At 48.5% G+C, this 144,179-nt stretch overlaps 1 protein-coding gene across 1 annotated transcript; it reads right to left on the bottom strand.

Annotated features, from left to right (window-relative positions):
* Positions 1 to 25,446: 25,446 nt before the first annotated feature.
* Positions 25,447 to 98,791, bottom strand: LOC142303032 (myosin-IIIb-like). Its single transcript, XM_075344135.1, has 29 exons — positions 98,666 to 98,791; positions 81,851 to 81,916; positions 70,536 to 70,660; positions 60,787 to 60,889; positions 59,912 to 60,014; positions 59,421 to 59,577; positions 59,013 to 59,112; positions 58,180 to 58,305; positions 57,153 to 57,261; positions 51,867 to 51,983; positions 51,696 to 51,796; positions 51,513 to 51,599; positions 51,209 to 51,274; positions 49,928 to 50,041; positions 49,636 to 49,747; positions 49,489 to 49,535; positions 49,127 to 49,192; positions 48,851 to 48,970; positions 48,650 to 48,735; positions 47,912 to 47,959; positions 47,716 to 47,763; positions 47,135 to 47,226; positions 39,689 to 39,832; positions 39,285 to 39,394; positions 39,033 to 39,208; positions 36,331 to 36,420; positions 28,650 to 28,815; positions 27,597 to 27,782; positions 25,447 to 26,999 (listed from the first exon to the last, which is right to left on the bottom strand). Exons 1-29 carry the CDS (start codon positions 98,786 to 98,788, stop codon positions 26,940 to 26,942), a joined length of 3,048 nt encoding a protein of 1,015 aa, XP_075200250.1. The 5' UTR covers positions 98,789 to 98,791; the 3' UTR covers positions 25,447 to 26,939.
* Between the last annotated feature and the right edge of the window lie 45,388 nt (positions 98,792 to 144,179).

The raw sequence follows: 144,179 nt of genomic DNA, 5'->3' as shown, positions 1-144,179 counted from the left end.
CACGTGGCACTGGGGAAAGTGAGCAGCCACTGACATTGATGGATATGTCAGTTGAGGGGGGGGGTTGAGTGAGGAGGAGGAAAGACCATGAATTCTGTTTTGTCCATGTTGTCTCTCCAGTAAAGGAGACAAACTCTAGCACAGCGCCACCTATTGGAAGTAGCGATCCTAAAAGTCACAAGTGGATTTTTGACAATCCTTTGCAATATGACTCAGGATATATAAGCCAGATCAGAATCCCAATTTGCAGACACGGTGTTTCGGGGTGCTTGCCCCTCGTCAGTGCAAAGTATGGGGGTGTCTGATCTGGCTCATGAGAAAGCTATGTGGGGACCACGGGGGAACACTATTCTCCTTAAGGAGACTTTGCAAGCCAGTCTGGCTGCCAGGTAAGGGGACTTATAGCTGCAATGCCCCTAAAATTCCACAGGGGAACACTATTCTCCTTAAGGAGACTTTGCAAGCCAGTCTGGCTGCCAGGTAAGGGGACTTATAGCTGCAATGCCCCTCTGGGAAATATTCAAATTGTCTCTCCAGTAAAGGAGACAAACTCTAGCACAGCGCCACCTATTGGAAGTAGCGATCCTAAAAGTCACAAGTGGATTTTTGACAATCCTTTGCAATATGACTCAGGATATATAAGCCAGATCAGAATCCCAATTTGCAGACACGGTGTTTCGGGGTGCTTGTCCCTCGTCAGTGCAAAGTATGGGGGTGTCTGATCTGGCTCATGAGAAAGCTATGTGGGGACCACGGGGGAACACTATTCTCCTTAAGGAGACTTTGCAAGCCAGTCTGGCTGCCAGGTAAGGGGACTTATAGCTGCAATGCCCCTAAAATTCCACAGGGGAACACTATTCTCCTTAAGGAGACTTTGCAAGCCAGTCTGGCTGCCAGGTAAGGGGACTTATAGCTGCAATGCCCCTCTGGGAAATATTCAAATTGTCTCTCCAGTAAAGGAGACAAACTCTAGCACAGCGCCACCTATTGGAAGTAGCGATCCTAAAAGTCACAAGTGGATTTTTGACAATCCTTTGCAATATGACTCAGGATATATAAGCCAGATCAGAATCCCAATTTGCAGACACGGTGTTTCGGGGTGCTTGCCCCTCGTCAGTGCAAAGTATGGGGGTGTCTGATCTGGCTCATGAGAAAGCTATGTGGGGACCACGGGGGAACACTATTCTCCTTAAGGAGACTTTGCAAGCCAGTCTGGCTGCCAGGTAAGGGGACTTATAGCTGCAATGCCCCTAAAATTCCACAGGGGAACACTATTCTCCTTAAGGAGACTTTGCAAGCCAGTCTGGCTGCCAGGTAAGGGGACTTATAGCTGCAATGCCCCTCTGGGAAATATTCAAATTGTCTCTCCAGTAAAGGAGACAAACTCTAGCACAGCGCCACCTATTGGAAGTAGCGATCCTAAAAGTCACAAGTGGATTTTTGACAATCCTTTGCAATATGACTCAGGATATATAAGCCAGATCAGAATCCCAATTTGCAGACACGGTGTTTCGGGGTGCTTGCCCCTCGTCAGTGCAAAGTATGGGGGTGTCTGATCTGGCTCATGAGAAAGCTATGTGGGGACCACGGGGGAACACTATTCTCCTTAAGGAGACTTTGCAAGCCAGTCTGGCTGCCAGGTAAGGGGACTTATAGCTGCAATGCCCCTAAAATTCCACAGGGGAACACTATTCTCCTTAAGGAGACTTTGCAAGCCAGTCTGGCTGCCAGGTAAGGGGACTTATAGCTGCAATGCCCCTCTGGGAAATATTCAAATTGTCTCTCCAGTAAAGGAGACAAACTCTAGCACAGCGCCACCTATTGGAAGTAGCGATCCTAAAAGTCACAAGTGGATTTTTGACAATCCTTTGCAATATGACTCAGGATATATAAGCCAGATCAGAATCCCAATTTGCAGACACGGTGTTTCGGGGTGCTTGCCCCTCGTCAGTGCAAAGTATGGGGGTGTCTGATCTGGCTCATGAGAAAGCTATGTGGGGACCACGGGGGAACACTATTCTCCTTAAGGAGACTTTGCAAGCCAGTCTGGCTGCCAGGTAAGGGGACTTATAGCTGCAATGCCCCTAAAATTCCACAGGGGAACACTATTCTCCTTAAGGAGACTTTGCAAGCCAGTCTGGCTGCCAGGTAAGGGGACTTATAGCTGCAATGCCCCTAAAATTCCACAGGGGAACACTATTCTCCTTAAGGAGACTTTGCAAGCCAGTCTGGCTGCCAGGTAAGGGGACTTATAGCTGCAATGCCCCTCTGGGAAATATTCAAATTGTCTCTCCAGTAAAGGAGACAAACTCTAGCACAGCGCCACCTATTGGAAGTAGCGATCCTAAAAGTCACAAGTGGATTTTTGACAATCCTTTGCAATATGACTCAGGATATATAAGCCAGATCAGAATCCCAATTTGCAGACACGGTGTTTCGGGGTGCTTGCCCCTCGTCAGTGCAAAGTATGGGGGTGTCTGATCTGGCTCATGAGAAAGCTATGTGGGGACCACGGGGGAACACTATTCTCCTTAAGGAGACTTTGCAAGCCAGTCTGGCTGCCAGGTAAGGGGACTTATAGCTGCAATGCCCCTAAAATTCCACAGGGGAACACTATTCTCCTTAAGGAGACTTTGCAAGCCAGTCTGGCTGCCAGGTAAGGGGACTTATAGCTGCAATGCCCCTCTGGGAAATATTCAAATTGTCTCTCCAGTAAAGGAGACAAACTCTAGCACAGCGCCACCTATTGGAAGTAGCGATCCTAAAAGTCACAAGTGGATTTTTGACAATCCTTTGCAATATGACTCAGGATATATAAGCCAGATCAGAATCCCAATTTGCAGACACGGTGTTTCGGGGTGCTTGCCCCTCGTCAGTGCAAAGTATGGGGGTGTCTGATCTGGCTCATGAGAAAGCTATGTGGGGACCACGGGGGAACACTATTCTCCTTAAGGAGACTTTGCAAGCCAGTCTGGCTGCCAGGTAAGGGGACTTATAGCTGCAATGCCCCTAAAATTCCACAGGGGAACACTATTCTCCTTAAGGAGACTTTGCAAGCCAGTCTGGCTGCCAGGTAAGGGGACTTATAGCTGCAATGCCCCTCTGGGAAATATTCAAATTGTCTCTCCAGTAAAGGAGACAAACTCTAGCACAGCGCCACCTATTGGAAGTAGCGATCCTAAAAGTCACAAGTGGATTTTTGACAATCCTTTGCAATATGACTCAGGATATATAAGCCAGATCAGAATCCCAATTTGCAGACACGGTGTTTCGGGGTGCTTGCCCCTCGTCAGTGCAAAGTATGGGGGTGTCTGATCTGGCTCATGAGAAAGCTATGTGGGGACCACGGGGGAACACTATTCTCCTTAAGGAGACTTTGCAAGCCAGTCTGGCTGCCAGGTAAGGGGACTTATAGCTGCAATGCCCCTAAAATTCCACAGGGGAACACTATTCTCCTTAAGGAGACTTTGCAAGCCAGTCTGGCTGCCAGGTAAGGGGACTTATAGCTGCAATGCCCCTCTGGGAAATATTCAAATTGTCTCTCCAGTAAAGGAGACAAACTCTAGCACAGCGCCACCTATTGGAAGTAGCGATCCTAAAAGTCACAAGTGGATTTTTGACAATCCTTTGCAATATGACTCAGGATATATAAGCCAGATCAGAATCCCAATTTGCAGACACGGTGTTTCGGGGTGCTTGCCCCTCGTCAGTGCAAAGTATGGGGGTGTCTGATCTGGCTCATGAGAAAGCTATGTGGGGACCACGGGGGAACACTATTCTCCTTAAGGAGACTTTGCAAGCCAGTCTGGCTGCCAGGTAAGGGGACTTATAGCTGCAATGCCCCTAAAATTCCACAGGGGATTTTGTCCATGTTCAGTTTTAGGAATCGAGCAGAGAAAAAGGATGAAATAGCAGACAGACATTGTGGGATTCTGGTTAGTAGAGAGGTAATGTCAGGTCCAGAGAGGTAGATCTGCGTATCATCAGCGTAGAGGTGATACTGGAAGCCGTGGGACTCTAGGAGCTGTCCCAGGCCGAACGTGTAAATGGAGAACAGCAGGGGTCCAAGAACTGAGCCTTGGGGGACACCGACAGATAGAGGGTGAGATGAGGAAGTGGTGTGAGAATGGGAGACGCTGAAAGTCCGGTCGGTTAGGTATGAGGAGATCCAAGATAGGGCCAAGTCTGTGATGCCCAGAGATGAGAGAATCTGTAGTAGGAGGGAGTGATCTACTGTGTCGAAGGCAGAGGACAGGTCCAGGAGGAGGAGGACAGAGTAGTGTCACTTGGCTTTGGCGGTTAGTAGATCATTGGTGACTTTGGTTAGGGCAGTTTCGGTAGAATGATGTGGTCGGAAGCCAGATTGTAGCTGGTCAGAGAGGGAGCAGGAGGAGAGGTATGAGGACAGTTCAAGATGGACATGCTGTTCCAGTAGTTTTGAGGCATAGGGGAGAAGGGATATGGGGCGATAGTTTGACACAGAGGATGGGTCAAGGGAGGGCTTTTTGAGGATGGGTGTGATTGAGGCATGTTTAAAGCATGAAGGGAATACACCTGTTGTTAGTGATAGGTTGAAGAGATGGGTTAGGGCTGGGATGAGGACTGCGGTGATGTTGGGGATGAGGTGCGATGAGAGCGGGTCCAGTGCACAGGTGGTTAGATGTGATCTTGAGAGTAGAGTGGAGAGATTGTTTTCTGTCATGGTGGAGAAGCTGGATTTGGAGGAAGAGGGATGAGTAGCTATGATGAGGGGCTGTGGTGATTGTGGGCCAAAGCTTGCTCTGATGTTGTCAATCTTCCGCTTGAAGAAAGAGGCAAAGTCTTCAGCTGAGAGGAGAGGAGAGGGAGGTGGTGCTGGAGGACGGAGGAGAGGAGAGGGAGGTGGTGCCGGGGGACGGAGGAGAGGAGAGGGAGGTGGTGCTGTAGGATGGAGGAGAGGAGAGGGAGGTGGTGCTGGAGGACGGAGGAGAGAGGTGAAAGTGTTGAATAGCTGTTTAGGGTTGTGAGAGAAAGAAGATATGAGGGATGAGAAGTAGGTTTGTTTTGCAGCAGTGAGTGTGGACTTGAAGGTGGTGAGGGACTCTTTATATACAATGAAGTGCTCAGTGGAATGAGACTTCTTCCATCTGCGCTCAGCAATTCTGGAAGCCCGTCTTAGTTCTTTAGTCTTACTTGTGTGCCAGGGTTGCCTGTTGATTGTGCGGGTTTTGGTGTGTGTGAGGGGGCAGCTGATTCGAGAGCTGCAGATATTGTAGTGTTATATAAAGTGGCGGCAGCGTCTGCATCGTGTAAAGAAGCAATGTCTGTGAGAGCGAAAAGAGACTGAGAAAGTGAGTGCAAATCAAGGTGTTTGATATTTCTACGAGGGTGTGAAAGTTTGTGGAGGGGGGGTTGCATACTTAGAGAAGAGAGGGAAGAGAATGTTAGTAGGTTGTGGTCAGACAGGGGGAGAGGCGAGTTAGGGAGGTTAGATAGGGAACAGAGGCGAGTGAAGATGAGGTCCAGCGTGTGGCCATCTTTGTGAGTAGCTGAAGAGGACCATTGGGTAAGGCTGAAAGAGGAAGCGAGTGTTAGAAGTTTGGAGACAGATGAGTGGGAAGTGTCAATGGGGATATTGAAGTCACCCATGATGATGGTGGGGATGTCGGTGGAAAGGAAATGTAGTAGCCAGGTGGTGAAATGGTCAAAAAACATTCTGATGTTGCAGATCAAAGACTGATGGAGAGTTTCTGTTCTTTACTGACCATCTCAGTTCTGCTACATCTGAGTGACACAATAAGATGTTGCAGAGAAGCGACCGTCAGAAGCTCCTTTAGTCTTTGCTCTGCAGCATATCCTGCTTCGCGCAGATGTAGCAGAGCAGAGACCGATGTAGCCTCTGTAACTGTCTCTGCTCTGTTACATCTGACAGCTTCTGCACCACTACTTCTGACCGTCTGCTGAGAGTGAGATGGTCAGATGTAGCAGAGCAGAGACAGATATAGGTAATAGTAATATAATGTTGGGTCTATACAATGAAATGTGGTTACTATATGACGGTATTATGCTGATTCTATACACTGCAACCTCATTACTATATGGTGGTATTGTGTTGCACTTATACAATGCAATCTCGTTACTATATGGCGGTATTATGCTGGGTCTATACCATGGACAGAGTAAAGTAGGGTCTCCCAGCAGTAGAGGGCATTTCAGGATTGGAGTGTACTGACCTTAGGATACATCACATAAAAAGAGTTTCATAGTAGAAAAAGGGTCTCCCAGCAGCACAGAGTAATTCAGCAGAGAAATGTCCCAGTCTTATAGGAGGTCAGAGGCACAGAGTACTTCAGGAAAGCAGTAAGCTGTGAATGATGCAGGGTCCCCCTGGCTACACAGAGGATTTCAGGATGGGAATGTTGTGATAATATAGTAGGTCACAAGCTGGAAATTGCAGGTTTCATCCACTGCACAGAGTATTTCAGGAAATGTCTCTCTTTTCACACCCCCAGCACAGCGTATTTCAGGAAATTTCTTTTGTTCTGTCTCTCTCCACGCTTGCAGCACAGAGTATTTCAGGAAAATTCTCTCTCCAGCCCAACCTGGCCTCCCGTGGGGTCTGCCAGAAAAATGTTTATTTCCCATTGACTTACATTTTGCTTGTTACTAGAGATGTGCACTCACACTTGTCTCGAGGAACACGCATCCATATTAGTGCTCGCTTATCACTAGTGATCACTGTATTACCTGTACACTTAATACATAGATAACCTCTGTGTATAATGTCATCAGTGATCATTATTACCTGTATACTATATACAGAGCTCATGTACACATGTATTACCTGTACACTATATACAGAGCTCTGCCCCTTCTGTATGTAACACTAAGGGATCACTAGGCTAATTGACACTTTTGACTGCCAGAATGAGCTGGTGTTAAGGGTTCTTGGAAAACACAGGGAGAGCCTTACCTTGGACCCCGACTTAAGGGGTATGATATCTCAAAAACCAAGTGTTACATACAAAAGGGGCAGATCCCTTAGGGACAGACTAGTACACAGCTGTTATACAAGACCACAACATGCTGGTACCTGGCTAAATAGGAGTCTCCATAGCTTCTTCAGGTGCAGTGACTGTATCAACTCTAGAAGACCCTCAAAGTCGGTGGTCAGTGGAAAAAATGGTAAAGAATTCTTTTTGAGGAGTTTCTCTAACTGTAAGACCAGAAGGGTAATCTATGTGGCCACCTGTTAGTGTCCCTTAGACTACATAGAAAAGACAAAGAGAGAACTACCGTACGTAGAAGAGTTGGTGAACACATGAGGGACATGTGTGACGCCCTGGCAAAACCAGGTAGTCACAAAAGTGTCCACCCTCCTTGATACCACCAAAAACCCCGCACCCAGGTGCAACACACAGCCATTAAACCCTAGCCACCCCCTCCTGATAATAAGCACACACCAGTGGGCGGGATCAGGCGGATGAGAATGCCCACCTAGGGGTCTTGAGGTGTCAGGGGCAGTAATACGACAGTAGTTTGGAAGGTAGAGAACAGTTCTGACAGTTGGAGCTGACAGTTCAAGTGTAGTTGAGTGGAAGTGAAGAACAGACTGAAGTGTAGTCAGGGGTAGGGGCCCTTGGATTACCCGGCTAGGTGGCAGACAGTAAACAGGGCCACAGGCGACGGAGAGACGGTCGCGGGAGACCTTAAGTGGACCGGGGCAGGGTTGTAGCCCGCCGGTGCCGACAGCGAGAATCTGGTCTGGAGGCCGTGCACAGATGGGGTTGCCTGGACGCTAAGACGAGGAAGGTTGCAAGACCCTTGTTAATCAACCAGCAGAGGACGAGGTTTCAGGCCTTGTTCTCCGAAGCCCAGAGAGTGAAACGGCAGCCCAACGCGGGGGGATAGGGTGTCCGTCAGAACCCACAGAAATCCCAAGAGTCAGATTTTGCGGGCCAAAGCTCCCAAACACACACAGTACTGGGAGTGGACTTTCCCGTTCCATACGGAGTCGTCCCACAGAAGAGACAAACACAAAGTGCAGGAGGACCGGGTGTGGGACCCGAATACACCCCCCAATGGTAACTGGTCACTGGCAACTTGGTTTACCACTGGACTTGTGTGAAATTACTGAACTGTGAGTACACCATTGATCCCCGGTCCAACTCGGCGTGTCCCCTCCAGCAGTCATTACTCCCGTGTACTGAAACCGGGCCCCGGGACTACACCTTCCCTACCCGTGGAGGGGATCCCATCTTTGCTGCCCCCGCTCCACCAGCCCCGGGCGCCCCATCACCAGGCAGCGGCGGAGGTGCAACACACAGCCATTAAACCCTAGCCATCCCCTCATGATAATAAGCACACACCAGTGGGCGGGATCAGGCGGATGAGAATGCCCACCTAGGGGTCCTGAGGTGTCAGGGGCGGTAACACGACAGTAGTTTGGAAGGTAGAGAACAGTTCTGACAGTTGGAGCTGACAGTTCAAGTGTAGTTGAGTGGAAGTGAAGAACAGACTGAAGTGTAGTCAGTGGTAGGGGCCCTTGGATTACCCGGCTAGGTGACAGACAGTAAACAGGGCCACAGGCGACGGAGATACGGTCGCGGGAGACCTTAAGTGGATCGGGGCAGGGTTGTAGCCCGCCGGTGCCGACAGCGAGAATCTGGTCCAGAGGCCGTGCACAGACGGGGTTGCCTGGACCCTAGGACGAGGAAGGTTGCAAACCCCTCTCAAATTAACCAGCCGGGGACAAGGTTTCAGGCCTTGTTCTCCAGAAGCCCAGAGAGCGAAACGGAAGCCCCACGTGGGGAATAGGGTGTCCGTCAGAACCCACAGAAATCCCAAGGGTCAGATTTCGCGGGCCAAAGCTCCCAAACACACACAGTATCGGGAGTGGACTTCCCCGTTCCATGCGGAGTCGCCCACAGAAGAGACAAACACAGAGTGCAGGAGGAAGGGACACCTGTTTACTACACCCGGGTGTGGGACCTGAATACACCCCCAACGGCAACCGGTCACTGGCAACTTGGTTTACCACTGGACTTGTGTGAGATTACTGAACTGTGAGTACACCATTGATCCCCTGTCCAACCCGGCGTGTCCCCTCCAGCAGTCATTACTCCCGTGTACCATCAACGGGCCCCGGGACTACACCTCCCCTACCCGTGGAGGGGATCCCATCTTTGCAACCCCTGCTCCATAAGCCCTGGGCGCCCCATCACCAGGCAGCGGCGGTGTTACCATCCCTCACCGCAACGCACGGGTGGAGTCGCTGACACAACAAATCGCCTGTAAATATCCCCTCTTGCGACGGTTGTGAGGACGGATGGCCGTGCGAGCCCGGGTCCGGTCACCACTAGAGCCGCAGCAGTGAACCCCGGATCCGAGTGGCCCCAGAAGCTGCAGCGGTCCCCGCCCGCAACCAGCGAGATACAATACTTGGAAGGCATATCAATGGGTTCCATGGAGGGGAGACCATGATAAGATTCTTCTTAGAAAAGAATGTGAGTGTATTTTTAGGATGGAATCGGTATACCCGGGGGGGGGGGCTTAATGAACAATTATCTTTTGCCGGTTTTCTCTGACCCGAGGGTGCTGTTTTTTGGTAATTCTGATGGGTATGCTTGTATCCTGTAATAGGGAGGTACTGTATATTAATAGAAGTATGAACATAAGAGTGCACTGCATATGGTCCCCTCTGCACCTTTGTCATTGTGTTACGAAATCCCAAATCACCCCTTTAATTAATCATTTATATCTGGATCATCCCACATCATTTTAACTATATAGCGAGCTTTACACGCTACGATATCGTTAATGAATTATCGTCTGAGTCACGGTGTTTGTGACGCACATCCAGCGTCATTAACGATATCGCAGCGTGTGACACTTATGAGCGACCTTAAACAAATCGCAAAAGCGGTCAAAATCGTTTGCCGCGGAGAGGTCGTCCTGAAACAAAAAATCGTTCTCTGCTTATTAGCGATGTTGTTCCTTGTTCCTGCGGCTCCATACATCACTATGTGTGACACCGCAGGAGCGACGAACATCTCCTTACCTGTCTCCACCGGCAATGCGGAAGGAATTAGGTGGGCGGGATGTTAAGTCCAGCTCATCTCCGCCCCTCCGCTTCTATTGGACGCCTGCCGTGTGACGTTGCTGTGACGCCGCACGACCCGCCCCCTTAGAAAGGAGACGGATCGCCGGCCAGAGTGACGTCGCAGGGCAGGTAAGTCCATGTGACGGGTATTAGCGAGGTTGTGCAGCACGGGCAGCGATTTGCCCGTGTCGCACAACCGACAGGGGTGGGTACGATCGCTTGTGATCTCGCTAGCGAGATCACAGCGTGTAAAGCCCACTTATGAGTGTGAATAATTTATGTATAGAATGAATATCTAATAGTTATCGTGTTGGTGGCCTGTCATATGGTCATTATAGCCAGTTATTTTGAGTCCATATTAGTATCATTGAGCGCTCTTATCATATTTCGGCCTTGGGTGGCGTTTGATCACTATCGGTTATCCAGGGCATAGAATCAGTTGTAGTGTAACATTTATCGCTAGATTTTAATGTTATGTTAATGTAAATCGGTGGATTATCTAATGTTAGTCCGGTTTTAATAATTATATGATCATGCGTTCCACCCTGGAGAGAACATTATTTCCGGTAAGCAGTATGGGAGGGTCACATCCGGTTTTGAAATTTACATGATTTTGCCTCAATTCTGGAGAGTATAATATCACTTCCGGTTTCTGGCCTGGGAAGTGTAACGTCACATCCGGCTTTATAATCAACATGGTGGTGCGGTTCAGCCTAGAACGCAAGCGGCATCCACGTTTCTGGAGAGTATAACGTCACTTCCGGTTTCTGGCCTGGGAAGCGTAACGTCATATCCGGCTTTATAACCAACATGGTGGTGGAATTTAGCCTAGAACACAAGCGGCATCCACATGTTTCTGGAGAGTATAATGTGACGCCCTGGCCAATCAGGTCATCACAAGGGTGCCGTGCAATCTGCCCTTCTGCATGGTACCGGCTCCTCATATAACTCTTATATACTCATAATAGTTCATAATCTTTTCCATAACATCACTTTGGTGTTGCTACCAACAAGTGTACACATATTCTGAGGAACATCCTGCACCACACCCACCAAACACACAGCGGTTAGCCAGTCCCTACTGATTACCCTAATCCGGCCATGGCGGCTGAGGGATCTGATCTGCCCTCGCTTGTCGCAACCACTCCACAGTCACCTGCCCCATCCTCGGCGGACGCCGAGCCGCCACTATCCATCCCGGCAGCGGAACCTGCAGTTTGTTTTTGTGAAGCTCCAGCAGCAGTTCCAAGGTCCGTCTCCATCCCGGTCACGGTCGCCTGGAGCCCGGCCAGACCAGACCCAGACGCATCACCGGGCCCGTCCTTAGAGGCGGAGCACCCGGGCCCTGCAACCCCGGCAGTGGAGCAGTCGGGCCCACTACTTCCATCGACAGGAGTGGAGCCTTTTGGTGCACCGGTTCCACTACCGGGCGGCATCCCGACGGCTGTCAGGGCCGCTGCAGTTTACTTGCTACCAGTGTCAGAAGCTGAGATACAGCCTAACATTGACCCCCGTGCGGGAGCGATGCACGGGCGACAGCTAATACAGTTCCGTACGAAAGCGGTAGCCAGGGAGAGACACCAGAGAAGAGTTGCCACTCAGGAGCTTGTGAGTGAAAACGCCACCTGGGTATGGGGCCCATGGTACGGTGGCCAGAGGCTGCGCTGTGCCCTGGAGGGGCCACCGGCGCAAAATGATCTTGATTGTCCACTGCAGTAATATGGCGGCTAAACAAAAATATGGTACTGTAAAAATGTTAGGTATCTGTGCTTTCCATTTGTTATTTTCCACAGTGTGTTATTTTCCATATAGAAAATGTTAGAAAATGAGAGAACCAAAGAAACACTAATTGCATGGGAAAGTAACCTGATTTTCTCTAAATTTGCAACAGTTGTACTACGGTACAGGACTTTTTGGTATGGTTTTTATAGAGACTTCTACATTTCATAGTTGATTAAAAATGGACCACGGTCACAGGACTGGCGTGACCAACACAAACTTGTGTCTTGTAAAATGACTGCACCCGGTGTGCCATCTGAGTCGTCTGGCACACTCCGGGACCTTAACCCGGCCCAAGGACCCATCTAGGTTTTCAGGGGAACCAGGTTGTTTGGGTGGGGGGGTTATTGGGATCTGGGACTGGACTGTCTCAAGGAGGGACCGCAACGTGGAAGGTTGGGTCCCCGCTGCCATCAACACCGGCGGCGGCCCTGTGGCAGACGAACTCGAGTTTAAAAAAATGTTTGAAACAGTTTAAGAATGCACCTCCCCTGTGTGGGATGAACCAGTTTAAAAAATAAAAATGTTGTTAACCCTTTTTCCTCCTTTTAAAAAAAAAAATGCTTGGTGTTCTGTGGCTCACAGACGAGCCATGATTAACCAAGGGGGAATGTGACGCCCTGGCCTATCAGGTCGTCACAAGGGTGCCAAGCAATCTGCCCTTCTGCATGGTACCCGCTCATCCTTGGTTACGGGTCCTGTCACTTTGGTGTTGCTACCAACAGGTGTACACAAATCCTGAGGAACACTCTGCACCACACCCACCAAACACCCATTGAGCAGCCTGAGGGGAATAGGGCCACCCAGATGGAGGGCTGGTAGAAGGAGGATAGAAGTGTCAGTGCAGTCGTAGAGTTGAATAGTGAGGTGGAAGGAGAGACAGCGGTGACAGGTCACGCTGTGGAGCTGGGCTCCTGTACCTGTCCCAGGTGCCAGACGTTGGCCTGGGCAGAAGGAGCTGGAACCGCGGTTGCAGGGGGTAGTGGCAGGGAGCACGGTGCTGCTACAGAGAGCAGGCCGGCTGCCTTGTGCTACAACCGGGCAGGGACCAGGGCACGACAGGGTACACGGACCCTAGTAGCTTCACGCAGCCCAGTAATTCACCCGACGGGAACGGAATCTTCAGGAACAGTTCCCCACCCGCTCCAGAACCGGGGTACTAGCGCAACGAGGGGGATAGGACTTCCCACAACTGTCCAGAAAATCCCAAGCGTGAACCCTGAGAGCAAGCTCACCCTGCTAGCCACGCAGGTGAGCGGGACCCGAAATGCTTCAAGTGTCAGGGATCCACACGTAGGACACACAGTGCCAAGGGACAAGTCTTCAGGTCAACAGGCAACACCAAGAGGACACGGACCCAGCGTGCCCGTCCAAGGACCACAGAGCACTCAAGAGTTTGGTTTACCTGATGTCAGCATCAGTGACTTTGGACTGTGTGAATACACGTTACCCCCCTTGCACCCGACGGGTTCCCCACGCCATCCATCACCGGACCCCGGGACACCACTCCCCTGCCCACGGAGGGGTTAACAACTTCAGCTGCTATACACCAGCGTCTCCGGGCTCCTCAAAACCGGCAGTGGTGGTCCCTCACGTTACCACACACCGTGGGTGGCATCATGAACATTATCCCAAAACCACAAACAATTCCCCCCTTTATTTCCGAGGGTACCGCGTGATGCCGCCTCAGATCCGGAGACCCCTCGAGCCACTACGGATCCGGATCCGAGCAGCCCGTCGGCTGTCGCGGGGGTGGCACACCTTATAGGAAAACTTGGTGTCACGAACAGGATGCGAGCAGGACCCACTAACCTGGGTGACGTGCTCCTTGAAAAGTGAAAGTCGCGATCCAAAATCCCTTTTTCCGTGACGCCCGTCATTTTTCCATTATTTTCGCACCAAAAACACCATCTTCTTGGAAAAGGGCGCGAAGCCAAAGCCCCGCCCTTCGTCTTCAGCCTGAAACAGGAACCGGAAGTTCCCAGAGGACCACAGCATGCGAAAGAGTGCTGGGAGAACACCGAGAGGGCGTGCCCGAATGTAGAAAAAGCGGAAGAGAAGCAGGGACGCCAGGACTCTGCAATACTGTTCCTGGACAACGCAGAGGCAAGATGGCGGAGCAGAGCTGGTCACCGTAGCGTGCTGTTCCCGGGACCGCAACCTGGATCGAAGAAGATCAACATACAACACCGTGGAGACACCATCACGTGTTTCTCAACACAGTGACACTAGAACAAGGTCCCCTGGGAAAAATGCAAAACAAGAATGCCGCAGAGACACCATCACATGTTTCTTGTTTTGCATTTTTCCCAAGGGGCCCTGTTTTAGTGTCACTGCGTTGAGAAACACGTGATGGTGTCTCCGCGGTGTTGGATGTTGATCTCCCCGAGGTCAACCATCCTTACCTATGTAGTCTTCTACTAGGCATTGCTCACACTAGCCAGTTTCCTACACCACACTGATGAGGGGCAAATACCCCGAAACAGCTGTCTGTGGATGGATACCATGTTTGGCATAGGTGGTCTCCTTGACTGGAGACTGCCCTTCCCGTGGTTATTCCTTCCCGGTGAAAGACCTGGCTAGTTTCCTGCCAGCGTTGAGAAACATGTGATGGTGTCTCCATGGCATTGTTGTTTTGGATCGAAGAAGAGACCGAGCAGCTGTGCAGGAGAATGCGGACGCAGGCAGTGGCGGTGCGAGCCCTTGAGATCCAAATCTAACGTGAAGAAAGGGTGAGCGGTTACCCAGTCCCTACTGATTACCCTAATCCGGCCATGGCGGCTGAGGGATCTTTTCCGCCCCCGCTTGTGGCAACCACTCCACAGTCACCTGCCCCATCCTCGGTGGACGCCGAGCCACCACTATCCATTCCGGCAGCGGAAACTGCAGTTTGTTTTTGTGAAGCTCCAGCAGCAGTTCCAAGGTCCGGCTCCATCCCGGTCACGGCAGCTGTCGTCTGGAGCCCAGCCAGACCAGACCCAGAAGCATCACCGGGCCTGTCCTTAGAGGCGGAGCACCCGGGCCCTGCAACCCCCGGCTATGGAGCAGTCGGGCCCACTACTTCCATCGGCGGGAGTGGAGCCTTCCGGTTCACCGGTTCCACTACCGGGCAGCATCCCGACGGCTGTCAGGGCTGCTGAAGTTTACTTGCTACCAGTGTCAGAGGCTGAGATACAGCCTAACATCGACCCCCGTGCGGGAGCAATGAACGGGAGACGGCTAATATGGTTCCGTACAAAAGCGGTAGCCAGGGAGCGACGCCAGAGAAGAGTTGCCGCTCAGGAGCTTGTGAGTGAAAACGCCACCTGGGTATGGGGCCCATGGTACGGTGGCCAGAGGCTGCGCTGTGCCCTGGAGGGGCCACCGGCGCAAAATGATCGTGATTGCCCACTGCAGTAATATGGCGGCTAAACAAAAATATGGTACTGTAAAAATGTTAGGAATCTGTGCTTTCCATTCGTTGTTTTTCACAGTTTATTTTCCATATAGAAAATGTTAGAAAATGAGAGAACCAAAGAAACACTAATTGCATGGGAAAGTAACCTGATTTTCTCTAAATTTGCAACAGTTGTACTACGGTACAGGACTTTTTGGTATGGTTTTTATAGAGACTTCTACATTTTATAGTTTATTAAAAATGGACCACGGTCACAGGACTGGCGTGACCAACACAAACTTGTGTCTTGTAAAAAGACTGCACCCGGTGTGCCATCTGAGTCGTCTGGCACACTCCGGGACCTTAACCCGGCCCAAGGACCCATCTAGGTTTCCAGGGGAACCTTGTTGTTTGGGTGGGGGGTTATTGGGATCCGGGACGTTGGGACTGGACTGTCACAGGGAGGGACCGCAACGTGGAAGGTTGGGTCCCCGCTGCCATCAAAACCGGTGGCGTCCCTGTAGCAGATGAACTCGAGTTTAAAAAAATGTTTGAAACAGTTTAAGAATGCACCTCCCCTGTGTGGGATGAACCAGTTTAAAAAATAAAAAAATGTTGTTAACCCTTTTTCCTCCTTTAAAAAAAAAAAAAAAAAAAATATATATGCTTCATGTTCTGTGGCTCGCAGACGAGCCAAGTTTAACCAAAGGGGAATGTGACGCCCTGGCCTATCAGGTCGTCACAAGGGTGCCGTGCAATCTGCCCTTTTGCATGGTACCCGCTCGTCCTTTGTTACGGGTCCTGTCACTTTGGTGTTGCTACCAACAGGTGTACACAAATCCTGAGGAACACTCTGCACCACACCCACCAAACACCCATTGGGCAGCCTGAGGGGAATAGGGCCACCCAGATGGAGGGCTGGTAGAAGGAGGGTAGAAGTTACCCCTCTTGCACCCAACGGGTTCTCACGCCATCCATCACCGGACCCCAGGATACCACTCCCCTGCCCACGGAGGGGTTAACAACTTCAGCTGCCACACACCAGCGTCCCCGGGCTCCTCAAAACCGGCAGTGGTGGTCCCTCACGTTACCACACACTGTGTGTGGTGTCACGAAAATTATCCCAAAACCACAAACAATCCCCCCCTTTATTTCCGAGGGTGCCGTGCGACGCTGCCTCGGATACGGAGACCCCTCGAGCCACTGCAGATTCGGGTCCGAGCAGCCCGTCGGCTGTCGCGGGGGCGGCACAAAAACGTCACTTCCGGTTACTGGCCTGGGAAGCGTAACGTCACATCCGGTCTCATTACCAACATGGTGATGCGGTTCAGCTAAGAACGCAAGCGGCATCCACATTTCTGGAGAGTATACCGTCACTTCCGGTTTCTGGCCGGGGAAGCGTAACGTCACATCCAGCTTTATAACCAACATGGTGGTGCGGTTCAGCTTGGAACGCAAGCTGCATCCACATGTTTCTCTAGCCGGCACGGGTGAGCAGTAACAAAGAGGCATGGCTGCAATCAGTGGTCCGAGCATTATTATCACTAGTACTATCAATTTATGACTCTGCTATGTGAATAACCATCAACATGTATATGATGTGGGGGGTAGCTTTTAGGTTGGGGAGGGGGTGGAGCTAGAGCTGGAGGGAAAGGGGAGGAACCATGTGTGTTTGGTGTGCTATATAAGGCTACTTTCACACATCCGGATTTTGCTCTGCGGCACAATATGGTGTTCTGCAGAAAAACCGCAACCGGCTTTTGTAACGTCGGTTGCGGGTTTTTTTGCATAGACTTACATTAGTGCCGTATTGTGCAGCAGGGGCTTGCGTTCGGTCCGGTTTTTGCCGCATGCGGCAGATTTAGCCGATGCGGCGGCCGGATAGAACGTTCCCTGCAACGTTTTTTGCTCCGGCAAAAAAAAACACATCGCGCCGCATCCGGCCGCTGCGGCGCATTTTCAATGCATGCCTATGGATGGCGGATGCGGCGTGATGCGGAAAAAAACGCATCCGGCCGCCGGATGCGTTTTTTTCCACTGCGCATGCTCAGTAGCGTGCCTCAACCGGAAAAAAACGGACCGGCCGCATGTAAAAACGTATGCAAAGGATGCGGTGTTTTCGCCGCATCCGTTGCATAGGTTTCACAGCCGGATTGAGCCGCAGTGCTCAAACCGGATGTGTGAAAGTGAGCACGGTTTGCACTTTATTGCTAGATATGAGCACATTTCATACTTGTTGCTAGGGCAAGATAGGGCAGTTTAGGGATAGCCTTCGGAGAGTGGGGGCGCCATATCGTCTATTATTAGGGTGCCGACCTCTACGAGAGGTAGTGGACAGGAGGGAGGTTAGCCGGTAGGCTGTGATCTATAACCCTCCTCCCTATTTATCTGTGCACTTTAGCTAATTATATAGATGTATTTATTGTGTTTTGGATGATTTTAAGAAAGATAGAATAAAATAGATTTAAGCGTTACCTCATTATATGCAATATCAGGGCCCTCATAGGTATATCATCACACTCTTGCTTTTCACACCTCCATTGGTCCTTCCGCTCCCTTTTTTATGGAGTGTTTTTTTGTATATTCACTTAGTGCATTTTTTAAGTATAAATAAAATTGTACATTTTAGGAATTTTTTGTTTGTTAAAATATAATTGTGAGTTTCTTCCTTATCCCAGTTTGTTAGCCTACTTACCGAAGGATCATACAAATGTTGGCAGTAACCACATAATTTTTGACAATACACACTACTCCCAAAAAGCTACACATAGTTGACTTTCAAGTGAAATTTATGGAAAACGTGAAAGGTTCAGGCTACAGAGATATTTTACCGTGAAAGTCGGCATTAAGTAGAAACCGCAATGGGGGTTTCCTCATCACAATCAATGTATTGACACAAAAGCCAACACCAGTAGTGGGTACACCCCTCCCCCCAATTATCAGTGTCAAAATAACTTGTCCTGCGGCCTTCAGCATCATTTCCAGCTGACGACGCCTTCTGCTGGTCACCACTGGAGGTATTGACTGCGGAGGCTGGCATCCCACTCTTCTTCAAGGGCAGCCCTCAGGTCATTGAGGTTCTGGAGTACAGAGTTACGGCCTCTACACGGTGTCTCAGCTGATCACATAGGTTTCTATAGGATTAAGGTCTGGAGAAAGTGCAGGTGCTCCATTTGAGGTGCCCCAATGTCCAGCAGCCATTCTCCATTGATGTGACCTCAATGAGCTTGAGCATTATTGTCCATGAAGATGCACTTTGTCCATGCAGAGACACAATGACTGGATTAATGAGGTTATTCCAGTAATAGAGGTTGATGTACCATTCACAAGTGTAGAGCCGTTCTCCAGTGACTAGACACACCAGTCCACACTGTAACACCACCATCAAAGGCTCATCTGGTGACAGCAGCGGCTGATGCATAGCGCTCTCCTTCACATCTCCATTATTGGCGGCCATCATTTCTGCTCAGCATTACGCGACTTTCACCAGTGACCAGCACTGAGGCCACCAGTCCCTCGTCCAGCACAGATGGCACCTGTGCCTGGTGGGGTGGTCACTTACCTCTGCAGGTTGTCTAGCACGCAAACCACGCTGATGTAAACAATTTCAAACGGTCTGACGTGAGACTTGGGAGCCTCTCTCCTCTCCATTGTACCTGCAGTTGTGTGGCATTCATCGTCCGGTTTCCAAAGGCTTTGTTCACATTGAAGCAGTGATCAGTGTTGGATGTGTGACCAGAGGACGCCCACTTAAGTCTTTCTATGACTCTTCCAGTCTCTCTGTGTCTCTGAACATCTTGCAGGTGACACTCTGTGACTAGTGTTGAGCGAGTAGTTAAATATTTGAACTCGCTATGCTTTTAACGAGTACTATCCGCTACTCGCATATTTGGTATGAGTAGCAGGCGCAATGTAAGTCAATGGGAAATACTCGCTAAGTAGCGAGTAACTCGAAAGCCGTACTTTTCGTGCAAGTAGCGAATAGTTAACTACTCACTCAACACTATCTGTGACACTCCTAGCACAGTACAGTATGTACTATATACAGTGGGGAAATAAAGTATTTAGTCAGCCAGCAATTGTGCAAGTTCTCCCCTTATAAAGATGAGATTTGCCTGTAACTAACATCATAGGTGACCACAACTATGAGAGACAAAATGAGAAAACAAATCCAGAAAATCACGTCTGATTTGGAAGAATTTTTTTTTGCAAATTATGGTGGAGGATAAGTATTTGTTCACCTAAAAACATGCAAGATTTCTGTCTCTCACTGACCTGTAACTTCTTCTGTAAGAGGCTCCTCTGTCCTCCACTCATTACCTGTAGTAATGGCTCCTGTTTGAACTTGTTATCAGTATAAAAGACACCTGTCCACAACCTCAACCAGTCACACTCCAAACTCCACTATGGTGAAGACCAAAGAGCTGTCGAAGGACACCAGAAACAAAATTGTAGTCCTGCACCAGGCTGGGAAGACTGAATCTGCAATAGGCAAGCAGCTTGGTGTGATGAAATCAACTGTGGGAGCAATAATAAGAAAATGGAAGGCATACAAGACCAGTGATAATCTCCCTCGATCTGGGGCTCCACGCTAGATCTTACCATGTTGAGTCAAAATGATCAGAAGAACAATGAGCAAAAATCCCAGAACCACAGGTGAAGACCTAATAAATGACCTGCATAAAGCTGGGACCACCGTAACAAAGGCTACCATCAGTAACACACTACGCCACCAGGGACTCAGATCCTGCAGTGCCAGACGTGTCCCCTGCTTAAGCCAGTACATGTCCGGGCCTATATGAAGTTTGCTAGAGAGCATTTGGATTATCTAGAAGAGTATTGGGAGAATGTCATATGGTCTGATGAAACCAAAGTAGAACTGTTTGGTAGAAACACAACTTGTCGTGTTTGGAGGAGACAGAATGCTGAGTTGCATCCAAAGAACACCATACCTACCGTGAAGCATGGGGGTGGCAACATCATGCTTGTGGGCTATTTCTCTGCAAAGGTACCAGGACGACTGATCCATGTACATGAATGAATGAATGAATAAATGGGGCCATGTATCGGGAGATTTTGGGTGCAAACCTCCTTCCATCAGCAAGGCCATTTAAGATGAAACGTGGCTGGGTCTTGCAGCATGATAATGATCCCAAGCACACCGCGAGGGCAATGAAGGAGTGGCTTCATCAGAAGCATATGAAGGTCCTGGAGTGGCCTAGCCAGTCTCCAGATCTCAACACCATACAAAACCTATGGAGGGAGTGGAAGGTCCGTGTTACCCAGTGACAGGCCCAAAACATCACTGCTCTAGAGGAGATCTGCATGAAGGAATGGGCCAACATACCACCAACAGTGTGTGCCAACCGGAGGAATGGGCCAACATACCACCAACAGTGTGTGCCAACCGGAGGAATGGGCCAACATACCACCAACAGTGTGTGCCAATCGGAGGAAGAGGCCAACATACCACCAACAGTGTGTGCCAACCAGAGGAATGGGCCAACATACCACCAACAGTGTGTGCCAACCTTGTGAAGACTTACAGAAAACGTGTCACCTCTGTCATTGCCAACAAAGGATATAGAACAAAATATTGAGATGAACTTATGTTATTGATCAAATACTTATTTTCCACCATAATTTGCAAAGAAAGGTAATTTTCTGGATTTGTTTTCTCATTTTGGCTCTCATATTTGTGGTCACCTATGATATCAGTTACAGGCAAATCACATCTTTATAAGGGGGGGAACTTGCACAATTGGGGGCTGAGTAAATACTTTTTTTCCGCTCTGTATATAGTTACTATATAATGGTACCGGGGTTCTCTTTACTACCTATATACTATACACTGATTGGCAAAAGGAAAACAATGTTTTGCACTTCTGACTGTCAGGCTCCATATCTCACCGTCCTCTACAGTTTTGAGAATGAGACCTTCATTGTATACAAAATAATCTTGGCTTCTCATACATAAAATTTAATTACAACTATTTAGCATATGATTAGTTTTGCAGATTCTTCTTATGTCACTGCATTGTTACTGTTTTGCTCCTGGTAGTAGAAAAATAGATTTCTTCCTGTATACTATAAATTGCACCCTGTCCTCACATTCCCTAATAGCTCAGTGTGTTATTAACCTGAATCCCAAGCAACAGGTCACTGGTTCAAATTTATGATTTCACACGGAAAGATGTACACCATCATCCAACTCGTTAATATCAGCCGCTCGGCCATGAGAATCGCCAACTGCTTCATGTGAGCACAATGACAGGTGGAGGAATATGAAATGAAGTCCGTCCATCTATTCAAAACCCAAGAGGTGACGTCCAGGCAAAATATCAGTGTCAACAATCACAAGGTCTATCAGTTCTGGAGACACGCGGCAGTGGAGGCGGTTCATCTGCTTCATAATAGGGAGATCACAGACGTCCAAGAAGCACCGAGCGACGTGCGTTACACAAGTCTGGAATGGTGGTCCGAAAAAAGTGGAAGAAGCCTCAACTGCAATATCATCATAAGAAGCATCGGCTCGAGTTTGCAAAAAAGTAGGAAAAGTGAAATATTGGAAATGGGTGATCTGGAGAGATGAGAAGAAAGTCAATAGACGGCTCTGATGGGGGCAAATAGGTCTGGAAGAAACAAGGGAAAAAGAAGCGAGAAATTGAAGGAACTGTCACGTTTGGTGGAGGAAGCCTGATGATATGGAAATGTTTAACAGCCTAAAGGCGTTGGACACTTGACCAGGATGGATGGTGGTCTCAATGCTGAACTATATGTGAGGATCCTACAAGACGAGTTACTTCATACACTCGAGTACTAGGGGTATGAAAAGGACGACAGTGTTCCAGGAAGGGAACGGCCCGAAGCATACGGCGAGATTGGGGAAGAAATGGTTCAATGACAATGAAGTAGAGGAGCTGGATTGTCCCCACAGTGCCCAGACCTCAACCATATCCAACACGTGTGGGTGAAGAAAAAGCTGTATACATTCCCAAGAGAGCCGACCAGTATACACCAACAGTGGTATCGTGGAGAAGAGACCTGACCAGTATACACCAACACTGGGAACGTGGAGAAGAGACCTGACCAGTATACACCAACACTGGGAACGCGGAGAAGAGACCGGACCAGTATACACCAACACTGGGAACGTGGAGAAGAGACCGGACCAGTATACACCAACACTGGGAACGTGGAGAAGAGACCTGACCAGTATACACCAACACTGGGAGCGTGGAGAAGAGACCTGACCAGTACACACCAACACTGGGAACGTGGAGAAGAGACCTGACCAGTATACACCAACACTGGGAACATGGAGAAGAGACCTGACCAGTATACACCAACACTGGGAACGTGGAGAAGAGACCTGACCGGTATACACCAACACTGGGAACGTGGAGAAGAGACCTGACCGGTATACACCAACACTGGGAACGTGGAGAAGAAACCTGACCGGTATACACCAACACTGGGAACGTGGAGAAGAGACCCGACCAGTATACACCAACACTGGGAACGTGGAGAAGAGACCTGACCAGTATACACCAACACTGGGAACGTGGAGAAGAGACCTGACCAGTATACACCAACACTGGGAACGTGGAGAAGATACCTGACCAGTATACACCAACACTGGGAACATGGAGAAGATACCTGACCAGTATACACCAACACTGGGAACATGGAGAAGAGACCTGACCAGTATACACCAACACTGGGAACGTGGAGAAGAGACCTGACCAGTATACACCAACACTGGGAACGTGGAGAAGAGACCTGACCAGTATACACCAACACTGGGAATATGGAGGAGAGACCGGACCAGTATACACCAACACTGGGAACGTGGAGAAGAGACCCGACCAGTATACACCAACGCTGGGAACGTGGAGAAGAGACCCAACCAGTATACACCAACACTGGGAACGTGGAGAAGAGACCGGACCACTATACACCAACACTGGGAATGTGGAGAAGAGATCTGACCAGTATACACCAACACTGGGAACGTGGAGAAGAGACCTGACCAGTATACACCAACACTGGGAATGTGGAGAAGAGACCTGACCAGTATATACCAACACTGGGAACATGGAGAAGAGACCTGACCAGTATACACCAACACTGGGAACATGGAGAAGAGACCTGACCAGTATACACCAACACTGGGAACGTGAAAAAGAGACCTGACCAGTATACACCAACACTGAGAACGTGGAGAAGAGACCTGACCAGTATACACCAACACTGGGAACGTGGAGAAGAGACCTGACCAGTATACACCAACACTGGGAACGTGGAGAAGAGACCTGACCATTATGCACCGACACTGGGAACATGGAGAAGAGACCTGACCATTATGCACCGACACTGGGAACATGGAGAAGAGACCTGACCAGTATACACCAACACTGGGAATATGGAGAAGAGACCTGACCAGTATACACCAACACTGGGAACGTGGAGAAGAGACCTGACCAGTATACACCAACACTGGGAATGTGGAGAAGAGACCTGACCAGTACACACCAACACTGGGAACGTGGAGAAGAGACCTGACCAGTATACACCAACACTGGGAACGTGGAGAAGAGACCTGACCAGTATACACCAACACTGGGAACATGGAGAAGAGACCTGACCAGTATACACCAACACTGGGAACGTGGAGAAGAGACCTGACCAGTATACACCAACACTGGGAACGTGGAGAAGAGACCTGACCAGTATACACCAACACTGGGAATGTGGAGAAGAGACCTGACCAGTACACACCAAGACTGGGAACATGGAGAAGAGACCTGACCAGTATACACCAACACTGGGAACGTGAAGAAGAGACCTGGGAGCAGACTTGAGTTGAGGCATGCTTGAATCTGATGGAGCCCACAATGATCCAGGAGGGGAGAAACACAATGGAGATTTACAAAATAATAAAAATTTTGATTTTTAGGAGGAAAACAGTAACAAAGCAGTCAGACGACATGAATCTGCATAATTATTCATATTCTAAATAGGTGCAGTCACATTTATATATGAGAAGCCAAAATGATTGTCTATAAAACGAAGGTCATCACCCGGTCAGAGCTGTAGAGGATGGAGAGATATAGAGCTGAAATTAGCATCCTGTTTAGTGGTGCTTGTTAGCCTAGTTATCTGCGCTTTGTGTTCTAATCTATTGCTGCCAGACCTTGGACCTCATCTGACCGTCCTTTTGCTTTGTCTCTTTGCTATGATCTGCTACCCTCCAGGTAGTCTGACTCCGGACTGTGACCTAAATCTGCCCCCATCTATCTCCTAAATCTTGACATGCTCTCCTGCTACCTGAGACCTAAATGTTTGACTATCCTGGCTCTTGACTGGTCTGGGTAGTGATCAGTGTCACACTGTGTAGTGACTGTGTTTAGTGTCACACAGAAATCCTGTGTATAATGTCACTGTTGATCACTGTACTACCTGTACACTATATACAGAGCTCCTGTGAATAAATGTAACCAGTGTTAATATTAGTGTTATTAGTTTTGTGTTTTTTTGTTAATGAACAGTATTCCGTCACTATGTGGGGGTAATACAGTATGTAATGAATGACAAAGGAATTCAGCTCACCAACTCCAAGTCTCCAGGCCCTCTCTCTGCAGCACGGACAATCAGCCGGGCAGCTGCAAGCATGTGAGATGAGATCCAGCGCAGGTAAAAAGGCACTCTTCAATATAATACGCGTTTCGACCGTATTACACGGTCTTGACATGACCAAGACCGTGTAATACGGTCGAAACGCGTCGCTAGTCATTTTTCCCCTGCTCAGGGGCTGTCTGTACCTACCTTCATACGTGTGCACATGGAATAAACAATATGGAAATTTATATTGAAGAGTGCCTTTTTTCCTGCGCTGGATCTCATCTCACATGTAATACACCATGATGGGACCACATACTGTATTTGTCCATTGTATGTGGTGGTAATATGTGGTCTGGTCACGGTGTGGTGATATTTATCCCTTGTATGTGGTGGTAATATGTGGTCTGGTCATGTTGTGGTGGTATTTGTCCCTTTTAGTGATATTATTAGTCTTGGCATAGTGGATTGTGTTGTTAATGGCGATAACTTTTACTCTCTGATATCAATAAGGAGAAGATCTTTCTTTTCCATTAGAGATTACAGGTGACCTCTCTTTCCTCACATCCCATACTACGACTTACTTTATCTCAGTCTATTAGGACCGACAAGCTACTTTATATTTTCTCTTCAATTAGTTTCCTTGAAATTGTTTATTTCATTTGGAAACATATGTAAATCATATATGCAAATCAGGGGGTGACTAGACACAGGGGCATTTCCTTCATCCCTTAGTAATCACCACACTATCCATGTTATCTCCCTCCTGTGGGTGTAAGATTTTCTAGAACGTCCTCACCGCAGGCTCCTTGTAACTCTCAGCCTCCCTGACAATTTGCAGTTTTCCAGGTGAGCAATCCCTGCTTTATCACCATGCTGCACATGCCCTGGGAGGCAGCAGTGACGCAGGAGAACGCCGTGATCGCTGGCCCTGCACATCTCGTCGTTAGCTGCGTCCTGTGTCACTGCCAAGTGATCTCCCACATGTCACCCACAACAATAATGACATCTGAACTTTTATTTGATGACTGCGATTCATGTACATAAAACAAAAAAGAAAATCAATCACTGGATCGAGAAAATGAAGTCATAAACCACCACAAGACAGTGGGCACAGAAATACAGAGCCACACGGTACAAAAACCAGGGGTCTTCACTGTCAGTCACTACAAGGGTCTGGAGTCAGGACAGATCACTTCATAGAGCAGGTGAGGGGTCACAGCACTGGTCACCCCTCAACCCTCCAGGAGGCAGATTTACAGGTGAGTAGGTCAAGAGGGTCACTGAGGAGTACACCGGTCACCTTCCCACCCAGAGGAAGATGTATAGCTATGGAGATCACTGAGTACACAGGTCACCTTCCCACCCAAAGGAAAATGGCTGTGGAGATCACTGAGGAGTACACCGGTCACCTTCCCACCCGAAGGAAAATCGCTGTGGAGATCACTGAGGAGTACACCGGTCACCTTCCCACCCGGAGGAAAATGTCTGTGGAGATCACTGAGGAGTACACCGGTCACCTTCCCACCCGGAGGAAAATGGCTGTGGAGATCACTGAGGAGTACACCGGTCACCTTGCCCCCCGGAGGAAGATGTATGGCTGTGGAGATCCCTGAGGAGTACACCAGTCACCTTCCCACCCGGAGGAAGCTGTATGGCTGTGGAGATCCCTGAGGAGTACAGAGGTCACCTTCCCACCCGGAGGAAGATGTATGGTTGAGGAGGTCACTGAGGAGTATAGCGGTCACCCCCTCTTCTGAAGGCAGATGTAAGGCTGGGGAGGTCACTGAGGAGTACACTGGTCATCCACCCTCCTGGAGGCAGATGTACAGCTGAGGAGTACACCAGTTACCCCTTCTCGCAGAAGCATATGTACGGTTGAGGAGGCTTCTGAAGAGTAAACCAGTAACTCCCCCAGAAGGCAGTTGTATGGCTGAGGAGGTCACTGAGAAGTATTTTGGTTGCCCCTTTTGAGGCAGATGTATGGCTGAAGAAGTTAGAGGTCACAGGAGAGTATACCGGTCATCCTCAGAGGCAGCAGATTCTGTGCTCCTTGGCTCACTGTACATATACATCCCACTGTTACGTCACAGATTGTCCGCTCTTTTCTGCTTTACAACCAGTCATTTGGCGAGGAGTAGCCTGCAGGGAAGGGAAGTAAGGTCAGGAACCTGGGGGTAGGGGGTCTGGATAAGGCCCTAAAAACTAACACCTTTAAAAAGAGGAAAGCAATGAAGCAAGAGAATGACATCAGAAGAGACTAGGATTAGTTTCGCCCCAGCAACAGAAGATAACCACAGGAAAGGACTGCGCAAGTCCACCAAAAGGTATACAACTACCAGAAAGGACTGCACGAGTCCACCAAAAGATATGCAGCTACCAGAAAGGACTGCGCAAGTCCACCAAAAGATACATAACCAAAAGGAAAGGCCTGCGCAAGTCCACCAAAAGATACATAGCCAAAAGAAAGAATTGCGCAAGTCCACCAAAACATGTTTAATCACAGGATAGGACTGCACAAGACCACCAAAGTATAAATCACAGTAGAGGATAGCATGAGCCCACCAGAAGATACGTAACAATAGAGAACTGTGTGAGCACACCAGAACATACATAATTACAGAACTGCACTGCATGAGCCCACCAAGAAATAATCAGAAAGAAAGGACAGCGTGAGTCTACCAGAAGAAGAGACCATTCAAAATCCAAAAATGGAGTGATGTGGATGTCAGATCTCACCTGCTGGATCTCATGCATTGCTCGCCGGATTGATTTGTGGTAATGTCGAGACAACTCCAGTGACCGGGAAACATGAGGTGGTTCGTCCATGACCGGGGGAAGGGGAGACGGAGCATTCTCATCTCCCAGAGACAACGTTTTCTTCAGAAACTTCAGCTCCTCATAGTCCGGCTCCCAATGATTTATCTATAGAGAGAAAGGAGTAACCCGACGATATACCAAAAACCCTTCAACTACCCCCAACTTCAGCCCATGTGTAACAGGCAACGGTAACCAGTGACCAACAGCAATTTACTGTCACAATGACATCAACAAAAAGCTTCCCACACAGCACAGAAAGGCCCCTTAAACCCCATACACTTTAACAGTAGTACGAATATAGCTAAGGAAAGGGTAGTAAGCCACAGACAAGACCACCTTCCTTCTGGCTCCCTCTGTCTCCTCCAAACTCACTCATCCTCCCCCTCCTCCTTCCAGACTACAGCACCTTCCATCCTCTTCTTCCTCTCTGCAGGCTTCAATGTCCTCCTCTCTCCAAATTCCCCTGTCGTCCGCCTACTTCCAGACTGTGCCGTCCACCTCCTACCTCTAGACACCATCATCCACCTCCTTCCTCCAGACTCCCCCATCCTCTTCCTTCCTACAGACTTCCCCGTCCTTTTCCCCCCTCCAGATGCCCATGTCCGCATATTCCTCCAAACTGCCACATCATACTCTTTCCTCCAGACTCCCCCCAGCCTCCCTAAACCAATCCTTCTCCTTCCTCCAAACCTCCTACTTTCTGCAAACTTCACCTATCCGCTTTTTCTTCCACACTCAGTCTCCCATCCTCCTCCTTCCTCCCCCAAACCTCCTACTTCCTCCAGATTCCATTCCCCATCCTCCTGCCTCCAGACTCCCCCGTCCTCCTCCCTCCAGACTCTTCAGTCCTTGTCCTCTTCCTTTATCTCTTGGGAATGATAGGAGACATACAATCTAATCTCTTATGACAGTGCGAGCTCCTGGGAGCAGGGATGAAGGGAGTAATAGAAGTTGTAATGTGTCCAGTCTTACCTTCCCACAAGGTCCTTTCAGGATTTCTCCGTATGGCTGGATCCCGGTTTCCTGGTGAAATTGCACTAGATCCATGAGCGAAGTATGAGCGCGATCCTCCCCGGGAATGACATAGCAACCATTAGAGCGAGCATCCACCATGTAATGGCGGCAAGTGGAGACTGATCTGACGGAAATAGACACGGTAACAAGACATATAACAGATGGAGGGAGATACGGGAATGCACTGAACTGTGTGTAATGCGGCGATATAGTGACAAATAGCGATCTGCAGAACACCTCAAATGACTCTCCGAATGCTGGGAGTGTACAGCAATACCTGTTGTGTTCCAGGGACCCAACATAAGACCCGCCAAATGCCGGGACCGCACAGTAAGAGCTGCCAAATGCCAGGAGTGCACCACTAGACCCACTAAATGCCAAGAGCACACCACTAGACCTACCAAATGCCAGGAGCGCACCACTAGACCCACCAAATGCCAGCAGCGCACATCAAGACCTGCCAAGTGCCTGGAGTGCATCCCAAGACCCGCCATATACCAGGAACCCACTGCAAGACCGTTTTTAGATTTTATATATAGATATTTGTATAGGTATGTATATATCTATCTGTATATTTTTATTATACACACATTTTGCAGATGTAGGAATTTTATAATATATGGTACAGCAATCTTTAGTGCATATTGAATAGTGTTGAATGGATGTAGAGTTATGGCCGAAAGTGTTGGCACCCTTGAAATTGTTCCAGAAAATGAAGAATTTCTCCTAGAAAATTATTACAATTACATGTTTTCTTACACAATGCTTATTTCCTTTGTGTGTATTGGAACAACACAAAAAAGGCAAATTGGATATAAATTCACACCAAACCCCAAAAATGGGCTGGACAAAATTGTTGGCAATTTTCCAAACTTGTGGGTAAACAACTTTGTTTCCAGCTTGTGAAGCTCGTTCAAGCTCAACCATGGCAAGTAACAGGTGTGGGCAATATGAAAATCACACCTAAAACCGGATAAAAAGGGGAGAAGTTGACTCCATCATTGCATTGTCAATCTGTGTGTGCCGCACTAAGCATGGAGAACAGAAAGAGAAGAGAACCTTCTGAGGACTTGTGAACCCAAATTGTTGAAAAATATCAACAATCTGAAGATTACAAGTGGAGTCAGTGAACCTTTCAAGGTTCGGTTGACCGATCTTTGGTGAACTTCCCGATGTTCGTCAAACAATCTGGCAAACATTTTCAAACCCCATTGGATTCAAAAGGAGGCCAAACCTAAGGCAGAGAAAACACCTTTAGGGGGGGGGGTCGAAAAGCTTCCAAGACAGCAAATGTACATTTTGCAGTGCAGCCCCACTGTCTTGGCACAGCCGTTAGTTTCCTAGACTATTGACATAAGAAATATAGAAGTGGATGAGAGGTAGCCCTCTTGTTCCCACACCACTGCCAGTACAGACAAAACACAGCTTGGAGACCCATTTTGGAGTCTTAATATTTAAAAACCTTTCAAGCAGACAGCAGAGCAGTGGCATCAATTGCCCCCTCTCCCCATTTCCCCATAGTGTCTCTGCATAGCAGGGAGGCATGCTCCATGAAACACACAGAATGTGGCCAGGCATTTCTATTTTTAAAATCAAAAGGTGAATGAGTGACAGGATTAGGCCTCTTGTTCCCACACCCCTTCCAGTAGAGGCAAAAGACAATTTGGAGACCCTACTTGGAGTCTCTCCATTTCTAAATAAATTTAAGGTCAGACAACAGGAAATCTGGCAACAATTGACACAGACTACAAATAGCATAACACCGCAACATGGATGCATGGGACTGGCCCTGAAACAACTACCTTCACCAGAGACCGCAAGATCAGACAGGCGTATGTCTCTTGCTCCCAGAACCCTGGAACTACACCATCGCGTAGTCTGCACAGTCTCGGACTGGGATGGCAAAGTCATTGGACATCAACAACTTGTTCATCTTTATGAAAGATAGACAGTCTATGCTTTCATGTCTTCCTCCACCTCCTCTCCTGAGGTACACAGCTGTGTACCTCTGGGTTTACACCAAGTGGGATCTACAACGTCATCGTTATCCTCTCTGTCATCCCACTTCTATCCCTGATAGTCACCCTCCTCCTCCTCTTTCTGACCTGACATCACAGTACAATATGCATGCGCCGCAGCTGAGTCTCATTGTCATCACCTCCACCCATGGGGGTTAACGTCAGATGATGAGGGTCGGGATCCTTTTGGATCTCCAGTTGTCTGGAGCCAACTGACAAAGATTTTGGGCATCGGTGCAGATTCTTTCCTCATCTTGAGTTTGGGAATCTTTTGAGCAGATCTCTTGTGCCCATGAGATAGAATGTGTGAATAGCTTTGCAGACTCGGCCATGTGTGGTTCTCCACAGTCAGTTGGATGGCTAGAGAGTTGGGAAATGTGTAATTGGGGGTGACACCTCTGAGGAATCAACTGTGTGTGATGTGCAGGAAGAGGAGGACACTTGATACCGCACTTGCCATCCACTCTAGCACATGCTGTTTCTATCCCTTATTTATAAGTTGTCAAAGAAATGGAGTGGAGTAGGATGTCCCGCAATGGAAGTTGTTCTCAGTTCTCTTGGGATATGATGAGCTGGTGTTTTCTCAGGTCCCTCCCTGTTGCAGTACAATCCATGTAGCACAAAACAGCTGTCGTCCACACGCTCCTTGCGTGTCTGAGCTTGCTTGTGTTTTTAAAGAACCATGAATAATGAATACTACATTTTTAAAGGAAGGTGAAGTGCCAACTACTTTTTCCTCTTTTGCTACACTCAAGAAATATTAATCTGCCTTCAATACCCGTGATGGCCACTATGAGTATTGGGTAATGCCATTCGGGCTTCGTAATGCTCTGGCCATTTTCCAGGAATTAGTCCACTATATCTTCCAGGATCTTCTCTATTCTTACCTGCTGGTGTATCTAGATGACATTGTGTTCTCTCCTGATCTCTCTACACACAGGAGGAATGTCCACCAGGTTTTACAAAGGCTTAGAATCAGTTATACGCCAAGTGTGAGAAGTTTCTCTTTGAACGGACTTCTCTTCCCCGGCTACATAATCTGACATTGGCTTGAAGATGGTCCCACAGAAGGTGTCAGTGGTTCTGAAGTGGCTTGGTCCTGATGTATTGAAGGTGATTCAGTGGCTCCCAGGTTTCACCATTAAGGCCAATTTATTCTGCAATTTATTTCTTGGATTCTTCCTACCTCTGCCCTGCCTGCAAGGAAGCGAATCTCAAGATGTGGACTCCTGAAGCAGAGAGTGCATTTGTCTCCCTCAAGCAGGCCTTTACATCGGCTCCTGCACTGCATAGATAAGCGATAGACAACAGACAAATCTTCTTGGAGGTGGATGCGTCTTCCTCTAGGACTGGGACTCTGACTGGAACCATCCTCACGCAGAAATCAGCTTCTGGTAACCTGCAGGGTTTTTTTCCCAGAACCTTTTCTGCCTCTGAATTTTTCAATTGGTGACTGAGAATTGTTAGCAATCAAGATACCTCTGGAGTAGTAGCGATACCTACCAGAGAGAGCACTGTAGTCATTCACTGACCACAAAAACAGTATTACAGTCGACTCAGAGACTGAATCAGTGTCAAGCCCAGTGGTCGCTATTCTTCACCCACTGACTTTATTCTCCATTTCTGGCCGGCTGCAAAGAATGTCAAGGCAGATGCAGGCTCTAGATCCTTTAGGTCATCCGATCAAGAGGAGAAGCCTCAACACATTATTGAGCCCTTCAAGATGCTCCCAATGACTTGTAAACGTGTCTTGAGTACCGCCCAGAAAAAGGTTCATCGCGGAAGCAGACAGAAGGATTGTTCTTCCGTGGGGTGAGGCCATTCTTCTGAGCTGATCACGCCAGTCAGAAGAACAACACTATGCTTATCTCTTGGCACTACTGTTGGCCAACACTGCGTCAAGATGTTGTGGAGTTTGTCTTGGTTTGTCCTTCATATACCCGAAACAAGATCACTCAAAAACTTCTTGCTGGGCGACTGCTTTCTCTACCCGTGTAGTCCACTCCTTGGCAGTATATATCGATTGACTTGACCACCGACCCGCCAAAGTCCTCTGGAAGCTCCGTCATCTGGGTAGTAGTGGACAAGTTTTCCAAGCTATCCCATTTAACTCCGCTGTCCGGTTTACCTTCTGTCCCAGTGCTTGCTGAGCACTTTAACCAGCACATGTTCCGCCTGCATGGCTTACCTCTCGACTGTGTCCGACAGAGGCGTCCAGTTTACGTTTCAGTTTTGGTGGGCTACCTGTAAGCTGCTATGTCCCAGTTCCCTGCCACTGCTTCCCAGGATCTGGGTGTGTCGTACAGGCCTCCTGGGAGCATGCTTAGGGCACACAGGTGCACCTTTTCTTAAAGGGCCCGCACGCCCTAACCTGGAAGTGCCTCTCAGCCATAGGCTGAGAGAAGAGAGATGAGAAAAAAAAAGAGAAAAAAAAAAGAGAAGCGAAAAGAGAAGAGAAGACGCCTCCAGATATGAGAGACATGGAGACATTATAAGGAAGAGTCAGAGATTCCAGGAGACAGGAGGAAGAAGCTGTGGACGGGGATAGGAGGCGACTGATGGAAGGGATTTATTCCACATGTTAAAGATGAGGGGGAAAACAATTGCGTCCGGCCCATTTTAGAGTTGTGTGAAATTGTGTCCAATTTGCCTTTTCTTCTCAGTTGTTTTGTTTTGCTCCAATTCACACAAAGGAAATTAAACATGTGTATAACAAAACGTGGAATTGTGAGAATTATCTGGGTGACAGTCTTCATTTTCTGGAACAATTCAAGGTGCCAACACTTTAGGACTATCATGACTGTATATAGAGTAGTGGTATGGAGAACTATAAAGTGGATTGAATAAGTCTACACACCTTATTCAATTATTGCAGAGCTTTTTTTCCCTTTAATGTTACCCATAATTTGTATAAATCCATTGAAAAAGAATTTGAAATCATTTTGTGTGGATAATAAAAAATAGTAGTAAAATAATGCAGTTGCATAAATCTGCACCCCCTTACACTAATACTTTGGTGAGATCCCCTATGACTTTTTCAACATTCAGTCTTTTTGATAGAGGTCTATCACATCTAGAATTGGTGATCTTTACCCACTCCCCCTGCAGTTTACACCTCTGTCAGATTGTAGGGCATCTTCTGTGTACAGCGCCCTCTTCAGGTCATCACAGATTTCTCCTTGGACCCAGATTCAAGCTCCACCACTCCAGAACCTCCATCTTCTGCTGGATAAGCCATTGCAGAACTTCCTACTCCTGAAGAAGCCGTTCCAGAACCTCCATCTTCTACTGGTGAAGCCGTTCCAGAACCTCCATCTTCTACTGGTGAAGCCGTTCCAGAACCTCCTACTTGTGAAGCCGTTCCAGAACCTCCTTCTACTGGTGAAGCCGTTCCAGAACCTCCTTCTACTGGTGAAGCCGTTCCAGAACCTCCTTCTACTGGTGAAGCCGTTCCAGAACCTCCTCCTACTAGTGAAGCCATTCCAGAACCTCCTTCTACTGGTGAAGCCATTCCAGAACCTCCTTCTACTGGTGAAGCCGTTCCAGAACCTCCTACTGGTGAAGCCGTTCCAGAACCTCCTTCTACTGGTGAAGCCATTCCAGAACCTCCTTCTACTGGTGAAGCCATTCCAGAACTTCCATCTTTTGCTAGTGAAGCCGCTCCAGAACTTCCATCTTTTGCTAGTGAAGCCGTTCCAGAACGTCCATCTTTTGCTAGTGAAGCCGTTCCAGAACTTCCATCTTTTGCTAGTGTAGCCGTTTCAGAACTTCCATCTTTTGCTAGTGAAGCCACTCCAGAACTTCCATCTTTTGCTAGTGAAGCCGTTCCAGAACTTCCATCCTCTGGTGAAGCCGTTCCAGAACTTCCATCCTCTGGTGAAGCCGTTCCAGAACTTCCATCCTCTGGTGAAGCTGTTCTTTTGCTGATTTGGAGGTCGCTCCTAATTGTTGTGCTGAAAGGTGACATTTCTTTTCATCTTCATAGCTTCATAGCTTCATACTTTGCACTGACGAGGGGCAAGCACCCCGAAACACCGTGTCTGCAAATTGGGATTCTGATCTGGCTTATATATCCTGAGTCATATTGCAAAGGATTGTTGAAAATCCACTTGTGACTTTTAGGATCGCTACTTCCAATAGGTGGCGCTGTGCTAGAGTTTGTCTCCTTTACTGGAGAGACAATTCGCAAAAGATGGAAGCTTTTGATACAGAATTGTCTGATGTTTGCTCTGTTCATAATCTCCTCCCCCTTGATTTAAGCGAGATTACCAGCTGCCAATAAACAGCCCCTGAGCACAATGCTGCTGCCACCAGGCCTCACTGTGGGGAGGGGGAACCCCTGGGGATGCGCACTGGTGACTTTTCACCTTTTGGACATATGGCTACAAAGGCCCATTTTGGTGTCATCAGAAAGTACAAGTTACTCACAGGCTTTTTCAGACTTGTTAGAGGTTTTTTAACGTATAAAGGCTTGGGTGTTTCCCTTCCCCCACAGGTTGGACATATGAAGAGTACGAGAGATTGTTGTTACATGCAGAATACAACCAAAACTGGCCAGGAATCACTGCAGCTCCTTTAATGTTGTTGATGGCCTTTGGCCTCCAGGACCAATTTTATTCTTGTCTTCTATCAATTTTTGACAGACGTCCGGTCCTCGGTAATGTCACTGTTGTGCCACATATCAGCCCCTTCTTGAGGATGTCTTCACGTGGTACATGGTCTCTAATGCCTGGGATATAGTTTTGTACCTTCTGCTTATGATAACTTTCTATAAGGAGACCCTTTGATGTGTTATCAGCTGTTTATGGACCAGAAAGTGTCAGAAAAATTCTCCCGAAAGAGTCTAACTTTCTATGGGGTTAATCAGAATCACTGTAAATGGCAGCGGCTGAGCACAGATACTGTGTAACAGAGGGAAATGTGATCGGGGGAGTCTGAACACAACCATAAAAATAAGAAGGTGTGGAGACTTATGCACCCACATTTTTGCAGTTTTGTGACTTCTATTGTTTCTCTCTGGATTTGTACAGAAAATGGGAGACATTAAAGGTGGAAAAAAGTTATTATTCAGCCCGGAATGGTGCTCTTTCTCCTCTTATAAAGATGAGCCATTACTACAGGTAATGAGTGGAGGACAGAGGAGCCATTACTACAGGTAATGAGTGGAGGACAGAGGAGCCATTACTACAGGTAATGAGTGGAGGACAGAGGAGCCATTACTACAGGTAATGAGCGGAGGACAGAGGAGCCATTACTACAGGTAATGAGTGGAGGACAGAGGAGCCTCTTACAGAAGAAGTTACAGGTCTGTGAGAGACAGAAATCTTGCATGTTTTTAGGTGACCAAATACTTATTTTCCACCATAATTTGGAAACAAAAAAATAAAAAAATCTACCAAATCAGATGCGGGGATTTTCTGGATTTGTTTTCTCATTTTCCCTCTCATAGTTGTGGTCACCTCTGATGTCAATTACAGGCAAATCTCATCTTTATAAGGGGGAGAACCTGCACAATTGGGGGCTGAATAATGACTTTTTTTCCCCACTGTATAGTGTAGTGCTCTGTATATAACACTGTATAGACCCCCCTCAGGGTTCGGTATATAGAGCCCACCCCTCACCTGTAGCTCAGGATATAGCCCGCCCGGGTTTGGCTGATTCGGATGAGGAAGTCTCCGGGTTCCTTATTCATCAGGAGATTCTCGGTGTCTCTACAACATAATCATTAGTTAGGATTCCTCGCCCGGTCATTCTGCGGTGCCGGCGTCTCAGGACCCGTGTGCACACGCAGCAGAGGAAAGAGAGGTCACAACGTCTACATCACTGAAGAGACAGGTACTGCTCATAATACCGAGACCCCACAAACGTGATGTCACCATCCACTAACTGCATCATACATGGATGGCGGAGGGACATCACAGCACTCTCCACCTTCCTCTGATCTGCTAAATTACAACCTCACACTGCGCTCACTGAGTAACTATCCGCTGCCTCAGAGGAGGATCCATGAACGGTCAGTCATACCCTCACACTGCGTCACTATCCACCATCAGAGGAGGATCCATGCACGGTCAGTCATACCCTCACACTGCGTCACTATCCACCATCAGAGGAGGATCCATGCACGGTCAGTCATACCCTCACACTGCGTCACTATCCACCATCAGAGGAGGATCCATGCACGGTCAGTCATACCCTTACACTGCGTCACTATCCACCATCAGAGGAGGATCCATGCACGGTCAGTCATACCCTTACACTGCGTCACTATCCACCATCAGAGGAGGATCCATGCACGGTCAGTCACACCCTCACACTGCGTCACTATCCACCATCAGAGGAGGATCCATGCACGGTCAGTCATACCCTCACACTGCGTCACTATCCACCATCAGAGGAGGATCCATGCACGGTCAGTCATACCCTTACACTGCGTCACTATCCACCATCAGAGGAGGATCCACGCACGGTCAGTCATACCCTCACACTGCGTCACTATCCACCATCAGAGGAGGATCCATGCACGGTCAGTCATACCCTCACACTGCGTCACTATCCACCAGAGGAGGATCCATGCACGGTCAGTCATACCCTCACACTGCGTCACTATCCACCACCAGAGGAGGGTCCATGCACGGTCAGTCATACCCTCACACTGCGCCACTATCCACCATCAGAGGAGGGTCCATGCACGGTCAGTCATACCCTCACACTGCGTCACTATCCACCATCAGAGGAGCGTCCATGCACGGTCAGTCATACCCTCACACTGCGTCACTATCCACCATCAGAGGAGCGTCCATGCACGGTCAGTCATACCCTCACACTGCGTCACTATCCACCATCAGAGGAGGGTCCATGCACGGTCAGTCATACCCTCACACTGCGTCACTATCCACCATCAGAGGAGGATCCATGCACGGTCAGTCATACCCTCACACTGCGTCACTATCCACCATCAGAGGAGGATCCATGCACGGTCAGTCATACCCTCGCACTGCGTCACTATCCACCATCAGAGGAGGGTCCATGCACTGTCAGTCATACCCTCACACTGCGTCACTATCCACCATCAGAGGAGGGTCCATGCACGGTCAGTCATACCCTCAGACTGCGTCACTATCCACCATCAGAGGAGGGTCCATGCACGGTCAGTCATACCCTCAGACTGCGTCACTATCCACCATCAGAGGAGGATCCATGCACGGTCAGTCATACCCTCGCACTGCGTCACTATCCACCATCAGAGGAGGGTCCATGCACGGTCAGTCATACCCTCACACTGCGTCACTATCCACCATCAGAGGAGGGTCCATGCACGGTCAGTCATACCCTCACACTGCGTCACTATCCACCATCAGAGGAGGGTCCATGCACGGTCAGTCATACCCTCACACTGCGTCACTATCCACCATCAGAGGAGGTTCCATGCACGGTCAGTCATACCCTCAGACTGCGTCACTATCCACCATCAGAGGAGGGTCCATGCACGGTCAGTCATACCCTCACACTGCGTCACTATCCACCATCAGAGGAGGGTCCATGCACGGTCAGTCATACCCTCGCACTGCGTCACTATCCACCATCAGAGGAGGATCCATGCACGGTCAGTCATACCCTCGCACTGCGTCACTATCCACCATCAGAGGAGGATCCATGCACGGTCAGTCATACCCTCACACTGCGTCACTATCCACCATCAGAGGAGGGTCCATGCACGGTCAGTCATACCCTCACACTGCGTCACTATCCACCATCAGAGGAGGGTCTATGCACGGTCAGTCATACCCTCGCACTGCGTCACTATCCACCATCAGAGGAGGATCCATGAACGGTCAGTCATACCCTCACACTGCGTCACTATCCACCATCAGAGGAGGATCCATGAACGGTCAGTCATACCCTCACACTGCGTCACTATCCACCATCAGAGGAGGATCCATGCACGGTCAGTCATACCCTCACACTGCGTCACTATCCACCATCAGAGGAGGGTCCATGCACGGTCAGTCACACCCTCACACTGCGTCACTATCCACCATCAGAGGAGGGTCCATGCACGGTCAGTCATACCCTTACACTGCGTCACTATCCACCATCAGAGGAGGATCCATGCACGGTCAGTCATACCCTCACACTGCGTCACTATCCACCATCAGAGGAGGATCCATGCACGGTCAGTCACACCCTCACACTGCGTCACTATCCACCATCAGAGGAGGGTCCATGCACGGTCAGTCATACCCTCACACTGCACTTGCTGCATTCTTCATATCGCGGTCGGCTCCTCCTGTGTCCGGATGATCAGCGGGCTGTGCATTACCTGCGTGAGATCATGCCGTGCAGCCATGGAGGGTACACGCCATCCTCCTGCACCTTCTTAGCCTGAGTGTCTTTGAACCACAGCAGTGTTTTCCGCCGCTGCATCTGCTTCTTCTCCCCATCCCCATTACTGCTTGTGACGTGTGGACGTGTGATGGGATTGTCAAACGGAGAAAGCTGCAACCAACAAAGCACAAAACAGTGAGGACACAGCGGGACGTTTGTGAAGAAAAGCAGAGCTCATGTCACGTGCCTGAAACAGACGGCTGCGGGGGCGGGGCACCGGAGGCTCCGTGGGGGTGTCACTCAATGACTGCTTTTTAGACCATTGTCTTGGCAGAGGAACAGGGCGGGATGCAGCTCCTAAAAACATCAAGTTGGTGTCCATGGGAATCCATTTGTGAAAGTACAGAGGATATTATAAGAGCAAAGACAACACACAACCCTATACCCACCCCCAAACAGTGACACCACTGCACCATCCCAGTTACCTCTCACATACCACTGCACCACCCCAGTGACATGACACACCACTGCACCATCCCAGTGACGTCACACACACCACTGCACCACCCCAGTGACATCACACACCACTGCACCATCCCAGTGACGTCACACACCACTGCACCATCCCAGTGACATCACACATTCCCATACTTCGAGTCTCCTCTGCTTCCTCCTCCTGCCGTCTAAGCCGCTGCTTCTCTGCCACCAGTTCTTCCAATCTCTGCTTCTCCTTTAGTTTTCTCATTTCTTCCATTAGATTAAAGAACGTTCTGCGGCAGAGCTTGCCTTTGTACCCTGAGGGCGACAACAGGCAGGCTGACCTGTGACTATCGAAAATATCCTATTGGGACTAAAGACAGAGGATGACGACCACAACCATCAGGGACTATAGCCAAGGATGAAGACCACAACCACCGGGGACTATAGACAGAGGATGATGACCACCACTAGAGACTATAAACAGGAAGATAATCACCATCAGGGACTATTTGCATAGGAGGATTACCACTACTGGGACTATAAGCTGGCTGATGACCACCGTGGACTATAGACAGAGGATAGTGACCACCACTACTGCTGAGGACTATAGACAGGATGATGGCCACCACCTCCCCCACCAGGGATTATAGAGAGAGGATGATGACCACCCCCACTACCAGGGACTATAGACCAAGGATGATGAACACAACCAACGGGAATTATAGACGGAGAATGACGACCACAACCAGCGAGTACTATAGACCGAGGATGAAGACCACGACCAACGAGGACTATAGACAAAGGATGATGACCACAACCAGCGAGGACTATAGATTAAGGATTATGACCACAACCATCAGGGACTATAGACCGAGGATGATGACCACCACTAGGGACTATAAACAGAAAGTTAACCACCATCGGGGACTATTTGCATAGGATTATTACTACCACTGCAGGTTATAAACTGGATGATGACCACTACCACTGTGGACTATCGACAGAGGATGGTGACCACCACTACTACTGAAGATTTTAGACAGGATTATGGCCACCAACTCCCAACCACCAGGGACTATAGAAAGAGGATGATGACCTCCACCACCGGGGACTATAGAGAGAATGATGACCACTCCCACCACTGGGGACTATAGACAGGATGATGGCCACCACCACCAGTGGGGACTATAGACAGAAGATAGTGACCACCCCCACCTCCAGGGACTATAGACAGGATGATGGCGGCCCCCACCACCACTGAGGACTATAAACAGAGGATGATAACCATCCCCCCACCAGGGGCTTAGAAACAGGACGACGACCACCCCCCGGGGGACTATAGACAGAGGATGGTGACCACCACCACCGGGGACTATAATGACCAACCCCACCACCGGGGACTATGAACAGAAAATAATGACCACCAAAACTAGCAGGGACTATAGGATGATGACCACCAACAGACAGAAGATGGTGGCCACCACCACTAACGGGGACTATAGGCAGAATGATGACCACCACCCCTGGGGACTATAGGCAGTGTTATGCCGGCATTCCCTGCATTAATCGACAGGGACACAGATGTACTCACCGCAATGCTTTCCACCTGTGTCGCCAGCTTCTTTGCCTGCCGCAGCTCGCGGCTTCCAGGATCTGCGCACACTCCCTGCTTTTTAACGTGTCAATGCATGCACACCTCTTGTGTTTCCAGCTTAATGCTGGGAAGTACCAGGTAAATCCCCAATTGAGCACCCAACCTTTCATTGGGGAGTACCAGGTGAGGACTGATGATTACTCAGGCTAACACTGAGGAGTACCAGGTATTTACGGCACCCTTTCCTATTGAATGGGGCCTGTGCAGCGTTCTTTCTTCAGTAGCCTATGTGCCTCGTGGTTACTAGCTCGTTGTCTGCTCCCTGGATCCTGCTACAGATTTGGTACTCATTTGTATGTCTGATTCAGTTCCTGATTTCGTACTCAGACCTGTTCTGTGTGCCTGAACCTGCTCCAGTGTCCCGCTCCTATGCTGGTTCTGACCCATTCCAGTTTGAGTCTGAATTCCAGACCCATTCCTGGTTCCAGAACGATGCCCGAATTCCTGATCTGTTTGTGGTTCCAGTCCGATGCCAGAGTTCCTTATGCCAATCCTGATCTATTCCTGGTACCAGACCAATGCCCGAGTTCCAGATCTGTTCCTGGTTCCAGTCTGATGCCTCAATTTCTGATCCCGTTCATGACATGTTCCTGGTTCCTATATCCATGTTCCTGTAACCTGCATCAGTGTCCTGGAGCCAGCCTGTGTTCCCATATTCTGTATCAGTGTCCTGGTGCCAGCCTGTGTTCCTGTGTCCGTGTCGGGTACCAGCCTATGTCCCTGTATCCTGAATCCATGCCCTGGTACCAGCCTGTGTTACTATATCCGTTCCCATATGTACCGGCTTCCTTCTTGACTGTTAACCTGATCCTGTCCCGGCAGAGGCTCTAGTCTGTTTTGCCTATCTCCTCTAGTGTCAGCTTCGGCGGAGTCAGGGACTGCCTTGGAGTTGTACCTGGTGGCTATCAGCAGCACAAACCTAACCTTACCACCAGAGGCTTTAGAAAAGACCAGGTAGCCGCTGAGTCATGCCCCTCCAGGCTAAGCCCGCCATTCGTGGTCCAGTGAATTCACTTCTCTGTCCCGGTCAGATTGGTTGTTATTGTTATACTCATAACAGGCAGGATGATGACCCCCCCTAACAGGGACTAAAGACAGGATAATGACCACCACTCCTGGGGACTATGGGCAGGATGACCACCATCACTGGCGACTGCAGAGGATGAAGACCACCACCACCGGGGACTGTAGAAAGAGGATGATGCCTGTGGAGACATAAGGGTCAGTGTGTGCTCTCGTCCGCTGGCCTGGCTGTCTTCAGAAAGACTGCATGGACCAGGGCTCTTCCAACTGAATGCCCACACTTGGTGGAGATGGCTGCTCTCTCATTGATTGGTAGTTCAATCCGACTGCATAATTTCCCTCTGAATTATGTAGTTAGAAGTGCTGAGGCACTCCACATTTACAGACAATAGGGCTCCGATAAGTCTGACATGAAACAATGGTTATCTCCTCTTGATTAATATAACAAAAGGAAATATATATCTGGCCTAATTAAAAACAGTTCACTCCCCACAAGTGGACAGATGCCAAGTCGTCACATTCCTCCTCCTCCTCCTTAATTAGCCCCGGAAAACTGTTGGATCCTGGCAAAGGTTGCTGTTAACGGGGTGGCCAGATGCGATAGGCCTCCAATGATGCCTGTCCTCTTCTCAGGACGGTCCACTAGCATTTCTATTATTTTTGCCCTTTTGGTGGGGAGGTCAGCAACATTGGCTCCCATCTATACTATGCACCTTCCCCTGATTTCTCCTCCAGGTCGGTCAGCCTAACTGCAGACAAGCTCTAAGGTGGGGTCCGTGGGTTGGGCATCCCCAAACTCCTTATAATCTATCTCCCCAGTCAATGGTCACAGTCTTGGTCAGGTGGACTCAATATCATTGGATCAGAGGAGAGTGATGGAGGCTGGGAATGTGGGTTATCCTTGGAAGAGGTGGCAGAAGGATTAGCATCAAGGTGGGACTTGGCTTGGTTGCCGATGATGGCTGTGACAAATTAGCAGGGTAGTCCTTGTCCTAGATCATTTCCCAAAATAACAGGTGTGGGGAGATCGTCCATGAGCTCCACTTCAACCTCTCCATGGTCGGTTCCCCAGTCCAACTGCACACATACCAGAGGGATGTTCAATAGCTGGTCGTCAGCCAGAGGGGTAGTCACTTGGAAGCCTGGTAAATAGTGTTCTGGGGTAACAATATCTGTGCTAACCAGGGTAATGGAAGACTCAGTGTCTCGAGGTCCGTGAGCCTGAATGTCATCGACCTTGATGGGCTGGATGTGTCCATGGTGGTTGGCTAGTGTTCGGCGTCCAGTCTGTATTAGGGTGTGGACAGGGTATGTCAGTTCCTTCGTTGCTGGTGTATCTCGGGGAGTAGAATACCTCAGAACCAGATGGCTCGTCTTGGCAGAAGTTGATGGGCAGATGGGCTTCTGGCATGAGGCCCCAGCTTTCGAGTCTATCTTTGTTCAGATGTCCAAAGCACCCACATGTATAACAGCGCTGTGGGTTAGGAATTCACAGGCCCTATTTGTAAACCTTTGTCCTAGTGGGGCTTTTGCTAGGTAGTGAGATAGTTGTGCTTTAGTGGCTGGATGTCACTAGAGTCCCTGGTTGAGGGGCTTCCTGGGATTGGTTGGCATATCGAGTCTCCAACAGGGTCGACTGGCTGCAAACTCGCTACCCTAGAGCAGGGGTCTCAAACTCGGCTGGGTGTATGGGCCGCACAGAAGAAAAAAATAATTTGGGGGGCCGCATTCTTTGCGGGACAAAGTGACATTTTTATTGGTACCATATATATTTTTTTACACACCTTTGGATCACTGATTTTCAACATTTTTCACTTGTTTGTTATAACAAATGTGCACATTCTTTGGTTAAATACATAAAAAAAAAAAATTTGATGGTAAAAAAAAAGTCATGCCTTATTTTGTTTTTTTTTTACATTTAATCCCTTTCTTGTAACTAATAGTGTTACAATTATCACTATATAGAAATTTTGGCCAACATCTTTTAGTAATGTCCCCATCCTATAGTAATTTGCCCACCTTGTCCCCATCCTATAGTAATGACCCCAGCCTTGTCCCTATTCTAATGTCCCCATCCAATAATATTATGCCCATCTTTGTAATGTCCCCATCTTTTAGTAATGTGCCCACCTTGTCCCCATTCTATAGTAATGTGCCCACCTTGTCCCTATTCTATAGTCATGTGCCCACCTTGTCCCCATTCTATAGTCATGTGCCCACCTTGTCCCCATTCTATAGTCATGTGCCCACCTTGTCCCTATTCTATAGTCATGTGCCCACCTTGTCCCTATTCTATAGACATGTTCCCCCCTTGTCCCTATTCTATAGTCATGTGCCCACCTTGTCCCCATTCTATAGTAAGGTGCCCACCTTGTCCCTATTCTATAGTAAGGTGCCCACCTTGTCCCCATTCTATAGTCATGTGCCCACCTTGTCCCTATTCTATAGACATGTTCCCCCCTTGTCCCTATTCTATAGTAATGTGCCCACCTTGTCCCTATTCTATAGTAATGTCCCCATCCTGTAATGGGGGTGGGGGCAGTGGCGGCGGGTGAAAGGGGGCGCTATAATTTACCGATCGCTCTCGGCTTCCTTCCACCCACGGACGCTGGAGTGAAGCTGAGGGAGCGGTCTCCAGCCCCAGATCCACAGTGATTGGAGAGACCGGCCTTGTGACCGATCTCTCCAATCAGAGCTGGGGGCGGGTGAAACTGAGGTCACCCAGCTCCAGCCAATGATCGGTGCTACAGCTGCACTGATCAGGGCTGGATTTCAATGTTACAACCATTTTCAATGGCTGTAACATTACAGTGGCTGTGATTGGCTGACGAACGCCGCACAGCCAATCACAGCCTCCGTAGGTCCGGGGTGACTATCGCGGCTGGTGCAGGGGCCGCAGCCACTGGCAGCGATTTATGTCAGATCAATGTTTTGCCGGCGCTGCGCACGCACAGTCCTTGCCTCTGAGAGCGCAGCGCCGGCAAAACACTCATCTGACAAAGTACAGACAGTGGCTGCCCCTGCACCGGCCGCGATAGGGAACAGGGGCACGGGCCTGGGGGCCGCACGAAGCAGCCTGACGGGCCGCATGCGGCCCGCGGGCCGCGTGTTTGAGACCCCTGCCCTAGAGCAATCGGCCAATTAGCTGTCAGATTTCTGGTCAGCTACCCAGTCTCGTATTTCTGGGGCCATCTTCTCAATAAGTTGTTCGATCACGTCCCGGAGGGCAACAGTGGAGTGGGCAGCCCGACTATCAAGCCAGAAGTTGCAGTGCAGTGAGAGTTGACTGCCAAGTTTTATATAGGCGCTACTCTGGGGAGACAAAGTCCAGAAGTTGATGAGATATCTCTCAGGAGTTATGGTGAAAAAAGGGCCAACAGGGTGTTCTTAATAGACCCATAGTCCAGACAGTCCCTGAGGCACAAGTGACCAGACAGCCTCCTGGGGCTGGCCAGTCAAACTAGTCCACAGGAATTTGGCCCAATCAGCTGCAAGCTCCTGGTGCATCAGTATCAGCGTCTCAAAGCTCTGCAGGTGTTTATCTACCTTGGTGTTGGACGCATTAAATACTGGCACGTCCCTGGAGCAGAGATTATTTCCTAGGTGGTGAACCATCATGGAGGTAGGGGCTGGCGCTGGCAGTAGGGAAATTGGAACTCCTAAAACTTATTCCATAACACAAGCCCTCTCCTTGCTTGATGCTTCAGGCCCAAATACAGGCAACTACTCTCGTATTCAGGCTGCTTGAGACTGGATTGTTGACTGAAGACTGCTACGGGATCCGTGATCCGGCAGGCAGTTTTATACCTGAGATGCAGGGGTTGGACATGGCCTATCACCGATGGCCTACTGGGAATGCAATTATGCCTCCCTGGTTGATGAGCCATTGGACAGTGTCTACAAAAACCAGTCCCCTGCAGCTCCCCTGGATCAGCTGGGCTGAGTAGTATCACACTGCTGCTACCAATTGAGATGACACGAGGGTCAGTGAGTGCTCTCAACCGCTGGCCTGGATGTCTTTAAAAAGAATGCACAGACCAGGGCCCATCCCACTGAACACCCACACTTCTTCCCCGTGGGTAAATCACTACTCAGACAACACAGGGTGAGGGAACCACACATTGGTGAGACTTTATTGATCACCAACAGGCAAAGACATATAGTACATTCCCAGCAATAACACAAGATGATACAAGTGACAGTCTCACCTATCCACTGGCCCGCCAGGGAACACAATCTTTGCGACTTCGGGGCTTCCAGGGACAACTATCCCAGCCATCTGCACCCCACTTTTGGCGGACCCCCACTAACAGGAGATAGCAGCAAGCTTAGGAAGCTGACTGAGCACAGCATGATTATGTAGCCAGGTGAACAAGTTGTGCCAGCCTGGGTTCTCCAAGCAAATTCATGGACTCAGAACTGAGCAATCAAGCATATCTGTGATCCTCCAGCTAAAACCGTAGCTCCTAAGCCGAGGTCATGGAGAATAACTATCTTACAGGATTGGTGGAGAAGGCTGCTCTCTCATTGGTCGCTAGTTCAATCTGACTACATAATTCAGGGGAAAATTATGGCGTCAAAAGTGCTGAGGCAATCCACATTTATAGGCAACAGGGCTCTGATCAGTCTCACATAAGACAATGGCTAACTTCTCTTGATTCCAGAAACAAAGGAAACATACGTCTAGCCTAATTAAGAACAGACACCCCCATGCAAGTGGCCAGACGCTGCGTCGTTACAGTGACCACCATCACTGGGGACTATAGATGGAGGATCATAACCACCACCACCACCGGGGATTATAGACAGAAGATAATCACCACCACAGGGGATAGAGCATGATGGAGATATCCTGGGCACTATATAAAGTTGGTTACCCCGGGCAGGTCTTTTTCTCTCACCCTGGAAAAGGTTCGAATCATGCAGACCACATTACTTACACTTCTGGACGGTGACTGTGGCGTCCCGCAGTCTCATCAGTCTCTGCGTCATCTCGTCCTGGTGCCAGTACTTAAAGAATAGTCGCGATGTCCTGTCAGAGACAGACATGTTACGTAATCTCACTCACATCATTACTGGTAGTCTGGACTGAGAACTTACCCGCACTGCCAGCCGCTCAGCTGTGCCCCCTTTTATTGATTGTGTACAAGCCAGTTGGCATTGTGCATTTATGTGAGATATTTCATCAGCCTTTATACAATTTTGCATGATTTATAGGTTATATGTATGACGTCTTCATTATCGCATATTATTGCTCATGCTGTGTATATGACGGGGGTCACAAGGGGTTTCAGGCCGTGTTATCTTGTGTGTCACATTTTTTAGTGTTTTTATTCTTGCTGTTACAATAAAGACTGCCTTTTATATATATATACTATTGTGGGTGTGCTCCCTGTTATATGTAGCTCTTTTCTTTATACATTGTTCAGTACTTAAAGAATAGTCGCGATGTCCTGTCAGATACAGACATGTTACGTAATCTCACTCACACCATTACTGGTAGTCTGGACTGAGAACTTACCCGCACTGCCAGCCGCTCAGCTGTGCCCTCTGCAGGATCTGCCGACAACTGAAAGAAGAGGAAACAGTCAGTAAGGAGCACTGTGCACAGTGACCAGAGAGAATGCCGCCATAGTCCAGAAAAACACTACCGAAGTGATGACAGAACAAAACCAGTGCGCACCCTCTCCCTCTTTTCTGGTCACAATGCTTCTCACCTGTCTCTGCTCACAGGTACATCCGGAGCCAAGAGGAGAATCCCAAACCTGCAACAAGGAAAGAGCTGTAATGCCATATTAGGTGACTGTGTCATACACTCACCGCGCCTTTAGAGCCGATCACTAGATCTCGTCATACACGTACCACGTCCCTAGAGCCGATCACTAGACCTCGTCATACACGTACCACGCCCTCGGAGCCGATCACTAGATCTCTTCGTACACGTGCCGCACCCTCGGAGCCGATCACTATACCTCGTCATACACGTACCACGCTCCTAGAGCCGATCACTAGACCTCGTCATACTCATACCGCGCCCTTAGAGCCGATCACTAGATCTCGTCATACACGTACCGAGCCCTCGGAGCCGATCACTAGACCTAGTCATACACGTACCGCGCCCTTAGAGCCGATCACTAGACCTCGTCATACATGTACCGTGCCCTTAGAGCCAATCACTAGATCTTGTTATACACATACCGCGGACTTAGAACCGATTACTAGACCTCATCATACATCTACCGCGCCCTCGAAGCCGATCATGTGAGCTCGTCATACACGTACCGCGCCCTCGGAGCAGATCACTAGACCTAGTCATACACGTACCGCACCCTCGGAGCCGATCATGTGACCTCATCATACATATACCGCACTCTCGAATCCAATAACTGCGCTCATTGTGCTGTCTGTTCAGTCACATTCTCTTGTCCCCATACAGAGATAATTAAGTCACTTACTGCCCAACAAAGTCCTGGAAGGTGGGTCTCCAGGAGAAGCCATCCCTGCGGATCCGAAGCGTCTCCATCAGACCGTTGTACCGCAACTGGAGACAAATCACAACATTACTGGGGGTATACGAAAGACCCCATCCCATTACTGGGAGTCCACACCACACCCCATCCCATTACTGAGGTCTATATCCCCACAAGGCTCTTCACCTGGTGCAGCACCTCTTCAGGAAGGAAGACCCCCGGCTGCTTCTCACAATTGGGTTTGATGCAGCGGATGAAATGGGGGCTGGCGGCGTACATTTTCTCCATGAGAATGACAAGTGAGCGCTGTAGTCAGGGGACCAGTCAAGATGGAAACAATCATCACCATGAGGCACCCCCCAAAATGTCTCCACCCCCCTCAAGTCAGAATCATCCAAATATCAAGACTCATATTCAAAACCACCCCCAAAATATCATCACATATCCGGGAGACATCCATACCCGAAACTGCGCTCCGACGGACATCTTACGAGTGGAAGCTTTATCCTGAGAAAACTGAGCCTGAAACTGAATACAGAGTCACTGAGAAGGTCCACCGGCAACGGGGGAGGGGAAAACGAGTGTTACTGACCCCAAAATACCAGGAGGTCTCCGGGCTCTATACAGGCGATGATGTCAGTTTTATGGAAATTGGGCGAGGGGCCATGTTGGAAGAAGGGCTGGATGATGCAAGAAGTCCAGTAATGTGAACTGTAGGGGAAAGCGTGCAGGGCCGGGGGAAGCGCGCAGGGTCGGGGGAAGCGCGCAGGGCCGGGGGAAGCGCGCAGGGCCGGGGGAAGCGCGCAGGGCCGGGGGTCACTTACCTTCTCCCGATGTGAGGGCATTAGAGTGCCTGTCCGGGAGATGCTGGCTGAGGAAACAGTCACAAATACAAAGCTTATGCTTTCTCTTTAGACTGGGGATAGAGCTAATAGAGGACACTTCCCCCTTCGCGGTCAGTGACTACTCACCTGAGAAGAGCAGGCTCAGCAGGGAGGTGGCGCTGGTTATGAACAGGTGCTGAATATTCATGGGAATAGTGTCTCTGTTCTTCTCTAGGAACCCGATAGCCGTGTACTGGACCTGAGGAAGAGGGACATCAGGAAATACGACTGACAGAGGCTCCAAAAAGGGGTGGATCCAGGGTAGAGTTCTCAAGAGGCAGAGTCTGGAGGCAGGGCACCATGATAGGGGCAGGGACTGTAGGCACAGACTCTGATACAGCTAGTGATATGGAGCCACGATCAGGGGAGCAGTTCTCACCTTCCCAGCATAGTGATGGATTCTGAACCCCGGATCTCTTCCTCGTGTTCGCTCAAAGTGCGGATTTGTCCGACACCCAACGCTGAGCTTCTCCACAAATGACGTATCAGACGCCTGAGAAGAAGGAAATGACATAAACAAGTCACATCACACAATGACATCATCAGCGGGAGGTGACATCACAGTCACATGACCACTAAACCACACAAGGAGTGATAGCCTGCAGCTGAAGTGATGCATGATGGGAGATCAGCAGACTCCTATATGTTATATAACGTTACACATACATGTATACATATACAGTGCAGTGATAGTGTTTGCCCCTTCCTGATTTCTTATTCTTTTCCACGTTTCTGAGACTTAAATGTCTCCGATCCCCAAATTGTAAATATTAGACAGAAAACACAAGTAAAGTGCAGATGATAAAGGAAGGTCGTTATTATTAAGGGGATTTGTCCCTCTTTTGTGTTTTTTTAGTTATTAATATGGGCATACAGGTGCTATAGAGGTGAAATTAGCCATATCTGTATGGCTCCTGGATGAGGATGCCTCTGTTACATCTTCCGGGCTATGGTGGGGGTGCGCTGCCCAGTAGAGAAGTGGCCTCTAGTCTTCACTGTACAGGATTCCTCCTCCCTGCCTATTCCCTGGTGTCCTTGTGACATCAAGTGCGCAGCCGGAAATCCCACGCCGGGGCATTCCGCCTGCCATCTCTCCCGCGCCGGCACTTTCCACCTGCCATCTCTCCCGCACCGGCACTTTCCGCCTGCCGTCTCTCCCCGCATTATTTCTAGCTTTTGAGGATCTTTTGGTCTATTTCACTTTGTCAGGCAGGTCATATTTAAGTGATTCCTAGATTAAGAACAGGTGTGGCAGTAATCAGACCCGGGTTTCAGCTAGGGTAAGGAACTCAGCTTCCCAAAGATGTGATGTGATACACCCCAGTTAATTTAGGTTTGTTTTTTTTTAAAAAAAGGGGGGTGGTCGCAATAAAGGACCCTGCAGGTTTGGTTTTTTTCCCTTAATAATAAGGACCTTCATGTATAATCTGCACTTTGTGTTATATATACATATATACATACATACACACATACATACATACAGACACACACACACATTAACATACACACATATCTGTACACTCGTACATTATAATATATACACACACACACACACACACACACACAAACACACATACATACATATACATACAAGCATCAGCATAGGATGACACACCAGATGACAGGAGGACAGGACGGAGCGCTGGCAGCCATGACTCACCTGAGGAAACGCCGTCTGCTCGTCCAGTATGGAGAGGATACCCAGGGGCCGTGCCAGGAACAGATCCTGGAGATGGACGAGGGGAGCAGCGTGAAGCTCACAGAAATAAGGCTATAAGTGGAGGCGCCGACATGTCCCAGACAACAGACCCCCAAGTCCCTCCCACTCCAAGCCACGAAAAAATACCCAAAAGGGAGGAGCTTGGTCACAGCATAGACTCCTCCCTTAAAAGCAGTTACCGCAATATACGCAGCATCAACTCCATCACCCTCATAACCCGAGATCAGCACAGGAGGGCACGTACCAACACGGGCTGGTTATTTGTGAAGGACACCGCGTCCTGCATGATCCCTTCCTCCTGGTAATGCTGCTGCTCCATCAGGAATATGTGCTAATGAAGAAGATACAAGTGATGACAGATCAGACGTAAGGGACACGTAACGTAACACAAGACCACGTGTACAGAACATACAACACTGCAACGTACGTGGTTGAAGAAATTCTGCAGCTGCTCATTTGCCAGGTTTATACAAAGCTGCTCAAAGCGATTAACAACAAAGTTTTCAAACCCAAAGATATCGAGGATCCCTGAAAAAATAAGACGATCATCAGAATAACCCAAAACCATTATCATCGGCAGCAGCGGACAAAGCCTCACCGATCTCCTGCACCTGAGATCCCGCGACCACGTCCCCGGAGAGGAGCTCATTCACCTTCATCACGATCCAACCGAAGAGACGAGAGTAAACCACCCGAGCGATGGAGTCCCTGGCATCTACACACCGGGAACAGGGGAGACTGAGCGGAGCACGCAATATACATGTAATATACAGAAAACAGGGGAGACTAAGCGGAGCACGCTATATACATGTAATATACAGAAAACAGGGGAGACCGAGCGGAGCTCACTATATACATGTAATATACCAAGAACAGGGAAGACTGAGCGGAGCTCACTATATACATGTAATATACCAAGAACAGGGAAGACTGAGCGGAGCTCACTATATACATGTAATATACCAAGAACAGGGGAGACTGAGCGGGGCACACTATATACATGTAATATACCAAGAACAGGGGAGACTGAGCGGAGCTCACAACACATGTAATATACCAAGAACAGGGAAGACTGAGCGGAGCTCACTATATACATGTAATATACCAAGAACAGGGGAGACTGAGCGGGGCACACTATATACATGTAATATACAGAGAACAGGGGAGACTGAGCGGGGCACACTACACATATTATATACAGAAAACAGGGGAGACTGAGCGGAGCTCACAACATATGTAATATACCAAGAACAGGGAAGACTGAGCGGAGCTCACTATATACATGTAATATACCAAGAACAGGGGAGACTGAGCGGGGCACACTATATACATGTAATATACAGAGAACAGGGGAGACTGAGCGGGGCACACTACACATATTATATACAGAAAACAGGGGAGACTGAGCGGAGCTCACAACATATGTAATATACCAAGAACAGGGAAGACTGAGCGGAGCTCACTATATACATGTAATATACCAAGAACAGGGGAGACTGAGCGGGGCACACTATATACATGTAATATACAGAGAACAGGGGAGACTGAGCGGGGCACACTATACATATTATATACAGAAAACAGGGGAGACTGAGCGGAGCTCACAACATATGTAATATACCAAGAACAGGGAAGACTGAGCGGAGCTCACTATATACATGTAATATACCAAGAACAGGGGAGACTGAGCGGAGCTCACTATATACATGTAATATACAGAGAACAGGGGAGACTGAGCGGGGCACACTATACATATTATATACAGAAAACAGGGGAGACTGAGCGGAGCTCACAACATATGTAATATACCAAGAACAGGGGAGACTGAGCGGAGCTCACTATATACATGTAATATACCAAGAACAGGGAAGACTGAGCGGAGCTCACTATATACATGTAATATACCAAGAACAGGGGAGACTGAGCGGGGCACACTATATACATGTAATATACCAAGAACAGGGGAGACTGAGCGGGGCACACTATATACATGTAATATACCAAGAACAGGGGAGACTGAGCGGAGCTCACAACACATGTAATATACCAAGAACAGGGAAGACTGAGCGGAGCTCACTATATACATGTAATATACCAAGAACAGGGGAGACTGAGCGGAGCTCACTATATACATGTAATATACCAAGAACAGGGGAGACTGAGCGGGGCACACTATATACATGTAATATACAGAGAACAGGGGAGACTGAGCGGGGCACACTACACATATTATATACAGAAAACAGGGGAGACTGAGCGGAGCTCACAACATATGTAATATACCAAGAACAGGGAAGACTGAGCGGAGCTCACTATATACATGTAATATACCAAGAACAGGGGAGACTGAGCGGGGCACACTATATACATGTAATATACAGAGAACAGGGGAGACTGAGCGGGGCACACTACACATATTATATACAGAAAACAGGGGAGACTGAGCGGAGCTCACAACATATGTAATATACCAAGAACAGGGAAGACTGAGCGGAGCTCACTATATACATGTAATATACCAAGAACAGGGGAGACTGAGCGGGGCACACTATATACATGTAATATACAGAGAACAGGGGAGACTGAGCGGGGCACACTATACATATTATATACAGAAAACAGGGGAGACTGAGCGAAGCTCACAACACATGTAATATACCAAGAACAGGGAAGACTGAGCGGAGCTCACTATATACATGTAATATACCAAGAACAGGGGAGACTGAGCGGAGCTCACTATATACATGTAATATACAGAGAACAGGGGAGACTGAGCGGGGCACACTATACATATTATATACAGAAAACAGGGGAGACTGAGCGGAGCTCACAACATATATAATATACCAAGAACAGGGGAGACTGAGCGGAGCTCACTATATACATGTAATATACCAAGAACAGGGGAGACTGAGCGGAGCTCACTATATACATGTAATATACAGAGAACAGGGGAGACCGAGCGGAGCTCACTATATACATGTAATATACCAAGAACAGGGGAGACTGAGCGGAGCTCACAACACACATGTAATATACAGAGAACAGGGGAGACTGAGCGGGGCACGCTATATACATGTAATATACAAAGAACAGGGGAGACTGAGCGGAGCTCACTATATACATGTAATATACAGAGAACAGGGGAGACAGAGCGGAGCTCACTATATACATGTAATATACCAAGAACAGGGGAGACTGAGCGGAGCTCACAACACACATGTAATATACAGAGAACAGGGGAGACTGAGCGGGGCACGCTATATACATGTAATATACAGAGAACAGGGGAGACTGAGCGGGGCTCACGACACACATGTATTATCAAAACAGAAAAAAACAAGAAAGTGGAAACAATAAGCAGAGGCACAAAGACCACTTATCTGAGAGTTCTGGTAGAGAGAAGGGCTGGTTTCAGAATGTCCTTAGCACACTGGAGATACATTGAGCACCGGCAAGTAACAGGAGAAAACTACTCAGTTATATAGGCCCAATCTAAATGACCTGATTGCCACTCCTCCACAGGTGTCTGGCTCCCATTCAACAAGTCAACTGCACCGCTAGCACTGACAACAAGAGGGAGCCCCAAGCTGGAAAATGTATTCACAACAGAGCACACTACATACATGTAATATACAGAGAACAGGGGAGATGGAGCAGGGCACGCTATATACATGTAATATACAGAGAACAGGGGAGATTGAGCGGGGCACACTACACATTATATACACAAAACAGGGGAGACTGAGCAGGGCACACTACATACATGTAATATACCGAGAACAGGAGAGACTGAGCATTGCACACTACATACAGTACAGACCAAAAGTTTGGACACACCCTTCTCATTCAAAGAGTTTTCTTTATTTCCATGACTCTGAAAATTGTAGATTCACATTGAAGGCATCAAAACTATGAATTAACACATGTGGAATGAAATACTTAGTGTGAAACAACTGAAAATATGTCTTATATTCTAGGTTCTTCACAGTAGCCACCTTTTGCTTTGATTACTGCTTTGCACACTCTTGGCATTCTCTTGATGAGCTTCAAGAGGTAGTCACCGGAAATGGTCTTCCAACAGTCTTGAAGGAGTTCCCAGAGATGCTTAGCACTTGTTGGCCCTTTTGCATTCACTCTGCGGTCCAGCTCACCCCAAACCATCTCGATTGGGTTCAGGTCTGGTGACTGTGGAGGCCAGGTCATGTGGCGTAGCTCCCCATCACTCTCTTTCTTAGTCAAATAGCCCTTACACAGCCTGGAGGTGTGTTTGGGGTCAATGTCCTGTTGAAAACGAAAGGATGGTCCAACTAAACGCAAACCGCATGGAATAGCATGCCGCTGCAAGATGCTGTGGTAGCCATGCTGGTTCAGTATGCCTTCAATTCTGAATAAATCCCCAACAGTGTCACCAGCAAAGCCCCCCCACACCATCACACCTCCTCCTCCATGCTTCATGGTGGGAACTAGGCATGTAGAGTCCATCCATTCACCTTCTACAAAGACACGGTGATTGGATCCAAATATCTCAAATTTGGACTCATCAGACCCAAGCACAGATTTCCACTGGTCTAATGTCCATTCCTTGTGTTCTCTTCTGCGTGTTGCCTGTCCTTAGCAGTGGTTTCCTAGCAGCTATTTTACCATGAAGGCTGCTGCACAAAGTCTCCTCTAAGGCTATGTGTCCACGGTAGAATGTACCTGCGGATTTTTCTGCCTGAAAATCCGCGACTTTCACGGCAAATCCGCACCCGCGGATTTACCGTGGATTTTGATGCGAATTTTTTTTTTTTTCCCCATTCTATACCCAATTCCGCACCAAAATCCGCAACAAACAATTGACATGCTGCAGATTTTTCCGCATCAAAATCCGCGGCAAATCCGCAGCGGAAAAATTCGCAGCATGGACACAGCATTTCCAAAATGCCATTGAAATGGCTTGGAAGTGCCGCTGCTGCAGATTTTCGGGAAATCCGCGGTAAATCCGAGGCAAAATCCGCGGTAAATCCGCAGTGTGGGCACATAGCCTTAACAGTTGTTCTAGAGATGAGAAGGCGTGTAAAAAAACTTTTGGTCCGCACTGTATATGTAATATACTGAGAACAGGGGAGACTGAGCGGGGCACACAGCACACGTTATATACAGAGAACAGGGGAGACTGAGCGGGGCTCACTACATACATGTAATATACTGAAAACAGGGGAGACTGAGCGGGGCTCACTACACACGTTATATACAGAGAATAGGGGAGACTGAGCGGGGCTCACTACATACATGTAATATACTGAAAACAGGGGAGACTGAGCGGGGCACACAGCACACGTTATATACAGAGAACAGGGGAGACTGAGCGGGGCTCACTACATACATGTAATATACTGAAAACAGGGGAGACTGAGCGGGGCACACAGCACACGTTATATACAGAGAACAGGGGAGACTGAGCGGGGCTCACTACATACATGTAATATACTGAGAACAGGGGAGACTGAGCGGGGCACACAGCACACGTTATATACAGAGAACAGGGGAGACTGAGCGGGGCTCACTACATACATGTAATATACTGAGAACAGGGGAGACTGAGCGGGGCACACAGCACACGTTATATACAGAGAATAGGGGAGACTGAGCGGGGATCACTACACACGTTATATACAGAGAATAGGGGAGACTGAGCGGGGCTCACTGCACACGTTATATACAGAGAACAGGGGAGACTGAGCGGGGCACACAGCACACGTTATATACAGAGAACAGGGGAGACTGAGCGGGGCTCACTACACACGTTATGTACTATACTATTTACTGGCTACTCCCTGCTCTGACTGCATTGGGCCCCCCCTTTATTACCTCAGGGACTGCAGATCAGCTGCCGTCTCACCTTCTGCCTGCTGCTTGCTGTGCAGTCTTCGGATGGTTTCTCCGCGGGCCAGAGACGTGGTACAGATCAGACAGCTCATCAGATCTTCAGGCTGCGCTCCGAACTGTCCCTGGAAATTACCCCACATGCCAGCATATGTGAGAATACAATCCCTTCTGCTCTTAATGAAACCGTCTTATAGCTAATGATGTCATAGGGCTCCGCGAGCGCTGATGGGCGGGAAGTCTCACATTTCCGCTCACGCCCCTGCGGATCTTATAGATGCACAGTTCAGAGGGGTCATGTGTTTGAGCTATATAAACTGGTCACATGACTAATAAAGGAGAATTCTCTGAGTACACCTACTATGTGTGCGCTGTATTCATTTCCCGAGCACTTGTAAAACAAATCTTATTAATTTGCAGTTCAAGAGGCAAAGAAGGAGTGTATGTCACTCACATCCTAAAAGTGGAGGGGAGCCAAGCGATGCTGCAGAGCAGAACGAGGGCACAGAAAAAAAAAAAAAAAAGCATACACAGGAGCGAGGCCGCAGGACGGGGTGCAGAGGGTGAGGCCGCAGGGTCGGGTGCGAGGCTGCAGGGGGCAAGGACGCACGGCCATGCAGAGGGGAACGAGGCCGCCGTAGGGCGAGGCACAGGGGGCCGAGGCCGCCATAGGGCGGGGCGCAGGGGGTGAGGCCGCAGGGCACGTGGTTGCAGGCGACGAGGCCGCAGGGCACGTGGCCGCACGGGACGAGGCCGCAGGGGGCCGAGGCCTCAGCAGGGCGGGGCACAAAGGGCCGAGGCCACAGGGGACGAGGCCGCAGGGCGGGGCACAGGGGGCAAGGCCGCAGGGCGGGGCACAGGGGGCAAGGCCGCAGGGCGGGGCACAGGGGGCAAGGCCGCAGACCTTTCAATAGTCACACAGGGTAGGAGAGGAGCAGGGGGCCATGGTGAAGCCTCAGGAAGTCCCTGTGGTTGTGTACAATGTGTTAGGGCCCCGCTACACCCATGAGTTTTGTGACCGTATGCCCAGCCCCCGTTCTCACCGCAGCGGCCTTCAGCCAGCCCAAGGAGGCGCCATTCACACTCACACCTCCTGCCTCCTCTGGATAAAAGGCTATGTTCCCCAGAGACAGGACCCCTGAGAGGACGATCTTCAGATCCAGCTCCTCCTGCAGAGAAGCAGAACGTTACATCACGGCGGGCACATAATTATCTGCTCACAGCTTCTTCAGAGCAAAGAATCCATGTCTGTGTCCCTAAGACAACACTTCCTGTAATTGGCAGCTTACTGATTTTAGATCATAACGGTGTGGGAGCTTCCCCACACCACAGCCCCCGGCGGGGGGAGTCTCCCCACAGCACAGCCCCACAGCTGGGGGAGTCTCCCCACAACATAGCCCCCTGGCGGGGGGAGACTCTGCACACCACACCACAGCCCGCCAGCGGGGGGCGTCTCCCCACACCACAGCCCTCCAGCGGGGGCGTCTCCCCACACCACAGCACAGCACACCGGCGGGGGAGACTCTGCACACAACAGCACAGCCCGCCAGCGGGGGGCGTCTCCCCACACCACAGCCCTCCAGCGGGGGCATCTCCCCACAGCACAGCACACTGGCGGGGGAGACACCCTACACCACAGTACAGCACACTGGCAGGGGCAACTCCCCACACCACAGCACAGCCCACCGGCGGGGGAGACTCCCCCCACCCACAGCACAGCCCACCGGCGGGTGGAGACTCCCTACACAACAGCCCACCGGCGAGGACGACTCTGCACACCACAGCACAGCCCGCCAGAGGGGGAGTCACCTCACACCACAGCAAGTGTTGGGAGTCTATGAACGACTCCTGGAATTCTGCAGCTGCAGGAACTGACCTGATTTTGGAATCCCACCATCCGCACAGCATTACACAGCGTCCGGTATCCTTCACTCCAAACTTTGGTGTCCGAATCCTCCCATCCTCGACCAATGTACCTACAGCACCCAGAATAGATCAGTGGCGCCCCCAAACATCAAAAGTGATATTAACAAAAAAAAGGAAAGAGAAGTCTAACAGCAGAATAGTGACTGCAGCTCTGGAGGTGACTGGAGGATAAGACATGATGCAACAGCAGAATAGTGACTGCAGCTCTGGAGGTGACTGGAGGATAAGACATAATGTAACAGCAGAATAGTGACTGCAGCTCTGGAGGTGACTGGAGGATAAAAGATGATGTAACAGCAGAATATGGAGTGCAGCTCTGGAGGTGACTGGAGGATAAGACATAATGTGTGGCACATACCTGTACATGGATGGCTGCAGGAGGCCGTACACATCTTTTTCCTCCTCTGGACACCCAAATAGCATGTAGTAGAAGATGTGGAAGTTTCTCTCACCCAGGTCCTGGTGAGACACCCGCGACTTCTCCAGAAGATACTCGTTAATCTTTGCTCCCCTTACTATAAGAACATGAGAAGCAGATTTACAGCAAGTCACAATGACTGTATCAGCAGAATAGTGAGTGCAGCTCTGGAGAATAATACAGGAGTTAACTCAGGAGCAGTAATGTAATGTATGTACACAGTGACTGCACCAGCAGAATAGTGAGTGCAGCTGTGGAGTATAATGTAGGATAAGTAATGTATATACATAGTAACTGCACCAGCAGAATAGTGAGTGCAGCGTATGTACATAGTGACTGCACCAGCAGAATAGTGAGTACAGCTCTGGAGTATAATGTAGGATAAGTAATGTATATACATAGTGACTTGTCTCCGCCTCACTGACACTCACCACTTCCGTCACTGAAGCGCAGTTGGACGTATTTCCCAAACCGGCTGCTGTTCTGGTTCATCACGGTCTCGGCATTTCCGAACGCCTCCAGTAATGGATTCACCTGTGGAGATAACTGAGGGGTCACTCGGGGCACATGGACCGGATCTGTCCATACTCTGGTATCAGCTCTATGTATAGTATAGAGCAGCAGCTGAAAATCAGGGGACAGGAATCTCTGCTCCACCCACAAACACATTAGTCCCGCCCTCTATCATCAAGCATAGGATGGGAAAGGTGACCTCTGTGTCCCGGGGTCATCCTTTGAGGTTTCAAGGCGTTTCTCTGCCTCTCACCTCCCCACCTCTCTGCCCTCACGTCCCCTCTCCTCCTCCCTCACGTACCCTCCACTCCTCCCTCACCTCCTCTCCCCTCCTCCCTCACCTCCTCCCCTCCCTCACCTCCTCCCTCACCTCCTCTCCTCTCCTCCCTCACCTCTTCTCCCCTCCTCCCTCACCTCCTCTCCCCTCCTCCCTCACCTCCTCTCCCCTCCTCCCTCACCTCCTCTCCCCTCCTCCCTCACCTCCTCTCCCCTCCTCCCTCACCTCCTCCCCCCTCCTCCCTCACCTCCTCTCCCTTGCCCCCCACCCTCTGCTCCACTCCTCTGCCCCCCGACCTCTCCTCCCCGCCCTCCCCGCCCCCTCTTCCCCCGGCCCTCTGATCCCCTCCTCCCTGCCCTCCTTATCAGCCCTCTCGTCCCCTTATTTCAACTCTGTCCTCTCCTCGGCCGCCCCCAATCTCAGCCGTCTGTCCCCCTTTTAACCTCCCCTTATCTCTGCCCTTGGCCGCCCCTTATATCTGCCCTTGGTTGTCCCTTGTATCTGCCCTTTCCGCACCTGCAGGATCTGCTGGCTTAGCTGCTTGTTCCCCCGGCTCCGCCGCACCAGGTGTCTCAGCAGTAGTTTTGTGCTCTCGGTTTTGCCGGCTCCGCTGTCACCGCTGCAAGAAGAGAAATCATCACCGGCGGCTTGTTAGAGTGCCAGCTCTTGACCCCATTGTTATTGGCACATTTTTGGTGTAACATCAATGGGCTTTCTTTAAAAAGGGGTTTTCCAAAGAACAACGTTAACTTTAAAGTTGATTTTAATCAATATGTAGTGCACCTGAGAACCTCAGGGCACTACAAGGACCTACCCCCTGGGACCTGGAGTAGCAGTGCAGATTCAACCAACACACCTAAAATCCTAGTTCTCCTCTCCACACTGGGCATAAAGGGTTAACCATGTAAGGTGATGGTCGCCATCGGGGCGAGTCCCTGGCTATAGCCAGCCTGGGAGGGGTCAGGGAGTCAAAGATCAGTCGAGAAGAGGGGAGCACACAGGAGAGGTATGCGGACGTGCCGGAGCTGGGTCCGTGTAACGGTGACCCTGGGGGCACAGGAGAGAGGTCGCTAGGACGGGTACTGAGATACCGCTGGGACCTGAGCGCGCACGGGGCACAGGGCCCTAGGTCAAATGTCAAGTTTCTAACGGTTTGGCCAATTCCTGCCCAGTGAGGACACCTTCATGGACTTCATCTAACCAAATAATCCGGGGGCATCAGCAGTAAACTTGGATCTGGGTTCGGACACTTACCTCCCCTCAGAGTCCGCACTGCCCGCCGTAGGGATAGTCGGCGTTCCCAAACGCTCCACACTACAGGGACTCAATATACAGAGAGTGCCGGGATAGAGCAACCTGGGTCACTACATTGGCACTGATACTCCTGGGACCGGAACCAGCAGGACGAGGGTCCATGTGAGTAGAGACTGTTAAAGTTAACCTGCTGTGGTCTCCATCATTATACACTATACATCTCTCAGGCACAGCCCTACCTGTGGAGGGCCTACCACCATAGCTGCTACTACCACCAACCCTGGGAGTACCCACGTTGAGCAATGTCTGTTCTCTATTCTCAACCGCAACCAGCAGGTGGTGTCATGAACATTAACTCTATTATCCCCTGTAAATACTCCCCTTTTATTAAAGCGTCTCCAGGGCACGGGACCGGCCAACGGCCACCTGAAGTGACATTCCTGTTTGCAAACGCCCGGGACCGAGTTCTCCCTTTCCTGGGTGACACAAATAGATTTTGGAGTAATAATAATTTCCACAATTGAACGTTATATGAAATGTTCCTGTGCTGAGATAATCTTATATTTGCACCCCCCACTGTGTACTGTGTAATGGGGGTGTCTTACTATACAGGACATGGCCTGATCATACTACATGTCCTCGGCTGTGGGGGACCCAGGATACCAATAGGACAGAACGGTATCGTATCTGATTTTTCTTGTGAGGTAAAACTGTTGGGGACGGACTGTGCGCGCCCTGTTGGGGACGGACTGTGCGCGCCCTGTTGGGGACGGACTGTGCGCGCCCTGTTGGGGACGGACTGTGCGCGCCCTGTTGGGGAAGGACTGTGCGCGCCCTGTTGGGGAAGGACTGTGCGCGCCCTGTTGGGGAAGGACTGTGCGCACCCTGTTGGGGAAGGACTGTGCGCGCCCTGTTGGGGAAGGACTGTGCGGGTCGGGGTCTTTTTTACCTATTTATCCCCTGGCGGCTTTCCTAGTGTACATTTAAATTTTGCGCCTGGGCCTCCGCCATCATCCTTATGGCCGGCGCATGCACAATGCTATGTTCACGTTGTAGTTAAATCATACTTTAATGGCTCCGGCGTCAGCGCGTGCGTGTACCGCGATCTCCAGCGCCATTTTATTGGAGACACAGTGTCTGCGAATATCATCTGAAAGAAACAGTGACTGATTATATTCACAGACAGTGTACGCACGCTCTGACTCCAGCGCCATTTTACTGTAGAATTCAACTAAAAAGTGCACGCGGCGGCCATCACAGCCTCACACAGGAGGACGCGGTCAGCAATATACAGTATACACTGGTCAGGCTCCAGTGTCCATAGCAACCAATCACAGCTCAGCTTTCACTTTACCTCAGCAGCTCAAAGGCTGAAAGATGCAGTCTGCTACAAGGCAACAAGAACAGTCTTACTGAGGTGACCGATGTATATATATATATATAATGTGCTGTATACTGAGGTGACCGGTGTATATATAATATGCTGTATACTGAGGTGACCGATATATATATAATGTGCTGTATACTGAGGTGACCGATATATATATAATGTGCTGTATACTGAGGTGACCGATATATATATAATGTGCTGTATACTGAGGTGACCGATATATATATATATATATATATATATATATATATATATATATATATATATATATATATATATATATATATATATATATATATATATATATATATATAATATGCTGTATACTGAGGTGAATAATATATATATAATGTGCTGTATACTGAGGTGACCGATGTATATATATATATATATATATATATATATATATATATATATATATATATATATATAATATGCTGTATACTGAGGTGAATAATATATATATAATGTGCTGTATACTGAGGTGAATAATATATATATAATGTGCTGTATACTGAGGTGACCGATATATATATATATATATATATATATATATATAATATGCTGTATACTGAGGTGAATAATATATATATAATGTGCTGTATACTGAGGTGACCGATGTATATATAATGTGCTGTATACTGAGGTGACCGATATATATATATATATATATATATATATATATATATATATATATAATGTGCTGTATACTGAGGTGACCGGTGTATATATAATATGCTGTATACTGAGGTGACCGATATATATATAATGTGCTGTATACTGAGGTGACCGATATATATATATATATAATATGCTGTATACTGAGGTGAATAATATATATATATAATGTGCTGTATACTGAGGTGACCGATATATATATATATAATGTGCTGTATACTGAGGTGAATAATATATATATAATGTGCTGTATACTGAGGTGACCGATATATATATAATGTGCTGTATACTGAGGTGACCGATATATATATATATATATATATATATATATATATATATATATATATATATATATATATATATATATATATATATATATATATATATATATATATATATATAATATGCTGTATACTGAGGTGAATAATATATATATATAATACTAGAAGGTGGCCCGATTCTACGCATCGGGTATTCTAGAATTTACGTATTGTGTAGTTCATGTATGATTTTTGTTATATATATATATATATATATATATATATATATATATATATATATATATATATATATATATATATATATATATATATATATAGAGAGATGTTGTTGTGTGTAGTTACCAAGTGTTTGTGTAGGCGCTGTACATGTTCTGGGTGTTGTCTGGGTGTGACGGGGGGTGAGAGCGGTGTTGTATGTGTGTTGCGTTGTTTGTGGAGCGCTGTGTGTCTGTAGCGTTGTGTGTGTGTTGCGCGGTTTGTGTGTGTGTGGTGTGTTTTGGGGGGAGGTATGTTTTGTGCAATGTGTGTGTTGTGCGGTATGTGCGTATATTTGTGTGTGCCGCGGTGTTTGTGTGTTGGGTGTTGTGTGTGTGCAGCGTTGTCTGTGTGTGTGGGTGTCTGTGTAGGGCAGTTGTTTGTGGTTCCCAGTGTGTGTGTGTGTGGTGTGTTGTGCAGTGCGCGCGCGTGTGTGTGTGTGTGTGTGTGTGCATCAGCCTCTCTTCTCTCAGCCTACCTCTCCCAGCCTCCCTCCTCCCAGCCTCCCTCAGCATCAGCCTCCCTCTCCCAGCCTCCCCAGCATCAGCCTCCGCCAGCATCAGCCTCTCTCCTTCCAGCCTCCTCCAGCATCAGCCTCCCTCTCCCAGCCTTCCCCAGGATCAGCCTCTCTCCTCCCAGCCTCCGTCCTCCCAGCCTTCCCCAGCATCAGCTTTCCCCTCCCAGCCTCCCTCAGCATCAGCCTTCCCCAGCATCAGCCTCTCTCCTCCCAGCCTCAGCCTCTCTCCTTCCAGCCTCCCCCAGCATCAGCCTCTCTCCTTCCAGCTTCCCTCAGCATCAGCCTCCCCTTCCCAGCCTTCCCCAGGATCAGCCTCTCTCCTCCCAGCCTCCTTCCTCCCAGCCTCCTTCCTCCCAGCCTCCCTCAGCATCAGCCTTCTGCTCCCAGTCTCCCCCAGCATCAGCCTCCCCATGCATCAGCCTCCACCAGCATCAGCCTCTCTCCTTCCAGCCTCTCTCCTTCCAGCCTCCCCCAGCATCAGCCTCCCCTTCCCAGCCTTCCCCAGGATCAGCCTCTCTCCTCCCAGCCTCCTTCCTCCCAGCCTCCCTCTCCCAGCCTCCCTCAGCATCAGCCTTCCGCTCCCAGTCTCCCCCAGCATCAGCCTCCCCAAGCATCAGCCTCCACCAGCATCAGCCTCTCTCCTTCCAGCCTCCCCCAGCATCAGCCTCTCTCCTTCCAGCCTCCCTCAGCATCAGCCTCCCGTTCCCAGCCTTCCCCAGGATCAGCCTCTCTCCTCCCAGCCTCCTTCCTCCCAGCCTCCCTCAGCATCAGCCTTCCCCTCCCAGTCTCCCCCAGCATCAGCCTCCCCCAGCATCAGCCTCCACCAGCATTAGCCTCTCTCCTTCCAGCCTCCCCCAGCATCAGCCTCCCAAAGCATCAGCCTCCACCAGCATCAGCCTCCCTCGTCCCAGCCTCCCCTCCCAGCCTCCCCCAGCATCAGCCTCTCTCCTCCCAGCCTTCCCCATGATCAGCCTCTCTGCTCCCAGCCTCCTCCAGCACGCCGTGCTCCTCTGCCGACACTCACACACCCCGATCGCATCCACTCACACACACCCGATCGCATCCACTCACACACACCCGATCGCATCCACTCACACACCCGATCGCATCCACTCTCACACACCCGATCGCATCCACTCACACACACCCGATCGCATCCACTCACACACACACCCGATCGCATCCACTCACACACACCCGATCGCATACACTCACACACACAGACACTGACACTGACGATATCGCACATACGCGCTTATACTCACAACATCCGGGGATATCACATGCTTCTGGCCATGTGATCCTCCGGCAGGTCCTGGAAGATCACAACAGCACAGTATCGAGGCCGAGAAGCAAGCGATATCCCAGGATGTTGTGAGTATGTGGATGCGATGTGATGTGTGTGTGTGAGTGAGTGTGATCTGATTTGTGTGTGTGTATGTGTGTGCTGTTATGTGTGTGCTGTTATGTGTCTGTATTTTCCGCAGCTGCAGGACCTTGATGTGTGGATGCGATGTGATGTGTGTGTGAGGTGTGTGTGAGAGTGAGTGTGAGCCGGTGTACACTGGTAACTATGATACACATCGGGTAACTAAGGGACCTTAGTTACCCGATGTGTATAATGGTTACCAGCTTTCACGGCCTCCGTGAAGATCCCAGCATCGCAAGGTTATGTCTGGCGCTGCTGGGATCCTGACGGAGCCGGTGTAGAAGCAAGAGATATCCCAGCATGTTGTGATGTGTGAGGTGTGTGTGAGAGTGAGTGTGATCTGATGTGTGTGTGTACTCACCTGGGAATCGGGGCTCCGTGTCAGTTGGGCCAGAGCGAGCGTGGATTGCGTGAGGGGGGCGGGGCCTGCAGAGAGCCGGGGCGAGAGGCCAATCCGTGGGGGGGGCGGGGCCATGGCGAGCCCAGCGGCCAATCAGCTTTGTGTCACCGTAAGGACACAATTTCGGAGCATGACAGACAGACAGATAGACAGACAGACAGAATAAGGCAATTATATATATAGATGCTGTATACTGAGGTGACCGATGTATATATATTATGCTGTATACTGAGGTGACCGATGTATATATAATGTGCTGTATACTGAGGTGACCGGTGTATATATAATATGCTGTATACTGAGGTGACCGATATATATATAATGTGCTGTATACTGAGGTGACCGGTGTATATATAATATGCTGTATACTGAGGTGACCGGTGTATATATAATATGCTGTATACTGAGGTGACCGGTGTATATATAATATGCTGTATACTGAGGTGACCGATATATATATAATGTGCTGTATACTGAGGTGACCGATATATATATATATAATATGCTGTATACTGAGGTGAATAATATATATATAATGTGCTGTATACTGAGGTGACCGATGTATATATAATGTGCTGTATACTGAGGTGACCGGTGTATATATAATGTGCTGTATACTGAGGTGACCGATGTATATATATTATGCTGTATACTGAGGTGACCGATTTATATATAATATGCTGTATACTGAGGTGACCGGTGTATATATATATAATATGCTGTATACTGAGGTGGATGAGATATATGTAATGTGCTGTACAATAAGGTGCGTGATATATATAAATAAAATGTACTGTATACTGAGGTGCATGCTATATTCTATATATATATACACACACACACACACACATGTGCTGTATACTGAGGTGAATGATATATCTATAATATGCTGTATACTGAGGTGGATGAGATATATGTAATGTGCTGTATAATAAGGTGCGTGATATATATTATATATATATATATATATATATATATATATATATATATATATATATATATATATATATGTCTAAAATGTACTGTATACTGAGGTGCATGCTATATTATATATATATATACACACACACACACACACACACACACACACACACGTGCTGTATACTGAGGTGAATAATATATATATATATATAATATGCTGTATACTGAGGTGAATGAGATATATGTAATGTGCTGTATAATAAGGTAAATGATATGTAATGTGCTGTATACGGAGGTGACTAATGTATATAAATGCGCTGTATACTGAGGTGAATGATGTATATAACATGCTGTATACTGAGGTGAAGGATATATACAGTGCCTACAAGTAGTCTTCAACCCCCTGCAGAATATACAGTGCCTACAAGTAGTCTTCAACCCCCTGCAGAATATACAGTGCCTACAAGTAGTCTTCAACCCCCTGCAGAATATACAGTGCCTACAAGTAGTCTTCATCCCCCTGCAGATTTAGCAGGTTTGATAAGATGTAAATAAGTTAGAGCCTGCAAACTTCAAACAAGAGCAGGATTTATTAACAGATGCATAAATCTTACAAACCAACAAGTTATGTTGCTCAGTTAAATTTTAATAAATTTTCAACATAAAAGTGTGGGTCAATTATTATTTAACCCCTAGGTTTAATATTTTGTGGAATAACCCTTGTTTGCAATTACAGCTAATAATCGTCTTTTATAAGACCTGGTCAGGCCGGCACAGGTCTCTGGAGTTATCTTGGCCCACTCCTCCATGCAGATCTTCTCCAAGTTATCTAGGTTCTTTGGGTGTCTCATGTGGACTTTAATCTTGAGCTCCTTCCACAAGTTTTCAATTGGGTTAAGGTCAGGAGACTGACTAGGCCACTGCAACACCTTGATTTTTTCCCTCTTGAACCAGGCCTTGGTTTTCTTGGCTGTGTGCTTTGGGTCGTTGTCTTGTTGGAAGATGAAATGACGACCCATCTTAAGATCCTAGATGGAGGAGCGGAGGTTCTTGGCCAAAATCTCCAGGTAGGCCGTGCTATCCATCTTCCCATGGATGCGGACCAGATGGCCAGGCCCCTTGGCTGAGAAACAGCCCCACAGCATGATGCTGCCACCACCATGCTTGACTGTAGGGATGGTATTCTTGGGGTCATATGCAGTGCCATCCAGTCTCCAAACGTCACGTGTGTGGTTGGCACCAAAGATCTCGATCTTGGTCTCATCAGACCAGAGAACCTTGAACCAGTCTGTCTCAGAGTCCTCCAAGTGATCATGAGCAAACTGTAGACGAGCCTTGACATGACGCTTTGAAAGTAAAGGTACCTTACGGGCTCGTCTGGAACGGAGACCATTGCGGTGGAGTACGTTACTTATGGTATTGACTGAAACCAATGTCCCCACTGCCATGAGATCTTCCCGGAGCTCTTTCCTTGTTGTCCTTGGGTTAGCCTTGACTCTTCGGACAAGCCTGGCCTCGGCACGGGTGGGAACTTTCAAAGGCTGTCCAGGCCGTGGAAGGCTAACAGTAGTTCCATAAGCCTTCCACTTCCGGATGATGCTCCCAACAGTGGAGACAGGTAGGCCCAACTCCTTGGAAAGGGTTTTGTACCCCTTGCCAGCCTTGTGACCCTCCACGATCTTGTCTCTGATGGCCTTGGAATGCTCCTTTGTCTTTCCCATGTTGACCAAGTATGAGTGCTGTTCACAAGTTTGGGGAGGGTCTTAATTAGTCAGAAAAGGCTGGAAAAATAGATAATTAATCCAAACATGTGAAGCTCATTGTTCTTTGTGCCTGAAATACTTCTTAATACTTTAGGGGAACCAAACAGAATTCTGGTGGATTGAGGGGTTGAATAATAAATGACCTCTGAAGAAACTTTTCACAATTTAAAAAAAAAAATAAAAAAAGAAAACATTCTTTATTGCTGCATTTCACACTTCCAGGCTGATCTACAGTCCAAATGTCACAATGCCAAGTTACTTCCGAATGTGTAAACCTGCTAAATCTGCAGGGGGTTGAATACTACTTATAGGCACTGTATAATGTGCTGTATACGGAGGTGACCGATATACATAATATGCTGTATACTGAGGTGGCCGATATATACAATATGCTGTATACTGAGGTGAATGATATATAATGTGCTGTACACTGAGGGAATGAGATATATATAAAAAAATCTATGTGCTGTATACTGAGGGGACTGATCAATATAATGTATATTGTGCCCTCCCCCACTATACTGCGCACCCCCAAGTATACTGTATACTGCGCCCACTGAAGCTCTGCTGTAACCTACTTCTACTGCGCCCTCTACAATGCACTGCCTGAATCCCTCTGCACCCTACTGCCTTCAGTGTACAGTCATGGACAAACGTTTTGAGAATGACACCAAAATTATATTTTCCGATGATCTGTTGCCCTCTGGTTTTTAATTGTGTTTGTCTGATGTTTACATCACATACAGAAATATAATTGCAATCATTATGAGACCAGAAGGTTCTATTGACAGAATGAGTTAATGCAGCAAGTCAATATTTGCAGTGTTGACCCTTCTTCAGGACCTCTGCAATTCTCCCTGGCATGCTCTCAATCAACTTCTGGACTAAATCCTGTCTGGTAGCTGTCCATTGTTGCATAAGCAATGCTTGCATTTCGCCAGAATTTGTTGGTTTTTGTTTGTCCACCCGTCTCTTGATGATTGCCCACAAGTTCTCAATGGGATTAAGATCTGGGGAGTTTCCAGGCCATGGACCCAAAATCTCTATGTTTTGTTCTACGAGCCATTTAGTGATCACCTTTGCTTTATGGCAAGGTGCTCCATCATGCTGGAAAGGCATTGTTGGGCGCCAAACTGCTCTTGAACAGTGATCACTCTTTATGACATTCTGGAGTATATGCAAATTGCCATTAGAAAAACGTAAGCAGTAGACTTTGTAAAAATTAATATTTGTACCATTCTCAAAACTTTTGGCCATGACTGTACTGCACCCCCACCCCCTATGATATCTCACACCTCCCCCACCCTATAATATCATGGCCACAGACAGTACAGTTCCTCCACAGCCCCCAAGACCCCTGTTACCTCCTGCCCCCACCTTATGACGATGCACTGATTCCTGGAGGATGTTGTCGTCTGCAACTCGTTGTAGGCGCGATCAGCAACTGCGAATATATGAGGAGGAAGAAGACGAAGCGTGCGGGAGCTGTATACATCTGACACCTGCGGAGAGAAGAGGGGCTACAGTCACACCGAGAGCTGCTGCCCAATCTCTGCCCAAAAGGGCCAATAATTACAGATAACAACCTTTGGAAGTTCGGTTCGGCAGGTACAGTCGAACCTTAAAGTTCAGTTTGTGACCCCGACTTGATTCAAACCTCAGTAGAAGTCAGTAATTGGGCAGTTTGAGGCTCCACCCACATGCTGCCAGCCATACACAGAACACTTCCGGGGGAGGATGGGCGGAGTCTCCCCCTCTCTCTCTGTCTTCCTCTCTGTGTCTCCCCCTCTCTCTCTGTGTCACCCTTCTCTCTGTGTCTCCCTCTCCCCCTCTCTCTCAGTCTCTCTCTGTCTGCCTCTTTCCCGCTCTGTGTCTGTCTGCCTGCGAGTCTCTGTCTCTACCAATATCTTAGTACCTCACACATGAGCTTCTTATACTATGAATGTACTTTGTTCCAATAACAACCAGTCACAGCTCCTATTAATCATACCTCCCAACCGTCCCGGATACAGCGAGACAGTCCCTCTTTTGAGCCTTTGATCCAGAGTCCCGCCCGTGAGGCTGTTTGTCCCGTGGCTCCGCCCACCCACTGTAGCCCCGCCTCGCTGTTTCTCCCTTCTATTCATTACAGAGCCGAGCGCGCACCTTGAAACTCCTGTGACTGCTGCTGAGGTATGAATCACCCCCTGCAGCAGAGCCGCCCCCCCCCCCTCCCCCAGAGCGGACATCCCCAGCCCCGGAGCGGATCCCCTGCACCAGATCCGACCCCCCCCCCCAGAGCGGACATCCCCAGCTCCGAAGCCTGTGTTTCTCTGCAGCTGTTCTCTCTGATTCCCCGTGTGTGGCTTCTCACTGCTGCAGACACACGGGGAATCAGGAAGCTGAGGAGAAAGTGCAATCACACTTATCTCTCCTGCAGATAGCACTGGCCAGTAATAACCTATGCAGAGTGACATCTGCAGGCTTCTATTAGCTTACCGATCAGTGGTCTCCTGCCTGTGGAGCTGCTGGGTCCTAGCTGTCCAACAGCTTCAGCTCTGCTTTATCCTGACTCCCCTACCAGTTACAGGGAAACTGTCAGCAGAAATTTAGCAAAAAAAAAAATAAAAGATTCCCCTCTGCAGCTCCTGGGCTGCATTCTAGAAAAGTTCCTATTGTTATTGTGCCCCCTTTGAAACCTAAAAAAGTACTTTATGAAGTCTTACCTTTTTGTATCCAAATGTTTTTTTATGGTCACGGAGGCGGGCTGTCTGGCGTCCATTATTCCCCCTCCTGCCGCTTTACGCAGTCCCCCATTGCTCATTTCCATACATGAGGACGCCCTCCTCATGTAACTGTCCTCCCGAAGTTTTGCGCATGCCCAGTGCCACTCTCGCGGGACTGAGCACTGTGCAAAGTGTGAACGCTTTTGAGGTGATTGCGCAGGTGCGAGATTATGGGCGGCGCTGTGATTGTCATCAGCAAAGTCATCCAAGTACCTGCCCATAATCTCGTGCCCGCGCTTCTCCCTCTGACTCCACTGTTATGCGCAAGCACTGGCCATATGAACCATGTTACCTATTACCGTGGGCACGAGATTATGGGCGGCGCTGTGATTGTCATCAGCAAAGTCATCCAAGTACCCGCCCATAATCTCGTGCCCGCACTTTTCCCTCTGACTCCACTGTTATGCGCAAGCACTGGCCATATGAACCATGTTACCTTTTACCGTGGGCACGAGATTATGGGCGGCGCTGAGATTGTCATCAGCAGCGTTATCCAAGTACCCGCCCATAATCTCGTGCCCGCACTTTTCCCTCTGACTCCACTGTTATGCGCAAGCGCTGGCCATATGAGCCATGTTACCTATTACCGTGGGCACGAGATTATGGGCGGCGCTGTGATTGTCATTAGCAGCGTCATCCAAGTACCCGCCCATAATCTCGTGCCCGCGCTTCTCACTCTGCCTCCACTGTTATGCGCAAGCACTGGCCATATGAACCATGTTACCTATTACCGCTTGCACGAGATTATGGGCGGGTACTTGGATGACTTTGCTGATGACAATCACAGCGCCGCCCATAATCTTGCGCCTGCGGTAATAGGTAACGTGGTTCATATGGCCAGTGCTTGCGCATAACGGTGGAGGCAGAGTGAGAAGCGCAGGCACGAGATTATGGGCGGGTACTTGGATGACGCTGCTGATGACAATCACTGCGCTGCCCATAATCTCGCGCCTGCGCAATCACCTCAAAAGCGTTCACACTTTGAACAGTGCTCAGTCCCGCGAGAGTGGCACTGGGCATGCGCAAAACTTCGGGAGGACAGTTACATGAGGAAGGCGTCCTCATGTATGGAAATGAGCAATGGGGGACGGCGTACAGCGGCAGGAGGGGGAATAACGGACGCCAGACAGCCCACCCCCATGACCATAAAAACAGATTTGCATACAAAAAGGTAAGACTTCATAAAGTATTTTTTTAGGTCTCAAAGGGGGCACAATAGCAACAGGAACCTTTCCAGAATGCAGCCCACGAGCTGCAGAGGGGAATCTTATTTTTTTTTTGCTAAATTTCTGCTGACAGGTTCCCTTTAAAGGGAACTTGTCAAGTGCAATCTGCACTCAGAGCCAGGAGCCGTTCTGGGTACATATTGCTATTCCCTGCCTAACTGTCCCTGTATACGCTAGCATAGATAAAGGCATCTATAGAAAAAGTATTTTTAAAGATCTTATATCTTATGCTAATTAGCGCGGGGACTAGTCCCAAGGGCGTTACTTCACTTGGCTAGTCGGCTCACATAGCGTGTGAGTACTCACACAGGGGCGTAATAACATGCTAACATGCTATGTGAGCCGACTAGCCAAGTGAAGTAACGCCCTTGTGACTAGTCCCCTGCTCATTAGCATAAGATATAAGATCTTTAGGAATACTTTTTCTAATGATCTCTTTATCTATGCTATCGTATACAATGACAGTTAGGCAGGGATTAGCAATATTCAGCCAGAACTGCTCCTGGCTCTGAGTGCATATTGCACCTCACAGGTTCACTTTAAAGGGAACCTGTCACCAGATTTGGGGCCTATAAGCTGCGGCCACCACCAGTGGACTCTTATATACACACTAGAAGGTGGCCCGATTCTACGCATCGGGTATTCTAGAATTTACGTATTGTGTAGTTCATGTATGATTTTTGTTATATATATATAGATGTTGTTGTGTGTAGTTACCAAGTGTTTGTGTAGGCGCTGTACATGTTCTGGGTGTTGTCTGGGTGTGACGGGGGTGAGAGCGGTGTTGTATGTGTGTTGCGTTGTTTGTGGAGCGCTGTGTGTCTGTAGCGTTGTGTGTTGCGCGGTTTGTGTGTGTGTGGTGTGTTTTGGGGGGAGGTATGTTTTGTGCAATGTGTGTGTTGTGCGGTATGTGCGTATATTTGTGTGTGCCGCGGTGTTTGTGTGTTGGGTGTTGTGTGTGTGCAGCGTTGTCTGTGTGTGTAGGTGTCTGTGTAGGGCAGTTGTTTGTGGTTCCCAGTGTGTGTGTGTGTGTGTGTGGTGTGTTGTGCAGTGCGTGTGTGTGTGTGTGTGGTGTGTTGTGCACTTCCCATCGTGCTCCATCCCCCATGCAGCGCACTCCCCATCGTGCTCCATCTCCCATGCTGCGCACTTCCCATCGTGCTCCATCCGCCATGCTGCGCACTCCCAAACGTGCACCATCCGCCATGCTGCGCACTCCCAAACGTGCACCATCCGCCATGCTGCGCACTCCCAAACGTGCACCATCCGCCAGGCTGCGCACTCCCAAACGTGCTCCATCCGCCAGGCTGCGCACTCCCAAACGTGCTCCATCCGCCATGCTTCGCACTCCCAAACGTGCTCCATCCGCCATGCTGCGCACTCCCAAACGTGCTCCATCCGCCATGCTGCGCACTCCCAAACGTGCTCCATCCGCCATGCTGCGCACTCCCAAACGTGCACCATCCGCCATGCTGCGCACTCCCAAACGTGCACCATCCGCCATGCTGCGCACTCCCAAACGTGCACCATCCGCCATGCTGCGCACTCCCAAACGTGCTCCATCCGCCAGGCTGCGCACTCCCAAACGTGCTCCATCCGCCATGCTGCGCACTCCCAAACGTGCTCCATCCGCCATGCTGCGCACTCCCAAACGTGCTCCATCCGCCATGCTGCGCACTCCCAAACGTGCTCCATCCGCCATGCTGCGCACTCCCAAACGTGCTCCATCCGCCATGCTGCGCACTCCCAAACGTGCTCCATCCGCCATGCTGCGCACTCCCAAACGTGCTCCATCCGCCATGCTGCGCACTCCCAAACGTGCTCCATCCGCAATGCTGCGCACTCCCAAACGTGCTCCATCCGCCATGCTGCGCACTCCCAAACGTGCTCCATCCGCCATGCTGCGCACTCCCAAACGTGCTCCATCCGCAATGCTGCGCACTCCCAAACGTGCTCCATCCGCCATGCTGCGCACTCCCAAACGTGCTCCATCCGCCATGCTGCGCACTCCCAAACGTGCTCCATCCGCCATGCTGCGCACTCCCAAACGTGCTCCATCCGCCATGCTGCTAACTCCCAAACGTGCTCCATCCGCCATGCTGCGCACTCCCAAACGTGCTCCATTCCCCATGCTGCGCACTCCCAAACGTGCTCTATCCCCCATGCTGCGCACCCCCCATTGTAATCCATCCCCCATGCTGCACCAGCATCAGCCTCTCTACCCGCAGCATCAGCCCCTCTCTGTCCCCAGCCTCAGCCCCTCTCTGTCCCCAGCCTCAGCCCCTCTCTGTCCCCAGCCTCAGCCCCTCTCTGTCCCCAGCCTCAGCCCCTCTCTGTCCCCAGCCTCAGCCCCTCTCTGTCCCCAGCCTCAGCCCCTCTCTGTCCCCAGCCTCAGCCCCTCTCTGTCCCCAGCCTCAGCCCCTCTCTGTCCCCAGCCTCAGCCCCTCTCTGTCCCCAGCCTCAGCCCCTCTCTGTCCCCAGCCTCAGCCCCTCTCTGTCCCCAGCCTCAGCCCCTCTGTCCCCAGCCTCAGCCCCTCGCATCCACTCACACACACCCGATCGCATCCACTCACACACACCCGATCGCATCCACTCACACACACCCGATCGCATCCACTCACACACACCCGATCGCATCCACTCACACACACCCGATCGCATCCACTCACACACACCCGATCGCATCCACTCACAGACACTGACGATATCGCACATACGCGCTGATACTCACAACATCCGGACATACCACATGCCTCTGGCCATGTGATCCTCCGTCAGGTCCTGGAAGATCACAACAGCACAGTATCGAGGCCGAGAAGCAAGCGATATCGCCGGATGCTGTGAGTATGTGGATGCGATGTGTGTGTGAGGTGTGTGTGAGGTGTGTGTGAGGTGTTTGTGAGAGTGAGTGCGATCTGATGTGTGTGTGTATGCGTGTGTGTGTGCTGTTATGTTTGTGCGTGTGGAAGTCGCGCCGCTGCAGGACCTTGATTTACTGGTAACTATGCAAGCATGGTTACCAGCACAACACGTCCCCCGCTCGCACGGGAGCCCACACCAGCATACGGCGGCGGCGTACGCTGATGTGGGCTCCCGTTGGGGAGGGGGGAAAGGGGGGGGGGGGGGGAGTACAGTACTCACCTGGGATTCGTGGCTCCGTGACCGTGTCAGTTCGGGCAATGCGGGGGGGGGGGGGGGGGCGGGAGCTAACGTCTATTGCGTGAGGGGGGGCGGGGCGTGGGCGAGTTGCCAATGCCTGCAGGGTGCCGGGGCGAGAGGCCAATCCGTGTGGGGGGGCGGGGCCATGGCGAACCCAGCGGCCAATCAGCTTTGTGTCACCGTAAGGACATGTCACGGTGACACTGTCACCGTGACACAATTTTGGAGCATGACAGACAGACAGACAGAATAAGGCAATTATATATATAGATTCTAACATGCTGTATACATACCTCCTAACCATCCCGGATACAGCGGGACTGTACCGGATTTCAGCGAGTGTCCCGGTGTCACGATCGTGAGGCTTTTGTCCTGTGGCTCCGCCCACCCGCTCTCTCCCCATCTGACTTTCTCCCCCTCCTAATGCACATGAGCAGAGCCGAGCGCTGCTTCACTGCTCTGGCTCTGTGGTGCCACTATTCCCTGGCTGCCGGCGCTTTAAATCGGCACCTGCAGCTCAGCGTGCACTCACTGCTCTCAGTTGAGCTGCTTGTCTACGGACATTCATCTGTGGGCGGAGCTACCGAGCAACATGCTGAGCTCTGTCTGTCGCGGGCGGGGAGGTGGGTGTCGGGCACACTACGCTCACCCCTTCTGCTCGGGTCCGGCAGCTGCTCAGTGATGGCTCGAGCTGTGGGCCGGATCCCGGGGTTTCTCGAGCGACACTCCTCGCCCGTGAGTGAAAAGGGGTTTGTTGGGTGTGGGGATGATTATTGTCCGTGACGCCACCCACGGTTGTGGTGATTGCACCACCGCTGCTCAGTATGGGGCTCCCGGGGATGGTGTTGCGGAGCAGCCAGGTGTTGTGTTGCCCCTCCGTGGGTAGGGGTTGGTGATCCCGGGGCCCGGTGATGGTTCGTGAGGTGCGGGGCCTGGTGGGCGCAGGGACGCGGGGGCAGCGCTGTGCCTTGCGGCACTGTGGTACTCACTCAGCCTGAGACATGGACACAGTTTGTACGGTAAACCAAACGGCTGGTAGGACGGTCCCACAGACGGCTGCACCTGCACTCCCGGTAGGTGACGGTGATGTCCCTCTTCCTTGCACCTATGTTTGACTTGTGGTAGCGGTGGATTCCCTCCGGTTACCCGCTCCCCGACTGCAATCTGGGCCGGAGGAGCTCTACACTTTGCCCGCAGGCGCTGGCCCTGAGAAAACTGGTGCCGTGGCGGTGGCGGTGTCTCTCTGCTTCAGGTTGGGCTGTTGCCTTCAATCGGGACTTGGTTGTTGGGGGATCTGCGTCCCCGTCACTGACGGATTCGGCAAATTTGGCGACTCCTAGCCTTGCCGGGGTCCGAGAGGCCCCTGCCCTGGTGCTGACTGTCCTTCGGAACACTGCTCCAGACCACCGGGCACACAGCCAACGGGGTCCTTCCAGGAACTTCCAAACGGTCCCCCTCCAGACAGTCACCGCCGTTGCTGACCTTGCTGATCTGGCCCTACACAAAGCTGGACCCTTCAGGCTTTCTTTCTCTTCTGTCACTTCGCTTGCTTTCCTCCTTTTCCACTTTTCTACTTTCACTCTCACTTTGCTGTTTACTTTCGCCCTGTCTAGACTACTCCTCCACTCCTTCTACTTCCTCCTCCAAACTCTATCTGCACTCAAGCCCTGCCTGGGCTAATCTGCCTGGTTTTCCCGCCTCCAGAGTTGTGAGCTCCTCGGTGGGCGGAGCCAACCGCCTGGCCCACCCCCTGGTGTGCATCATCAGACTCCTGGAGGAAGGCAACAAGGATTTCTGGTTAGCTGTGATGTGCCTACCTGGAGTGTGGGGTGTAGTGGTGTGTGACCTGTGTCCCCTGGCTTGCCCAGGGCGACACATGTCCATAGATGAAGAGACTGGAGGAAGAGGAGATGCAACACCAAGAAACACTGTATGTGACCCCCCCCCCACCTACCCAGAGCTGTATGCCCCAGCCCCCCCTCACCAGATCTGTATGCCCCTTAGCCCCCACACCAGATTTGTATGCCCCCCAGCCCCCCCACCAGATCTATATGCCCCCCAGCTCTGTATGCCTCCAGGCCCCTCCCACCAGATATGTATCCCAGCCCCCCCTCACCAGATCTGTATGCCCCAGCAGCCCCCTCCTCACCATAGCTATATGCCTCCAACCACCCCCCCACCAGATCTGTGTGCCCCCCAGCCCCCACACCAAATTTGTATGCCTCCATCCCCCCCATCGGAGCTGTATGTGCCCCCAGAGCTGTATAAGCCCCAACACCAGAGCTATATGCTCCTTAGTAATATCTATGCTACCAGTAATTTGTATGCCCCACAGTAAAGTTTATTTCCCCCAGTAATGTGTATACCCCTTAGTAACGTGTATGCCCCTCAGTGAAAAACACAGACGTTCTTCACTGACGTGTTAAACACGCATATGTCCCTTCATACTCCGTGATTCACGGTACACAGTGGTTGTCCATGTGCAATCCATGATACGTGATCCGTACTCCGTGATTGCACATGAACATATACTCACCTGCCCCCGCTCCTGCTCTCCGTGGTGCTGAAGAGTTCCGCGATTCAGCATCCAGCCACCGCTCTCTCACCTCTGCAGCTACTTCCGGGTTGGCTCTGGCTGCATAAATGAATATGCATGCCATAATGAGCCGGGCAGGAAGAAGCAGAGAGCAGCTGCCGAACTCAGCATCGCTGGAGAAGGGGAGTTGAAAAAGCTTTTTATTTTAAATGTCCATGTTTTTCTGGTACGTGTTTCACGGATCACACCATAGTGTGGTCTGTGGGACATCAGTGATGCCAGAAAAAAACTGGACATGTTTCTGTGCGGTATTCACGGATATGCATGTACGCCGCACGGAGACACGGTCAGTGAAAAATCACTGATGTGTGTGCAGACCCATTGATTATGATGGGTCTGCATAGGTCAGTGATTCTGGTACGTATAAAAAGTAGCACATACATACCAGAATCACTGACATCTGAAACAGGCCTAATATGTATGCCCCTCAAGTACTGTCTATGCCCCCAGCCCCTCCTGTGCTGACTATACGGTAGCCCCCAGCCCCTCCTGTGCTGTATATACTGTAGCCCCCAGCCCCTCCTGTGCTGTATATACTGTAGCTCCCATCCCCTCCTGTGTTGTATATACTGTAGCCCCCAGCCCCTCCTGTGCTGTATATACTGTAGCCCCCAGCCCCTCCTGTGCTGTATATACTGTAGCCCCCAGCCCCTCCTCTGCTGTATATACTGTAGCCCCCAGCCCCTCCTGTGCTGTATATACTGTAGCCCCCAGCCCCTCCTGTGCTGTATATACTGTAGCACCCAGCCCCTCCTGTGCTGTATATACTGTAGCCCCCAGCCCCTCCTGTGCTGTATGTATATATATATATATATATATATATATATATATATACAGTGTATATGTGTGTGTGTATATATATATATATATATATATATATATATATATATATATATATATGCCATGTATGTATCACAAGGGAGGATGGGGATTTTATATATTAGTATATAAACCCCCATCCTCCCTTGTGATACATACACAGCGGTGTCAGTGTGTACTGTGCGTGGCTAGGTCTGTTAAAGTGATGCCATGTGATCACATGCCGAGGAGGAGCTGGATAGAGACAAGCGGGGTAGGTGAGTGCTGCTGCTGCCGGCTTCCCCATATTATTACCTCCAATGTCTGTAAATGTATGATGTATATATCTATGTATGTCAGTGCAGATGACTGTGTATAGATTTGTCTGTTTATATGTATTTTAGGGAATTTGTCTTCAAATATGTACCGTATATGTGCCTATGCCTGTGCCCACGATCAGGACTCACTGTGTCCTGGAGGCAGCAGGTCCTGACCTGCGGGGCTGCACGTCTCCTCCGCAGGAGAACGCAGCTGCCTGTGCCCACAATCAGGGTTCAGTGCGCTGTGGTCTCCTGCTGTGTTCTCCCTACGGAGGACGCATGCAACTGCAGCAAACAATTGATACGCTGCAGTCTGGAAAGACGCTCCGCAGGTCAGTGTTTGCTGCAGAAAAAACAAGCACAGTGGGCACGGGATTTCTAGAAATCCCTCCACTGTGCTTGTACTGTACAACGCAGCGTTTTGGACACAGCAAAAACACGCTACATCCAAAATGCTGCAAATACTGATCGTGGGCACGCAGCCTTATACAATGTGATCAGCAGTGCTGAAAAGGATTGGATGTGGGCGTGTCAGATTGCAAAATGGGTGTGGTTAGGGGCGTGCCTCTTTCTCATCTTTAAATGTTGGGAGGTATGTATTAATGACTTGTAGCTCCCAGCTCCGTTGACTTTAATAGAGGCAGGTTTTTTGTCGAAAAACTAAAAGGGCAGGGTTAAATTTTCCCCTCAAAACATACTCTATGACGTTCCCCGAGTCACATGCGACGTTGCGGATTTCTTTAGCGGACACACACACACACACACACACACTTACATATTAGATTTATTTTGTTTGTGCATACTGCACCTGATCACGCTGATTTTACCCCCAATGTGCGCCAATCACACACTGCACGCGGCTCACACAGGGCTGAGCAAAGAGTGTACCAAAGTACCAAGTGTACCCAAGCACAGCGCTTCTCGCTTCAGTGGTTTACTCTCGTAACTCACTGGAACTTGGAAGCCGAAAACTCTGGGGGGTTTTTAAGGACGGTTTCCGAACCCGAACCGCGAACCTCAGGCTCGCTCATCTCTACCAATAATCATCCAACCACAGCAGCTTATGCCTCTGCTACTGCAAGACAAACATCACTCCTGTCCTCCAGAGCAGCACTCACTATTCTGCGGTTACATCATGTCTTATCCTCCAGTCACCTGCAGAGCTGCAGTCACTATTCTGCTGTTACATAATGTCTTATCCTCCAGGGCTGTAGTCACTATTCTGCTGTACATTGTGTCTTATCCCCCAGTCTCCTCCAGAGCTGCACTCACTATTCTGTTATATTATGTCTTCCCCTCAGTCACTCCCAGAGCTGCAGTCACTATTCTGCTGTTACATCATGTCTTATTCTCCAGTCACCTCCAAAGCTGCAGTCCCTATTCTGCTGCTACGTGGCATCTTATCCTCCAGAGCTGCAGTCACTATTCTGCTGTTACATCATGTCTTATTCTCCAGTCACCTCCAAAGCTGCAGTCACCATTCTGCTGTTACATGGCATCTTATCCTCCAGAGCTGCAGTCACTATTCTGCTGTACATTGTGTCTTATCCTCCAGAGTTGCACTCACCATTCTGTTATATCATGTCTTCTCAGTCACTCCCAGAGCTGCAGTCACTATTCTGCTGCTACATGGCATCTTATCCTCCAGAGCTGCATTCACTATTCTGCTAATACATCCATCAAGGTGCTGCCCCCCACTCGCCACATGCAGCAGAAGAGAAGGCCTGGTGGGAGGTGCACTGCCTCTCAAGTGCTCTGGGGTTATATATTTACACAGGGGCCAGGACATTTCTAGATGAAGCTCAAAGTAGAGACAATGATAAGTCACCTCCGGTCCATAGAGAGGCAGCATCTGCAAAGGGTTAACTGCGATCAGGATGTCCCCGATGTAGGTCTGTGGAGAAAGAGAGAGAAATGGGTGATTAGAGGTGAAAGCACTCCTCACAGGGGGCCAGGGGGCATGTAACATGGCAAAGGATCGAGGTGTGTACTGGGTATGGGGTATATATGTGCCACCCAAGTGCCAGCAGCCGGGCTGCTCGGATCCGGTTCCGCGGTGGCTTGAGGGTCTCCGGACCCGGAGGTCGTGCAGCCTCTCAAATGAAGGGGGTATTTACAGGGGATGTATTAAGAGTTTGTGATGCCACCCGTGGTATATGGTAATTGAATACCACCGCTGCAGCTGGGAGTACCCGGGGGTGATGGAATGGGGCAGCCAGGTGTTGTGACTCTCCATGTGTATGGTGGATGCCCCAGGGCTCGGTGATTGAAGGGGAGTGCCGCTGGATGCAAAAGGGTCACTTGCGTACTCAGTCCATAAAGCTGACAACTAGATAAACCAAAGTTCTGGACACCGCTGCTGCTGAGGGGAGCTTAGTTCGGGTCCAGTCCCCAATGGTCCTACCTGGTGATCCGTGACCTGCCTCCTGGCACTAAGTTTACTTCTTTGTTGGTCCCGGTAGTATGAAACCTGCCGGGTCCGGCTCCCCACTATAGCCAAGTGTGGGAGCTTGCTCTCAGGGTTCACGCTTGGGATTTTCTGGCCCACTTTGAGTGGAAAGTCCTATCACCCTCGTTGCGCTAGTACCCCGATTTTGGAGCGGGTGGGAACGGCTCTTGAAGACTCCGTTCGCCTCGGGTAATTATCGGGTTGCCTGAAGCTACTCCCCGACCTAGGGTCCACGTACCCCGTTGTGCCTTGATCCCAGCCCGGTGATGGTGCAAGGCCGCTGGCTGTCCTCCTCGACAGATCTGTTCCCCTTGTCATGATCCTCTGCGACCGGGGGTCCAGCTGCTCTAGGCCCAGACCACCGTCTGCCACCTAGATTGCTTCCCAGGAGCCCTGCTCCTGACCTCCTCTCACTTTCACTCATCAGACTCGACTCTCTTCCTACTGACACCCTTGACCTCCCCTCCCCAACCCCCCAGGTGGGCGACTATTCCACTCAGGCCATCCACTGGTGTGTCTTGTGGGTGTGGTGCAGGGTGTATCTAGGATTTGATTAGCTGATGTAGGCAACACCATGTAGTTAGGGACCCATAACCAAGAAGGAGGTGGATACGGCACGGGAGGGCAGATTGTGCAATACCCTGTGATGACCTGATAGTCCAGGGGCGTCACATATACACCGGGACGGAGGATCGGGGCGTGCACTGGGCATGGGGTACATACACCGCGGCGGTGGTCGGGGCGTGCACTGGACATGGGGTATATACCAGGGCTGTGGAGTCGGTGTTCCTTTTGGTGGAGTCGGAATAAAATAGACCGACTCCTAAAATATATAATAAATTGGGGACAGTAGTGCAATGCAGAATGTGATGAATATTTTTTCAAAGGAATTTGGGAAAGTTATGAAATGTCCTATAAATGGCTGTTCTATTCCTGGTCTAAGGCTACATTCACACAGCGGTTTTGCTGCGTTTTTTGAGGATACGTTTTTAAGCTGCAAAATCAGATCAGCTTTTTAAAAAACCGCATCACCTGAAAGGTTTCTGAGCTCATAGATAATGTTTTCAATAGCAAAAGCAATTAGAAAAACGCCACAAACTGACTGCTCATTCTGTGTGAGGATCCTCACAACACGATGTGTCTGAATGTCCTATCTTGAAACCCATTGCCTTTGCTGGAACGCCCGGAGTCACTGCATTTCACTGCAAAGAATAGATCCGCAAAAACGCTGTGTGTGACTGTATGTAGCCTGAGGATCTAGGCTCTTAGTTGAGATAAGTCTGTGCTGCCCTTGAGCACCAGTGAAGCTCCTCCTCTACAGGCAAGGGTAAAAAGTAACCACACTCAGAAAGAAGGAAGGCCACACTCATCTCAGAACTGCTGGAGTGAACAGGAGAACAAGAATAAGGTCATTACTTCTTAAATGCAAACTTTCAATAAACTGTGCATAAGTCAATAGTCCAGTATACTGCATGTCCTCTCTGTATGCTTGGTGCTGTTTTTTTCTTTGAGCTCATGTACGTTTGGGAGGATAGCTTCTATACAATATACAGGGAAAATACAGCAGCAGGATTGATGAGGACTTCTATGAGGACTTGTATAGGTGTAGAAGTTATTAGCTCTGTTATCAGTTTCTTTGCTTCCTCCGTCCCCTCCTCTTCATAGACTGAAGCAATCTGATGGGAAACATTTAAGGTCCAGTCACACAACAATATCGTTAACGAGATCGTTACTACGTCACAGTTTCCGGATCGTTGTTAAATTGTTGGTGAGATCGTTGATGAGATGTCAGTGTCTGTTTTCCCAACGACTTTAGTAACGATGCAGCCCCCTGTATAACGATCTCGTTGGTCGTTGGGACCCTGTCACACAGCAGCTATGTAACGATTCCGACCTCGAATAGGGGCGTAGTGTTTGACGCTGTAGGCCACTTAGGCATGCATATGCGTTGCCTTTTCCACATCCCTCTGCTCCGATTGGTGGCCAATACTGCGTTCTGATTAGGCGGCTGGCCTAGAAGGCAACTTTGTATCGCTTCATCCTTTGTTCCTTTTTGAGCCTTGCTTTGAGGATAGAACCTGCGACCTCACCCGGATTCATTCGTACTTTGTTCCCAGTTACTTGCTTTTCGGAGCGAAGCTGAATCTGCACCCGGATTCATCCCTCCTTCGTTCCCGAGTGTTTGCTTTGAGGATAGAAGCTGCGATTCCACCAGGATTACCTGTTCTTCACTGACAGACCTCAAAGCAAGGCTCAAAAAGGAACAAAGCATGAAGCGATACCCAATCAGAACGCAGTACTGTTCTCAGCACCAAAAAAAAAATCGGTGCAGAGGGGGGCGCAGAAAAGGTGACGCAACTACATGCCTGTGTGTCAGACTTTAAGTTCTCATCTGGGTCGTTAAGGAGATCGTTGGTAGGTGTCAAACATACAGATCCATCCTGCCCAGCAGGACTCCAACGAGCCAAAAATGGCCCAGGACATTCAGCAACAACCAACGATCTCACAGCAGGGGGCAGATCGTTGGTATGTGTCAAACATAACGAGATCGCTGGTGAAGTCTTTGTTTCCATTAGCGTTCTCGTTATGTGAAGTGGCCTTAAGTGAGCTGTATCTAAGAAAAGTCCGAGATTGGAAATTCACAGTAAGGGGTACTTTGCACGCTGTGACATCGCAAACCGATGCTGCGATGTCGAGCGTGATAGTCCCCTCCGCCGTCACAGCAGCGATATCTTGTGATAGCTGGCTTAGCGAACATTATCGCTACGCCAGCTTCACATGCACTCACCTGTCCTGCGACGTCGCACTGGCCGGCGACCCGCCTCCTTCCTAAGGGGGCGGGTCGTGCGGCGTCATAGCGACATCACACGACCAATAGCAGCGGAGGGGCGGAGATGAGCGGGACGTAAACATCCCGCCCACCTCCTTCTTTCCGCATTGCAGCCGGGACGCAGGTAGGAGATGTTCCTCGCTCCTGTGGCTTCATACACAGCGATGTGTGCTGCCACAGGAACAAGAAACAACATCGTACCTGTCGCTTCACCGGCATTATGGAAATGTCAGACCCTACACCGATGATACGATAACGACGCTTTTGTGCTCGTTAATCGAATCAAAAAGGATTTGCACACTATGATATCAACTGCGACGCCGGAAATACGTCACTTTCGATTTGACCCCACCGACATCACACCTGCGATATCGTAGTGTGCAAAGCCCCCCTAAAGCTATCTAATGACAGATTTTACACACTTTATATTTGTCATCTGTTCTATTGATTTATGCAAAGTTTGTTTTATTTCTATCTAAAATTATACAGTGGGATATATAAGTATTTGATCCCCTGTGGATCCCACCTACAAAAGGATGGAGCGGTGTGACATTGTTATCATAGGTATCTTCACCTGAGAGAAGCAGAATCTAAAGGAAACGTCTGACCTCTGGAATTGCAAACAAAGGTTTCTACCAAATATTCACTTCTGGTTTTCTATCGTATCAAATACATATTTTTTCATGCAATAAAATGCAAATTATCTATTTCAATCATACAATGTGATTTTCTGGATTTTTTTTTTAGATTCTGTCTCTCACAGGTGAAGTGTACAATTACAGACCTCTCCATTCTTTGTAGGTGGGTAAAACTTGCAAAATTGTCAGTGTTTCAAATACTTATTTTCCCCACTGCACATGGTTCCCTGTTCTTGCTGGAATTATAATATACATTTAAATATTTTGTGTGTCAATGTATGACAAGTGATCCAGATGAAAACAAATGCTGTGATGCTAAAATCAGTGCATACTCAGGCATTGATAAAAATGCTCCTACAAGAACTTCCAATCTAAAAAGACATTTAGGCTATGTGCACACAGTGCGTTTTTCGCAGCGTTTTTGCGCGTTTTTTCGGGTGCGTTTTTGGCCTCAAAACTGCATGACTTTGTTTCCCCAGCAAAGTCTATGAGTTTTCATTTTTGCTATCTGCACACAACTTTTTTTTTAAGCTGCGTTTTTAAGCTTTAAAAAAAAAAAAATGGACATGTCAATTCTTTCCTGCGTTTTCCTGCGTTTTTACCCCCATGCAATGCATTGGAAAAACGCAGCCAAAAACGCACCAAAACGCGGTAAAAACGCCAAAAACGCACAAAAAGGCAGTGTCAAAAAAATGCAGCGTGTGCACATAGCCTTACAATGCTTCCACCCAGATGTTTTCAAAGCGGTGACTGAGAAAGATAACAGCAGCAGCAAGAAACCAGTGCCCAGCACTTCCTGCCAGACAAAGGTGGAGGAAAGAGCATCTCGAACATCATTAACAAGATATAAGTGACAAAGTTACTGTAACAATGACAGCAGATATGAGTAAAGACGCTCATACAGCTTGTTGTGAAGGACGGTGTACCATTATCATTATTTGCACGACCAGCTTTTACAGCTCTTAATGGAGAAATGGCCGCAAACTTGGTGTTTCTCTGGAAAGAGAAAATGTTAAAAAAATTAGTGGTTGAAGAAGCTCTTAAACAAAAGGAAGATCTTAAAAAGACTCTCAAAAGACGCTTCATGTTTGTTAAAATGGATGCCTACACAAGTCACAGAGTGAACTATTTTGCCATCAATGTCCGATATTTTTGTGACAACAAAAATTGTTAGCAAGACACTGGCAGAAAAAGATACTAAAGCTCATCACATCAGCCAGTTTCTCCAGGCCTTAGTGGAAAAAATTATGCAAGATTAGGAACGCAAAAAAGAACAGGTTCTTGCTATTGTAACGGTCAATGCTTCAAAAATGATAAGTACAATAGGGGAGCACTACTAGACCTTGTACTAACCAATAGGCCAGACCGCATATCAAATATACAAGTTGGGGGTTACTTGGGGAATAGTGATCACAAAATAATAAGTTTTCATGTATTCTTTAGTAAGATGTCTAGTAGAGGGGCTACAAGGACACTAAACTTCAGGAACGCAAATTTTAAACGGTTGAGAGATGATCTTAGTACATCATCCCAGTTTATTGCACTAAGTAATAAAAGTACACAAAGCAAATGGGAGACTTTTATGAGCATCCTGAATAGGGCTTGTGCAGAAAATATACCCTATGGGAACAAACATGCTAGAAATAGGAGGAAACCCCTATGGCTAAATAGAGCTGTAAGGGAAGCAATAAAAGAAAAACAGAAAGCCTTAAAAGAATTAAAGAGGGTATGTAGTGATGAGGCATTATATAATTATAGAAAATTAAATAAAATATGTCAAAAGCAAATTAAGTTAGCTAAGTTTGAGACAGAGAGACTCATTGCGAGAGAAAGTAAAAATAATCCTAAAATATTCTTTAACTACATAAACAGTAAAAAACTGAAAAGCGATAGTGTTGGCCCCCTTAAAAATAGTCTTGGTGAAATGGTGGAAGGGGATGAGGGTAAAGCCAACCTGCTGAATGACTTTTTTTCTACGGTTTTTATACAAGAAAATGCCATGGCAGATGACATGACCAGTGATGCCATAAATTCACCCTTGAATATTACCTGCTTAACCCAGCAGGAAGTACGCCACCGCCTCGAAATCACTAAGGTTGACAAATCTCCGGGCCCGGATGGCTACACCCCAGAGTACTACAGGAATTGAGTTCTGTGATAGATAGACCATTATTTTTAATCTTCTCAGATTCCTTAATATCAGGGTCGGTACCGCAGGACTGGCGCATAGCAAATGTGGTGCCAATATTCAAAAAGGGGACAAAAACTGAGCCGGGAAATTATAGGCCGGTAAGTTTAACCTCTACGGTTGGTAAAATCCTTGAGGGTTTCTTGAGAGATGCTATACTGGAGTATCTCAAGAAAAATAACCTTATGACAGAGTATCAACATGGGTTTATGAGGGATCGATCCTGTCAAACTAATTTGATCAGCTTCTATGAAGAGGTAAGTTCAAGCCTGGACCAGGGAAATGCAGTGGATGTTGTGTATATGGACTTTTCAAAAGCTTTTGATACGGTGCCACACAAAAGGTTGGTACATAAAATGAGAATAATGGGGATAGGGGAAAATATGTGTAACTGGGTTAAAAACTGTCTAAGTGATAGGAAACAAAGGGTGGTTATTAATGGTACGTACTCGGACTGGGTCTCAGTTCATAGTGGGGTACAACAGGGGTCAGTATTGGGCCCGCTTCTTTTCAACATATTTATAAATGACCTTGTTGGGGGCATGCGGAGTAGAATTTCAATATTTGCAGATGATACTAAACTCTGCAGGGTAATCAATACAGAGGAGGATAATTTTATATTACAGGGAGATTTATGTAAATTGGAGGATTGGGCTGAGAAGTGGCAATTGAAGTTTAATGTAGATAAATGTAAGGTCATGCACTTGGGTAGAGGAAATAACATTTATGATTATGTACTTAATTGTAGAACACTGGGTAAAACAGACACAGAAAAAGACTTGGGTGTATGGGTGGATGGTAAACTTCACTTTAGTGGACAGTGTCAGGCAGCTGCTGCCAGGGCTAATAAAATAATGGGATGTATTAAAAGAGGTATAAGTGTTCATGAAAAAATATAGTTCTACCTCTGTACAAGTCACTAGTGCGACCGCACTTAGAATACTGTGTACAATTCTGGTCACCGATATATAAGAAGGACATAGCTGAACTGGAGAGGGTGCAGAGAAGAGCGACCAAGATTATTAGAGGAATGGGTGGGCTGCAATACCAAGACAGGTTATTAAACTTGGGGTTATTTAGTTTGGAAAAACGAAGGCTTAGGGGGGATCTAATCACTATGTATAAATATATGAGGGGACAGTACAGAGACCTTTCCAAAGATCTTTTTACACCTAGGCCTGCGACTGGAACACGGGGGCATCCGCTACGTCTTGAGGAAAGAAGGTTTAATCATAATCACAGACGAGGATTCTTTACTGTACGAGCAGTGAGACTATGGAACTCTCTGCCGCATGATGTTGTAATGAGTGATTCACTACTAACATTAAGCAGAGCCTGGTCGCCTTTCTTGAAAAATTTAATATTACCAGTTATGTATATTAGATTTTATGACAGGGTATTGATCCAGGGAACTAGTCTGATTGCCGGATGTGGAGTCAGGAAGGAAATTTTTTCCCCATTGGAACTTGTTTGCCACATTGGGGTTTTTTTTGCCTTCCTCTGGATCAACATGTTAGGCTACGGGTTGAACTAGATGGACTTAGAGTCTCCCTTCAACCTTAAAAACTATGATACTATGATACTATGATACAATTAAACTGATGAATGAGAGTAATGAACAACAGCTAGAAGAAAATTTAGGATTCAGTCTCTGTGAGATGGAGCCACAGCCCTGCTCATGTAACTGAGGAGCAAGCAGATATTACAACAGAAGAACAGCAAAATGATACTTTAAGATTAGATGATCTTGTTGAAGCGCCTTAAAAACACTTTCATGTTCATCAAATGCGCTGTGTTGTGCACACGGTGCAGCTGGCAATGAGAGATCGTCTGCAAGAGGGACATGCTGGAAATCTGATTGGAAAAGTGAGGAAATTGGTTATTGCCGCCAGAACCCCTAAAATTGATTCCATCTTGAAGAGACGTGCTAGGAAAGGGGCAATTGTCGATCAAGCCACTCGGTGGGGCAGCACTTATTTAATGACTGAGCAATTGCTTGAACTAAAATCATTTCTTATAGATATGGTGAACCCTCAAGTAACCTTAAATGAAGGTCAATGGACACAGGTGGCTGAATTGAAGGAATTGCTTAAATCACCCATTTACCATGACTATAAAATTACAAGCTGAGGATTTAACTCCTGGCATTTTCATAAGGGAGTGGAAGAACTTGCTATTTTGCCTGTCCCAAAGAGGAGGTTTAATCGCAGATGGCATTTCTGCTTCAATGAAATGGAGAGAGACACAGCTATTGGAAAATAAAATTCTTCTGGCAGCTGTTTATGTGGATCCAAGTCATCATATACTGCTTGATGATCAACAACTTACTAAAGGAAAAGAAGCTTTGAGTGAGGTAGCAGTTAGTATGAGCGGCTACAGGACTGCCAGGCGCAAGAGGACTTGGGGCCCGACAGTGCTACTGCTGCCATATCTTCATCCTCATCAGATGAGGAGTTTAATTTTGACAAGTATTTGGATGACATGGAGCAGGCAAAGCTGTGCCGCAAGGAAAAAGATTTCACTCCGTCTCCTATAGCAGCAGATTGACCAGATTTCAGTAAAATTTTTCACTTGCTCTCAAAGAAATAGAAAAATGCAACCATTCATCAAAACTGACTGTGCATGAGGCAATTCCTTTATACCCGGAAATTGTTAGAGATGTTGCCCATGTGGTTACGGCTTTGCCTCCAACCCAAGTTACTGTAGAGAGGTTGCTCTCTAGCCTTAAAATTATTAGGTCAAATTTGGAGGTCATCTGCGAAGGAGGATCTGATGGAAGCAATTCTACTTCTTACAACAAATTCACAGACTGCACAAATGTTATTTAGTAGGTTTTTGTTGAAAACTGTTTTTTTGCCACTTACATAGTTTATTACATAGTATAATAGATAGATAGATATATATATATATATATCTCTCAGTGTTACACATGCAAAAACAGGAAAATAAATGTCTAAGGCCGTCTGGCCACTAACTAACAACAGAATGCTAACTACAAAATAAACCTATGTAACAAACAAAAGGTACTCTCTTACTGTGTCGGTTCCTCAGCACAGCAAGCGGAGGTATGGAGTCTCATATATATATATATATATATATATATATATATATATATATATATATATATATATATATATATATATATATATATATATATATATATGACGGTGTATGCGGCAGAGCAGTAAGGGACGCCAGGCCACGAAACAATCCAAAGGGCTTTATTGGAACCACAAAGATAAAGCACCAAACAAATATAAATCCTTAAAGTCTGCAAGGAGTCCACAACAAAACAAAAGATCCAGGGGCGCCTGCCAGTATTCCAACGCCAGGGAAAATATGGCAATGGTCCTTATACGAGTTCCTTGAGTCCAAGAGGGTGAACAACAAAACGCAATCCCACGTGGCCACTGATCTCCAATCTGTGACAGTCCATACACAGGCTCTAGGATCCAGCCTCAGCAATAGATACTAGTCCTTCTCCAGCCGAGATCCAACTAACTGAACTAACATGGGTCTCATTGTTCTTCTCTCCTGGGATCAGCCCCTTAGGTGGGCAGAAGAGTCCAACTCCGCCTGGACACTTGATACATGAATGGACTTTAGACTCCTGGCTCTGTTCTGTTTACAAAGTTGTGGATTGGAGAAGTCTCATGCTGAGAAGAACAAACAATCCCCCAGCAGTAGTACATACAGGACAGTCAAGGAGAGACAGACTATTACACCATGAGCAAAGGCAGGGGAGGGACACACTGTTACATCCCCTTCCCCCCTCAATTTGTGTACGGACTAGTGACCTCAACAGGTGGCTTGTCAAGTACACGTAAACATGCCGACCCTGACTCAGGGCTCCTCTTACCTGGACAATCTGTCTGCATTTTGTTGTTGGCTGCCCCTTCTATATTGTATTGTAAAGTTATAGGGCTGCAGAGCCAGGCTCCATCGCAGTAATCGTCCATTGTCCCCAGAGACTCTGTTCAGCCAGGTGAGGGGATTGTGATCAGTAACCACAGTGAATTCCCGTCCATACAGATACGGCCTTAATTTCCTAAGGGCCCATACTACAGCCACACATTCAAACCTAAAAATACTACCCTGAATGAGACACAAACAAGTACATAGAAAAATATATAAACTTTATTGTTTAAAAAGATTTTTTTAAAAAAATATAATTAAAAGGTAGTACAGCAGAAAAAAGTGTCACACAGTAGACACCATTAAATGTTAACAGAAGACAATCTGTCAATTCAAAGTAGTAGTCCTAATAACAATATGATATTAATTCATCATGACAAATCATGTACCCTAATAAGGAGTACTGCACAAGAAAGGACACAGGTTTTTAAATGTGTTAGCAACTGTGACTAGATGGTATTAGGTACGCAGGGATGTTTAGAGTAACAAAATACCATGAGAAGGGCTTAAATGGAGCCCAAAAAAAAATCAGGAAACAATAACATCAAAAAAACATGCCTGCTAGAAAAATATCATTCACAGTGCTAGATGGAAATACAGCCTCACCATTCACACCCTGACGCGTTTCGCAGTGGCTTTCTCCAAGGGTCCACTATTTTGTGAAAGGTTGCAGGTTTTCATTCCGAAAGGTATGTTTAGAAATTCATACAGACCAAAGGGGGTTATAAAAGCCGACCTTTCTCTACCTTCCTTCGTCAGGGGAATTTGCCAGTATTCCTTACTGAGATGCAAGGTGGTGACGTATCGTGCCCCAGCTAGCCGGTCTACAAGTTCATCAATGCGGGGCATTGGGTAAGCATCACTGATGGTATGGTCATTTAGTCGTCTGTAGTCCACACAAAATCGAGTACTCCCATCTTTCTTGGATACTAACACAAAAAGGAGAGGCCCAAGGACTATGGGAGGCCTGAATCACCCCAAGCTGTAACATCTCCTCCAGCTCATGCTGCATGGTGTTTCTAACTGATTCTGGTACCCAGTAGGGAGCCTGCTGTATGGGACGGATGCCCTGAGTGTTCACATGATGTTGGGTTACAGAGGTTCGACCAGATCGGGATGAGAAAGCAGCCTGTCTCTGATGGAGCACTCCCAGCATTTGTTTTTCTGTAAGGAATCTAAGTGATCTCTCAGAGGAACCTGTTCCACAGTGGATGGGGCTCTGGCTGCTTCAACAAGATCAGGTAATGGGTCCTCATCCTCCTGACCATCTTCTGAAGCCAGCCGACAGCTTACTATCATAGGTAATGTCCGATCATGATACTCCTTAATCATATTCACATGGACAGTCTTTTGTCTTAGACCCTGATCATCTAGAACAAGAAGGTAATTGGTGTCGTTTAGTTTTCTGAGAACCTGGAAGGGACCATGTTGTCTGGAGCTTATTTTGCCGATGGAGAACAATCATTAAGACTTATTGTCCCTCTACAAATTCTCGATAGCGTGCTTTGCGGTCATACCATGTCTTCTGTCTGGTTTGAGCCATCCATAGCCAAACTAGCAAGTTGAGCCAGGGTTTCCCGAAGCTTGAGGACATATGGAACAACAGGGATTCCTGTGTCTTCAACTTGCCCCTCCCAATATTCCTTTAGCAGAGTTAAGGGTCCTCTGACCTTTCTTGCATAGAGTAGTTCATAGGGGGAAAACCCAGTGGCCTCCTGGGGAACTTCCCGATAGGCGAACAAGAGATGGGGTAGGTACTTCTCCCAAGTCGGCATCCCTGTCAGTGAAGGCCCTCAGCATATTTTTCAGTGTTTGATTAAACCGTTCACAAAGTCCATTGGTTTGGAGGATGGTATGCTGTAGTTCGAATTGCTCGTACTCCACAGGTGCACCACAGACACTGCACCAACTCTGACATGAACTGGGAGCCTTGGTCCGATAAGATCTCACTTGGGAATCCTACTCGGGTAAAAATGGTAACAAGGGCCTCGGCCACCTTGGCTGCAGAAATACTTGACAAGGCCACGGCTTCTGGATATCGGGTGGCGTAATCCACAACAGTGAGAATGTACTGCTTTCCAGATTTATATTGACAGCTACTCTTTGAAAGGGTTCTTCTATTATAGGGAGTGGTTGCAAGGGTGCCTTTGGGTGATCTCCGGGTCGCCCTCTACGCTGACATAGGTCGCAAGTTCGGCAGAAATGCGCCACTGCTTGAGAAATTCCAGGCCAATAGAAAATTTGAGTCAGTCGTCTCTCGGTACGGGTTTTCCCTTGATGGCCGACAGTAGGAATGTCATGAGCAAGGTGTAATAGGGAAACTCTGTATTTCTGAGGAACAATCAGCTGTTTGCTATAAGTCCAGGGTTTATCTAGGGAGTCAGCATTGGTAATCCGATATAGAAGTCCATTTTCTCTGATAATTTTTTCCCCATTTTCTCCTAACTGCCCTACTTCAGCCCGAGCTCTAAAGATAGCCAGGGTGGGGTCAGGCTCTACCTCTTGTCTAAACTGAACTTTATCCCAAGTGACATTCATATGAGCCCCACAAGAAGAATCACTCACCGGCTGTGATGGCAGTTCGGGTAGCCTCATTTCCATGGATGGGTTGTACACGTCCACATGGGCTGCTCTCTTGGCTTGACTTCTGGTTACCACACCGACAAAGTGGCATTGAAGATTCCCCACATCATTCCCTAGAAGAATGTCTGCAGGAAGGCCGCTCATCACACCGACCACACATTGTTTGGCCCCAAAGCCATAATCCAGGGTCACACTCGCTCTTGGAATGTATCTTTGAGTACCTCCAGCCAATTCAATGGCAATTCCTGGTCCCTTTTGCATTGCTTCTGGTTGAATTACTCGAGGATCTGCGATGGTGAGAAAAGCCCCAGTGTCACGAAAGCCAACAACTTTTTGGCCATCCAGCACAACCTCCTGTAGATGTTTATGCTGAAGATCAGAAGAACGGGCGGCTGTGGCTCGCACCCCATAGACTCCTGGTAGGGAAGTCAACATATCAGAGTCTTTTGTCGAATCATCAGGGAGTGAATCTAGCTCTTCTCCTGTTTAGGTTGTTTGTAGATAATGGACAGGCAAAGGGGGTCTGTAACTGTTTTGCCTCCAAACACCTGGACAGTGAGCTTGCAGATAACCCAGCTGCCCACATCCATAACATCTACGTTCTATGAGTCTTTCTCCATGTCGTACTCCCAAAGAGGAGGCAGGAGTAGTAGGAGGCACATTCACACGGGGTCCGCCATGTGTTGGTAGTCTAATGGGACGATTAACATTCGAGGCCAAAGGACAAGGGACCACTGGTGTTTGGGGAGCTGGTAGATTTTTCTCACTGACTAGTAGCCTTATCCACTGAGGCTTGATGGTGAGAAGCTCATCAGCTAGAGCAGCAGCTTGTTCCACTGTCTCTGGTCTCCTCTCACGCACCCATTCCCTGATTTCAGCAGGGCACCTGGCATAGAACTGCTCTTTCAGGATGACCTGGAGGAAGGTCTCCCAAGTTAAGGCCCCCCTCTCCCTCCAGCCAGCGATGGCATACTTGTTTCAGTCTGTGGGCATACATCTTGAAAGACACTTCCCCATCACAGGCTAACGTACTTAACTGAGTCCTATAAGTATCTGGGGTCACGGCATAATGTTCTAGAATGGTCTGTTTTATCTCCCCATACTCACAATTCCACTGAGGGTCCATAGCTCTATAGGCATTGGCAGCTCCACCCTCCAAGAGGCCCACCAGGTGTCTGACTCGCTCTCTTTCTGGGACTTCTATTAATCGGCACTGATGCTCAAAGTCCTGGAAGAAGCCCTCAATGTCACCAGCAGCTTCATTAAATGGCTTAAAGTCCTTGCGGGGCACTCTGGAGAATTCCCTCATAGTGGGTGCTGTGGTTACAGTTTGTCTGGAGCCTCTAGCTGGTTCCACAGCAAGCCTCTACAGCAATGCTGCCCTCTCTTGAGTTCTGCGAATGGCCTCCCTCTTATCTTCTCTGGTGACCTCATCTCCAAACAGTGCCATCTCCTCCTCATACCACACAACCCATTGACTTTTTTGGGCATTTACCTCCAGCTCCCGTCTTTCCTCCACTTGCTGTGGAAATCCTTCCTGGGTGCCATCTTTCAGGCAAGCGTTTTCTAATGCCTCAATTAGTTGCTCCTTAGAGAGTCCTTTGTAGCCGACTCCTAATTCACGGGCCTTTGTTTGTAGGCTCACCACAGTCCAGTTCTTGTACTCTGAGGTTCTGAATCCAGATGTTAATGGGCCGTTGTCCTCCATTCTTTCTGCTCTGATCCCGCCGCTGCCAACCAGTTTGTGACGGTGTATGCGACAGAGCAGTGAGGGACGCCAGGCCAAGCAACAATCCAAAGGGCTTTATTGGAACCACAAAGATAAAAGCACCAAAGAAATATAAATCCTTAAAGTCTGCAAGGAGTCCACAACAAAACAAAAGATCCAGGGGCGTCTCCCGGTATTCCAACGCCAGGGAAAATATGGCAATGGTCCTGATATGAATTCCTTGAGTCCAACAGTCCATACACAGGCTCTAGGATCCAGCCTTAGCTATAGATCCTAGTCCTTCTCCAGCCGAGATCCAACTAACTGAACATGGGTCTCATTGTTCTTCTCTCCTGGGATCAGCCCCTTAGGTGGGCAGAAAAGTCCAACTCCGCCTGGACACTTGATACATGAATGGACTTTAGAAGTCCTGGCTCTTTCTTGTATACAAAGTTGTGCATTGGAGAAGTCCCATGCTGAGAAGAACAAACAATCCCCCACCAGTAGTACTTACAGGATAGTCAAGGAGAAAGACTATTACACCATGAGCAAAGGCGGGGAGGAACACACTGTTACAGGTATATACACCGGGGCGTGCACTGGGCATGGGGTATATACACTGGGGCGGAATTAGTTGATACTTTGTTGGGGAAAGGCGAGGATCTGTGCTGAGGGCAGGTCCTTGTGCCTGCCTGTGTATGGACTATGCGACATTGAAGATCAGCTGCTACGTGGGATTGTGTTGTCTCAGCCACGCTATCGGATTTAAGGAACACATCTAAGGACTGTTGTTGCATTTTCCTTGCCATCGGATTGCTGTGTGGCACCCCGGATCTGTTTTCTTTGTGTAGACTCATTGTGGACTCTAAAGAACCATTTGGATATTGGATGTGTTATGCTCCTTGCCTCAATAAAACTTGTTGGATTGTTCTTCAACCTGGTGTCCCTGCCTGCTCTGTCGCATACCCCATGACGGAGGCGTACACTGGGCTTGGGGTATATACACCGGGGCGTGTACTGGGCATGGGGTATATACACCGGGGCGGAGCGTACACTGGGCATGGGGTATATACACTGGAGCGGAGGGTCGGGGCGTACACTGAGCTTGTGGTATATACACCGGGGCGGAGGGTCGGGTCGTACACTGGGCTTGGGGTATATACACCGGGGGTGGAGGCTCGGGGCGTGCACTGGGCATGGGGTATATACACCGGGGACGGAGGGTCGGGGCGTGCACTGGGCATGGGGTATATACACCGGGGACGGAGGGTCGGGGCGTGCACTGGGCATGGGGTATATACACCGGGGGCGGAGGGTCGGGGCGTACACTGGGCATGGGGTATATACACCGGGGGCGGAGGGTCGAGGCGTACACTGGGCTTGGGGTATATACACTGGGGCGGAGGGTCGGGGCGTACACTGGGCTTGGGGTATATACACTGGGGCGGAGGGTCGGGGCGTGCACTGAGCATGGGGTATATACACCGGGGCGTGCATGGGGTATATACACCGGGGCGGAGGGTAGGGGCGTACACTGGGCATGGGGTATATACACTGGGGCAGACGGTCGGGGCGTACACTGGGCATGGGGTATATACACTGGGGCAGACGGTCGGGGCGTACACTGGGCATGGGGTATATACACTGGGGCAGACGGTCGGGGCGTGCACGGGGCATGGGGTATATACACTGGGGCAGACGGTCGGGGCGTGCACGGGGCATGGGCTATGTACACCGGGGCGTGCACGGGCTATGTACACCGGGGCGTGCACGGGCTATGTACACCGGGGCGTGCACGGGCTATGTACACCGGGGCGTGCACGGGCTATGTACACCGGGGCGTGCACGGGCTATGTACACCGGGGCGTGCACGGGCTATGTACACCGGGGCGTGCACGGGCTATGTACACCGGGGCGTGCACGGGCTATGTACACCGGGGCGTGCACGGGCTATGTACACCGGGGCGTGCACGGGCTATGTACACCGGGGCGTGCACGGGCTATGTACACCGGGGCGTGCACGGGCTATGTACACCGGGGCGTGCACGGGCTATGTACACCGGGGCGTGCAGGGGCTATGTACACCGGGGCGTGCAGGGGCTATGTACACCGGGGCGTGCATGGGGTATGTACACCGGGGCGTGCATGGGGTATGTACACCGGGGCGTGCATGGGGTATAAAACACCGGGGCGTGCATGGGGTATAAAACACCGGGGCGTGCACGGGCTATGTACATCCGAACGTGCATGGGGTATATACGCCGGGGCATGGGGTATATACACCGGGGCTGGTGGGGTCTGCACCGCTTATTCTGTGGGGTCGGTCACTCACATACACCCGCAGCTGCAGGTATCGGGAGTGCAGATTCTGCAGCAGCTTCTCCTCGTCCAGATCCGGCACAGACGCCGCGTCGTCCCCGGGGACAGGAGGCAGCAGCCCGGCCGCCGGCTCCATGTGTGTCCGCTCCTCTCCGCTGCCGGCCAATGTGACAGCGGAGACGCCCACAGAGGGTGAGGAGGTCAGAGATCGCAGGTGTGAGCGGAGCCCTGTATATAGATATACAGTGCTATATAATGTGTCCTGTGTGTATATATGATGCGTCCTGTGTGTATATATGATGTGTCCTGTGTGTATATATAATGTGTCCTGTGTGTATATATAATGTGTCCTGTGTGTATATATAATGTGTCCTGTGTGTATATATGATGCGTCCTGTGTGTATATATGATGTGTCCTGTGTGTATATATGATGTGTCCTGTGTGTATATATAATGTGTCCTGTGTGTATATATAATGTGTCCTGTGTGTATATATAATGTGTCCTGTGTGTATATATAATGTGTCCTGTGTGTATATATAATGTGTCCTGTGTGTATATATGATGCGTCCTGTGTGTATATATGATGTGTCCTGTGTGTATATATGATGTGTCCTGTGTGTATATATGATGTGTCCTGTGTGTATATATAATGTGTCCTGTGTGTATATATGATGCGTCCTGTGTGTGTATATATAATGCGTCCTGTGTGTATATATGATGCGTCCTGTGTGTATATATGATGCGTCCTGTGTGTGTATATATAATGCGTCCTGTGTGTATATATGATGCGTCCTGTGTGTATATATGATGCGTCCTGTGTGTATATATGATGTGTCCTGTGTGTATATATGATGCGCCCTGTGTGTATATATGATGCGTCCTGTGTGTATATATAATGCGTCCTGTGTGTATATATGATGCGTCCTGTGTGTATATATGATGTGTCCTGTGTGTATATATGATGTGTCCTGTGTGTATATATGATGTGTCCTGTGTGTATATATGATGCGTCCTGTGTGTATATATGATGCGTCCTGTGTGTATATATGATGCGTCCTGTGTGTATATATGATGCGTCCTGTGTGTATATATGATGTGTCCTGTGTGTATATATGATGTGTCCTGTGTGTATATATGATGTGTCCTGTGTGTATATGATGTGTCCTGTGTGTATATAATGTGTCCTGTGTGTGTATATATGATGTGTCCTGTGTGTATATATGATGCGTCCTGTGTGTATATATGATGTGTCCTGTGTGTATATATAATGTGTCCTGTGTGTGTATATATGATGCGTCCTGTGTGTATATATAATGTGTCCTGTGTGTATATATAATGTGTCCTGTGTGTATATATAATGTGTCCTGTGTGTATATATGATGTGTCCTGTGTGTATATAATGTGTCCTGTGTGTGTATATATGATGTGTCCTGTGTGTATATATAATGTGTCCTGTGTGTATATATGATGTGTCCTGTGTGTATATAATGTGTCCTGTGTGTGTATATATGATGTGTCCTGTGTGTATATATGATGCGTCCTGTGTGTATATATGATGTGTCCTGTGTGTATATATGATGTGTCCTGTGTGTATATATGATGTGTCCTGTGTGTATATATAATGTGTCCTGTGTGTATATATGATGTGTCCTGTGTGTATATATAATGTGTCCTGTGTGTATATATGATGCGTCCTGTGTGTGTATATATAATGCGTCCTGTGTGTATATATGATGCGTCCTGTGTGTATATATGATGCGTCCTGTGTGTGTATATATAATGCGTCCTGTGTGTATATATGATGCGTCCTGTGTGTATATATGATGCGTCCTGTGTGTATATATGATGTGTCCTGTGTGTATATATGATGCGCCCTGTGTGTATATATAATGTGTCCTGTGTGTGTATATATGATGCGTCCTGTGTGTATATATAATGTGTCCTGTGTGTATATATAATGTGTCCTGTGTGTATATATAATGTGTCCTGTGTGTATATATGATGCGTCCTGTGTGTATATATGATGCGTCCTGTGTGTATATATGATGCGTCCTGTGTGTATATATGATGCGTCCTGTGTGTATATATGATGCGTCCTGTGTGTACATATGATGCATCCTGTGTGTATATATAATGTGTCCTGTGTGTATATAATGTGTCCTGTGTGTATATATGATGTGTCCTGTGTGTATATATAATGTGTCCTGTGTGTATATATAATGTGTCCTGTGTGTATATATAATGTGTCCTGTGTGTATATATAATGTGTCCTGTGTGTATATATAATGTGTCCTGTGTGTATATATAATGTGTCCTGTGTGTATATATAATGTGTCCTGTGTGTATATAATGTGTCCTGTGTGTACATATGATGCGTCCTGTGTGTATATATAATGTGTCCTGTGTGTATATATGATGCGTCCTGTGTGTGTATATATAATGTGTCCTGTGTGTATATATAATGTGTCCTGTGTGTATATATAATGTGTCCTGTGTGTATATGATGTGTCCTGTGTGTATATATAATGTGTCCTGTGTGTATATATAATGTGTCCTGTGTGTATATAATGTGTCCTGTGTGTATATATGATGTGTCCTGTGTGTGTATATATAATGTGTCCTGTGTGTATATATAATGTGTCCTGTGTGTATATATAATGTGTCCTGTGTGTATATGATGTGTCCTGTGTGTATATATAATGTGTCCTGTGTGTATATAATGTGTCCTGTGTGTACATATGATGCGTCCTGTGTGTATATATAATGTGTCCTGTGTGTATATATGATGCGTCCTGTGTGTGTATATATAATGTGTCCTGTGTGTATATATAATGTGTCCTGTGTGTATATATAATGTGTCCTGTGTGTATATGATGTGTCCTGTGTGTATATATAATGTGTCCTGTGTGTATATATAATGTGTCCTGTGTGTATATAATGTGTCCTGTGTGTATATATGATGTGTCCTGTGTGTGTATATATGATGTGTCCTGTGTGTATATATGATGTGTCCTGTGTGTATATATGATGTGTCCTGTGTGTATACAATGTGTCCTGTGTGTATACAATGTGTCCTGTGTGTATACAATGTGTCCTGTGTGTATACAATGTGTCCTGTGTGTGTATATATGATGTGTCCTGTGTGTGTATATATGATATATAATGCGTCCTGTGTGTATATATAATGTGTCCTGTGTGTATATAATGTGTCCTGTGTGTATATATGATGTGTCCTGTGTGTGTATATATGATGTGTCCTGTGTGTGTATATATGATGTGTCCTGTGTGTGTGTATATATGATGCGTCCTGTGTGTATATATGATGTGTCCTGTGTGTATATATGATGTGTCCTGTGTGTATATATGATGCGTCCTGTGTGTATATATGATGCGTCCTGTGTGTATATATGATGTGTCCTGTGTGTGTATATATAATGTGTCCTGTGTGTGTATATATAATGTGTCCTGTGTGTATATATGATGCGTCCTGTGTGTATATATGATGCGTCCTGTGTGTATATATGATGCGTCCTGTGTGTATATATGATGCGTCCTGTGTGTGTATATATGATGCGCCCTGTGTGTATATATGATGCGTCCTGTGTGTATATATGATGCGTCCTGTGTGTATATATGATGCGTCCTGTGTGTATATATGATGCGTCCTGTGTGTATATATGATGCGTCCTGTGTGTATATATGATGTGTCCTGTGTGTGTATATATGATGTGTCCTGTGTGTGTATATATGATGCGTCCTGTGTGTGTATACAATGTGTCCTGTGTGTATATAATGTGTCCTGTGTGTATATAATGTGTCCTGTGTATATATAATGTGTCCTGTGTATATATAATGTGTCCTGTGTGTATACAATGTGTCCTGTGTGTGTATATATGATGCGTCCTGTGTGTATATATGATGTGTCCTGTGTGTATATATGATGCGTCCTGTGTGTATATATGATGTGTCCTGTGTGTGTATATATGATGTGTCCTGTGTGTATATATGATGCGTCCTGTGTGTATATATAATGTGTCCTGTGTGTGTATACAATGTGTCCTGTGTGTGTATACAATGTGTCCTGTGTGTGTATACAATGTGTCCTGTGTGTGTATACAATGTGTCCTGTGTGTGTATACAATGTGTCCTGTGTGTATACAATGTGTCCTGTGTGTATACAATGTGTCCTGTGTGTATACAATGTGTCCTGTGTGTATACAATGTGTCCTGTGTGTATACAATGTGTCCTGTGTGTATACAATGTGTCCTTTTTTATATACAGCTCTGGCAAAAATGAAGAGACCACTGCCCAGTTGTATAAAATCATCTCCTCTCCATGTCTGACTTCCATTCCAGTGTCGGTTGAATTCCACCAGATTCCACTTTATTCTACTAAGGCTATGTGTCCACGGTAGAATGTACCTGCGGATTTTTCTGCATGAAAATCCGCGACTTTCGCGGCAAATCCGCACCTTATTTTTGCCGCGGATTTACCGCGGATTACCGCGAATTTGCCGCGGATTTTGATGCAGATTTTTTTTTTTTCCCCCATTCTATACCCAAAATCCGCCTCAAAATCCGCAACAATAATTGACATGCTGCAGATTTTTCCAGATCAAAATCCGCCGCGGAAAAATCCGCAGCATGGACACAGCATTTCCAAAATGCTATTGAAATGGCTTGGAAGTGCCGCTGCTGCAGATTTTCGGAAAATCCGCGGCAAAATCCGCGCAAAATCTGCAGCGTGGGCACATAGCCATGTTCTTCTGATTAGGTGATCACCTGAACCAAATCTTATGTAACGAGAGAAAGTATAAGGCCTTGTGCCCACGGTGCTTTTTTTTCAGCACAAAAAAGGTGCTTTTTTCTGTGCTGCTTTTCATGCTTTCATGCTTTTTTTTTCATGCTCCTTTTCATGTTTTCGTGCTTTTTTTCTTGCTTTTTTTTTATCCTTCTCTTCATGCTTTTTTTTCCTGCTTCTTTTCGTGCTTTTTTTGTTACTATTGAATACTTGTTTCAGCTCATTAAAGTTGGATGTGAAAAAAAAGGTGAGTGATTAGACAACACGAGGAGCAGAAGCGTTCTTCCTCCCCTGTGCTTTCTGATGTAGCAGAGCTAGATCGGTGACAGAAGACCAGGATCGAGGAGGGGTGAGAGGGAGTAATAAAGATGGAGTCCCTAAGTGTCTCTGTGTTTTTATTTCTAATAAAGTATTTTTTCTATGTGGTGTCTTTTTTTTAACCCTTTATTGGAGATTCTAAATGGCCGGATCAAACTTCGCCTGACATTAAGAATCTCGGACTTAATACCAGCTGGTAAAACAAAGCTGGTATTAACCCCTTATTACCCAGCATGCGACCCAACACCAGGTCCGCTGGGAGAGTTGGACACAGCGCCAAAAGATGGCACTTCTATGAAAGCACCATTTTCTGGGTCAGCTGCAGACTGCAATACGCAGCATGGAGCCCAGAAAGCTTGGGCCACTCTGCGCTGAAGATTCCAGTCCCTAGCTGTCTGGTTGTACCTGGCTGGACACAAAAATTGGGTGAAGTCCACGTCATTTTTTTTTAGATTTTTGGCAAAAAAACTCAAGGAAAAAGGGCTTCCCTGGATTTTCCATTGCCAGTGAAGGTCACACCAAGCAGTAAGGGTTAGCAGCTAGTAGCTGTTTGGGTTACCCTTAGCTAGCAATAGAAAATGCAGCGGGAGCCTACGCATTTTTTTTCTTTACCCCTAACCCTTTTGGGTTATGTGTTTTGGTTTTTTATTTTTTTTTAAATAAATTTAAAAAAAAAAAATAATAAAACCAAAAAATCGACATGGGTTTCGCCATATTTTTGTATGCCAACCAGGTACAGCAGGCAGGTATGGGCTGCTCCCAACCCCCAGCTGCCTATTTGTACCCAGCTGGGAGCCAAAAATATAGGGAAGCAATTCTTTTTAATTATTTAATGAATTTCATAAAATAATTAAAAAAAAAAAAACGACGTGGGCTTCACCCAATTTATGTGTCCAGCCAGGTACAACTAGTCAGCTGGGGACTGGAATCCGCAGCACAGGGTGGCCCAAGCTTTCTGGGCCCCCCCGCTGCAAATTGCGGTCCGCAGCCACCCCATAAAATGGCGCGTTCATAGGAGGCGCCATCTTCTGGCGCTGTATCCAACTCTTCCAGTGGCCCTGGTATCGGGTGGCTCGCTGGGTAATAATGGGATTAGGGACAGCTTTGTATTATCAGCTGGCCCTAAGCCTGAAATTCATGGTGTCACGCCAATATTAGACATAGCCACCATGAATTTCTAGTAAAGATAAAAAACACAACACACAGAAAAATATTTTTTATTAGAAATAAAACACAACACAACACAATTAGTGACTCCATCTTTATTGAACTAAAGAACTCCCCTCTGCCGTAGTCCTGGGTTGAGGGTCCCGCGCCGTCCAATCCGGATCCAATATCATCTGATCAGAAGGCAAACTGATTAGATGATGACACATCATTTGATCGGTGTGCCTTCTGATCAGATGAAATTGGATTCAGGTCTTTGAACCTGACACAGGTTCAAGGACCTGAATCAGATTACACATCAGCTGATTGTTTAAAAGTCCCATGGGCTCCAGGACCTGCTGGTAAGCAGCTGATGCTGTCACCTGATAGCATCATCCGATCATTTAAGTTCAGCGAAGATCAGCTGATTCATCACCTGCTTGTTAAAAAGCCGGCAGGCTTTTCACCGCTGGACGTAAACAATCAGCTGCTTACCGGCAGGTCCTGGAGCCCATCGGACATGACCCAGGAGACTGCAGAGAGGTGAGTAAGGGGAAGAGTTCATCCCAGCGGCAGATCTCCAGGAAACCCCGGTGATCCTCCTACATGAACTGTATTCGCCGCTCTCAGCTGTCAGTGCCGGCTCCCTGCTCTCTGCACACGTAGCAGAGTACACATCGGGTAATTAACCCGATGTGTACTGTGGCTAGGAGTGCAGGGAACAGGGAGCCGGCACTGTCAGTGTGAGAGAGTCGGACGCTGGTAACGAAGGTAAATATCGGGTAACCAAGGGAAGGGCTTCTTGGTTACCCGATGTTTACCGTGGTTACCAGCGTCCGCAGAAGCCAGCTCCTGCTGCCTGCACACGTAGCAGAGTACGCATCGGGTAGTTAACCCGATGTGTACTGTGGCTAGGTGTGCAGGGAGCCAGCGCTAAGCGGTGTGCGCTGGTGACCAAGTTAAATATCGGTTGGTTACCCGATATTTACCTTAGTTACCAAGCGCAGCATGCTTCCACGCGTCGCTGCTGGCTGGGGGCTGGTCACTGGTTGCTGGTGAGATCTGCCTGTGTGACAGCTCACCAGCAACCCGTGTAGCGACGCTCCAGCGATCCCTGCCAGGTCAGGTTGCTGGTGGGATCTCTGGAGCGTCGCTTTATGGTGGGATTTCCTAGAGATCCCCCGCTGGGATGAACTCTTTACCTTGTGACGTCAGCAGGGGTCCCTGCAGAGGTGTGCGGTAAACAATGGGAGATAAGGAAATAGCTGCCAACGCTGGCTATGTGGCATTCTTCTATGAAGGAATCTACATAGCCATAGCTTTCTTTTCTCCCTAAAAACGCCCAAACGCATAAAATATAAAGCAACGTGGGCATTACACATGCGGTTTTTCCTGCTTTTTTTTCCCTACTCCATTGAAGTCAATTGGGGAAAAAAGCAGGGAAAAACGCTAAAACAATTGACATGTTGCTTCTTTTTTCAGCAAGAAAAAAAGCAACTGAAAAAGAAGTAACGTGGGCACAGCAAGTCCCGATTCTCATAGACTTTGCTGGGATGCTTTTTCCGTGCTTTTATTGATTACAAAAAGCAATGAAAAACGCTAGAAAAAACGCTAGAAAAACGCCCTGTGGGCACAAGGCCTTACAGCGTTTTTTCTAGCGTTTTTCATTGCTTTTTTTAATGGAGTCAGGGAAAAAAGGAAGAAAAAACGCATGTGTAATGCCCAAGTTGCTGTTTACTTTATGCGTTTGGGCGTTTTTTAGGGAGAAAAGAAAGCTATGGCTATATAGATTCCTTCATAGAAGAAAGCCACATAGCCAGCATCGCCAGCTATTTCCTTATCTCCCATTGTTTACCGCGACACCTCTGCAGGGACCCCCTCTGACATCACAAGGTAAAGAGTTCATCCCAGCAGGGGATCTCCAAGAAATCCTCCTGCAGGAATTGTATTCCCCTCCTGACATCCCCGAACTTACACAGAGAGGTGTCGCGGTAAACAATGCAGGGACCCCGCTGATGTCACAAGGTAAAGAGTTCATCCCAGCGGGGATCTCCAAGAAATCCTCCTGCAGGAATTGTATTCACCTCCTGACATCCCCAAACTTACACAGCGAGGTGTCGCGGTAAATAATGCAGGGACCCCCACTGATGTCACAAGGTAAAGAGTTCATCCCAGCGGGGATCTCCAGGAATGCGGGGGAAGGGGGGGCATTACTCGGTAATCCCCCTGCATGAATTGTATTCACCTTATGACATCCCCGAACTTCCCTGCAGTGACATGTGAGGGTAAACAATGCAGGGACCCCCGCTGACGTCACAAGGTGAATAGTTCATCCCAGCGGGGGATCTCCAGGAAAGCCCCCAGTAGTTCTCCGGCATGAATTGTATTCACCTCCTGACATCCCCGGACTTCCCTGCAAAGAGATGTCGCGGTAAAACACCGCAAGAATACTGAATGCCTGGTGCACAGCCTATGCCACATAAATGCAGGCAACCACCACTGACGTCAAGGTGAACCCCGAAAACCCTGGTGATCCTCCTGCAAGAACTGTGTTCACCTTGTGCCGTGCACCAGGCATTCAGTATTCTTGCAGTGTTTTACCGACACCACTCTACAGGGAGGTCCGGGGATGTCACAAGGTGAATATAGTTCATGTAGGAGGATCACCGGGGTTTCCTGGACATCCGCCGCTGGGATGAACTCTTCACCTTAAGGTACCGTCACACTAAGCGACGCTCCAGCGATCCCACCAGCAACCTGACCTGGCACGGATCGCTGGAGCATTGCTACACGGGTTGCTGGTGAGCTGTCACACAGGCAGATCTCACCAGCAACCAGTGACCAGCCCCCAGCCAGCAGCGACGCGTGGTAGCATGCTGCGCTTGGTAACTAAGGTAAATATCGGGTAACCAACCCGATATTTACCTTGGTTACCAGCGCACACCGCTTAGCGCTGGCTCCCTGCACACCTAGCCACAGTACACATCAGTTTAATTACCCGATGTGTACTCTGCTACGTGTGCAGGCAGCAGGGAGCTGGCTTCTGCGAAAGCTGGTAACCACGGTAAACATCGGGTAACCAAGAAGCCCTTACTCTGGTTACCCGATATTTACCTTTGTTACTAGCGTCTGCTGCTCTCACACTGACAGTGCCGGCTCCCTGTTCCCTGCACTCCTAGCCACAGCACACATGGGGTTAATTACCCGATGTGTACTCTGCTACGTGTGCAGGGATTAGGAGCCGGCACTGGCAGCTGAGAGCAGCGGACGCTGGTAACAAAGGTAAATATCGGGTAACCAAGGGAAGGGCTTCTTGGTTACCCGATGTTTACATTGGTTACCAGCATCAGCAGAAGCCGGCTCCTGCTGCCTGCACATTTAGTTGTTGCTGTCTCGCTGTCACACACAGCGATGTGCGCTTCACAGCAGGACAGCAACAACTAAAAAATGGCCCAGGACATTCAGCAACAACCAACGACCTCACAGCAGGGGCCAGGTTGTTGCTGAATGTCACACACAGCGACATCACTAGCAACATCGCTGCTACGTCACAGAAACCGTGCTTCAGCAGCGATGTTGCTAGCAACGTTGCTTAGTGTGACGTGGCCTTTACTCACCTCTCTGCAGTCTCCTGGGTCACGTCCGATGGGCTCCAGGACCTGCCGGTAAGCAGCTGATTGTTTACGCCCAGCGGTGAAAAGCCTGCCGGCTTTTTAACAAGCAGATGATGAATCAGCTGATCTTCGCTGGACATAGCATCATCCGATCGTTTATCAGGTGACAGCATCAGCTGCTTACCGGCGGGTCCTGGAGCCCATGGGACTTTTAAACAATCAGCTGATGTGTAATCTGATTCAGGTCCTTGAACCTGTGTCAGGTTCAAAGACCTGAATCCAATATCATCTGATCAGAAGGCAAACCGATCAGATGATGTGTCATCATCTAATCAGTTTGCCTTCTGATCAGATGATATTGGATCCGGATTGGACATCGCAGGACCCTCGACCCAGGACTATGGCGGAGGGGGGTTCTTTAGTTCAATAAAGATGGAGTCACTAATTGTGTTGTGTTTTATTTCTAATGAAAAATATTTTTCTCTGTGTTGTGCTTTTTATTATCTGTACTAGGGAAAAAAAAAAAATGCACGGTTTCGCTGCGCTGCTCAGAAAGGTAGTGATAAGGTTATTTGGGATGTAGATTTATTAATTATTTACATGCCACTACGCGTTTCGGGGGTACAACCTCCCCCTTCCTCAGGTAGCAGTAAAATGCAGGAAAATCAAATCTTAAATACATAAACTGGATGAAGAGAAAAAAAAAAAAAAAGAGAATCCTTATTCCCTTAATCACATTGAATCCCCATCGGGGTGGGATCATTCAGACAATTAGTTGATTAGGAAGGCTCTCCCCTAGAAGATACCGATCTTTTGCATTCATAAAAAAACAATGGTATATACGGGTTTAGAAAAAACACCAATACATAATGAAATAAAATGTGCATTAAAAACATTAATAAAAGACAATAAATATATATCATTATTTATTGTCTTTTATTAATGTTTTTAATGCACATTTTATTTCATTATGTATTGGTGTTTTTTGTAAACCCGTATATACCATTGTTTTTTTATGAATGCAAAAGATCGGTATCTTCTAGGGGAGAGCCTTCCTAATCAACTAATTGGGGATTCAATGTGATTAAGGGAATAAGGATTCTCTTTTTTTTTCTCTTCATCCAGTGTGTGTATTTAAGATTTGATTTTCCTGCATTTTACTGCTACCTGAGGAAGGGGGAGGTTGTACCCCCGAAACGCGTAGTGGCATGTAAATAATTAATAAATCTACATCCCAAATAACCTTATCACTACCTTTCTGAGCAGCGCAGCGAAACCGTGCATTTTTTTTTTATTTTTTTTTTCCTTGCATCTTTATCTCCCTATGGGAGCTCACGGGGCTGCTGCAGCCAGAACCAGGATCGTACTATCCGTTTGAATCTAACACCAGGGGCTGGGGAATCACCGCATCTGTGATCACGGGACCATCCAACCCGGAGGAGGAGCTGCTATCAGACGCCGGTCCGGCGGCTGCACACTGCACGTGGAAACCCCGATCGTGTGAGCAGAGTCCTGCGGAGTCAGGAGGACTGGATCCCTGCTGACAAGGAGCGGTGAACTTGCGATCCCCCTTCAATACCACTATCAGTGTTGTACCTGACGTACAACACTATCAGGTGAGTGTGCACCTCACATTGTACATACCTCGGTACATTAAGATCCCACACAGGAGCGCCCTCTCTCTCTTTTTTCATTTATTATCTTTACTAGAAATTCATGGTGGCTATGTGTAATATTGGCGTGACACCATGAATTTCAGGCTTAGGGCCAGCTGATAATACAAAACTGGCCCTAATCCCATTATTACCCAGCGAGCCACCCGATACCAGGGCCACTGGAAGAGTTGGATACAGCGCCAGAAGATGGCGCTTCCTATGAACGCGCCATTTTCTGGGGTGGCTGCGGACTGCAATTCGCAGCGAGGGGGGCCCAGAAAGCTTGGGCCACCTTGTGCTGCGGATTCCAGTCCCCAGCTGCCTAGTTGTACCTGGCTGGACACATAAATTGGGTGAAGCCCACGTCGGGTTTTTTTTTTTTAAATTATTCTATGAAATTCATGAAATAATTAAAAAGAAGGGCTTCCCTATATTTTTGGTTCCCAGCTGGGTACAAATAGGCAGCTGGGGGTTGAGGGCAGCCCGTGCCTGCCTGCTGTACCTGGCTGGCATACAAAAATATGGCGAAACCCATTTCGATTTTTTTGGTTTTATTTTTTTTTTAACTTCATTAAAAAAAAACAAAAAAACCCAAACACATCAACAACTTACCCGTGGAGGATATATCACCACCTTGCTGCCCACCACCACCCCCGGGATCCTCTGATCGTCAGCGGCGGTGCCCCATTACCTCACCGCACACCACGGGTGGCATCACGGATCATAAACTTACAAATTTCCCTTTACATATTCTCCTTTTGTTGTGGAGCCTGGGATCACAGACTGGGTCACGCCACAGTGATACCTCAGAAGCGAATTTTCCATTGCCAGTGAAGGTAACACTAAGCAGTGGGGGTTAGCAGCCAGTAGCTGCTTGGATTACCCTTAGCTAGCAATACAAAAAATGCACCGGGAGCCCATATATTTTTTTTAATTATTTATTTAAATAACTAAAAAAAAATGGGCTTCCCTGTATTTTGATTGCTGGACATCACAGTGCTGTAAAAATAAATCATTAAAAAAAAATGACGTAGCGCTCCACGGTATTTTTGATTCTCAGCGCAGATAAAGCAGACAGCTATGGGTTGCCACCCCCATCTGCCTGGCGTTACCTTGGCTGGCAATCAAAATACAGGGAAGCCCATTAATTTTTTTTATTTTAAAAAAATAGTTAAAATAAAAAATGATGTGGGGTCCCCCCATTTTTGATAGCCAGCTAGGGTAAAGCAGACGGCTGTAGCCTGCAAACCACAGCTGGCAGCTTTACCGTGGTTCGGGATCCAATGTGGAGGTCACCCCAGGCTCTTTTTTATAATTATTTTATAAATAATAATAATTACAAAAAAAAAGTAGGGTCCTGCCCAAATTGGACCACCAGCCAAGGTAAAGCGGACAGCTGTGGTCTGGTATTCTCAGGGTAGAAAGGTCCATAGTTATTGGCCCTTCACACCCTAAAATAGCAGGCCGCAGGTGCCCCAGAAGTGGGGCATGCACTAGATACGCCAATCCTGGCGCTTCACCCCAGCTCATCCCGTGCCCTGGTGCAGTGGCAAACGGGGTAATAAATGGGGTTGAGACTAGCTGTAAGGTCACCTGACATCAAGCCCAGCAGTTTGTGATGTCATGGAGTCTATCAGATACCCGACATCACAAACTGTCAGTACTAACAAAAAAATAGACAAAAAAAATGTATTTGAAAAAACACTCCCCAAAACATTCCCTCTTTCACCAATTTATTGTAAGAAAAAAAAAAATAAGGGGGTCCCAGGACGACTCTGAACCATCTAGAATATGGGGGGACATGCTCAGTGAACGTATCCCCCATTTTCTAGGAGTGCAGACCCTCCATGTGAGGAGTGTGGGTGCAATGAATCTGCACCCACTCTCCCTGGGTCCACAGCAGCAGAGTCCATGTCGTAACTGTTGCTACCAAAGCTGCAATGCCCTGCTCATGAGGTAAGGGCATGCCTAATCAGGAGAACTATTCTACATTTCCAAATATTGGTATTTGCTGATATTATTGCTATTCCACCTACTATAAATTGGGGATAGGATCTTGGAGATGGAATACCCCATTAAGTCCAGTTATCCAGCTGAATGAATACTAAACAACAGAGCTCACTATTTAGACATGTTTTCTTGTGGTGTATAACGGACTCTCATGTTTGGTAGTCGTTCAGCAGGGCAACTATAAAATCAAATACCTCCATTTGGAAATGTAGTATAGCTCTCCTGATCAACTATGTTCCTTACCTCATGAGCAGGGCATTGCAGTAGCTTACAGATACATGGTTACCACCACTCACTGTGTCTGAACACAGGAAGCTGAGCTGAAAGCCACTCTGTGCATGCGGCAGCGTCTGTTGTGAAGGAGGGGGGCCGCCCCCTGAAACCCTGGAGATTTTCTGACGCTGGGGGGCGTTATTCACTTATTTCTGCCTGCTGACAGATCAGAATAAGGCTACATTCACACGACCGATCCTTTTTTGCGGTCCGCAAAAAACGGTCCGTTTTTTTCACGGATGCATCCGTGGGACATCTGTTTCCATTCCGTTCCGTATACGGTCCGTATGTCATCCGTTTGTCATCAGTGTGCCTTCCGTTTTTTTGCGGTACGCAGGAGGGAAAATACAACAATATTCAACCTACATAAGGCGGTCACATGCTCACTCCAGTGCCATTTTCTACTGCTTTTCACAGCGTAGAGCTCTCTGGTGATTTTCCTGTGCTTCTATACTTCATATAAGTCTTTTCTGTCATTATAATGGCAGAAAGACACATAATGTCCCACTCTCCTGCATTTTGTAATTTTGCACCCTTTGGTGCCTTTCATGTGGCACTAAGGGGTGCTTAGCCTTGTATTTAGCCAAACAAATAAATAAATTTAAAAAAAAAATGACGTGGGATTCCCGCTATTTTTGATAGCCAGCTAGGGTAAAGCAGACGACTATAGCCTGCAGACCACAGCTGGCAGCTTCACCTTGGCTGGTAATCCAAAACTGAGGGCACCCCACGCTGTTATTTTAAATAAAATAAATAATTAAAAATAAAAAACACGTGGGGGTCCCCCCAAAATTGAATCACCAGCCAAGCGAAAGCGGACAGCTGGGGTCTGATATTCTCAGACTAGGGAGGTCCATGGTAATTGAACTCTCCCCAGCTCAAAAATAGCAGGCCGCAGCCGCCCCAGAAGTGGCGCATCCATTAGAGTGGTGGGATATGGGGGAGGTGTATCTTGCTGTACAGATTCCTATTTCAAGCTTGGTTCATTGTCTTATTTGAACTACTTCTGTGTACATTTCTATTGTTGTAGGTAATCACCCCCTATAGTGCAAGGTTGTAGCCTCTTGAGGCACTTCCATCCCTGGGAGTAGGGGGAGGTGGGCCTAGAGTCCAACTAGTGTAAACTCTCTGCTTACCTGGGAGATTCAGTCAGTCTGTGTGAAACTTGAAGAAAGAAGATTGATCCTCTGGGAGGGAATAGCTGAGGCTGGATCCTAGAGCCGGTGTATGGACAGTTACAGACTGGAGATCAGTGGCCACGTGGGATTGCGTTTTGTTGTTCACCTGTTGGACTCAAGGAACTCATATAAGGACCATTGCCCTATTTTCCCTGGCATCGGAATACCAGGCGGTGCTCCTGGATCTTTTGTTTTGTTGTGGACTCCTTGCAGACTTTAAGGATCTATATTTATGTTTGGTGCTTTATCTTTGTGGTTCCAATAAAGCCCTTTGGATTGTTCCTTGGCCTGTTGTCCCTCCTTGCTCTGCTGTACACCCCGTCACAGTCAGTAATAAAAAAAAAATAGACGATAAACACATTTTTATTTGAAAAAACACTCCCCAAAACATTCCCTCTTTCACCAATTTATTAGAAAGAAAAACAAATCCAGATCTGGTGTATCCAAGGGGGTCCCATGACGATCCATACCATAGTCAATGTCCCAGTCAATGAAGAACAGAATGTTCCATATTGGTTGGGAGAGCAATGCAGTGACCTGAGCTAACATCAATAGGTCAGCCCAGGTCACTGCAGGGCATGACAAATGCTCCTGTCAGGAGGCTAGCGAGGTACATTACCTGCGGTGATCGCTGCACTCCTGATAGCAGAGCTGTCACTGAATTCAATGACCGCCGCCTTTACAAACCAAGTATCGCGGGAGCCTGTGACGTCACCGCTAGTGACGGTCTCGGGTCGGCAGCGAGAGGAGATGTGACAAGCGGTGGCCATGGAGGACAGTGACAGTGCTGACGTCGGGAGGGCAGGACTTCATCACCGCAGGTAAGGCTAGGTTCACATTTCCGTTGTTTTGCATCAGTCACATGCGTTGCTTGACGCTTGTGACTGATGCATTGTACAACAGATGACAAGAATAGAATTCATTGTCGGACTCAGTTGTAAAAGAGAACGATCAGCTGATCGCTCTCATTAGCCGGCCGGCTTTTGAGAGCAAACAGATGATCTCCCGGCGGCCAGCTAATCAGAGCGATCAGCTGATCGCTCACAGCAGTCGGACGCCGAGAATGTGTGCGGACAGCGGAGTGCGAGGTGGGAGGAGCTGAGCCGGGCCATGTGTGCAGGCGGGGGAGTGAAAGGGTGGGTGGAGCCAAGCGGGACCATGTGTGCGGGCGGCGGAGTGTGGGGTGGGTGGAGCCGAGTGGGTCCATGTGTGCGGGCGGCGGAGTGCGAGGTGGGTGGAGCCGAGCGGGTCCATGTGTGCGGGCGGCGGAGTGCGGGGTGGGTGGAGCCGAGCGGGGCCATGTGTGCGGGCGGTGGAGTGCGAGGTGGGTGAAGACGAGCGGGGCCATGTGTGCGGGCGGCGGAGTGCGAGGTGGGTGCAGCCGAGCGGAGCCATGTGGCGCTGAGGACGTCAGTGCCGGGGACTGCATGGCTGGGGACAGGTGAGTGGGAGTGTAAGTGTATATGCCGAGTGCAGGAGGGGCGGAGCCTAGCGGGGAAGTGTCGGCTCCCTGCACACGTAGCCAGGGTAAATTCGGGTTACTAAACAAAGCGCTTTGATTGGATACCCGATATTTACCTTGGTTACCAGCTTACCGCACGCTGCCACCGATGGCTCCCTGCACACTGTAGCTGTAAAAAGCCACGCTGTTATGATCGGGAACCATGGAAGACCACCACAAATCATTGGTAAAAGGTGACAAGAGCATTGGCAACTAATCTGGCCGCCATCCCCTTACTAACCATCACAACTAGAATTAGCCAAGGGGTGCACTAACATCCTGTGCACCGCGAACCCAGCTGGAGAACTAACTATCCTAAAGGAAGGAAAGATGAATAACTCTCTGCCTCAGAAAATAGACAAGAATAGCTAGCCCCCCACATTCAAAGACTGCGGTGATATAGGAAAAACACAATACACAGATAGATGACAGGATTAGCAAAAGGTGAGGCCCCCACTGACTAAAATAGGAAAGGACAGGAAAGGGACTGATGGTGGCCAGAGAAAAACCCTGCAAAATTCCAAATTCCTGATAGTACAAAAAGGCCCTCAGATCGCACGATCTGAACTCCGTCCTATACCAGGTGCTTTTGTCATACCAATGAACAGAAAACAAGAATCATAACAAATCCAACAAGCCACAAACATATGGACCCAAAGGAGCTATACTCCAAACAGAACTGCAGGGAGTTCCCCAGCCAAGCAACTGAGGGGGAAAATCCCTGCATGCAAATAAACTGAAACCAACCACAGCAAGTGACAAACCCAGAAAAGAGCAAAAGAACCAAACAATAAATAAAGAGCAAGCACTTATCTGGGGTAGATGTGGTGTGGAGCAGAATGAAGCAGGCTGGTGATACAAAGAACAACTGCCATCCGGCCTAGCCTGCTATCAGGCCAGGATTTAAATAAGCAGAGAGTTAGCAAAGGAAACGCCCATTGCACAACACACCTGGTCCAAGTCCAAACCATTCCTGGCCACCGGAGGGAGCCTCCCAGCAGCCAAAACATAACTAACATTCACAACACCACGCATTTGGTGATCGAACCGTTCTCGAACGTAACTCGAGTTCGATCTAGAGCACCCCCCAAAATCACTCGAACATGAAATTGGCGAACCTCGAACATCGCTCAACTCTATAACTGACACGAGTCCAGGAATTAACCAAATTGCTGGTAACTGGTGCCCTTGGATGCTGTGAGGATGGGCTCCTCACCCAGGAGTGTAATACATGTGCTCTTCTCCTACCTGATGTCTGTGTCTGCTCCGTGCACGGGTCTGGACCGGGTCCCGACAGTCGGCACCGGCGAGCCACTACCCTGTCCCGGTCCACTTCAGTTCCCCTCAAGCGGCTGGCCTATTCCTGAGGCCCTTACTGCCCCTCTCCCCAAGCTCCACACCAGAGCTTCCAGACTCCACACCTCCTGCAGACTGACTGCTGTCTGCAAACTGGAAACTCCCTATATAGTTCCCTCCCAGACACTTCAGACCTCTCAGCTCCTCCCACTGGTGTTGTGTGTAACTGTGTTGGAAACTCCCCAAGGGAGAGTGAGATCTGCACCAAAAAGATGGATGCAAACCTCTATGACACCCTGGTTTTGCCAGGGCATCACACTCCCCCTTGGTAAAACACAGTCCGTCCTCGGTCTGGCCAGCTACCAGCGTTTATTTTTTTTTAACGGGAAAGAAAAGTTACAATACAAACATGCATCTTCCCACATCGGGAGTTACGTCTGTTCAAACTTTAGAGTGTTAAACGTTACAGCGTCTACAGCCCACCTCCCACCAGTCCACCCCATGTTGTACTACAGTCCTGGTGGGGCATAACAGGGCAAAAGGGGTAGCCGGGTTTCGCTACCAAAACAGTTAACTGACCATCGTCCCCCACCTAGGGTCCCCAGTGACACCGATATGTCACACACCATTCACGACCCTGATGGCCCCATCTAGCTCCCACCAAAGGAGTTCAACAAGAACGACGGGCCTCTACCACCCTCCACCTAGAATTCCAGATGGCCTCTCCCGGGGAACATGGAGAGGTTAAACAAGGGTGATAGGCAGTCACTTAAACTTGAAACCTTTAGCTCACTTGCGGGTAGCTGTCCATGTTCAGCTACCGCTGCTGCTGCTGCCGCCACTCCCAGTATGGGGCACGGGTTCCGTGCTCCGCCTACTGCTCAGGAGCCAGGCCCACTCGGATGCCCTCGGCACCAGCTACGACCGGCCTCTCATACTGCCGTGGGCCCCATCTCTCAGTGGCCTGCTCCTCTTCTCTGCAGGTGCAGTCCGGGGTACCTGGGAGCAGCTGGCGCCGCATCTGGGGTAGACTTACGGTTGGGTGCCGCCTCCGTTGCGGCCAGGCGGACTGCCGGAGCCGATGTCATCGCTGTTGCGGCCGGGCGGACTGCTGGAGCCAACGTCATTGCTGTTGCGGCCATTCTCGGGGCTGGGTGAGATTTCATCGGGGTTGCAGCCTGGCGCGGGGCTGGACGGGATGTCATCGGGGTTGCGGCCTGCTGTGACATTTTGCCGCTCGTGTCCAGGAACAGAATTTTGCAGATTCCTGGCGTCCCTGCACTTTACAGTTCTGGTTACATGCCGCTCCGTCCTCTCCTCCCCCTTGGTTTTTCCTCAGCCAACTCTCGCGGGACCCACAATGCTTTTCAAACTCTTACATCAGAGGTCACCAAGTTCTGCCTCCGCTTGCTGGACGGAGGGCGGGGCTGAAATTCGCGCTCTTTCCGTAGATGAAGGGAGCTGGACAATCTTTTTGGCGCGAGGGACCAGCTAGACAAGATGGCGGCAACTGATAATTTTGAAACGCAGCACCGTTTACAGTCCAAGAAAATAAGGCACACTTCCTCCACAGAAGTGGATGGGTAAGTATTCTGTTCGTGACGCCAAAAATTGTGTCGCCCTGGGATAGGCGGTACTCAGAACCGGGCCAAGCAGTCGCTTCTAGAGGTATCATGGTGGCGTGACCCAGTCTGTGATCCTAGGCTCCACAACAAAAGGAGAGTATGTAAAGGGAAATTTGTAAGTTTATGATCCATGACGCCACCCGTGGCGTGCGGTGAGGTAATGGGGCACTGCCGCTGCCGATCAGAGGATCCCGGGGGTGGTGGTGGGCAGCAAGGTGGTGATTTTTCCCCCACGGGTAGGTTGTCGATGTCCCGGGACCCCGGTGTAATGGATTAGGAGTGACGGGTGCAGTTCACGACTTGGACCAGGTGGTGCAGGAGTACTCACGATATAAGGCAATAACTGACACGAGTTCAGGAATTAACCAAATTGCTGGTAACTGGTGCCCTCGGATGCTGTGAGGACGGGCCCCTCACCCAGGGGTGTAATACACGCAGGGCCGTCATTTCAGGGCCCCATACTGGCAACATTTTCGGGCCCCCTTGGGACTCCGCCCAGGCTCCATCCCAGCTCTGCCTCCTCCGCTCAAACTTCCTACAGTCTCACTGCCACTCTTGCAAAAACATGTATGTATGTAATATATACATCCCCCTCCTGGGCACATTCTGGTATATATGTCCCTACCCTCCTTCTTGGTATATATCTCCCCCTCCTGGTACATATGACCCCTTCCTGGGCCACTCCTGGTATATATGTCCCTACCCTTGTTTATTTATTTAGGTATATATGTCCTTCTGGTATATATGTCCCCTTCCTGGGCCACTCATGGTGCATATGTGTTCCTCCTGGTATATATGTTACATCCTGGGGGCCTTCAGGTATATATAAGATATATATATATATATATATATATATATATATTAGCTGTACTACCCGGCTTCGCGCGGGTTAATAACTGCTGTTAACAAAATAGAATGTATTAACAAAAATGTATTCTGCACACAAAAACCACAAAACAAATAGATAGAAATGTAATTATTAAATTGTTGCCTATATTAACCAATCAGAGCTCAGATTAATTAACTGTAGCAAAATAGAAGCTAAGCTGTGATTGGTTGCTATTGGCAGCCTGATAAATCTCCAGGCAACAGAAAGCCCTCCCCCTGACAGTATATATTAGCTCACACATACACATATAGACAGGTCATGTGACTGACAGCTGCCGTATTTCCTATGTGGTGCATTTGTTGTTCTTGTAGTTTGGCTGCTTATTAATCAGATTTTTATTTTTGAAGGATAATCCCAGACTTGTGTGTGTTTAGGGTGATTATGTGGTGAGGTTGGTGTATGTGTGGTGAGATGTGTGCTGAGGGTGGTATATGTGTTCAAGCACATGGTAGTGTGTGGCGCATTGTGTGTGTGTTCATATCCCCGAGTGTGGTGAGTATACCATGTCGGGGCCCCACCTTAGCAACTGTACGGTATATACTCTTTCGCGCCATCGCTCTCGTTCGTTAAGTCCCCCTTGTTCATATCTGGCAGCTGTCAATTTGCCCCCAACACTTTTCGTTTCACTTTTTCCCCATTATGTAGATAGGGGCAAAACTGATTGGTAAATTGGAACTCGCGGGGTTAAAATTTCGCCTCACAACATAGCACCCAGCGCTGCCCAGGATAGTAACTGTCTCTCTGTTTCTCTCCCATTCTCTGTCTGTCTCCCCCTCTGTATATATCTCTCTGTCTCTCGATCTCTTTGTCTGTCTGTCTCTTTCCCTGTCTGTCTCTGACTGTCTCTGTCTATTTCCCTGTCTGTCTATCTCTTTCCCTGTCTGTCTATCCATCTCTGTCACTTTCACTGTCTCTCTTTCCTTGTCTGTCTCTTTCCCTCTCGTTCCCTGTCTGTCTCTTTCCCTGTGTCTGTCTTTTTGTCTGTCTCTTTACCTGTCTGTGTCTGTCTCTTAATCTGTCTCTCTCTTTCCCTGTCTGTTTCTCCCTGTCAGTCTGTCTCTTTGTCTGTCTGTCTCTTTGTGTCTGTCTCTTACCCTGTCTATGTCTGTTTCTTACCCTGTCTGTGTCTGTCTCTTTCCCTGGCTGCATTGTGACACGCCAACATTCCATATAAGGGCGTGGCTGCGCATTCTTCTGAAGTTCTGGCTGCACTGTGGCTCCCAGCTCCATTCGCTTTAATGGAGGCAGGTTTTTTGGTGAATAACTGTAAAGCGCGGGGTTACAATTTCCCCTCAAAACATAGCCTATGACGCTCTCGGGGTCCAGAATTGTGAGTGTGCAAACCTTTGTGGCTGTAGCTGCGACGGTGCAGATGCCAATCCCGGACATACACACATACATACATACACACATTCTGCTTTATATATTAGATATATCACACTCTGGTATATATGACCCATCCCAGGGGCCTCCTAGTGTGTGTGTAATTATATCTATATTACAGACACACACATATATATATATATATATATATATATATATATATATATATATATATATATATGTGTGTATATATTGCAATAATTATATTATTTATCCGTCTCCTGGGCACATGCGGGTTTATATGTTCCCGGCCTGGTCTCTGCCCCTCCTTGTGAATATGTCCTCTTCCCAGTATGTATGTCCTATCCTGGGGACAAAAAAATAATGTCCACCATCCTGGTAAATATGTCCACATCATGGGCACATCCTGGTGCATGACCCCCATCATGGCTATATCCTGCTATATATGGTCCCATCCTGGTATGTATGTCCTCTATCATGGCCCCATCCAGGTATATATATATCCCCAACATAACCCCATCATGGTATATCTCCCCATCATGGCCCCATCCTGGTATATGACCCCAATCATGCCTATATCCTGTTATATATGGTCCCATCCTGGTATATGTCCCCATCATGGCCCCATCCTGGTATATATCTCCCCCATCCTGGTATATAGCCCCTCTTCCTAGTATATAACCCTCCTTTGTGGTATATTGCCCCCATCCTGGTATATAGCCACCTATCCTGGTATGTAGCCTCCTCCTCCTGGTATATAGCCCCCCACCACACCACACACAGTAAAAAAAAATAAAACGAATATACTATTGTACTTTCATGAGGCATATGTAATTTTCTATAGACAGATAAGTTGGATGTGTAGATAGATGTACAGACAGAAAGATAGAATGGATAGATAGGATGTACAAACAGACTGTTGTGAATGTCAGTTATGCTTTTGCTGCTGTGAGGCTCCCTCTTGTGGCCAGGAATGGTTTGGACAGAGACCAGGTGTGTTGAGCAATGGGCGTTTCCATTGGTAAGTCTCTGCCTATTTAAACCCTGGTCTGCTGGCAGGCTATGCCGGATGTCAGTTGTTCTTTGTTCACCAACCTGCTTCTTCCTGCTCCAGACCACATGTACCCCAGATAAGTGCTTGGCTCTTTATTTGTTGTTTGGTTCTTTTTGCTCTTATCTGAGTTTGTCATTTACTGTGGTTGTTTTCAGTTTATTTGCATGCAGGGATCTTCCCTCTCAGTTGCTTAGCTGGGAAGCTCCCTGCAGCTATGTTTGGAGTATTGCTCCTATAAGTCCATGTGTTTGTTGCTTCTTGATTTTGTAATGGTTCCTGCTTTCTGTTCATTGGTTTGACAAGAGCGCCTGGTATAGGACGGAGTTCAGATCTCGTGATCTGAGGGCTTTTGGTACTATCAGGTTTTTGGATTTTTGTAGGGTTTTTCTCTGGCCACCATCAGTCACTTTCCTATCCTGTCCTATTTAGTCAGTAGGGCCTCACCTTTTGCTAATCCTGTCATCTACATGTGTATTGTGTTTTTCCTATATCACCGCAGTCTTTGAATGTGGGGGGCTAGCTATTCTTTATCTAATTTCTGAGGCAGAGAGTTATTCATCTTTCCTTCCTTTAGGATAGCTAGTTCTCCGGCTGGGTTCGGTTCGCGGTGCACAGGATGTTAGTTCACCCCTCGGCTACTTCTAGTGTTGATGGTTAGTAAGGGGATGGCGGCCAGATTAGTTGCCAATGCTCTTGTCACCTTTTACCAATGATCTATGGTGATCTTCCATGGTTTCGGATCATAACAGTACATCTGGCCAACAAATTTAAAGGGTACTCTTAAGAAGGAAAAAAGAAAAAAAAAAGGTCTGCTGAAGATTTTTTGTTTTGGTGTTTTTTCCTCTTTTTCTTTGGGTTCCGTGGAAGATTTCTTTTGTCTAGCATGGATGAATTGGGTGAGCGTGTTGCTCATCTTGATGCTAAGGTTTGTCATATAGAGTCTTATCTTGCACAGACACCCCTTGCAGAGACTAAGATTCCCGTTCCTGAATTTTTTCGGGAGATAGGTCGAGATTTTTGAGCTTCAAAAATAATTGTAAATTATTTTTTGACCTGCGCCCTAAGTCCTCAGGGAATCCCGTACAGCAGGTTAAGATTGTCATCTCCTTACTGCGTGGTGACCCTCAGGACTGGGCCTTCTCTTTGCCGTCTGATGATCCGATTCTCAATGTTGTGGACTCCTTTTTTCAGGCCTTGGGATTATTATATGACGAACCCAATATTGTGGACCAAGCAGAAAAATTCTTTTTGTCCTTAACTCAGGGTTTGGATTCTGCAGAAACATTTTGTCAGTAATTTCGAAAGTGTGCGGTCCTTACCAAATGGAATGATGATGCGCTTGCGGCTTTTTTTTCGGAAGGGTGTTGCTGATTCTGTGAATGATGTAATGGTAGGATTTCCCGTCCCTTCTGGTCTTGATGCCTCTATGACCTTGGCCATTCAGATTGATAGGCGGTTACGTGAGCGCAGGAAGATACCTGCTGGTTTTGTGCCTGTGGAACAGCCTTTGGAGCCTATGGAGTGTGATAGGGTCCTTTCTAATGCTAGTCGGCAGGGGTTCAGACGGAAGAATAGACTGTGCTTCTATTGTGGAGACGCTTCTCATAACATCTCTGTCTGCCCTAAACGTGAAAGGAGATTGGCTACTTCTGTTACTGTGGGTTCTTTGCAACCAAAATTTCTTTTGTCTGTCACATTGATTTGCTCATTGTCTTCCTTTTCTGCATTTGCCTTTGTGGACTCAGGGGTAGCGCTCAATTTGATGGATTTTGGGTTTGCTAGGGATTGTGGTTTCCCCATGGTTCCTTTGCAAACTCCTATTCCTTTAAGGGGCATTGATGCTACCCCTTTGGCTGAAAATAAACCCCAATTTTGGACCCAGGTGCCTATGAGAGTTGCACCAGCGCATCGGGAAACTTGTACATTTTTAGTATTGCATGATCTACAGGATACCTTGGTACTGGGATTTCTGTGGTTGCAGACCCATAATCCGGTTCTTGACTGGAGATCCTTGTCGGTAGTTAGTTGGGGTTGTCAAGGTTTGCATCAGGACCTTTCCGTGTCGTCCACGTCTGCTCAGGCAGTTGATGTTCAGGCTTTCTTGTCTGATTTCCGTGATGTATTTAATGACCAGGAATCTGATTCTCTGCCCCCACACCGGGACTGTGACTGTGCCATTGAGCTGGTGCCCGGTTGTAAATTTCCCAAGGGGCGGATTTTCAACTTGTCTGTGCCCGAACATGATGCCATGCGGTCATACATCAGGGAATCATTGGAGAAGGGGCACATTCGGCCCTCTTCTTCTCCTTTGGGTGCTGGCTTTTTCTTTGTGGCTAAGAAAGATGGGTCGTTGAGGCCTTGTATTGATTACCGTCTTCTTAATAAAATTACGGTCAAATATCAGTACCCTTTGCCTCTGATGTCTGATCTGTTCTCTAGAGTGAAGAGTGCCAAAAGGTTTACGAAACTGGATCTCAAGGGTGCGTATAATCTCATCCGTATTAAGGAGGGTGATGAATGGAAGACGGCTTTTAATACTCCTGAGGGGCATTTTGAGTACCTAGTGATGCCTTTTGGGCTCACTAATGCACCTTCCGTCTTCCAGGCCTTCATGAATGATATTTTTCGGGACCTTAGTGGTAAATTTTTGATTGTGTATTTGGATGACATCTTGATTTTTTCTGATGATTGGGACTCTCATGTTGGGCAAGTACGGGCTGTTTTTCAGATACTTAAGGATAATGCACTGTACGCTAAGGGGTCAAAGTGCCTCTTTGGGGTGCAAAAGATTTCATTTTGAGCTTCATCTTGTCTCCCTCCGCTATCGAAATGGACCCGGTTAAGGTTCAGGCTATTTACGACTGGGTGCAACCGACTTCTCTAAAATCCCTGCAGCAGTTTTTGGGGTTTGCTAATTTTTACCGTAAATTTATAGCCAATTTTTCTGCCATTGTCAAACCTTTGACAGATTTGACCAAGAAGGGAGCTGATGCTGAGCATTGGACCCCTGAGGCTATTGTGGCCTTCCAGGAGCTTAAAAGGCGATTCACTTCTGCCCCAGTTCTGCAGCAACCTGATGTGTCTCGCCCATTTCAAGTTGAGATCGATGCCTCAGAGATCGGAGCAGGAGCTGTTCTGTCTCAACGAGACGCAACTTCGGGTAAACTAAAGCCCTGTGCCTTTTTCTCTCGGAAGTTTTCTCCTTCTGAACTGAATTATGATGTGGGGAACCGGGAATTATTGGCTATGAAGTGGGCATTTGAAGAGTGGAGGCATTGGTTGGAGGGGGCTAGACATCAAGTTGTGGTGCTTACGGACCACAAGAATCTTACCTATCTAGAATCTGCCAAGAGGTTGAATCCTTGGCAGGCCAGGTGGGCTTTGTTTTTTACCCAGTTTAATTTTGTGGTCTTTTCTTTGCCAGGCACCAAGAATGTTAAGGCCGATACCCTATCCAGGAGTTTTTGTGCTGACTCTTAGGAGGTTGTCGAGCCGTCTACTATCCTGAATGATGGTGCAGTTCTCTCGGCCATTTCGCCTGATCTGCGATTGGCACTGGCGGAATTTCAGGGGGATAAACCTGAGAGATGTCCTTCGGGGAAACTGTTTGTCCTGGACCAATGGAGAGACCGAATTGTCTCCGAGGTTCATTGCTCTGTTTTGGCGGGTCATCGTGGCATTTTTGGTACTCGGGATCTTGTGAGCCGCTCTTTTTGGTGGCCTTTCCTGTCCCGGGATGTCCGTAGTTTTGTGCAGTCGTGTGGAGTTTGTTCTAGGTCCAAGCCCTGTTGTTCACGTTCTAGTGGGCTATTATTGCCTTTGCCGGTACCTAAGAGACCTTGGTCGCACATCTCTATGGATTATTATTTCAGAGCTTCCCGTCTCTCAGAAAATGACTGTGATTTGGGTGATCTGTGATAGATTCTCCAAGATGGTCCACTTAGTTCGCCTATCTAAGTTGCCGTCTTCATCAGAGTTGGTGGCTTTGTTTTTCCAACATGTTGTTCGTTTGCATGGTATTCCCGAAAACATTGTTTCTGACAGAGGGGTGCAGTTTGTATCCAGATTTTGGAGGATTTTTTGTTCCAAATTGGGTGTTCAGATGTCTTTCTCCTCGGCGTTTCATCCTCAGACCAACGGTCAGACTGAAAGGGCTAACCAGACCCTGGAGACCTATTTACGGTGTTTTGTTTCTGCGGATCAGGGTGACTGGGTTTCGTTTTTGCCTTTGGCTGAATTTGCCCTTAACAATAGAGCTAGCTCTACCACATTGGGTTCCCCATTTTTCTGCAATTTTGGGTATCACCCCAGGTTCCTCTTGGGGCAGCTTGAGACGTCTGACTGTCCAGGGGTGGATTCGGTGGTAAACAGAATGCAGCAGATTTGGGGGCAGGGAGTGGATAAATTGTTTCAATCCCAAGAATCTGCCCAGAAATTTGCCAACCGGCATCGGACTGTTGGTTCCCGGTTTAAAGTGGGGGACATGGTGTGGTTGTCCTCTAAAAATATTCCTATAAGAGTTCCATCTCCTAAATTTAAGCCCAGATTTATTGGACCTTATAAGATTTCGGAGATTATCAACCCTGTATCTTTCCGTTTGACTCTACCTGTGTCATTTAAGATTCACAATGTCTTCCATAAGTCCTTGTTGAAGAGACATGTGGAGCCAGCAGTTCCTACAGCAGCGCCTCCTGACCCTGTTTTGGTACAAGGGGATCTGGAGTATGAGGTTGAAAAAATTCTGGATTCCCGTCGCAGTAGGCGTCAGCTTCAGTACCTTGTGAAATGGAAGGGTTATGGGCAGGAGGATAACTCTTGGGTTGTGGCTTCTGACATTCATGCGGACAAGTTGGTTCGCGCCTTCCATCATGCTTATCCCGAGCGAACCGGAGGCGTTGGTGAGGGTTCGGTGACCCCTCCTCAAGGGGGGGGTACTGTTGTGAATGTCAGTTATGCTTTTGCTGCTGTGAGGCTCCCTCTTGTGGCTAGGAATGGTTTGGACAGAGACCAGGTGTGTTGAGCAATGGGCGTTTCCATTGCTAAGGCTCTGCCTATTTAAACCCTGGTCTGCTGGCAGGCTATGCCGGATGTCAGTTGTTCTTTGTTCACCAGCCTGCTTCTTCCTGCTCCAGACCACATGTACCCCAGATAAGTGCTTGGCTCTTTATTTGTTGTTTGGTTCTTTTTGCTCTTATCTGAGTTTGTCATTTACTGTGGTTGTTTTCAGTTTATTTGCATGCAGGGATCTTCCCTCTCAGTTGCTTAGCTGGGAAGCTCCCTGCAGCTATGTTTGGAGTATTGCTCCTATAAGTCCATGTGTTTGTTGATTTTTGAATTTGTAATGGTTCCTGCTTTCTGTTCATTGGTATGACAAGCGCCTGGTATGGGACGGAGTTCAGATCTAGCGATCTGAGGGCTTTTTGTACTATCAGGTTTTTGGATTTTTGCAGGGCTTTTCTCTGGCCACCATCCATTCCTTTCCTGTCCTGTCCCATTTAGTCAGTAGAGCCTCACCTTTTGCTAATCCTATCATCTATCTTTGTATTGTGTTTTCCTGTATCACCGCAGTCTTTGAATGTGGGGGGCTTGCTATTCTTTATCTATTTTCTGAGGCAGAGAGTTATTCATATTTCCTTCCTTTAGGATAGTTAGTTCTCCGGCTGGGTTCGCGGTGCATAGAATGTTAGTTCACCCCTCGGCTACTTCTAGTGTTGATGGATAGTAAGGGCATGGTGGCCAGATTAGTTGCCAATGCTCTTGTCACCTTTTACCAATGATTTATGGTGGTCTTCCATGGTTCCGGATCATAACACAGACAGTATACACAGATACAGACAAAATATAGAGTAGGACCCCTCTATTGAGATTTTCCGTGATATGGCAGGGGGAGGGGGCTCAAAAAATTGATCAATTATTTGCTAAAAATCTCATTTAGCATTATAGTACAGTTGGAATATGTGAATTTTCACTTTTAATTGTTTGCATGCCATTCTCAAGCAGTGCTGGCTCCCCCTCTTTTTACAGATAGACAGTAAGTATACACAGACAGTATACACAGACAAACAGTACACACACAGTATACACAGATAGTATACACAGACAGACAGTATATAGACAGACTGTATACACACAGACTGTATATACAGACAGATAGTATACACACACTTTATACACAGACAGATAGTATACACAGACAAACAGTATACACAGACAGTATACACAGACAGTATACACAAATAGACGGACAGTATACACAGACAAACAGTATACACAGACAAACAGTATACACAGACAAACAGTATACACAGATAGTATACACAGACAGTATACACACAGACTGTATACACATACACAGACAGACTGTATATACAGACAACATAAGCAAGGATGGTTGACCTTAGGGAGATAAACATCCAACACCGCACAAGCACGCTCCTGTCAGATGTGTGTGCGAGTGATGCAATGTCAGACTCGTGCGGGTCTGACATGACATCATACGGCACAGCCTGCCACTGTCTGAACATAAGCGTGCATGTACCTAGAAACACATGCACGCTCCTGTCAGATGTGTGTGCGGCTGTGCTGCGATGTCAGACTTGTGGGAGTCCCTCGCTATGACTGCTGCCTAAGATAAACCGCATGCATTTTTTTTTTTTTTTTTAAAAATTAAATAAACAATTAAAAAAAAAACTGACTTGCGGTCCCCCTCAATTTTCATTCCCAGCCAAGGGGCTGGTATATTCTAAGCCCGCAGTCGCCCGGTATGGTCGCATCTTTTAGATGTGGCCATTCCGGTGCGATATCGGCTCATCTTGATTGCCCTGGTGCGGTGGCAATCAAGGTAATAGCAGGGGTTAATAACAGCGCATTGCTGTTACTAAACCCAGGTTTGTGATCGCACGGGCGTCTGTGAGATACCCGCATCACAAACCTGTAAATGACAGTAAATAAACAAAACACAGAGATCCTTTATTTGGAATAAATTACACACGCAGCCTCCTCCTTCACCACTTTATTATCCCAACATCCTGCAGCTCCGGCGTAATCCACACGAGATCCAGCGAAGACACATCCAGCTCTGCTACATATCACAGTAAGCAGCCATAGAGCATGACTGCCCGCTCTGAGTGCAGCCTATTACTGACCGCGATAAGCGATGACTGTGTCGCGGGCGGAGGAGGGGACGCTGCGCTCTCCCACTGCTCGGGTCCGGCTGCTGCTGCTCGGTGGTGGCTTGAGCGGTGGGCCGGATCCCGGGAACTCGAGCGGCGTTCCTCGCCCGTGAGTGAAAAGGGGGAATTGATTGTGGGGAATTGATATTGTCCGTGACGCCACCCACGGTTGTGGTGAGATTGGTGACACCACCGCTGCTCTGGACGGGGATCCCGGGAGCGATGACAGGGAGCAGCCTGGATGTTAGTTCTCCCCTCCGTGGGTAGGGGGTTGGTGGTCCCGGGGCCCGGTGATGGGGTAGGGATGGATAGCAGGCGGGTTACGGGGCCTGGTGAGGTGCAGGGTCGCGGGGGCAGCGCTGTGCCGCACGGCACGGTGGTACTGACTCAGCCAATGATGTACACAGAGTGTCCGGTAAAACAAACGGCTGGATGGACGGGTCCCACAGGCGGCTGCGGTGTTGTTTCTCCCGGCAGGTTGATGGTGACTGCCTTTCCCTGCACCTGTGTAGTATGTATGGTTCCAATGGGTTCCCACCGGTAACCCGCTCCCTAGCTTGAAGGTTGCTGAAGGAGCCCCTTTTGCCCGCAGGCTCTGGGCCTGGGAACTTTAGCCTTGGCAGTGACTGTGTTTCCCTCTCTCGGTTGGACTGTTGCCTTCTGTCGGGACTTGGCTGCTGGGAAACCCAGGAGGTTCCCTTCGCTAACGGATTTGGCAAATTCACGGCGACTCCTAGCCTTGCTGGGGTCCGTAAGCCCCTGCCGGATGGTGCTGGCTTCTCTTTGCGTACCGCTCCGGTACCGCCGGGCCACCGCCCGTCCACGGTCCTTACGGTTGGCTCCAATCGGCAACTCCTGCAGACGGTCACCACCGTCTGCCAACCTTGCTGTTCCGTCTGGGCCACACACCCGGACCACTTTCCCTCTCCTCTTCTACCACTTCACCTCCTCACACTTTCACTTCCAAAACTAATCTCCTCTCCTTTCCCGCCTCCAGGACTGTGAACTCCTCGGTGGGCAGGACCAACCGCCTGGCCCACCCCCTGGTGTGAACATCAGCCCCTGGAGGAAGGCAACAAGGGTTTTGTCTGACTTAGGTGTGCCTGACTTAGGTGTGCCTGAAACTGATGAGAGACACAACACTCTGCTGAGGGGCCCAGGAGCTGAGGTTTCTGGGATTGATCACAATATGGTATGTTCCTGCATTTGCTCGTGACTTGTAACCTTTGTGGACAGAGTCAGTTGTGTGATTTTGCCCGGCAGCGATGCTTTCACTCCACCACATTCCACTCATAAACCTGTCTGTGTTTTGCCGTTGAGGTGGAATCTTTTCGGGACTCGCCCTTCCTGGATGAGTTGCATTTTTTAGTGACACCGTTTTGGGGAGTGTACAGTTTGTCACTGTTGGCCACAGACAGAAGAGGGCCCCTGTATAAGGACTGCCTATGGGCCCCTTGCAGTCCAGTATCTCTGTATATTGCACGATTCTGCCTGTTTTGGAGGTGGATATGGCCCCCTTACCACTTAGGCCCCTATGCTGCTGCAAAGATTGCACAATGATATTTCCACCGCTGCATTAAGTGCAAAAATAGAAACCATTTGCAGTAACAGTAATGCCAGGAATGTGCTGCTATTTATCACCACAGAATTAGGTTCATTCTTTCATTTTACTTCTGTGATTTTGACCTTTTTGCTCGTGATTTCTTCTGTTCCTGTATAATGGCTGTATGACCTTGTACTTGTGTTGGGCCTAGGCTGGGACGAGACTGCACAGTGATGGCCTCAGCGGCAGCTCCTTAGGTACTCAGCCTTCAAGGATCACATAGGCACCAGCTTGGTGACATATGACCTTCCGCGAAACCACAACACCTAAAGGCCACTTTACACGCTGCGATATCGTGACCGATATCGCTAGCGTGGGTACCCGCCCCCATCGGTTGTGCGACATGGGCAAATCGCTGCCCGTGGCGCACAACATCGCTCAGACCCGTCACACTACTCACCTGCCCTGCGATGTCGCTGTGACCGGCGAAATGCCTCCTTGCTAAGGGGGCGGTTCGTTCAGCATCACAGCGACGTCACAGCTGCGTCACTGAACCGCCGCCCAATAGAAGCGGAGGGGCGGAGATGAGCGGAACGAATATCCCGCCACCTCCTTCATTCCGCATTGCGGGCGGGAGGTAGGTAAGGAAAGGTTCCTCGTTCCTGCGGTGTCACACATAGCGATGTGTGCTGCCGCAGGAACGAGGAACAACTTCGTTACTGCTGCAGCAACGATATTTGAGGATGGACCCCCATGTCACCGATGAGCGATTTTTCCACACGCAACGGCATTGCTAAAGCGACCGGATGTGCGTCACAAATTCCGTGACCCCAACAAGATCGCTTGAGCGGTGTTGCAGCGTGTAAAGCGGCCTTAAGTCTATGGTCACACAGAGTTTTTGGGAGCGGCTTAGTTCCAAATCCTCGTTACAGTGCTTGGAAAACTCTACCTATTGACTTCTGCGGGAAATCCATAGGCTGTTCATATCAGGAGGTTTTGAAACTTTTTTTTGTCCTGTAGAGGTTTTTCCTGATGGAAATAAAGAGGTTGCATGTCACTCCCTCGTAGCTAACACTAATGGAATCCTCTCCTAGCTCGGCAGTGTCAAATCGAAAGGCTGGAAGACGCTTCAGGAACAAGACTCTTCCAAACCACTTCAAGAAAAATCATACAAAAACCCCAGTCAAAATAGGCCTGAAGGCTTCCACTTGAAAAATTTGTTGTTTTTCACCTCCTCAAAACTTCAATGTGAACAAAACTTAAGGTCCGGTGCAGCCGAGCACATTGGCTGTCGAGTGCGATCCGACAAAACATCAGACCACACTCGTATCAATGTATTATTATAGGGCCGCTCACATGTATGTGCCGAGTAAGTCTGAGGAAAAAAATCGCAGCATGTACGAATTTGATCCAATATTCGGCTCGCCCTTGGCCATGCAAGTCAGCGGGTCCAAGGAAATCGCCGGACTGCTCTGGGATGACATGGCTCTTGTACAGACAAGAGATTTGGACCCTGCAGTCCCTATTGGCACTTATGTAGGCTAATATTGCCCGAACCCCCCAGACTATATGATGGCACCTTGGACCTTTGCTGCTTGAACGGCCATCCAGTGTTTCATGTTCCTCCTAAGGAACCTGAGGGCAGAGCAGAGGGCAATATACCTACAGAAGGGAAGAAAGCTGAGATAGGAGGATATCGCAAGTGAGAAAACACAAAAAATGTAAAATAAAGTGAAAAGATTCTGTAACTTCTGCTGGAGAGATGATGCCTACTTCATAGCGACAAACACAAGTGCAGGGTGAAGAGCAACAATGGCTGCGAGATAAACCCCGGCTAATCTTACACTGACTGCCATAAACACGGCAGTACGGCCGGACAAGCAAGTTAGAATATCACCAACAGGAAATACCAGCAGCGGAAGGGATTAATAGCCGCACCCAAAAAGTGACAGGACAGAAAAATAAGTAAATGAAAACAAGACCAAAGCAAGGACGGCAGATGATAAGCAGCCAAAAAGGTAAAAGAACAGACAATTTTCAGCTCACTGTTTTGCTTCAATCTTTGAAATCTCTGGAGCTCCGGACAAGGTGCTGCCACGCCTAGAGTGGGTCCACAAAAGAAGCCACGTCCAGCTTCATCAGACACAGTCTTTAGTGTGCTATTATTCTTTTTCTTTGCCACATTACAGTCAGGACAGAGTCATTACCAACGCGTTTCGAGTGATGATGCACTCAATCATGGTGTCGGTAACTATACAGAGCCCACATATATATGGTAGTTTAACAGGTGCATTCAATTTAAGTGAAAATAATCACAGTGTGAACATCATTGAATTTAACCCTTCCATTGACACAATAAATTCAATGTACAGCATAATTTCTCTGAAAAATTATATTTTATAAAGAAGGGGCTTATTTAATTATTCAAGTAATAAGAGATCAAGAAATCAACAGTGATATCCTTGAGAATTTATTAAATGTAGCTATAATTTCCTTTAATATGAATCGTTTGCTGTCTATGTTGTTTTTATGTTTATTATATTTTTTCTCACTAATGAATCATCACATCTTTGTGGGGACCACGGGGGAACACTATTCTCCTTAAGGAGACTTTGCAAGCCAGTCTGGCTGCCAGGTAAGGGGACTTATATCTTTGTGTAATTTCAGACCTTTTTGCACTCTGATGTTAAGTCTGAGAATTGTGTTGTTCCTAATCCTTACTTCTACCCTAGTAAAACTCCTAATGAAGTAATGGATTGTTATAAACTGAATTGGAAAGTGATCTGAAACTGGAAATGATCTGAAACTGGAAAGTGATCTGAAACTGGAAAGTGATCTGAAAGTGATCTGAAACTGGAAAGTGATCTGAAACTGGAAAGTGATCTGAAACTGGAAAGTGATCTGAAAGTGATCTGCAATAATAGAAGTTTAATCTAACAATAGATTAGAGATCGGCTTTGAAGCAGGTCAGGGAAAACACCAATTTGGTTGTGAAGAGATCAGACAAGGGGGGTTCAGTAGTTGTTATTAATCGGGAAGATTACATTTTATGGACTGAATCCATGTTATTGGATCCTAACACATATGAACCTCTCTCGTCTGATCCTACTCTTAAAATTAAGAAAACTATTCCTAAACTAACCAACCCCCTGGCTCTGGGCACTCCAGGGACACCCTCCGAAATAGTATCCTGCCCTGCTGCAACAACGGCAAACCGGTATGAGGATGTCCATGGTGTCAGAAATGAGTTTCTTCACAGGAGCAGTTCTGGAGCATCCCTCCGGTAACACTCTGCAGAGGCTGGATTGCAATTACCTCAGTCTTTCTCCCATTGCTTGGCTCCAAGGGATCCGGGTGAGCCACGGGAGCGATCAGGGGAGCATCAGCCAGAGGGCATCTTTTTGACAGATCCCAGAGTCCTTCCCTGCCGACACTTAACAAGGTTAATTCTTCTCCAAAAGTGCAAAGCTGCGCGTCCAGCATCTCCATTATTACAGGTGTAGTGTCTGGGGTAAGCTGGTCTTCTTCCTTGATGGACATATTCTTGCAGGCACAGGGTTTCCTATCAACTGCTGGCAGTGGGGCTCGTTTTGGCGCTCTTTCTTAGCTCCTCCCACACTTTTCACATCCTTTGCGAGTACCACCCACAATGACACGCCCCTTCTATATCCCGTGCTGCTCAAGTAATGGCGACTGTCCTTTTTAAACAAAATATTTAACACAGTCCAGTAAGGCGCACAGTACCCAGGTTTTTGGCCTAGGCACGGTATTCTGTTCATGATGCCAAATGTAGCCCCCACGGGGCAGGCGGTCATTATCACGGTCCTAGCCTGGCTTCGTTGCCTCGAGGCATACAGTAAATGGTGGGGAAGAGATGATGATGGGGGTAGTTGTAGGATGAATGTCGTGACGCCACCTGTGGTATGCAGCCAGAGAATGAGACGCCGCTGCTGTCGCTGTCCATCGGGCGGCGGTGCAGGAAATCAAGAGGCAGAGTCTATGGCTGTGGTTCTAGATTTCTTTACTCACTCTTTGGTGCTGTTCTGCTCTCCCGGGTAGTATCGGTCACTTGCTGTGATGGGTTCTGTCGACCCCAGATAAGTTAGAAGTCACCGGTGTTGAAAAGAAGAAAAAAGTCCCTTGTCAGAGTTGTCCTTGTAGCTGTGAGGCACCTAGGCCGAGCGGTAGCACCCCCAGCTCCAGGTCCTGTGCAGAGAAGAAAGAGGTTGTGTCGTGTCCCAGAACCGATGTCCCGGGTAGACTGACTACTGATTGTGTGTGTTTGCTCCTATTTCTACCCCAAGTGGAACCCGCCCCCCAGGTGGTTGTCCTAGTGACCGGGAAGTCCCATGCCTCTTGATGGCCACCCCCTGCCTACCCTAGTGTCACGCTCTCGGTGTCCCGGCAGCCCTCCTTACCCACTGACCCGGTTCCTGCATCACACCACCGCTCCGTACACACTGATCCAGTCGTACCTGCATCGCACCACCGCTCCGTACACACTGATCCAGTCGTACCTGCATTGCACCACCGCTCCATACCCACTGATCCAGTCGTACCTGCATCGCGCCACCGCTCCGTACCCACTGATCCAGTCACACCTGCATCGCACCACCGCTCCTTGCCCACTGATCCAGTTCACGTGTCCGCCGGTCACGCCTGCCGCCGCTCCCGCTCGTGCTCTCCTGTGTTCTGTTCCTGGTCTCAGGAGTCTGACTGTGACTAGTGCCTCTGTATAGGACCGGGCCGCGCCCACTCTCCTGGTCTTATAGGCCCAGCACACCTGAAGCAGGAAATGACATGAGGCTGTGCTGGGTATATAAGACTGGCCTCTCCATGTGGGCGGGGCCTGATCAACGTGTCTTGAAGCCTTGTCTTGTGAGCTAGGTGCTCAGGTCCCCTTGTACCGTGTCCTGTTACCTGTACCAGCATTCTGTACCTTCTTAAAGAACTCCGTGACCCTAGTGACCTGGTTATACCTGTCCCTGCCACGCCAGTGCTCCGGCTGCCGTGTACCCTGCCCTCCGGTGGGGTGCATGGTCCAGTGGATCCACCCTCCTGGACCTACCAGTCCTCCCTGCCCTGACACCTAGCACAACTCCCCAGAGAAAGGCTCCTAAGCTTTATGTAAAGTGTGAATGTGGAGCACCGGTGATTAACCCCCTCGTTACCTCGAGGTGAATGTTGCAACTAAATGAGCTGCAATACTCTGTGGCGACTGAAGCCTCAGGGGTGCCACATATGAACTCCACTGAGTACCAGGGGTTCAAAGTGGCCACATGTATGTGTGCCGCCCCGTACTTGGCAGCCGAGCCGCTCGGGTCTGGACCTTCAGTGGGTGGCTCGAGGGTCTCCGAACTCGGGGGTCTTGCAGTCACTCCGATCAAAAAGGGGTTGGCGGTTTGGGGACATAGGTGTATGGCCGGAGCCGCGTTTAAGTTCGTGACGCCACCCACGGGTTGTGGTGAAGGTGGACACCACCGCTGCAGTTATGGGGCACCCGGGGAGATGTTGTGCAGCAAGTTGTTAACAACTCCGTGGGTAGGGATGGTGGCCCCGGGACCCATTGGGTTGGTGTTTGGCGGTGCAGTGAGATGGGCGGCCGGAGGGCACTGATGTACTCACTATTAGTAAACACACGAGTCTCTGGTAAACCAAGGTGATGGTGGTCGGTTCCCGCAGCCGGCTGCAGTCTGGTCCCCCACCCGGTTGGGGGTCTCTGCATTTCTCCTGCACCTGTTTGTGATGGTTGACTACCTGCGCTTGCAACTTCAGGAGTCCGCTCCCCGGCTTGTAGTTGCCTGGGGAGCCCTTTGCCCGCAGACGCTGGCCCATGGGATCTCTCTGCCGTGGCGATGGCTTTCTATCCCCCTCCTTGGGCTGTTGCCTTCAGTCGGGACTTTGGGTGGGACAGGACCTATAGTCCTGGCCGCAATCAGTTAATTAGCTAGCCCCCAGTAGCTTCTGGACCTAGCTTCAGGGTCTGAGTACCCCCCTTTGTGCTCCGGTTTCCGAGTCGGTTCCCCGGGTCGGTACCGGCGGGCCACTACCCTTTCCCGGTCCACCGCGGTTCCACCAAGCCGTCTTCCCGGCTCTTGCAGACACAGGCCTCTGTCTGCCTCCTAGCCAAAGGTACCCGGGCTCCTACCCTGGCAGCTGTCAGTCTGCTACAGGCCTGTCACACACAGGCCTGACCTCCTCTACTCAACTCTCAAACTGATCTGCTGTCTTTTCCCTCCTCAGGGCATCCAAACTTCTTGGTGGGCGTGTCCAACTGCCTGCCTCCGCTCCCTGATGCGTCCATCAAGCACTGAGGGGGGTGACTAGGTGTGACGGGGTATACGGCCGAGCAGTAAGGGACGCCAGGCCAAGGAACAATCCAAAGGGCTTTATTGGAACCACAAAGATAAAGCACCAAACAAATATAAATCCTTAAAGTCTGCAAGGAGTCCACAACAAAACAAAAGATCCAGGGGCACCTCCCGGTATTCCAACACCAGGGAAAATATGGCAATGGTCCTTATATGAGTTCCTTGAGTCCAACAGGGTGAACAACAAAACGCAATCCCACGTGGCCACTGATCTCCAGTCTGTGACAGTCCATACACAGGCTCTAGGATCCAGCCTCAGCAATAGATCCTAGTCCTTCTCCAGCCGAGATCCAACTCCACCTGGACACTTGATACATGAATGGACTTTAAGCTGGGTTCACACTAAGCGACAGCGACAACGACGTCGCTGTTACGTCACCATTTTCTGTGACGTAACAGCGACCTTGTAAGTCGCTGTTATGATCGCTGCTTAGCTGTCAAACACAGCAGAAGCAGCGATCATAACGTCGCTGTGCTACATGTGCAGAGAGCAGGGAGCCGCGCTTAGCGCTGGCTCCTTGCTCTCCTAGGTACAGTACTAGGTACTAGGTACAGTTAATTAACCCGATGTGTACTGCAGCTACATGTCACAGTGCAGAGAGCCGCGCACACTGCTTAGCGCTGGCTCCTTGCTCTCCTTGCTACAGTATACATCGGGTTAATTACCCGATGTATACTGCAGCCACATGTGCACAGAGCAGGAGCCGGCACTGGCAGCAAGGGCGGAGGCTGGTAACGAAGGTAAATATCGGGTAACCAGGGAAAGGTCTTCCCTTGGTTACCCGATGTTTACAGTGGTTACAGCTTTCCGCAGCTGCCAGACGCCGGCTCCTGCTCCCTGCTCGCTTCATTTCGTCGCTCTCTTGCTGTCACACACAGCGATCTGTGTGTCACAGCGGGAGAGTGACGACCAAAAAATGAAGCTGGACATTCAGCAACGACCGGCGACCTCACAGCAGGGGCCAGGTCGTTGCTGGATGTCACACACAGCGACAGCGACGGGACGTCGCTGCAACGTCACAGAAAATGGTGACGTAGCAGCGACGTCGTTGTCGCTGTGTGTGACACCAGCTTTAGACTCCTGGCTCTGTCTTGTTTACCAATTTGTAGATTGGAGAAGTCCCATGCTGAGAAGGACAAACAATCTCCCAGCAGAAGCAGTACAAAGGAGAGACAGACTATTACACCATGAGCACAGGCGGGGGAGGGACACGCTGTTACAACCCCTTCCCCCCTTAATTTGTGTACGGACTAGTGACCTCAACAGGTCGCTTGTCAAGTACACGTAAAAATGTGTACCCTTACTCAGAGCTCTTCCTGTCTGGACAATCCATCTGCATTTTGGGTGTTGGCTCCAGGTTCTTTAGTGTATGGTGAAGATGTAGGGTTGAATGTCTGGCTCCAGTTTGTATCATCCTTCACTTAAACTCTGCTTCCTGCACCCACAAATTGGCATTGTATATCTCCCACATCATTGCCTAGGAGAATGTCTGCAGGAAGGCCGCTCATCACACCAATCATGCATTGCTTTGCCCCAAAGCCATAATCCAGGGTCACACTCGCTCTTGGAATATATCGCTGAGTACCTCCAGCCAATTCAATGGCAATTCCTGGTCCCTTTTGAATTGCTTCTGGTTGAATTACTCAGGGATCTCCTATGGTGAGAAAAGCCCCAGTGTCACGAAAGCCAACAACTTTTTGGCCATCCAGCACAACCTCCTGTAGATGTTTATGCTGAAGATCATAAGAACGGGTGGCTGTGGCTCACACCCCATAGACTCCTGGTAGGGAAGTCAACATATCAGAGTCACTTGGCAAATAATCAGGGCCTGAATCCAGCTCTTCTCCTACTGAGGGTGTCTGTAAATAATGGACAGGCAAAGGTGGTCTGCAGCTGTTCTGCCTCCAAACACCTGGACAGTGAGCTTGCAGATGACCAGGCTGCCCACATCGATAACATCTGCCCTGCATCTCACTCCTTCCAGTTTGCCTTCTGGAGAAGTAGGTAGGAGACCTTGGTGACTGATAGGGAGGTGCAGGTGCTGGAGGTGGTTGTCGATTTGGAGGATGACTCCACGGGATAGATGGGCATGTGGCCCGCACATGCCCAGGATGCCCACAGCTATAACATCTTCGCTCTTCTACTTTCTCTCCTCGTCACATTCCAGAAAATGTGGTAGAAACAATTGGAGGCACATACAGACGGGTATCCACATGAGGTGGTGATCTAGGAGGTTGAGGAACATTGGGCACTGAAGGACAAGGAACCTCTGGTGTTGGAGAGCTGGTCATTTTTGCTCCCTCCGCCAGCAGCTTCTTCCACTGAGGTTTGATAGTGAGCACATCATTAGCTAGAGCAGCAGCTTGTTCCACTGTCTCTGGTCTCCTCTCGCGCACCCATACCCGGATCTCAGTAGGGCAATTGGCATAAAACTGTTCTTTTAAAATGACCTGGATGAACGTCTCCCAAGTTAAGGCCCCCTCTCCCTCCAGCCAGCGATGGCATACTTGTTTCAGTCTGTGGGCATACATCTTGAAAGACACTTCCCCATCACAGGCTAACGTACGGAACTGAGTCCTATAAGTATCTGGGGACACGGCATAATGTTCTAGAATGGTCTGTTCTATCTCCCAATACTCACAATTCCACTGAGGGTCCATAGCTCTTTAGGTGTCGGCAGCTCCACCCTCCAAGAGGCCCACCAGGTGTCTGACTCGCTCTCTTTCTGGGACTTCCATTAATCGGCACTGATGCTCAAAGTCCTGGAAGAAGCCCTCAATGTCACCTGCAGCTTCATTAAATGGCTTAAAGTCCTTGCGGGACACTCTGGAGAATTCCCTCATAGTTGGTGCTGTGGGTACAGTCTGTCTGGAGCCTCTAGCTGCTTCCACAGCAAACCTCCTCTCCAGCAATGCTGCCCTCTCTTGAGCTCTGCGAATGGCATCCCTCTTATCTTCTATGGTGGCCTCATCTCCAAGCAGTGCCATTTCCTCCTCATACCACACAACCCACTGACTTTTTTGGGGTATTTACCTTCAGCTCCCGTCTTTCCTCCCCTTGCTGTGAAAATACTTCCTCGGTGCCATCTTGCAGGCAAGCGTTTTCCAAAGCCTCAATTAGTTGCTCCTTGGAGAGTCCTTTGAAACCAACTCCTAATTCACGGGCCTTTGTTTTGAGGTTCGACAAAGTCCAGTTCCTGTATCCTGAGGTTATGGTTTCAGATGTTGATGGGCCGTTGTCCTCCATTTCTTCTGCTCTGATCCCGCCGCTGCCAACCAGTTTGTGACGGGGTATGCAGCAGAGCAGTAATGGACGCGAGGCCAAGGAACAATCCAAAAGGCTTTATTGGAACCACAAAAATAAAGCATCAAACAAATATAAATCCTTAAAGTCTGCAAGGAGTCCACAGCAAAACAAAAGATCCAGGGGCACCTCTCGGTATTCCGACGCCAGGGAAAATATGGCAATGGTCCTTATATGAGTTCGAAGTAGGTAAGATGAAGAAAGGACCGCACTCCATCCGCTGTGCTGGAAAAGGTTTATTTGAACAGGTGCATAGGTAAAAGGGCTGGAGGCAACCTGTGAGCCAGCTCCTCTTAGGAGCTGGCTCACAGGTTGCCTACAGCCCTTTTACCTATGCACCTGTTCAAATAAACCTTTTCCAGCACAGCGGATGGAGTGCGGTCCTTTCTTCATCTTACCTACTTCCATTGGATCCCTTCTGCTGACGGGCACCCCCGCTCTGGATTGATCACATCGCAACATCTTCCCTCTGGATGCATGCGGTACCGCAGGTAAACACGCGGATTGGTGCATTGTTTCTTGAACTGCTCTCCTTATATGAGTTCCTTGAGTCCAACAGGGTGAACAACAAAACGCAATCCCACTTGGCCACTGATCTCCAGTCTGTAACAGTCCATACACAGGCTCTAGGATCCAGCCTCAGCTATAGATCCTAGTCCTTCTCCATCCGAGATCCAACTCCGCCTGGACACTTGATACATGAATGGACTTTAGACTCCTGGCTCTGTCTTGTTTACCAAGTTGTAGATTGGAGAAGTCCCATGCTGAGAAGAACAAACAATCTCCCATCATAAGCAGTACAAAGGAGAGACAGACTATTACACCATGAGCACAGGCGGGGGAGGGACACGCTGTTACACTAGGGTTTTAAATGTTTGGCTGCTGTCACCTTCTTAGGGGACTGGTGTAATGCGGGGCCCTAACTGTGACTACCTGGCCCAGCCAGGGCGTCACATATGCCAATCTGATCGCAGCAGCACCACCACTCACCCACAGTGTAGTGGGTGCAGATAATTGGTGGAAAAGGATGGAAATTTCCAGTGTGTGGTGCGCTGCGCTGCTGATCAAAATGATAGACAGTGACAATGAGGCTGCCGAAAATAATTTATTAGTAGTAAGTGGGCATAAAGGACACTACGCGCTATGGGGACGAACTGACACCTCCTGTAAAACGTGAATCCACTTTAATAGCCTCCCTGATTCATTCTCTTTCATATATTCACATCATATAATTATGAGTTCATCACATTTTTGCTACATATATGTAGATTTTTTTATATTTTTTTATACGTTTATATATTGATAATGCTTTTGACATTTATGATATATATTTATATATACATTATATATACAGTACAGACCAAAAGTTTGGACACACCTTCTCATCTCTATAACAACTGTTAAGAGGAGACTTTGTGCAGCAGCCTTCATGGTAAAATAGCTGCTAGGAAACCACTGCTAAGGACAGGCAACAAGCAGAAGAGACTTGTTTGGGCTAAAGAACACAAGGAATGGACATTAGACCAGTGGAAATCTGTGCTTTGGTCTGATAAGTCCAAATTTGAGATCTCTGGATCAAACCACCTTGTCTTTTGAAAGACCAAGTTCTTAGTAGCCCCCTTTTTTTATTTTTAACATGTTAGTTAGTGCATCTATTAAATTGTTAATTGTTATAACTCCCCCACACCCATTTGGGTATATATATATATATATATATATATATATATATATATATATATATATGTATATATACATATATATATATCTTTGGAGGGGCTTTTCATTCATTGTACAGACACCTGAGGAGGGGGTCAGTTCGTCCCCATGCCGTGTAGTGTCCTTTATTCCCACTATCATTTTCCTTATTACTAATAAATTATTTTCGTCAGCCTCATTGTTATTGCCTATCATTTTGATCAGCAGCGCACCACACACCACTAATATTCATCCTTTTCTGTCAATGAACCCACAAGCATGACACACTGGGAAAAATATTTGAAGAACCACTGTAATTTAGGACTCAGGAACCTTGAGCATTCTCCCTTGACTTCTTTTTAAAATGTGAATCCACAAAATGTAAAATTACGTAATCAAGGTAATAGGGATCAAAGGTTTGTGCTTGATCCAACTGGATAAGATGGTATAGAAGACAACCAGGAGGGCGTCATTGTTCCCAGCCAGCTCAGCGGACAGGGTGCAGACCTGGATGTCGAAATTTCCTGCTGAAGTGCTCCCTTGTCTGAGTGGGCATCCAGTTCATGAAACAATCTGCAGAAGACAGACAGAATGTCACGAGGGTACCAGGATGGAGAGTTGGACCCTATATTTCAGGTGTCAGGAGATCATATTGCAGGGATACACGAATCATTTGCACAGGTTAATATTGCTGGCTGTGCAGATTCTCCTTGATCTGGTGCTGCAAGAGTTAAGCAGTTCATCTGGTCTCCTAATTCAGGATGAAAAGCCGGGTTCTGCGTTTCCCATTCACCTCTCCTTTAAGTACCCTCCTCTCCCACTCAGGGAGTTGCCAGTGATAGCTTTGCTGTAGTCTCAGGAGTGGACTTGTGAGCTGTGTAGTAGGAAGTCATTTTGGGAGCTGTAGCGGGACACTGTTGATTGGAAGTTGTGTGGTGTTTCTGTGACGCCCTGGCCTATCAGGTCGTCACAAGGTATTGTGCAATCTGCCCTTCTGTACAATACCCACATTCTCCTTGGTTACGGGTCCCTGACCTTTGGTGTTACCAAGAACAAGCTAATCAAAATCCTAGGAACACTCTGCACCAAACTCACCAGACACACCAGTGGCTGACCTGAGTGGAATAGGGCCGCCCACTGGGGGGTTGGTTAAGGGGAGGTCAGGAGTGTTAGGAGACAGACAGTTGAGTGGTGACTCTCGAGAAGAGAGATCAGGAGCTGGGCTCCTTGAGACTACTAGGTGGCAGACGTTAGTCTGGGCCTGGTAGGAGCTGGACCCCGGTCGCAGGGGATCGTGACAAGGGGCACGGACTGTCGAGGAGGACAGCCGGAGGCCTTGTGCCATCACCGGGCAGGGGTCAGGGCACGACGGGGTACGTGGACCCTAGGTCAGAAAGGAGCTTCAGGCGTCCTGACAATTTACCCGACGAGGACGGAGCCTTCAAGATTCGTTCTCCACCCGCTCCAAAATCGGGGTACTAGCGCAACGAGGGGGATAGGACTTTCCCACTAAACGGTCCAGAAAATCCCAAGCATGAACCCTGAGAGCAAGCTCACCCAGTTAGCCATACTGGTGTGCGGGACCCGATTAGTTTTACACTAAAGGCACCAACCAAAAGACTAGGTGACAAGGTAAAGGTCACAGACTAATAGGCAACACCAACGGACATGGGATCCAGGCGTGCTCCCTCTCAGTGGCAGCGGTGTCCAGAACTTTGGTTTACTACAGTTGTCGATGTCAGCGTTATTGGACTGAGTGAGTACACAAGTGACCCTTACCGTCCCAACGGCACCTCCCCGTCACCATCACCGAGTCCCGGGGCATTCCCTCTACCTGTGGAGGGGTTAAACACTTAGCTGTCCACACCATCGCCACCGTGTACTCCCCATCGCAGCGGTGGTACTCCATCTTACCACGCACCACGGGTGGCGTTACGAACTTTAACCATACCATCCCGTGTAAATACTTCCCTTTATTCCGAGTGGCCACGCGACCCCTCGAGCCAACGCGGATCCATATCCGAGCAGCGGCGGCACATTTCCCTTCCTTTAATCTCATTTTTAGTTTGCCTCAGTAATTCGTTCCCGTTCCTCCTTCCTGTAGTTTGGTTTGCCCTGTACAATTGTACCGCCCCGCGCTGCGGCTGCGGCTGCCGAGCGGCTCGGATCCGGGCTCGGGTGTGTGTCGGTGGCTTGAGTGCCTCCGGACCGGGGGGTCACGTCGCTCTGTAAAGGGGTGGTTGTTTTGGTGATTGGGTGGGTGCGCGGCCGGGGCCGCGGTAGGGATTGTTCGTGACGCCACCCATGGGTCGCAGTGATCGTTGGCACCGCCGCTGCTGGTGATGGTGGGGGCTCCCGGGTGCGGTGTTGTGGCGCAGCTAGGTGTTGACCCCTCCGTGGGTAGGGGATATATGTCCCGGGGCCCGCTGGTGGGGATGATCATGCGGCCACAGGGATGCAGGGCAGGGCGGCGCTGTGCCGGAGGGCACTGGTGTACTCACTCAGAAGAATCACACTGGAGTCACTGGTAAACCAAAAACGGGATGGTGGTCGGTGCCCGCAGCCGGCTGCATGGTTCCCCCTACTCGGGTTGGTGGTGTCGTCTTTTCCCTGCACCTCTGTAGACTGTGATGCCTTAGTGCACATTGGTGCTGGCTCTTTGTTGTTTCTTTGTTGAATTGGTCGGTGGTTGACCTCCACCTTGCTATGCACCCCAATTTGGGATGTATTCCATCT

The sequence above is a fragment of the Anomaloglossus baeobatrachus genome, chromosome 1 (genome assembly GCF_048569485.1).
Source record: "Anomaloglossus baeobatrachus isolate aAnoBae1 chromosome 1, aAnoBae1.hap1, whole genome shotgun sequence".
Taxonomy (NCBI): Eukaryota; Metazoa; Chordata; class Amphibia; order Anura; family Aromobatidae; genus Anomaloglossus; species Anomaloglossus baeobatrachus.
Note: the sequence above shows the minus strand (reverse complement) of the source record. Positions and strands in the feature narration are given on the sequence as shown.

Bases quoted from the DNA above. Each gene is read 5' to 3' on its own strand.
- LOC142303032 (XM_075344135.1), bottom strand. From the start codon at position 98,788: ATGGAGCCGGCGGCCGGGCTGCTGCCTCCTGTCCCCGGGGACGACGCG. The intron at 39,395-39,688 runs GTATGGGAATGT...TGATGTTTTTAG, and splicing joins GGAAGCAGAGGAGACTCGAA to GAGCTGCATCCCGCCCTGTT. The intron at 27,783-28,649 runs GTAAGACTGGAC...TTCTCTCTATAG, and splicing joins TGAAAGGACCTTGTGGGAAG to ATAAATCATTGGGAGCCGGA.